Genomic DNA, 136,587 nt, shown 5'->3' on the forward strand with positions numbered 1-136,587 from the left:
CAGAGTTACCTCTGCTGCGGAGGATAAGTTAATTAGAATCACCAGCCTCAGAAATTGCAGCTCAAATAAATGCTTCACAGAGTTCAAGTAACAGACACATCTCAACATCAACTGTTCAGAGGAGACTGTGTGAATCAGGCCTTCATGGTCGAATTGCTGCAAAAAAAAACACTACTAAAGGACCCCAATAATAATAAGAGACTTGTTTGGGCCAAGAAACACATGCAATGTACAATAGACCGCTGGAAATCTGTCCTTTGGTCTGATGAGTCCAAATTTGAGATGTTTGGTTCCACCCGCCGTGTCTTTGAGAGACGCAGAGTAAGTGAACGGATGATCTCCTTATGTGTGGTTTCCACCGTGAAGCATGGAGGAGGAGGTATGATGGTGTGGGGGTGCTTTGCTGGTGCTACTGTCTGTGATTTATTTAGAATTCAAGGCACATTTAACCAGAATGGCTACCACAGCATTCTGCAGCGATACACCATCCCATCTGGTTCGCGCTTAGTGGGACAGTTTTTTTTTCAACAGTACAATGACCTAAAACACCCCTCCAGGCTGTGTAAGGGCTATTTGACCAAGAAGGAGAGTGATGGAGTGCTGCATCAGATCATCTGGCCTCCACAATCACCCGACTTCAACCCAATTGAGATGGTTTGGGATGAGTTGGACCGCAGAGTGAAGGAAAAGCAGCCAACAAGTGCCCAGCACATGTGGGAACTCCTTCATGACTGTTGGAAAAGCATTCCTCATGAAGCTGGTTGAGAGAATGCCAAGAGTATGCAACACTGTCATCAAGGCAAAGGGTGGCTACTTTGAAGAATATAAAATATTAAATGTACACTTTTTCTGGTTATTACATGATTCCATATGTGTCATTTCATAGTTTTTTATGTCTTCACTATTATTCTACAATGTAGACAATCGTAAAAAATAAACAAAACCCTTTGAATGAGTAGGTGTGTCCAAACTTTTGACTGGGACTGTATATCTGTTCATCCGTCTAGGTATCCTGCTCAAGATTTTCTCATCGACTCGTTGTCTGTTCTCTACTCTTTTTCTCCACCAGAGGGAAGTAGAGGGAATATTCTTACCAGTGACACAGAAAAAAACCTTCTTATTCATATCATGTAAAGCTCTTACCATGCCCATGCAAGGAGCTTTATTATAATGTCTAATTTATATTCACATGAATAAAAGGCAATGGAATTATGCATGCCTTATGAAAACATATTACTCTCTATCATATTGCATTTTGCTGCATGGTAAATAATTGATATGGATATTTTACAACAACAAAAAAGGCTAATATTTCATTGTCAATATGACAAATAAAGGTCACATTTTTCTTTTCATGTTTTTCTTTTCATGTAATAAGAGACAGTTGAGCAGCGTATCTCTCAAAGTTGTCAAAACAAAATAGTAGAAAGCACTAGAAAATAATCCCAGTATTATCTACAGAATTCCACTCCAAACAGGAGATAATACCGCTTTTCTCAGTCGCGTACGAGCAATTTTTGGGATGTCTGTTTCGAGATGTGTTTCTGTTTCGAGATGTATCTATAGCAGAACAGCAATGATCAAATGCTCAAATACATTTACAGAACTTCTGATCATTGTCTTGCCTTAGTACCTGACTTGCATACCTTAGACCGCCTTTTGCAATCAGTAACATTTCAACTAACTATCTACTAATCCTAACCCTAGCCCTAACCCTAACCTTAACTCTCACCCTAACCCTTATTTTAAACCTCACCCTAACTGTAACCGATGGTTGATAGAATGAACATCTGTAGAGCATCTACGGATGGACTATCAAGACTATCCAAATAAAGTGTCACAAATGTGTGCAATTGTGTTCACTGTTTCAGGTAATCAGTAAATACCACAACACAAAACTCTAAATCACCCCATCAGTGTCATACCATGTACAATACATGGAAATATCTAGTCAAAGGGGACTGTCTGTTTTTTTTCTTATTTTTTTTTACAGTATTGCGGACATGCAGAGATGAAGATAGGTTGCTTCCACGTAACTTTAGCTTACTCCTCATCATTTCCAACATTGTGACCTTCCTTACATTATAGAGCGTTGCTTTGGTGTGGATTGAGGCCTATACATTCATATCAGTTGTGTTCCTCCATTGTATTGACCTGTCCTTATTTCTATAGTGGATTGTGTTTCTGTTCAACAATGGAACGTCTACAAAACAATGAGCAAACCAACATTTGTATTGATTACATGGAATTGGATTGTGATGATACCAATGAATGAATCCTGCACACAATGTGCTTAGCCTATTTATATATAGATTTGTTTAATCCGGAGTAATATTTAATATGATGTTTATGAATTTTTGTGTGAAATAAGCATAAAAGGACAGTAATTTCCCATCATTCTGCACCTTATCAATTTTGATCGTCATGATTTAGTGACTGCAAAGAAAATGTATTGATCTACTGGGATTTCTAAAACACAGACTAACTTTCTGTTTTGCCTGCTTTGACTCAAGAGATAAGTACGGTTGCCATTTTTTTTGTATACATAGGCAGTCGTGTCCTTTTGATGAATGTATTTAAGATTTTGAGAAGGCATAATTGTTCCAAAAAATGCTTAATAAAGGCCTACATGATTGAGAAACTGTAATTAATTACTGTGTGGTATTGTTTATTGGTTTAGCACGTGTAATTATTTGTGAGGATATGAGTTTGTATGTTTGAATATGTGGTTATGCGATTTTGGGGTTTGTTTGCAGTTGAGGGATTTAAAGGTTAGGCTAGTTGGTGTGCATATATGAGTACAGTATCAGTCAATGTAACTTTGTGAGGTTTTGCGTTTGTTATACATTGATGCACCACCATATATAACACTTTAAATGGACCTATGATTATATGTATGTTACTGTAGCCTCTTATGGGTTAAGTGCTGTTTAGAATGAGCTCTTCTCCTGCGTGCACATTCTGATCTAAGCTTTACTTAACACTGACTCTGATTTATATCTCAGTCCACACCATTCACTCTGTCTTGGAACAATACTCCGACTGTGTTCCCCTGTAGCGACAGAATCAGAGAGAGCGGGAATTGAGGGACAGAAAGGGTGTATGTGTGTGTGTGTGTGTGTGTGTGTGTGTGTGTGTGTGTGTGTGTGTGTGTGTGTGTGTGTGTGTGTGTGTGTGTGTGTGTGTGTGTGTGTGTGTGTGTGTGTGTGTGTACACTTGTGCATGCATATGCAGTGGTACCTGCGCTCTGTCTTCATGTGTCAGGGCCTCTGACAATGAGATCTATCTTGCAGTGGGTAGGAGAGTGGGAAGTGGGGGATTGAAAGAGAAATAGAGAAAGAGGAGACAGTAATTAAACTTCTTGGTGGACGCTGTGTTACTCAAATACTGCCAGCAGCGGGCGGAGTGATGGAGATGGTAGGAGGAGTTGGAGGAGAGAGATGTAAAGAGGAGTGTGTGTGTGTGTGACACTTTTATTACCAGCAAAGCGATGCAATATCCTGTCTAGGGGGCTGGGCCACAGTGACAATGGTGTCCTAATTTGCCTTAAAGTGAAGCCGTCTGCTGTGGCATCAACCACAAGCACAGTCCCAAACACAATGAGACAACGAACAGGCCCTGCCTCAGTATACATTATGACCTCATCTTGATTTACGAAGGTTTCACCGTAGGCTCATGCACTATTGCATCCAGTCTATGTCATCACATACGGTCACAATTAAGTTGTACCTTTGATATATTAGAGAGATAATCCATTTCCACGTCAAAGGTTTGACAGTGATTCTGTTTCCCCCCGTTTAAGATTCCGAATGGAAATCATACAAGCAGCCACCCGCCCCCACACACATGTAGTCAGTCACTTTCTCTTTTTTGAATCTGTGCTGTTGAATCCCTGTTGGATCATCTATTTGCGGCGGGGTCTACTCTTACAGTTTTGCACGGATTGTCTTCCTTTTAGGCTCAAAGGATGCGCCCTCTGCGATGCGCCCTCCCTCCGTGTTGCTTTAAGATTGGCCGAGCAGGGAGAGAGAGAGGTGGGCGATGGTAAGGAGGGGTTGGTATTGGGGCCAGGGCCAGCTTTGAGAGGGTAATCCATCTCCATCACTTAAATGATTAGCCCCATTAATCTGCTGTAAACTAATAAAGTAAACACGATACCCTCCACTCCGGTAGCCTCTCTCTTCTCTCTGAGTACTGGACTGAGCTTCATTAAGTCTTTAGTACATTAATATGTCTTCATGTCCTCCTGCCGTTCCCATCACCTGGTGCTGTGGTCCCCTGGGACAATGGTAGCGGTCTCTCTCTCTCTCTGATTGAGAGGACAAGAGGATGTAGTCTGCCTTGGGTGTGTGATGTAAGTGTGATGTGCGTGTGTGCGTGCGTTTGTGTGTGTGCGATGTGACGAGTGCTGTGGATTTAATTTGCGGTGCGAGGCTCAGATGGCCCCCGCGGTCGCCACGGTAATTTGGCTGATCAGGTTAGAGAGCCGTTGCCGCGGCGCGGTGATCAATCATCCTGGTGTCACGGCGACAGAGGCCCGATAGGCGTTGACTCCACCTGCCTGGCGTGAACTTGCTGTAATTGGCTCTAGATTGATGCTGGGATGTTTTCCTGTGATGTCAAACAAAAGTTTGGACAATTAAAGGCAGTTAAAGTCGCGGGCCCCATGCGGCACCCGGCGCCCATTCCCCCCCCACCGGGGCTGTTGGAGGTGTTTACGCTGTCACTGGGTGGCATGATGACAACATCAGGACAAGTTAGACAGTTGGCTGGTGGCTTTGCCTGCCTGAAGTTACTGGGGAAAGAGAGGAGCGAGGATGTAGAGAGGAGAGAGAGGCGTGTGTAAAGATATGTAAAGCTATGTGGCGTGGACGTGTTTGTAGAAATATAGAAAAGATACCTTACCGGACCCCCAGCCATTCCATTTATTTGATCTATTCCAGTGCTAGCACACCTGATTCAGCTTGTCAACTAATCAACAAGCCTTTGACTAGATCAATCAGGTGGTCTAGTTCAGGGCTGCCACACAATGGTGAAACGTTTGGGGTTCCCCTAAGCAACAGGGAGTGTGCGTGTGAGTGTGTGTGTGTGGACAGAGGGGTCTGGGCTGTTTTAAACTCTGACACTGTTTATCTTGCTGAGTGACGCAGACACTATTGACCCAAACAGATCGTAACTCTTTCACAACGCACTCACACAGCCCTTCCGTAGTCCGACAAAACACGCACACTTCAGGCTTCCGTGAACTCACACAGAGACACACACTCTGACACATTCAGTGCCAAATCGTCTAAACAGAATCTGTATGAGAGAGATGGATGCAGGTGCTTAACAGCTGGACAGACGTTTTACGGGGACCATTAGATCGACACTGGCTTCGGCTCTGTGGAGTGTTATGAGTGATTACTTTTTAGAGTTCCTCAGACTGTTCTATGAGGAGAGCAACATTTGATATCACTTACAATCACATGCCACCAGATATGATATCAGATACAGTAGAAATCCTACGTAGCATGTTGTTCTCATGTTTTGGGTGTTAGTGTCAGGTTAGGGTTAGGGTTAGGGTTAGGGCTCTTTATGACTCCTCAGTAAGTGTTTTCCCTCCTGCTTCCTGTTGCGGATCGGAAGGTGCTGTCTCCGCGTCTTTTACCCCCCCCCATCAGGGATATTTATTTGCTAAGCCATGGGCATTGTGGTATTACAGGCTCAAGTTTGTAGTATGATTAGTCATTTACAGTAAGTTAGTGTTCACATGCAACACTAAGTCAATGGGAATCCCAGGATTGGGTTGACATTTTCAGGAATCGTAGATGTCATGATCAAGTGCCTAACTGTGAAATGTCAATCATTCATGCTCAGTGTACTGCTGTAATGTAACTAGTCAGAGTTCATGTTGCCCTTGTGGTGTGTAGTTTGAGAGGATTTCCTTTTTTTTTTGGTATAAATACCAGTAACTCATTTTAGACTACTTTTAGAATCGCACCAATACGGGGTATAGATACTCTAGTGACCAAAATGGTATCAAAGTAACTACAAGTCATAAGGACAACTACATAGACTGTATTAAGTGTTGCCGTGTAACCCTATCCTGTTGTTGTGTGGCGGTGTTGTGTCTAGGGGCTTCTGTTTGCTCGTTTGTTGTTCCTCTCTGGTTCTAGGTGACGCTGCTTGGCCTCTGATCTGGGCTGACCTGAGATCTGTTTGTTTTGGTTCTCTGTGTCCATTAACCCAATTAGAGCTGACCTCTGACCCCACAGAGAGAGCTGTCTGTCACATCATGCTCCTGTAAAGACAGAGGCACCGCAGCACAGCACAGACCGGCTCTCTGACCGGCTCTCTGTCTCTTTATCTTTGTCTGCACACACTGTCTACTGTCTCTTTTTCTCTCTGTCTGCATTCACTTTCTACTGTCTCTCTATTTCTCGCTGTCTGTATGCACTTCCTACTTTCTCTCGGTCTTTCTCTCTCTTTTTTTCGTCCTGCTCCTCTTTCCCTCTCTCTCTTTCTCTCTTTCAAACACGTGCATATTGACAGAGAGATAGACAGACAGACAGAAAGGCAGAAAGCAGGCAGCTAAACACATTGGCACAGACATACAGAAACAGATAGACAGAAACAGACACACAGACAGAAACAGACAGAGGAATGCAGACAGCAGTGTTTTAATGAAGTGAGGGATAGGATCTGAGCCGGACTCAGACAGGTCTGTAATAGTGTTTTGGATAAGGGAGGCTGAGGGCTGAGGCATGGATCAGTTGTTGCAGCTCATCCTCCCACTAAGTGTGACTAGAGAGACACTGCAGCCCTATCAGAGGGGCCTTTAAGCTAGCCATGGGCCCCTGGGGCAACACAGGCACCAGGCAGTCTGTGTGTGTGTGTTTGTGCGGGTGTGGCTGTGTGTGTTTGGGCTGGATGCTTGTTTGTTTTGGTATATGTTGCTGTGTAATTGGGAGGGCCGTGCAATGAGGCCAAACCGGTAAACAGTGAAACATCCTACCTGTCCAAATCACTGTGACGACAAGTTAGTGTTTCTGTGCGTGGGTGTGTGTGGGTATCTTCGTGTGTGTGTGGGCTGGCTGAAAGATCTGCAGTCTGGTTGTGTGTGTGTTCACTCCAAAGCTACTGCAGTATTAATGTATGCCACAACACAATGTTTACAGTGTGAAAAAATGAAAATCTGACTGGGAAGATTTATTAGTATTTTTTCATTGCAGTTTTATATTTGTGTATGTATCTATTAGGGATCTCCCTTAGCCAAGGCAGCAGCTACTATTCATGGGGTCCAAACACATTTGTAATAGCTGTCGCTCTCCTCATCCTCAGATGAGGTGAGGAGAGAAGGATCTTCGGACCAAAATGCGGAGTCAGGGAAATAAGCCATTTTTATTACAAATACGACGTAGACTAAACAAAACAAAACACTTTCAAAACTTACAAAATAACAAAACGACGTTGACGCAACCTGAACATAAACTTACATAGACAAACGTAAACTCACGAACAGGAACGGACATCGAAACATACGAACAGCCAAACAGCTCCAAAAGTGAATACATCGAAACAACACGAAGACATCACAGGAGACAATCACCCACCAACAAACAGTGAGAAATGCCCTACCTAAATATGACTCTTGATTAGAGGAAAATGCAAACCACCTGCCTCTAATCAAGAGCCATACTGTCACGTTCCTGACCTATTTATGTTAGTTTTTGTGTGTTAGTTGGTCAGGACGTGAGGTTGGGTGGGCATTCTATGTTATCTGTTTCTATGTTGGTTTAGGGTTGCCTGGTATGGCTCTCAATTGGAGGCAGGTGTTTGGCGTTCCTCTAATTGAGAGTCATATTTAGGTAGGCGGTTCACAGTGTTTGTTTGTGGGTGGTTGTCTCCTGTGTCTGTGTCAATGTTTGCACCATACGGGACTGTTTACGGTTTGTTCATTTCATTTAGTCTGTTCCTGTTCATTTCGTTCTTCACGTTGTATGTAAGTTCGTCGTTCAGGTCTGTCTACTTTCGTTTTGTTATTTTGTATCATTTTCAAGTATAGTTCGTTTTGTCTTATTAAATAAATTCATCATGTCATTTCAACGCGCTGCACCTTGGTTCAATCCCTGCTCCTCCTCTTCTGATGAAGAGGAGGAGGATTATCGTAACAGAACCACCCACCAAATGTCCAGAACCAAGCAGTGTGACTACGAGCAGCGACCAAATAATCAGGACTCGTGGACTTGGGACGATGTTCTGGATGGAAAGGGTGTCTACACATGGGAGGAGATCCTAGCTGGTAGAGATCGCCTCCCATGGGAACAGCTGGAGGCACTGAGGAGAGCGGAGGCTACCGGAGAGAGGAACCGGAGCTATGAGGGAACGCGTCTGGCACGGAAGCCGAAAAAGCCCGTGAGTAACTCCCAAAAATTTCTTGGGGGGGGGCTAAAGGGTAGTGGGCCAAGGGCAGGTAGGAGACCTGCGCCCACTTCCCAGGCTCACCGTGGAGAGCGGGAGTACGGGCAGGCGCCGTGTTACGCAGTAGAGCGCACGGTGTCTCCTGTACGAGTGCATAGCCCGGTGCGGGTTATTCCACCTCCCCGCACTGGGAGGGCTAGATTGGGTATTGAGCCAGGTGTCATGAGGCCGGCTCAACGCATCTGGTCACCAGTGCGTCTCCTCGGGCCGGCATACATGGCACCGGCCTTACGCATGGTTTCTCCGGTTCGCCTACATAGGCCGGTGCGGGTTATTCCACCTCCCCGCACTGGTCGGGCAACCGGGAGCATTCAACCAGGTAAGGTCGGGCAGGCTCAATGCTCAAGAGAGCCAGTACGCCTCCACGGTCCGGTATTTCCGGCACCACCTCCCCGCCCCAGCCTAGTACCTACAGTGTATACACTACACACTAGGCTACCAGTGCGTATCCTGAGCCCTGTTCCTCCTCCACGCACTCTCCCTGTAGTGCGTGTATCTAGCCCGGTGCCTCCAGTTCCGGTCCCACGCACTAAGCTACCAGTGCGTCTCCAGAGCCCTGAACCCACTGTATCTTCTCCCCCTACTAATCCTGATGTGCTTGTCCTCAGCCCGGTGTCACCAGTGCCGGTACCACGCATCAGGGATAGAGTAGGCTTTGAGAATACAGTGTGCCCTGTCCCTGCTCCCCGCACTAGTAGGAAGGTGCTTATCATTAGCACGGTGCCTCCAGTTCCGGCACCACGCACCAGGTCTACAGTGCGCCATATCCGGCCAGAGCCATCCGTCTCCCCAGCGCCATCTGAGCCATCCGTCTCCCCAGCGCCATCTGAGCCATCCGTCTTCCCAGCGCCATCTGAGCCATCTGTCTCCTCAGCGCCATCTGAGCCATCCGTCTCCCCAGCGCCATCTGAGCCATCCGTCTGCCAGGAGCCTGCAAAGCCGCCCGTCTGCCATGAGCCTGCAAAGCCGCCCGTCTGCCATGAGCCTACAGAGCCGTCAGCCAGACAGGAGCCGCTAGAGCCATCAGCCAGACAGGAGCCGCTAGAGCCGTCAGCCAGACAGGATCTGCCAGAGCCGCCAACCAGACAGGATCTGCCAGAGCCGCCAACCAGACAGGATCTGCCAGAGCCGCCAACCAGACAGGATCTGCCAGAGCCGCCAACCAGACAGGATCTGCCAGAGCCGCCAACCAGACAGGATCTGCCAGAGCCGCCAGCGAGCCATGAGCAGCCAGAGCCGTCAGAGCGCCATGAGCAGCCAGAGCCGTCAAAGAGCCATGAGCAGCCAGAGCCGTCAGTGAGCCATGAGCAGCCAGAGCCGTCAGAGAGCCATGAGCAGCCAGAGCCGTCAGAGCGCCATGAGCGTCGTGAGCCGTCAGCCTGCCATGAGCGTCGAGAGCCGTCAGCCTGCCATGAGCGTCGAGAGCCGTCAGCCTGCCATGAGCGTCGAGAGCCGTCAGCCTGCCATGAGCGTCGAGAGCCGTCAGCCTGCCATGAGCGTCGAGAGCCGTCAGCCTGCCATGAGCGTCGAGAGCCGTCAGCCAGCCATGAGCATCGAGAGTCGTCAGTCAGCCATGAGCTGCCCTTCAGCCTGAAAAGGCTGGATACCCAGAACTGCCCATCAGTCCAGAGCTGTCTCTCTGTCCGGAGCTGCCTTTCAGTCCGGAGTTGCCCCTCTATCCTAATCTCCCTCTCTATCTTCATCTATCTCTATAGTCTTATCTATCCCTCTATCTTGATTTATCTCTCTGTCCTGGTGTTATCCTTATTTAATATATTATTAAGAGAATTGTGTGGGGGAAGAAAGAGGTTGGACATTCTATGTTGGAGGAAGTTAGGATGGATTATGGTGGGGTGGGAACCGCGCCCGGAGCCTGAGCCACCACCGTGGTTAGATGCCCACCCAGACCCTCCCCTAGACTTTGTGCTGGTGCGTCCGGAGTTCGCACCTTGTGGGGGGGGTACTGTCACGTTCCTGACCTATTTATGTTAGTTTTTGTGTGTTAGTTGGTCAGGACGTGAGGTTGGGTGGGCATTCTATGTTATCTGTTTCTATGTTGGTTTAGGGTTGCCTGGTATGGCTCTCAATTGGAGGCAGGTGTTTGGCGTTCCTCTAATTGAGAGTCATATTTAGGTAGGCGGTTCACAGTGTTTGTTTGTGGGTGGTTGTCTCCTGTGTCTGTGTCAATGTTTGCACCATACGGGACTGTTTACGGTTTGTTCATTTCATTTAGTCTGTTCCTGTTCATTTCGTTCTTCACGTTGTATGTAAGTTCGTCGTTCAGGTCTGTCTACTTTCGTTTTGTTATTTTGTATCATTTTCAAGTATAGTTCGTTTTGTCTTATTAAATAAATTCATCATGTCATTTCAACGCGCTGCACCTTGGTTCAATCCCTGCTCCTCCTCTTCTGATGAAGAGGAGGAGGATTATCGTAACACATACCAGGCAAACCGAAACCAACATAGAAACAGATAACATAGACTGCCCACCCAAAACACATGCCCTGACCAAAAACACATAAAAACTAACATAAATAGGTCAGGACTGTTACAGTACCCCCCCCCCCCAAGGTGCGAACGCCGGGCGCACCAGCACAAAGTCCAGGGGAGGGTCCGGGTGGGCAGTTGACCACGGTGGTGGTTCCGGTTCAGGACGCTGTCCCCGCACCACCATAGTCACTCCCCTCTTCTTTCTACCCCTTCTAATGCCCACCCTAACACTACCTTCCCCTAAATAAACAGCTAGCACCAGGACAAGGGGCAGCACCGGGACAAGGGGTAGCACCGGGACAAGGGGCAGCACCAGAACAAGGGGCAGCACCAGGATAAGGACCATCACTGGAATAAGGGGCAGCACCGGGACAAGGGGCAGCACCGGGACAAGGGGCAGCACCGGGACAAGGGGCAGCACCGGGACAAGGGGCAGCACCGGGACAAGGGGCAACACCGGGACAAGGGGCAACACCGGGACAAGGGGCAGATCCCGGCTGAAGGACTCTGGCAGGTCCTGTTTGGACGGCTCTGGCAGGTCCATGCAGGCTGACGGCTCTCGACGCTCATGGCATACTGACGGCTCTCTACGCTCATGGCAGGCTGACGGCTCTCGACGCTCATGGCAGGCTGACGGCTCTCGACGCTCATGGCAGGCTGACGGCTCTCGACGCTCATGGCTCTCTGACGGCTCTGGCTGCTCATGGCTCTCTGACGGCTCTGGCTGCTCATGGCTCTCTGACGGCTCTGGCTGCTCATGGCTCTCTGGCGGCTCTGGCTGCTCATGGCTCTCTGACGGCTCTGGCTGCTCATGGCTCGCTGGCGGCTCTGGCAGATCCTGTCTGGTTGGCGGCTCTGGCAGATCCTGTCTGGTTGGCGGCTCTGGCAGATCCTGTCTGGTTGGCGGCTCTGGCAGATCCTGTCTGGTTGGCGGCTCTGGCAGATCCTGTCTGGCGGGCGGCTCTAGCGGCTCCTGTCTGGCTGACGGCTCTAGCGGCTCCTGTCTGGCGGATGGCTCTGTAGGCTCATGGCAGACGGGCGGCTTTGCAGGCTCATGGCAGACGGGCGGCTTTGCAGGCTCCTGGCAGACGGATGACTCAGATGGCGCTGGGGAGACGGATGGCTCAGATGGCGCTGGGGAGACGGATGGCTCAGATGGCGCTGGGGAGACGGATGGCTCAGATGGCGCTGGGGAGACGGATGGCTCAGATGGCGCTGGGGAGACGGATGGCTCAGATGGCGCTGGGGAGACGGATGGCTCAGATGGCGCTGGGGAGACGGATGGCTCTGGCCGGATACGGCGCACTGTAGACCTGGTGCGTGGTGCCGGAACTGGAGGCACCGGGCTAATGATAAGCACCTTCCTACTAGTGCGTGGAGCAGAGACAGGGCACACTGAACTCTCAAAGCGTACTCTATACCTGGTGCGTGGTACCGGCACTGGTGGCACCTGGCTGAGGGCACGCACCTCAGGACTAGTACGGGGAGAAGTGACAGTGTGTACAGGACTTGGGAGACGCACAGGTGGCTTAGTGCGTGGTGCCGGAACTGGAGGCACCGAACTGGATACACGCACTATAGGGAGAGTGCGTGGAGGAGGAACAGGGCTCTGGAAATGCACTGGTAGCCTAGTGCGTAATATAGGCACTGTAGGTACTAGGCTGGGGCGGGGAGGTGGCGCCGGGAATACCGGACCGTGCAGGCGTACTGGCTCTCTTGAGCATTGAGCCTGCCCAACCTTACCTGGTTGAATGCTCCCGGTCGCCCTGCCAGTGCGGCGAGGTGGAATAGCCCGCACTGGGCTATGCAGGCGAACCGGGGAAACCATGCGTAAGGCAGGTGCCATGTATACCGGCCCGAGGAGACGCACTGGAGACCAGACGCGTTGAGCCGGCCTCATGACACCTGGCTCAATGCCCAATCTAGCCCTACCAGTGCGAGGAGGTGGAATAACCCGCACTGGGCTATGCACTCGTACAGGAGACACCGTGCGCTCTACTGCGTAACACGGTGTCTGCCCGTACTCCCGCTCTCCACGGTTAGCCTGGGAAGTGGGCGCAGGTCTCCTACCTGCCCTTGGCCCACTACCCTTTAGCCCCCCCCAAGAAATTTTTGGGAGTTACTCACGGGCTTTTCGGGCTTCCGTGCAAGACGTGTCCCCTCATAATTCCGGTTACGAGCTTGAATCTCCGGCTTCCATCCACGTCTCCTAGCTGCCTCCTCATACCAGCGCCGCTCCGCCTTCGCTGCTTCCAATTCCTCCTTTGGACGGCGATATTCCCCTGGTTGAGCCCAAGGTCCTCTACCGTCCAAAATCTCCTCCCAAGTCCAAAAGTCCTTATTGCTCCGTCGAGCATTCCCATACCGCTTGGTCTCTGTATTTTGGTGGGTGATTCTGTAATAGCTGTCGCTCTCCTCATCCTCAGATGAGGTGAGGAGAGAAGGATCTTCGGACCAAAATGCGGAGTCAGGGAAATAAGCCATTTTTATTACAAATACGACGTAGACTAAACAAAACAAAACACTTTCAAAACTTACAAAATAACAAAACGACGTTGACGCAACCTGAACATAAACTTACATAGACAAACGTAAACTCACGAACAGGAACGGACATCGAAACATACGAACAGCCAAACAGCTCCAAAAGTGAATACATCGAAACAACACGAAGACATCACAGGAGACAATCACCCACCAACAAACAGTGAGAAATGCCCTACCTAAATATGACTCTTGATTAGAGGAAAATGCAAACCACCTGCCTCTAATCAAGAGCCATACCAGGCAAACCGAAACCAACATAGAAACAGATAACATAGACTGCCCACCCAAAACACATGCCCTGACCAAAAACACATAAAAACTAACATAAATAGGTCAGGACTGTTACAACATTAAGGCACTTACATGACACATAAAACAAAAGATAAAACATTACATCATATAACATTATTACACCACCACAATATAAAATGTATAATACCACCATACTACAATGTGTGTCTCTTCACATTCCCTGCTGTTCCATAAGGTGCATTTTTATCCGTTTTTTAAATCTGGTTCTACTGTTCACATCAGCTACCTGATGTGGAATAGAGTTCCATGTAGTCCTGGCTCTATGTAGTACTGTGTGCCTCCCATTGTCTGTTCTTGACTTGGGGGTTGTGAAGAGACCTCTGGTGACATGTCTTGTGGGGTATATTTTTTTACCTTTATTTAGGCAAGTGAGTTAAGAACAAATTCTTATTTACAACAACAGCCTAGGAACAGCAGGTTAACTGCCTTGTTCAGGGGCAGAACAACAGATTTTTACCTTGTCAGCTCGGGGGGATTCGATCTTGCAACCTTCTGGTTACTAGTCCAGCACTCTAACCACTAGGCTACCTGCCGCCCCGTATGCATGGGTGTCCGAGCTGGGTGCTAGTAGTTTAAACAGACAGGTCGGTGCATTCAGCATGTCAACACTTCTTACAAAAATAAGTAGTGATGAAGTCAACCTCTCCTCCACTTTGAGTCATAAGAGATTGACACGCATATCATTAATGTTAGATCCCCGTGTACATTTAAGGGCCAGCCGTGCTGCCCTGTTCTGAGCCAATTGTAATTTTCAGAAGTCCCTCTTTGTGGCACCTGACAACACTACTGAACAGTAGTCCAGGTATGACAAAACTAGAGCCTGTAGGACCTGCCTTGTTGATAGTGTTGTTAAAAAGGCAGAGCAGCGCTTCTCCCCATCTTAGCTACTGTTGTATCAATATGTTTTGACCATGACAGTTTACAACTCAGGGTTACTCCAAGCAGTTTAGTCACATCAACTTGCTCAATTTCCACATTATTCATTACAAGATTTAGTTGAGGTTTAGGGTTTGTGAATGATTTAAGATATACATTTAAGATATGGCAAAAAGGGGTGGCAATATCGACCGATATTATTCTCAGTTATTTTCCATCCAAATTGTCAGACCCCAGTGGCTTGTCATTGTTGATAGACAACAATACTTTTTTCACCTCTTCCACACTCACTTTACGGGAATTCAAAATGACGATGCTTGTCTTACATAATTTGGTCAGATATACTTGGATGTGTAGTGTCAGCGTTTGTTGCTGCCATGTCATGCCTAAGTTTGCTAATCTTGCCAATGAAAAAATCATTAAAGTAGCTGGCAATATCAGTGGGTTTTGTGATGAATGAGCCATCTGATTCAATGAATGATGGAGCTGAGTTTGCCTTTTTGCCAAAAAATGTAATTGAAGGTGTTCCAAAGCATTTTACTATCATTCGTCTTTGTTTCATAGTACAGTTTCTTCTTTTTATCCAGTTTAGTCACATGATTTCTCAATTTCCATTACGTTTGCCAATCGGTTGTTCTGCCAGACTCAGTTGCCATACCTCTTGCCTCATCCCTCTCAACCATAAAATGATTCAATTCCTCATCAATCCAAGGGGATTTAACAGTTTTTACAGTCATTTTCTTAATGTTTAGATTTTTGATTGAATAGTCATAGGTTTCCAATAAAGGGTCTGGCTAGTTTCGTATGTAGCCCTCTCTGCTCTCTGCTGTGTTTTACACTAGGTACATAATCAGGGCTAAATGAAGGGTTATCACCTCTTCTTATAAAAACAGGGTCATAAATATATGTATGAAACTATCCTTAAACATTCTGACCAGTAGCCAGTGAGATGATTCCATCTGTCTGTGAGGATTCAGCGTCTCCCAGCTGGCCATGTGGGAAGGGAAAGGGAAGCGGGAATGCCCCACTCATCTTCCCAAATCAAACACAGACAACAGGAAGTGCACACTCGACCCACCGTTCAACAGAACGGGAGGGGAGGCACCCACGATGCAATGGGGGGGTGGGGAGGGGCTGGACTGTCAGTGCTGACAGGGGCTACCGTTTGGCCGGACAGAGTCCAGCTGCTGGTCAGGAAGAGGATGTGTGTGCGTGAGGGGAGGGGGCTATAAATCTACAGCCTATTCCTCTTGAGTGATCCCAGCAGCTACTACAGGCGCACACACACCTCCAAACTACCTCCAAACGTCATGTGCCGTAAGCAAGCACAGAGACCGTGTACGTCCTCGAACAGTATGCTCTGCCTCTGCCAAACCACACCTCAGCGTTAAACTTAGGCAGCAGATAACATTCACAGATAGTCTACTAACGGGCTGTGTATTGTGTATTATAGATGATATCCACAATGAGCACAACGCTAGATTGCGCTTGCTGTTAAATGGTAGACTTCACATGAGGTGCCGTGACAGATTGTGTCCCAGATTATATGATGTGGCTCTGTTGTTGTGTCCATCTCTGACCCTCTCATGGCACATGTTGCCCTCATTCATTACCACTCAGACAAGTGTGACTTTATCAGTGCTGTGTCTTATCAGTGCCATTGGTGTCTGAATGTTCTCTGGAATGTCAGCAGAATGAAGAAATGATGACCAATTCATCATTTTGTTCAATTTGGACAGATCCTTCATAGGGTTTGAATTGAGCAATTAGCCAGGAAGACACAACACAGAGTAGCATGGTCTCATAGTTCCCTGCTCTCTAAGCCACTAACCTGTGGTGAAGCCCACTCTCACATATACATGAGAGGCCTGTTTAGAACCATCGCAGCAAACCAGGAACATTCCCAGAACATTAGCTAAGATTCCAACTAAAGCTGCAATATGTCACTTTTTGGGTGACCCGACCAAATTCACATAGAAATGTGAGTTATAGGTCTGTCATTCGCATTGCAAGCAAGTCAGAGAAGTGGTAGATCTGTTCTATGTGCTCTCTTTCTATGCTTCCCGTTCTTACATTTAGTTTTTGCGTGTTTTACCTTTTACTAAAAAAATTGGTTATGGAAAATATATTTCATCGCGGTTTAGATGGTACAATGATTCTCTACATGATACTTGCTCATTTTACCACATAAACTGAAATTAAGGGAACTATTATAATTTTAGCAACCAGGAAATGTCAGAGCGATTTCTACATATTACACTTTAAGTTCTAGCTAGGTTTTTATCTAACATTAGGATAACATCCCAAAAACGTTTTTTTCTTCATACATTTAAAAAAAAAATAACTATCCTTGGAATGTTCTCCTAACATTCACTAAAATGTTGTGCACAACATCTGTAACAACCAATGTAGAACATTCCTCAATAGTTCTCATCAGGTTTACAGGTAATGTAATAACACAATGTACCAGTGATGTTTTCCCAGAAAACCATAATTGGTTCAGCGAAAGTTCCCAAAACATACATTAGGTTGGGGTAAATGTTCTCATTACCCAGAAACTGTCCAGTTGTGACGATGACTATACACCGTTTCTTTTCGAGTTGAACAAACATTCACCTGATGTTACAAGAACTTTCCCAGAACACATTTAGTCTGTTCTTTAAAGGTTCCCAGAATTTTTTATTAGGTTGTGGGAACAGTCTGGTGGGAACATTGTGGGGACATCCCACAAGATTTGTTCACAAAACACAAAAACTGTCCAATTGTGCGGATGATTATACAATGTTTATTTTAGGGTGCAAAAAAACATTCACCTGATGTTACAATAACTTTCCCTGAACAAATGTTTTATGTTCATTAAAAGTTCATAAAACATTTCTTTAGGTTGAGGGAACATTGTGGGGATATGACAAGAGATATGTTCTCAAAACACAAAATACTTTGACATTTATACAATGTTTAAGTTAGTTTGCACAGGATATTCCCGTAGCCCTTTCCTGCAGTCAATGACCAAAAGTGCCCCCTTTGGCCTCATGGGTGGAATGTTATTAATATTTTTCATAATTTCATCATTAATAAAGATCATGTGAAAAACACAGATCAAAATCTGGTGTTCCTATTTCAAACAGTTTTGTTCTTTGATGTGGGTTTTAATGACGTTATGACATTAGCTCTGAACAGTTGAAACTGGATTTCAAAGAGCTGATTGACTCTCTGCTAGACACTAATAAAAGAGCGATCATATCTGGCCCTGTGCCATTTCTGAATCGTGGCATTGAACACTTTAGCAGGATTCTTTCTCTTCATGATCTCATGTTAAATACTGTTGAAGTAATATGGCAACAGATGAATCTGCCTCACCTAAAGCCCATTCTTGTGGGAAGCTGCTATAGACCACCAAGTGCCAACAGTCAGTATCTGGATAACATGTGTGAAATGCTTGATAGTGTATGTGATATCAACAGAGAGGTATATTTTCTGGGTGATTTAAATATTGACTTGCCTTCATCAAGCTGCCCACTCAAGAAAAAGCATCAACTGTAACCAGTGCCTGCAACCTGGTTCAGGTTATCAGTCAATCTACCAGATAAGTTACAAACAGCACAGGAATGAAATCATCAACATGTATTGATCACATCTTTACTAATGCTGCAGAAATTTGCTTGAAAACAGTATCCAGATCCATAGGATGTAGTGATCACAATATAATAGCCATATCTAGGAAAACCAAAAGTTCCAAAGGCGGGGCCTAATATAGTGTATAAGAGGTCATAGGAATCACTACAAAACGTATTCTATGTTGTTGATGTAAAGAATATTTGTTGGTCCATGGTGTGTAATGAGGAGCAAACAGACGTTGCACTTGACACATTTATGAAATAGCTTATTCCAGTTACTAATAAGCATGTACCCATTAAGAAAACGACTGTAAAAACTGTTAAATCCCCTTGGATTGATGAGGAATTTAAAAATGTTATGGTTGAGAGGTATGAGGCAAAAGGAATGGCGAATAAGTCTGACTGCACAACTGATTGGGAAAGGTACTGCAAATAGAGAAATCATGTGATGAAACTGAATAAAAAGAAGAAACTACTCTATAAAACAAAGATAAATGACAAAGAATGACAGTAAAAAGCTTTGGAGCACCTTCAATTAAATTTTTGGAAAAAGGTACATCTCAGCTCCATCGTTCATTGAATCAGATGTCTCATTCATTACAAAGCTGACTGATAATTGCAAGACTAGCAAACCTAGGCATGACATGCCAGCAACAAATACTGACACTACACATCCAAGTATATCTGACCAAATGATGAATCACAAAAATTGTCATTTTGAATTCCATAAAGTGAGTGTGGAAGAGGTGAAAAAAATATTGTTGTCTATCAACAATAACAAGCCACCGGGGTCTGATATGTTGGATGGAAAATTACTATAATACGGATACGGATGGATAATACGGGGATAATATTGCCCCTCCTATTTGCCATATCTTAATTTTAAGCCTACTAGAAAAGTGTGTGCCCTCGGACCTGGAGGGGAACAAAAGTCATTGCGCTACCTAAGAATAGTAAAGCCCCCTTTACTGGCTCAAATGGCCGACCAATTACCAACCCTAAGTAAAGTTTTGTAAAAATATGTGTTTGACCAGACACAATGCTATTTTACAGTAAACAAATTGACAACAGACCTTCAACACGCTTATAGGGAAGGACATTCAACAAGCACAGCCCATGAACAAATGACTGACGATTGGCTGAGAAGAATTGATGATAAAAAGATTGTTGGGGCTGTTTTCTAAGACTTCAGTGCGGCTTTTGACATTATCGATCATTGTCTGCAGCTGGATAAACATACAGTACCAGTCAAAAGTTTGGACACACCTATTCAAGGATTTCTCTTTATTTTTTTACTATTTTCTACATTGTAGCATAATAGTGAAGACTATGAAATAAAACATATGGAATCATGTAGTAACCAAAAAAGTGTTAAATAAATCAAAATATATTTCATATGTTTGATTCTTCAAAGTAGCCACCCTTTGCCTTGACAGCTTTGCAAACTCTTGGCATTCTCTCAGTCAGTTTCATGAGGAATGCTTTTCCAACAGTCTTGAAGGAGTTCCCACATATGCTGAGCACTTGTTGGCTGATTTTCCTTCACTCTGCGGTCCAACTCATCCCAAACCATCTCAATTGGGTTGAGGTTGGGTGATTATAGAGTCCAGGTCATCTGATGCAGCACTCCATCACTCTCCTTCTTGGTCAAATAGCCCATACACAGCCTGGAGGTGTGTTGGGTCATTGTCCTGTTGACAAAGAAATTATAGTCCCACTAAGCGCAAACCAGATGGATGGTGTATCGGTGCAGAATGCTGTGGTAGCCATGCTGGTTAAGTGTCCCTTGAATTCTTAATAAATCAAAGACAGTGTCACCAGCAAACCACACACAAACTATCACACCTCCTCCTCCATGCTTCACTGTGTGAACCACACATGCGGAGATCATCCGTTGACCTACTCTGCGTCTCACAAAGACACGGCGGTTGGAACCAAAAATCTCAAATTTGGACTCATCAGGCCAAAGGACAGATTTCCACTGGTCTAATGTTCATTGCTCATGTTTCTTGGCCCAAGCAAGTCTCTTCCTCTTACTGGTGTCCTTTAGTAGTAGTTTCTTTGCAGCAATTCGACCATGAAGACCTGATTCATGCAGTCTCCTCTGAAAAGTTGATGTTGAGATGTGTCTGTTCCTTGTGAAGCATTTATTTGGTCTGCAATCTAAGGTGCAGTTACCTTTAATGAACTTATCCTCTGCAGCAGAGGTAACTCTGGGTCTTCCTTTCCTGTGGCGATCCTCATGAGAGCCAGTGTCATCATAGCTCTTGATGGTTTTTGCAACTGCACTTGAAGAAACTTTCAAAGTTCTTGATATTTTCCAGATTACTTTAAGACATGAAGGTCAGTCAATGCTGGACTGTCGTTTCTGCCAATTTGAGCTGTTCTTGCCATAATATGGACTTAGTCTTTTACCAAACTGGGCTATCTTCTGTATACCACCCCTACCTTGTCCCAACACAACTGATTGTCTCAAACACATTTAGAAGGAAATAAATTCCACAAATTAACTTTTAAGAAGGCACACCTGTTAATTGAAATGCATTCCAGGTGACTACCTCATGAAGCTGATTCAGAGAATGCCAAGGGTGTGCAAAGCTGTTCGTCAAGGAAAAGGCTGGCTACTTTGAAGAATCACGAATATAAAATATATTTTGATTTGTTTAACACTTTTTTGGTTACTAAACTCAGCAAAAAAAGAAATGTCCCTTTTTCAGGACCCTGTCTTTCAAAGATAATTCAAAAAAATCCATATGTCTTCACAGATCTTTATTGTAAAGAGTTTACACACTGTTTCCCATGCTTGTTCAATGAACCACAAACAATTCATGAAACATGCACCTGTGGAACGGTCATTAAGACACAAACAGCTTACAGACGGTAGGCAATTAAAGTCACAGTTATGAAAACGTAGGACACTAAAGAGGCCTTTCTACTAACTCTGAAAAACACCATAAGATAGATGCCCAGGGTCGCTGCTCATTTGTGTGAACGTGCCTTAGGCATGCTGCAAGGAGGCATGAGGACTGCAGAATAAATTGCAATGTCCATACTGTGAGAAGCCTAAGACAGCGCTACAGGGAGACAGGACGGACAGCTGATCATCCGCGCAGTGGCAGACCAGTGTAACAACACCTGCTAAGGATCGGTACATCCGAACATCACACCTGCGGGACAGGTGCAGGATGGCAATAACAACTGCCCGAGTTACACCAGGAACGCACAATCCCTCCATCAGTGCTCAGACTGTCTGGACTGAGGGCATGTAGGCTGGACTGGGGGCTTGTAGGCCTGTTGTAAGGCAGGTCCTCACCAGACATCATCGGCAACAATGTTGCCTATGGGCACAAACCCACTGTTGCTGGACCAGACAGGACTGGCAAAAAGTGCTCTTCACTGACGAGTCGTGGTTGTCTCACCAGGGGTGATGGTCAGATTCGCATTTATCTCCGAAGGAATGAGTGTTACACCGAGGCCTGTGCTCTGGAGTGGGATCGATTTGGAGGTGGAAGGTCTGTCAGGGTCTGGGGCGGTGTGTCGCAATATCATCGGACTGAGCTGGTTGTCATTATTGGCAATCTCAACGTTGTGTGTTACGGGGAAGACATCCTCTTCCCTCATGTGGTACCCTTCCTGCAGGCTCATCCTGACATGACCCTCCAGCATGACAATGCCACCAGCCATACTGCTTGTTCTGTGCGTGATATCCTGCAAGACAGGAATGTCAGTGTTCTGCCATTGCCAGCGAAGAGCCCGGATCTCAATCCCATTGAGCACTCTGGGACCTGTTGGATCGAAGGGCGAGGGCTAGGGCCATTCCCCCCAGAAATGTCCGGGAACTTGCAGGTGCCTTGGTGGAAGAGTGGGGTAACATCTCACAGCAAGAACTTGCAAATCTGGTGCAGTCCATGAGGAGGAGATGCACTCCAGTACTTAATGCAGCTGATGGCCACACCAGATACTGACTGTTACTTTTGATTTTGACCCCCCCTATGTTCAGGGACACATTATTCCATTTCTGTTAGTCACATGTCTGTGGAACTTGTTCAGTTTATGTCTCAGTTGTTGAATCTTGTTATGTTCAAACAAATATTTACACATGTTAAGTTTGCTGAAAATCAACGTAGTTGACAGTGAGAGGACGTTCATTTTTTTGCTGCGATACATGATTCCATATGTGTTACTTCATAGTGTTGATGTCTTCACTATTATTCTACAATGTAGAATGAGTAGGTGTGTCCAAACTTTTGACTGGTACTGTATGTGTTATGGCTTTACACACTCTGCTATATTGTGGATAAAGAGTTACCTGTCTAACAGAACACATATGGTGTTCTTTAATGGGATCCTCTCCAATATAATCCAGGTAGAAATCAGGAATTCCCCAGAGAAGCTGTCTAGGCCCCTTACTTTTTTCAATCTTTACTAACGATATGCCACTAAGTAAAGCCAGTGTGTCTATGTATGCAGATGACTCAACACTATACACGTCAGCTACTACTGCGACGGAAATGACTGCAACACTTAACAAAGAGCTGCAGTTAGTTTCAGAATGGGTGGCAAGGAATAAGTTAGTCCTAAATATGGGACAAATCATTTATTGAACCTTAAACCTCAACCAAATATTGTAATGAATAAAATGGAAATTGAGCAAGTTCCGGTGACTAAACTGCTTGGAGTAACCCTGGATTGTAAACTATCATGGTCAAAACATATTGATACAACAGTAGCTAAGAAGGGGGCAAGTCTGTCCATGATAAAGCGCTGCTCTACCTTCAGGCTCTAGTTTTGTCGCACCTGGACTACTGTTCAGCCGTGTGGTCAGGTGTCACAAAGAGGGACTTAGGTAAATTGCAACTGGGTCAGAACAGGGCAACACGGCTGGCCCTTGGATGTACACAGAGAGCAAACATTAATTATATGCATCTCAATCTCTCCTGGCTCAAAGTGGAGGAAAGATTGATTTCATCAAATCAAATTGTATTTGTCACATGCTCCAAAAACAACAGGTGAAGAAGACCGTACAGTGAAATTATTTCTTACAAGCCCTTAACCAACAATGCAGTTAAGAAAATACCCCCCAAAAAGTAAGAGATAAGAATAACAAATAATTAAAGAGCAGCAGTAAATAACATTAGTGGGGCTATATACAGGGGGTACCGGTAAAGAGTCAATGTATCAATGTGCGGAGGCACAGGTGTTGAGGTAATTATGTACATTTAGGTAGAGTTATTAAAGTGGCTATGCATAGATAATAACAGAGAGTAGCAGCAGCGTGGAGGGGGGGGGGTGCAAATAGTCTGGGTAGCCATTTGATTAGCTGTTCAGGAGTCTTATGGCTTTGGGGTAGAAGCTGTTTAGAAGCCTCTTGAACCTAGACCTGGCACTCTGGTACCGCTTGCCGTGCGGTAGCAGAGAGAACAGTCTATGACTAGGGTGGCTGGAGTCTTTGACAATTTTTTGGGCCTTCCTCTGACACCGCCTGGTATAGAGGTCCTGGATGGCAGGAAACTTGGCCCCAGTGATGTACTGGGCCATACGCGCTACCCTGGTATGGCCGAGTAGTTGCCATACCAGGCAGTGACGCAACCCGTCAGGATGCTCTCGATGGTGCAGCTGTAAAACTTTTTGAGGATCCATGACAAATCTTTTCAGTCTCCTGAGGGGGAATAGGTTTTGTCGTGTCCTCTTCACAACTGTCTTGGTGTGCTTGGACCATGTTAGTTTGTTGGTGATGTGGACGCCAAGGAACTTGAAGCTCTCAACCTGCTCCACTACAGCCCCGACGATGAAAATGGGGGCGTGCTCAGTCCTCTATTTCCTGTAGTCCACAATCATCGCCTTCGTCTTGATCACGTTGAGGGAGAGGTTGTTGTCCATGCACCACATTTTCAGGTCTCTGACCTCCTCCCTATAGGCTGTCTCATCGTTGTCGGTGATCAGGCCTACCACTATTGTGTCATCAGCAAACTTAATGATGGTTTTGGAGTCGTGCCTGGTCGTGCAGTCATGAGTGAACAGGGAGTACAGGAGGGGACTGTATTTGTGAGAGGTAAAACCTGTTGAAAGCACCGAACTGTCTGTTTAAATGACTAGCACATAGCTCAGACACCCATGCATACCCCACAAGACATGCCACCAGAGGTCCCTTCACAGTCCCCAAGTCCAGAACAGACTATGGGAGGCGCACAGTACTACATAGTGCCATGACTACATGGAACTTTATTCCACATCATGTAACTGGTGCAAGCAGTAGAATCAGATTTAAAAAATTGATAAAAATACACCTTTATGAAACAGCGGGGACTTTGAAGCAACATAAACATAGGCACAGACATATACACACATGATAACATATGCACGATACACACATACACATGTATTTTGTGATATGTGGTAGTGGAGTACGGGCCAGGCCCCAGGGAGAGTGTTATGGTGATCCATAATAAATACAAATACACCTACTGGAGAGTTCTTCTTTGTCTACACCCATTCAGCACCGTTCACACCCTCTTAAGCCTTAGCTCCACCCATCTCTTTAAGGATTCACATGAGGCCATGTGGTAAACACACGCTATATCGAATAAATCCAGGTTTATTTGTCACATGCACAGGATACAGAAGGGGTAAATGGTACAGTGAAGTGGTTACTTGCATTGTAGCAATAGCAAAAGCAGAAAGTAATAAATATTTTATCATTATTAGAAGACTCTTACCCGACACACATGTCTAAATTGATGGGTCATGTGAAGGAAATGCTTTAACCACCCCCCAGCCACATCTAGCTAAGTATGGGTCGCAATTGTCTTGACCTGCACACATGTTCATGAAATACAATAGATGGCCGTAATCACCCCCAGACACAACTGGCTAATTTTGATGGGTCATGTAATAATCTGGCCGAAGTGGAGTCTTTTGTTTAGACCTGTAGCTACCTGGCTAAACAATGAACCGGCATAATCCCAACTCATACTACTACCAATACAAACAATGTCATAGCTGTAGTATGAATCTAGCTAGCTAACATTAGGCTATAAATAGCAATGCAAATGGGTTTCTTATTCGAAAATATTACTATACAAATTACTCTGACTGAATGATAAAATTATATCTGAAAATGTAGCTAGACTCTTACATGGATGTACGCTTCACGGCAGACTGGAACCATTTAACTCCAATATGTGTGTAGCTACATCTTGTTTGGCCAGAGTTGTTTCAAGTCACTCCGGTTCACACTGACCGTTACGTGTGCAGAAAGTAGCCCATCACTTTTTCCAACTGATCTGTCGATAGTGCCTGCTAAATTCAGGGCATCAATGTTGTTGTTCTCGATGGTAATGTTATATCTTTCAAAAACGTTGCGGTAGAAAGGACTGTCAACACATACTGAACAGCTCACGTTATAGACAGAAGCATGCTACATGGCAGACCAATCCGAACTCATCTCCCGGCATGTCCAGCCCATCCATTATCTCAGCCAATCATGGTTAGCGGAAAGGTTCCTGTATTATTTTGTGGCTAAACCAAGTAGGCTCGTAATTTAACAATTGTATTCGTATTTATGGATTTATGCATTTTGATAAAAAAATTATGTTTACGTTCAAATGCCGCTCCTGTGAAGTAGTGACGTATGACATACGCCTAGTTTCCTGAAATGAGTCCATTGTACATTTTCTTTCTTCATCACATATTGAAAAACGTATGAAATTTTATTTTAGTTGGATTGATCTTCCTTTAAATAACTTGTATTCATATGCTTCTTAAATACAGGCTCAGAACATACAATGCAAAACCCATTCTGAAAAATGATGATTCATAATTCATATACCAAAACAAATTCAGGTTCAACGCAATAATATTTTATTGATTTAAAGGTCCAATGCAGTTGTTTTTATCTCAATTTCAAATTATTACTGGGTGACAATCAAGTACCTTACTGTGATTGGTTTCAATTAAAATGACCCCCCAAAAAAACAAAATAAAGTGAAGGCTATTGAAGTCTATTCCATGTGAGAAATTGCCTTCTAGGCAGAGTTCCTCTGTCCAGTATCTGTGTTATTTTGCCCATCTTAATCTTTTCTTTTAATTGGCCAGTCTGAGATATGGCTTTATGGCAACTCTGCCTAGAAGGCCAGCATCCCGGAGTCGCCTGTTCACTGCTGCTGTTGAGACTGGTGTTTCGCAAGTACTATTTAATGAAGCTGCCAGTTGCGGACTTGTGATGCATCTGTTTCTCAAACTAGACACTCTAATGTACTTGTCCTCTTGCTCAGTTGTGCACCGGGGCCTCCCACCCCTCTTTCTATTCTGGTTAGAGCCAGTTTGCGCTGTTTTGTGAAGGGAGTAGTACACAGCGCTGTACGAGATCTTCAGTTGCTTGGCAATTTCTTGCATAGAAAAGTCTTCATTTCTCAGAACAAGAATAGACAGACGAGTTTCAGAAGAAAGTACTTCTGGCCATTTTGAGCCATTAATCAAACCCACAAATGCTGATGCTCCAGATACTCAACTAGTCTAAAGGCCCGTTTTATTGCTTCTTTATTGGTTCAACAGTTTTCAGCTGTGCTAACATAATTGCAAAAGGGTTTTCTAATGATCAGTTAGCCTTTTAAAATTATAAACTTGGATTAGCTAACACAACGTGCCATTGGAACACAGGAGTGATGGTTGCTGATAATGGGCCTCTGTACGCCTATGTAGATATTCCATAACAAATCTGCTGTTTCCAGCTACAATAGTCATTTACAACATTAACAATGTCTACACTGTATTTTGGATACATTTTATGTTATTTTAATGGACAAAAAAATGTTTGTTTTTTTCAAAAACAAGGACATTTCTAAGTAAACTTTTGAACGGTAGTGTAGTTGACTCTGGGATTCAAACCAGCGACCTATCAATTACTGGCTCAACGCTCTTAGCCGCTAGGCTACCTGCCACCCCATTCCAGTGATTACACTCCATTCTAGATATTATTATGAGCTGTCCTCCCCAAGCAGCCTCCACTGGGATGAAGTGATGGTGATTAACTCAGTTACCAGTATTTCCCTGGCTTAGTTATGTCTAAGCCCTAGATTAAACAGTGCTCTGTCGCCTCCCTAAACTAAAAAAATTATGTCGCTTTCTCTTTGGAAAAGCGGGGACATAGTGCCGTGTAAAACAGTAGATTGCCCCTCGTCGGACTTTTGACGATAAAATAAAAAGGTCACATTCTTGGTGACTTGGCAACTGGAATAGATAAGACTGAGCAGTAGCAGCAGCGTATGTGGAGCAGTAGCAGCAGCGTATGTTGTGAGTGTGAAAGTATATGTGAGAGCGTGTGTGTGGCGTCAGTATGCATGTATGCGCATGTTATGTGTGTGTGTGTGTGTGTGTGTGTGTGTGTGTGTGTGTGTGTGTGTGTGTGTGTGTGTGTGTGTGTGTGTGTGTGTGTGTGTGTGTGTGTGTGTGTGTGTGTGTGTGAGTGAATGTTGGGCTGTCAGTGTAAGTATGTGTGAGTGTGAGGGTAGAGTCCAGTGTGTCTGCCCAGAATCAGTGCAAGAGAGGTAATTCAAAAAAGGGGGGTCAATGCAGGTAGTCCAGGGTAGCTATTTGATTAGTTATTTAGAAGTATTGTTTAGCAGCTTGGGGGTCGAAGCTGTTCACGGTCCAGTTGGTTCCAGACTTGTCCACTGGTACCGCTGGTACCGCTTGCCATGCGGTAGCAGAGAGAACAGTCTATGGCTTGGGTGGATGGAGTATTTGACCATTTTTGGGGCCCTCTGTAGTCCACGATAAGCTCCTTTGTCGTGCTGAAGTTGATGGAGAGGTTGTTGTCCTGGAACCACACTGCCAAGTCTCTGAGCTCCTCCCTATAGGCTGCCTCATCGGCTTCGGTGATCAGTCCTAACACATCATGGAGTCATGCCCAATTGTGGGTGAACAGGAAGTACAGGAGGGGACTAAGCACACACCCCTGAGGGTGGCGGATGATTGCCTACCCTCACTGCCTGAAGTCCAGGGTCCAGTTGCAGAGGGAGCTGTTCAGTTCCAGGGTCCTGAGCTTGGTGATGAGCTTGGAGGAGACTATGGTGTTGAATGCTAAGCTGTCAATGAACAGCGTTCTTACATAAGTATTCCTTTTGTCAAGGCGGGTGAGCGCAGTGTGGAGTGCAATAGACATTGCGTCATCTGTGGATCTGTTGGGGCGGTATGCTAATTGGAGTGGGTCCAGGGTGTCTGGGATGATGGTGCTGATAGGGACCATGACCAGCCTTTCAAAGCATTTCATGGCTATACATGTGAGTGCTACGGTGCGATAGTCATTTAGGCAGGTTACCTTGGCATTATTGGGCACGGGGTCTATGGTGGTCTGCTTGAAACAAGTTGGTATTACAGCCCGGTCAGGTTGAAATTGTCAGTGAAGATACTTGCCAGCTGGTCAGCTCATCCTCTGCCACACGCTCTGCCGCTCTTTCATCGCGGTGCACGTGAAGTACGCCTCTGTTTAATGCAGCGCGCCAGAGCAGTTCTCCCACTGTTGAAAGAAATGACCATGCATGTTAATATATGTTAATTGCATGTAAATAAAGGTTGCTTCTCTACCACACCCACAACAGAAGTACGATCATGGACTCGCAGGGGGAGCACTTCTGTGAGAGGTCGCTCTTTTGCCTGAATTCGACTCAAAACCAACAAGGAAGTCTGATACCGTGTTGACAGTGGTTGTATGAAACCAAAAGTGCTTAACCATGCTTTTAATTTCTATTCAGTTCGACTCGCCACAAATTTGGCATCTGAACTGTGCGTTAGAAAGCTATAAAGGAAGCATGGAATTCCTGATTGGCCATACTGCCATGGCTATATATATATATATTGAAAAAAAGTAGACATAAGACATTTATCCTCTGGTGGCGCAGAGGATAAAAGACCTGTCAAGGGAACCTTACATTGCAGCTTCAAACCCCACATGTGCATATTGTCAACATATGAAATGCAAAACATATGGTTGTGTTTGTATGATGAAATGCTGTTCAAATGTCCTATAAATGATTTTAAAATGCCATCTGTCATTGTATCATCTAGAATACAGTTCTCAAATGTGAATTGTCATTTAATCTGGAGAAAAACTGCCTAAGGAGCTACAAATTTGCATGCTGAGAATGTTGTGATAATATTAGGTAAAACTTAAATGTAATGTGACCTATCAACATACTTACAACACTATAGGAATGTCCTGTGCAACTTAAGCTAATCATTATATGAATGGCATCACAACTGAACATATTTGTGTTTTGGGAACCTGTTCCTACAACCCAATGAAACATTCTGGGAACCTGTAAAGAACCGATTGTGTTTGAGGAACATTTTTGCAACGTCAGGCAAACATTCTATAATCGTCAGCACGACTGGACAGTTTTTGTGTTATGAGAACATTTTCCGCGACCTAACAAATGTTGTGAGAACTTTCACCGAACCAATTTTGGTTTGCTGGGATGAGTATCTCAAGTAGCTCCTGCACTATGCTTTAGCCATCAAAGCAAAAGTTATACACATTTTATCCAACATGACACAGGGTTCAACTGAACCCACAGCCTTTGTGTTGCCAGTACCACATGAATTTGGAAAATATGACTTCAAAACATGTATTGATTAAGTTCAGGTTTAATTTTAAAATGCATGAATGACTCCTCTTGATTGCACATTGTTTGACAGATTGGTCATGAGATTGATGGATTGATCCATGCCTTTGTATTTATCTCAGTATACATTCACACAGTGCAGTGGATAGCTAGCATCCACAATATAACGTCAAAGTTCAGAATACGCCCTTTTTTATATTTGATGGTGTGTCCATAAAACCAAACGTGGAGTCCCTGCTTCCGTTCCAAGCGTTCAGGCCAAACATTCCCTGTCCTTTTCCCTGATCTTTGCCTTCTATTCCTGAGTCACTCCTCTCACCCTGACCATCAATCCTCCCTGAGGGGTTAAACTCACTGAACCTGAGTGACAAGAGGCCTTGTATGGGAAAGGCATGGGGGCAGTGGATCCAACCTTAAAGGAGAATTTTGCTTTCATTGAACAGCCAAATCTCTATTTTTGATGTGAATAGCACATTATACACAGAACAAAAATATAAGCGCAACATGCAACAATTTCAAAGAATCTACTGAGTTACAGTTCATAGAAGGAAATCAGTCAATTTAAATAAGTTAATTAGGCCCTAATCTATGGATTTCACATGACTGGGAATACAGATATGCATCTGTTGGTCACAGATACCCTTAAAAAAAGGTAGGGGTGTGGATCAGAAAACCAGTCAGTATCTGATGTGACCACCAGTTGCCTCATGCAGCGCAACACATCACCTTCGCATAGAGTTGATCAGGCTGTTGATTGTGGCCTGTGGAATGTTGTCCCACTCCTCTTCAATGGCTGTGCGAAGACGCTGGATATTGGCGGGAACTGGAACACGATGTCGTAAACGGCAATCCAGAGCATCCCAAACATGCTCAATGGGTGACATGTCTGGTGAGTATGCAGGCCATGGAAGAACTGGGACATTTTTAGCTTCCAGGAATTGTGTACAGATCCTTGCGACATGGGGCCGTGCATTATCATGCTGAAACATGAGGTGATGGTGGCGGGTGAATGGCACGACAATGGGCCTCAGGATTTCGTTACGGTATCTCTGTGCATTCAAATTTCCATCAATAAAATGCTATTGTTTTTGCTGTCCGTAGCTAATGCCTGCCCATACCATAACCCCACCGCATCCATGAGGCACTCTGTTCACAACCGCTCACCTACACAACGCAATATAGCTCTGGTGGACGTTACTGCAGTCAGCATGCCACTCGCAAAATCCCTCAAAACTTGAGACATCTGTGACATTGTGTTGGGTGACAAAACTGCACATTTTGAAATGGACTTTTATTGTCCCCAGCATGCTGTAATGCTCATGCTGTTTAATCATCTTCTTGATATGCCACACCTGTCACACACTGATCTGTTTCACCTGTCATTGTGCTTGTCTCCACCCCCCACCAGGTGTCTCCCATCTCCCCTCATTATCCCCTGTGTATTTATACCTGTGTTTTCTGTTGGTCTGTTGCCAGTTTGTCTTGTCAAGTCTTACCAGTGTGGTTCCTGTGGTTTTCCCAGTTTTGACTTTTCTGCCTGTCCTGATCCTGCCTGATTCTGATTTGGATTACGACTCTTTGCCTGCCTTGATTTACCTCTTGCCTGCCCCTTGTACTATTATAAACTCTGAGACTCGTACTATCCACCTCCTGTGTCTGCATCTGGGTCTTAGCCTGAGCCTTGATAACACCTGTCAGGTAGATGGATTATCTTGGCAAAGGAGAAATGCTCACTAACAAGGATGTCAACAAATGTGTGAACAAAAGTTGAGCGAAATAAACTTTTTGTGCATATGGAAAATTTGGGGGATCTTTTCCTGATAACTTGATAAATATATCCCAACCAGAACTAACTACCACCAAACCCCCGCTTTAACTTCATTTAAATGTCATAACCCGTTATTCTATTTGTGTACTCTTCACCACACTTGGCATGCCCCTTGTACTATTATTATTTTTTGAAGGACTATGAGAAAGTCAGTTCTGGTGACTTTTCTACTCCAAAGTGAACGAAAATGAATTGATGATGACACTATCGAAAATATAATTTGTCCTTCCAGAAATGAACCTAACAACATACTGGTCCACATTATCAGTTTGTAGCCTTGGCTCATAGGAGCAGGAGCCTACCTCCTGTTTCTGTAGAGTGAGGCAGCTTGAAGTACAAGTACAGGCCCTTGACAGGAAGCTAGTCTATCGCAGGGCCTTACCCCCAATCTATCTTCTTAATGCTGAATGCCAAGCAGAGACGCATCGGTCTCATTTTACAGTCTTTGGTATGACTCGACCGGGGATTATTTGAGAAATAAGCTTTTTGTGTGTATGGAAAATTTCTGGGATATATTATTTCAGCTCATGAAACATGGGACCAGCACTTTACATGTTGCATTCACATTTTTGTTCAGATTAGAAAGGTCCAGACACTTTTATTGTGATTTCACATGTTTTGAGAAACTTACCCCAGCTATTCACTTCCTCATCCTAGTTGTGCACTACAGGATCTCAGAAAAAAACATAAACAAAGGCTCCAAAAACACCCAAATAAGTCCTTTTAGAAACGGAAATGTTCTCAATGTAGTGATGCAGTTCTTTAGATGTTGTACACATGAAATTGTGTCATTCCGAACTTTATTCGCAAAGTTATATTCCATTTTGTTGCCACTCGAGCGATTAGCTCTCCATACATTCTAGCAGCAGGCTACACAGACAGTGGAACTGCTGGATATGGGAAACAGCAGGAGTCCCACAAAATGGAATATAACATTGCGGATAAAGTTCAGAATGACACAATTTCATGTGTACAACATCTAAAAACCTGCATCACTACACTGAGAACGTTTCCGTTTCTAAAAGGACATATTTGGGGATTTGATTTAGCATTTTTTTCATGTGTTTTCAGTGCCCCAATATTGCACAACGAGGATGAGGAAGTGAATTACTGGTTGGGGTAAGTTTCTCAAAAACATGTGAAATCGCAGTGTCTGGACCCTTCCATAACATGCCATTTACATAAAAAACCTTCTCCTTTAAGTTATCATGGATGGCTGTCATTAAAATAAGGTGCATCTGTGTCCAACTAGCCGAAGGCAACTCACTCCAGTGTCCATGGTTGCTTTATTTTTTCCCCTACTTTCTTTCTTTCTATCTCTCCGTCTCTCTCTCTGACTGGGTCCCATCCATCACTTGAAAATGGGCTTTTCTGGAAGTTGCTGATGTTCAGATAAGGGACCGGTCACTCACACAAGGCAGAGGAAAGACTAAACCTTATGTCCTGCAAGACTTGGAAATGTGAGTTACTCTGTGTTTTACAATCATAAAATTCTGGTCCTGTTTGAAGAAAATAGGTGAAGTAACGGAAACGGTTTGTTCCATCGCTCGGAGATTATAGTCTGCGTGTGTGTATGTGTGTTGACAGACTGTATGAGGTCATCACTTTCATGTGGCTACACCTATGGCCTGGACTGTAGCAACTCTCCTCTACTCACACCACATACACCCCCACCCCAAGCACCACACACAGACATAACACCGCTTATCCACTGGCTACATGCTCTCAGCTCCGGGCGCTTTACTCTTGTGTGTTCCTCCTCACAAGTAGTAAATGGTTAGTCTGAGTTTATGCTTTTAAACATGACTTTTAACGGAAAAAACAAAATGTCCTTACGTGCACTCTGAGAATGAATACACCCTAGGAGAGTTCCCCTTGTCAATTAGACCATTGGACAATGTTCAATACAAAATAGTTTGTCTTTACTGCCTCACATTACCTACAGATGTGTCAGTAAAGTGCATCTAACTCTGACGGATCAGTCTGCCTGCAGCGGTGTGAATCCTCATGCTTTTCCTGTGCGTGAATCCCATGTCGCTTATGTTTTTGTTCAGAGACCGTGTGTGTGTGTGTGTGTGTGTGTGTGTGTGTGTGTGTGTGTGTGTGTGTGTGTGTGTGTGTGTGTGTGTGTGTGTGTGTGTGTGTGTGTGTGTGTGTGCACGTGTGTGTGTGTGTGTGCACGTGTGTGTGTGTGCACGTGTGTGTGCCTGCGTGCTAAGGAGGAAGTGGAGAGGTTGTGGGGCTAGCAGTGTCTGGTGTGTGAGATCCCTGTGGTGGCGGGCATTTCCCTGTGTTACTAAACAAACAGGATGATAGTTCACTTATCCCGTTGAGAACTGTTATTTCAGAACTTATTTCAGCCCTTCAGATCATGGGTAAGAGTGGAGTACATCAACCTAAGTCATTCACAGACTGTATGAAATAGTGCACAGCTTCGATCACAGGGACACTCAGCTCATATCAGTTTATAAAAGCTCATGTAGACCTATGCCAAGGAATCCATTAGGCCTAATTCACCCAAGTGAAGGTGTTAAGTCAATTAGGAATTGCATTACACATTTTTACTCTACAAACCAATCAAATGTAGTCAAAGTCAGCCAGGTCAACCGCCGATACAAGTCAGTATTTGACATCCATTCTCACTTCGAAATTTGACGTTTGGAACAACTTCGAAATTTTGTTTACATGATCTGTGTATAAAATAATTGTTCAATAAGGTAGGCCTATTTTTGCGCCAGTGGATATCCGGGTGCACAAGCACGTAGGCACTGACATAAATTTGGCTCGAGGCATTGGTTGTATTTGACGGCTGTTCTGTGTGTCGATACAACATGTCCATGCAATGTTTTATCTGGCTTTGAGAATGTGGCTGCTGCGCTCTGTTATTCATTCTGATACAAATCAATTAAAATGTCCACGTCTACACCACAGTTGGCGGTGCGGGACAGAAGCGATTGGGGAGAGAGGGATGGTTTAATTTTCGTGTATGCGGGAACAGAGCGCTCACCCAAACTGTCGCCATTCTTGGCCACGTGCGCTTGACTCGGGCGAGCCTTCTCGTTAAGTGCATGTGTGAGGGGATGAGGTGATGGAGTTGGCGCCAGAGAGGTCGGGGTTAGGGATCAAGGTCTGCGCAGGTAGAGCCAGAAAGACGATACACTGATACAACCACAGGGGGAAAGAAACACAACATCCGGATAGAGGACCACATACCACCACGAGACTGTCCTCACACGATGAAGCAGCAGAACTAAAAACACATCTGAAAATGGGCCTTAATAGCCTATTATAGGCTATATGGCTTAATTGATTAGGATAGGCTAATGTAGCCTAAAACACTGGGATTAGTGCACTGTTAAGCATAGGCTACTTAAAGTGGTAAGAAATCAATAGGCTACATTTCTCTAAAGACAAGTTTTGCCAAACCCAACACCGACACCGGAGCTGCAATTGGAGGTCGCTGCTCAATAATCGAGTTTGATAAAATGCCGCTGCCAGTTTTACTCCTAGTTGGATTGGAGGTGTATGACGCGCGCGCACACACACACACACACACAGGCAAACACACAGGCAAACACACACACACACTCACACACAAGACCCTTGGCCCACTGTGCATGAGAACAGCAAATCATTTACACCACCATTTCGATTAATTATAATAAGCCTTATCATAGTGCCTATTAAATGGACAGATAGGCAACATTTTCAGAAGAGATACTTGCGCGTGTGTGTATAGGCTCATGCTCTAACTCTCTCAGAAGAAAAAAGAAAAGCGTGCAGTCCTCCGTGACTGCATTAGTAGACTATTGCATTTCATTTGAATTATTTACCCCTTCCTGAAAGTCCTCAACGTTCGTTATTAGCCTAGTCCAGATTTTAACGAGTTGGTATACCACACAAGTTTGGGAGCACCGCGAGCCATTAAACTTTAATGTTGGTCAATTTGCCAGTGAGAATCTGGAGATCAAATATAAATACTTTAATGCTCTCGGTTAAATAATCACGTCCCAGAAGCTTTCGAGAGGAGAGAAAATCAATGACCCGTATGGTTTCATTTTCATTTAATTGTTTTAAAGTGTATGTTTTTGTTTGTTGAATTTCTAATTTCGAAACATTTATTAGGTGTAGATTAATAACGCATTCCAAAAACTCGCTTTGATAATTTATTGGGCTTTTATTTAGATATGCTACAGGTAGCCAATATTTATTCATTTGAACTTGAATGTTATTGAATACATAATACAAAGCCATTGATCATTAATGACGTATACAGATTGAGTAAGACACTGGATATGTTGCATTAAAAATACCGAGTTTGTAGTCAAATGGTTTATACTATTTTTATTTTATTTCACGAAAATGTTAATAGGCATGCGAGGCGTGTGTGCGTAGCCTGAATATTTCTGGTTCTTCTGGGGGGAATGTATTGACACATGCACACTCAGTCAATGGCTAATTAAAATACATTAGTTTTGTAATGATGCCACTATAGGAAACATAAATAAATAATGGGGTAATTATAGGAGATGATTATAGGAGTTGAGCACGCGATATGCTTATCATGAATTGACCTATTTGATCTCCCTTTTCCCCTGAAAGCCTAATCAACTCCTTCCGGCTGTATATGACACGGATCTATTTGGCAGTATTGGATTTTAATTACATATAGAATCAAGAGATGAGCCCACTATTCACAAGTGAATTGAATAACTTTTGGAATTACGCATGGGCCTATGCCATTAATACGTTTTATATAAAAGATGAGCACATTGCAAGTCTGTTTGAAATTCATTATGATATGCAGTTAACTAAAGGTTTAGGATGCTATTAATCGATTTACTTCCTCATCTTGTCCTTGTATCAAAACAAAGTTGGCTATTTGTTGATGTTTTTCCCCAATTATAACCGAATGGAGTTTTATTTTGCGTAATGTTGTTGGGTTGCGTATTTGCTTGATCATGGACGTAGATTTGTCTCCAGTTCAATTGTGTTCCCAAGAACCACTGTCAAATGGAGACCTTTGATTAGGCCAACCTGAAATAAGTTGAACACAGAGGCCTATACCCATTTATGTATTTATGATGGATGGATGGACAGAGCTCTCGAAACACGTTAAACACTTTCACTGCTTGCACGGAGCTGACCACGCACCTATTTACCTTAGGTTACTTTGAGGTTTGTAAAACAGTTTTGTAATCGATGTTGGGAAGATGTACCGTGCCATGAGGTGAAATGAATAGGCTACGGAATATAAACATTGCCTACTTTCACAAGACTCCACCTGGTGTTTATGAAGTGTGCCACGAGTCCATAGAGAAGGCGCGCAGCTTTCACTGAATGAGCTTGTGGCCTCTCCGTAGTGTCTTTAGCCAATTGAGTCTCGAGGCCTAAAATTGGGTCTTAATCTCGCTCTGCCTATTTGGCACTTTGATTGATGCTCTCTTACTCCAGCCGGCAAGGCTGCCTGAGCCAAAAAGGAAGAAGAAAAAAAACAGACAATCGCATTTAGTTTAGCGTCACACACATATACACTCTCTCACGCACACATACAAACACATACACACTCACACACATGCACCCACACTTATTAGATAACGACTGGAGCGAGAGCAGAATACGTTTTTAAGCTCCAAGATAAGGCGCACGGCGTGGAGCACCTCTGTACCTCGCGGGGGGCTCGAGGAGGCCATGGATCATATTGGAGCGCATCTCCAGCACACTCACGCCGAGCCCATCAGCTTTGGGATCGACCACATCCTCAACAATGTGGATCAGAGCTGGATGCCCGAGTCGGACTATGGACTCGGCTGCGTTGTCAGCACTGCCTACAACACCATGACGGGTAACTTCACCGGCAACAACTCTGGATATAACAGCAACGCATATGGGGTAGCCAATCTGAGCGGCACCTATAACATGAACATGGGGATGAACGTCAGTGGGAATAACGCTAACGCGGCTGGAGTCATCCGTGTGCCCGCGCATCGGCCTCTGAACAGTGGACACTCGTCCATCCCCGGTGGTATGTCCACGATACCAGGCTCGATTAACAACCTGACGGGATTTACCTTCCCCTGGATGGAGAGCAACAGAAGATACACCAAAGACAGGTTCACAGGTAGACCACCTCTAATGCACATAAAATGTGGTTGGTTATCTGGAAATTAAATAGCAATATGCATGACGTTGCCATGTTTATTATGGGACAATCCCTGTCATTCTATTTGTTTCTGATGATGGTCCGTAACCTAGTAATTTTTCCTGATGAACTCAGCTCTGAAATAATCGATAATAAAGCATAAGCTAGGCTACTGCTGAACACGCTGTGTAATTTCATGAGATGATTTTAGTTGTTGAACACCAATGGCTTTCACTTATTTTACTAGGCCTTTATAGCTCATAAGAAGCACCTACAATTAACAGTGACTTAGATAACATAGCCTAAGACATATATGCATGCTATCGAAATAGCCTAAATTACATTTCCCAAATTGCTCCAACAAAGTATAGGCTAACACACGCATTTTTGCTTCTTAGTGCTCCATGATTTAACATGAAAATTATCCTTCAAACTGACATTTTAAAAGTTAACTTAAGCCTACACTCTTAGAAACAAAGTTTCTGGATAGAACCAAAAGGGGTTCTATGCTTGGTTCATGTATGGAACAGCTTAAGGTTCTATATAGAACCGAAAGTGGTTCAATTTAGAACCCTATATGAAACCCAAGGGTTCTATAAGGAACCAATTTTCAAATCAAAGTTTATTGGTCACGTACACAGATTTGCGTATATTATCGAAGGTGCAGCGAAATGCTTGTGTTTCTCGCTCCAACAGTGCAGTAACACCTAGCAATAATAATGCAAAAACAATACACACATTTTGGTTGTGAAGAAGAACCGCTGGGGTTCAAAGGGGTTCTATGTAGAACCTTTAGGGGTGCCATATATGAAGCAAGCAATATAACCCTTTTTGGTTCTATACAGAACCTTTTTTTCTAATAGGGTGGGATGGGGGTTTAAATGTTTGTTTTTTGACAAAAAAAAATTCCTCACACTTATATAATTCAGGGCTGCATGTATCAGAAGACTGTTAACAATAGGATGTTTGGTCTAGGAATTTGACATTTCATAATGAATTTGCGCTTCTTTGTGTCACGTTCCGGCATTTTAACCCTTTAATTTTCCCTGCGAGCTATAGATCTCCCCTCTATGTCTGACGTTTCTTGAACTTGCTTCGCTGCTCTGTTGCTGCTCTCTTTCTGATTTTGCTGCTTGCTTTTGTCCCTATCTATCCGTCCTCCCAATCCAGTGGCGCTTTCACCACTCACTGTAACACGCCGTGTAGGTCACCCGTACCAGAACCGAACGCCCCCCAAAAAGAAAAAGCCCCGGACGTCTTTTACCCGCCTGCAGATCTGCGAGCTGGAGAAACGCTTTCACCGACAGAAGTACCTGGCTTCCGCAGAGCGAGCGGCTTTGGCTAAGGCCCTCAAGATGACTGATGCGCAAGTCAAAACATGGTTCCAGAACAGAAGAACAAAATGGAGGTGAGATTACTGATGATCATCTGTATAGGCCACATTTAACGTAGCCTATAAGGTGTACGCTCCAGCGCGGAATGTCATAGTTTGTTTGTGTGTGTGCGCGCGTGTATGCGTGTGTTTTAGGTCTGTTGGTGCTTTTATGTATAGAATGGGCAATTTATTTACACTCCAAGAAGGCTACAAATCCAACAAAAATAGCAATAGGTCTACACATTTGGGTGATGTTTTACAAATATGAACTCTAATATAATAACGCATAGAAAATGATGTCTTTATCTATTATATGACATTAATTAATTGTGTGCATTTGATAACAAATATATACAAAAATCCAATCGCCCCACTTCTTTGTCTACCCCAGGTCGTAAATTGTATTTTACTATTGAAGTTTTCGGTTCTAAACCGTTGCATTCAGATAATTAATGTTGTCTTGCAACAGTCAAGGAAAAGACAAAGTCAGTCTTATAATGAGTTACATTCTGTGGCAACTAACTCATATCCTATCCCACAAAAGTAGGATAATGATTATTTTAGCATATGACTACTCTTGTAAAAGTGAACGTTTTTTTCATCTTTCGAAATAATGTCATGTCAGACAAAAATCATTATTTCTAAGGTATTTATTAAAGCTACTTTCAGATTAAACATATCATGGGTAAAAGTGGAAGGCCAATTTGGCCACGTCTTTTACGCAGATTGAAGTTGTTTTCCGTAGTCTACTGAAGCAGTTTAATACGTCTCTGGAGATTGAATTTTAGAATTTTTTAAATAACATATCAATCAACGATTAATATTATGTTATATAGTCTAGGCCTAATAATAATTATTCAGTCAATGGGAGAACATAACAGCAAAATCTAAAGAAAGATTTATGTCATCAGACGAAGACAAATTAATTGCCAAACTGTATTTATTTCCACATAGGCTATTGTTGGCTGAGAAATAATTCGAACATTGTGGGCAATTTGTATTTGGATATCAGCTTTTAGCCAACATGTTAATAATGCGTAAGCAAGAAATTTTGCCTACATGCTAATTTTGTTAAACAATGTGCTATAATCTAGGCTAATCATGATTGACTAAACGTGTTCAAATAAATCCAGAAGACATTCACTTTGTGTCAAAATGTGATGTAGATCTCAAGGCCTGTACGTATACGACGCAGCCTGTTTTGGATATAATTTCCCTCTGACGCCTCACAGTGTCTCTCTTGTGTCTCCGGTGTTCCAGGCGCCAGACAGCGGAGGAAAGAGAAGCAGAGCGACAGCAAGCCAACCGGATCCTCATGCAACTCCAACAGGAGGCTTTTCAGAAAACGATAAATCAACCGGCAAACCCGGACCCGCTCTGCCTGCATAACAGCTCCCTGTTTGCGCTTCAGAACCTCCAGCCGTGGACTGAAAACACCGCCAAAATCAGCAGCGTGTCCGCCTGCGAATAACAAACTCTGACCGCTTTTATTTTCCCTCTTTAAAGTGATTGTAGTAATATAGTGAACAACTTTTTAAGATCATGAAGAGGACTTGAAAAAATATGACTCACGACGACCGGATTGATCTGACACTGCCTCGAAAAAAGTTTAGGTTGAAAGTGTCAGTGAACTTAAGCCACGACACGCGCTCAATAGCAGCGGGCTTTTGAGTTTCAGTTTTTCTGCCTGTTTTTACGTGATTTAATTTCAGAAGTTTTTATTTAACATTTTCAGTAAAACATAATCCAGTCCTAATTATGGACTAAGCATATAGGTACCTTGATATAAGTCAATAATAAGTGAGCACTTATTTTAGCACTTTCTCTAACAGGAAAACGTATAGATATTAATACCTGATCATGTTAGGAACAGGCCTAATTCAAGAAAAATGTATCGATTCGGTGGCATACATTCAGTAGCCTATCTGTGTCTCATAACAATGTTCATATTGATAACAATGGTTATAAATTAGGTTTTAGCAGTTGACTAGACGCAACCCCTTTCTCTCTGTGCAGGGAAGAAGCAGTGACAATATTTTACAATTTACCATCTCATCAAGTTTCTCTCTTATAAATGAGTAATTATCTTTTACCTTTTACCACATCACTCAAGCACTTATTCACTTGGATGAAACTTTATTGCAGTCTGGTATTTACCTGGTATTTGCTTAGAAATTAGTTATCTAAATATTTTACTAATTAATTATCCAATATTAGTTGTTGTTTTTATCTTTCAAACAAGCACGATGGTAGAAATATTAATATTGCCTTGAGTTTGTTGAAGTAATTTTTTTTTGGTAGGTAGCCTATCCATCGTTACTATTAGCCTATCATTTCTTAATAAAAACCAGGTAAACAGCTGAATTATGCCTGTAAAATAAGGTGTTATTTGTTCAATTTTCTTGTATTTTAGGCTATAGTCCTCTAATAATTTCAGTTCTGGTGATCCATTTATACATATGATGACAGGCAAGAATTATAAGGCCATATAAAATCTTTTAAAATAATTAATACAGCAGTATTGTGCTTTGTGTTCTTGTCATATTTTGTTTTAAACCAATGGTCATCATGCATTTTGGAGTGCATGGAAGGAACTACATTGCTGTGTCTGGGAAAACTGATGGCCAGAACTATCTTTGACTATAGGAACCATCCCTCGCATATCTGCCCTTATTAGTCAATACCAGACCTTTATAATGGGTGTTTCCAGCAAGTGATTAATACTGGTTGCATGATAATGATGAATGTGAATCTACATTATGGAGTATGCGGCTCTGCACTTGTGTGTTAGTGTAACACTCATTGCAACTGTGAAGTGTGTGTGTGATGCTGATCTTATGCAGCTGTGTGTGTGTGTGTGTGTGTGTGTGTGTGTGTGTGTGTGTGTGTGTGTGTGTGTGTGTGTGTGTGTGTGTGTGTGTGTGTGTGTGTGTGTGTGTGTGTGTGTGTGTGTGTGTGTGTGTGTGTGTGCGTGTGTGTGTGAGTGAGTTAGTCCAGGGCCTCTCTCCCCATGGTCAAAAAGGAATGTAGGGTAGAATTTCCCCATCTACTCAGAAAATCAGCACTGCAGCATCACTTAAGTGGCTTTTCCAAAACTCCTGAAATTCCTAAACCAAGCAAGCAGTTGTTTCAAAGCCCTCAAGGGAAAAAGGTGGTCAAAATGGCAGATAAGTTTAAAAGAAGTGGACAAGCACAGTGAGCGGCAGATTAGAGTGAGTGCTTAGGCAACACCTTGCATTTCTTTCTTGTCCTCAGTCTTCTCATTTTTTAAATCAGTATTCTTATTTGTTTTTTTCATTAAATGAAAATTATTTAGGCTTGGTTTATGCAATCAAATACATGTCCTTTGTGCATTTTAGAACTGTCTTAACATGTTTTTGCATTTCGACCAAGTGAGCATTTACTGCTTGTTTTCTCTTCCACAATTCCACCTTGTAACTACAATCAAACAATATTAGTGACACAGCCACAAATATTCCTCAGTTATTATTTTGCTATTATTCTGCACCTTTTTGTAACATACTGTATGAAGTATGGATATTTCTAAACATGTCCTCTATTTGATTTTATTGGGCTTTGCTTCTCTATAATCTGTAATGTTGCAATGCATTCATCACTACACACTCCCAATGAGCGTTAACCCTGAGTTACAGCTTAGTCTCCTGTTTATACTACAGTAATGTATAACTCAGCCACAGTGAGTCACTGAAGCCCATGCATTTTTCATTCACCACCAGGGAAACAAAGCAGCATATCCTGAACATCATCAATTAAGAAGTTAAAACATAAATTGCAATTAACCGATCCGTGTCATGTCCTTCATGAACATTGCTACAATTCATTTGCAATAAATCCTATTGATTTATGAATAGGACTGTATGAGTCAAATTAGCTACAGTATAATCTCTTGTGTCTAGACCCAGATGAATCACTGTACCATGCAAAGCCATAAATCATTGTGTAGCTTATGTCTCTGAATTTAAAATGTATGAATGGAGCAAAGTTGTTTTTAATTTCGAGCTGCATGTAAAATAAATAGTTTACTGCAGACGTTATCCTGCAATCACTGTTTAATCATAGTCATGAACAGAATAGGGCAATTTGTACGTTACAAATTTGTATTAAATGATTTTGTATCATTTGTAGTATTTGTCTTCATGGTTTTGTATTTGAAAAATGTTTGGCTCTTCTAACCCATTAGTTCTCTTGTTTACAATATAACAAGAGACTAAATATTGCCCATAAAAGAATACCAAAGCTGTATCCCAATTTTGAACAAGGCTTTGTTTTCTCATCTCCTCTGGACCACTGATCGGTGGATTGATAGGTTACACCATACTTCTTCCACACTTCACTGTTTTTAGTGATAAAGCATCCAAGGAAAGCACGAGAACCCATGGGAAGCAATCTGTGTGTGTCACAAATAGTCATGCCAACAAAAATAGACTTTTTCCACATATGCACACATGCATACAATTTATAAGGAGAAGAACATAGACCCATGACTTCTCCCACAGACATTCATAATGAGGTTACATCACGTTCTGCGTCCAGAAGACATGATGATGAAAGCACTTACACAGGGACATACCGGTGGTGCTAGGTTGTGTTGTGTACAAGGCTGCATCTTATCCCAATGCCTGACTGATGGTTGGTGCTATCCGGGATCCTTAGGACGTCCCAACTCTGACCCAATCGCAGTTGACATTTGAAATGGTTAAGGTTAGAGTTAGGTAAGGGGTAGGGTAAGAGTAGAGGTTAATGTTAGGGTTTAGGGTATGGACGTCCCAAGGATTCTGATTTGCACTGCATCCTGATTGACTCACACATTTCACTTTGGCTCGCCCTGGTGTCCATACGTAGTTACTGCAGAGTTCATTTTGTCGCAATATGATGACGTTCCAGACGTCATTAATGCTTGCCAAAACACCATAAAGTTGTGTAAATGACTGTTTGACCTTTCTTATCAAACCAGTGTGTCTAGCTAACGGCAATGAACATGTCTCTACTACGCGTATGTGCTTCTACATCGATTTTTCGTGCGACCCAAGGGTTATTCATGGAGTCTGCTTTTACAGGTGCGTATCTTATTAACTCGAAGAGTGTCTTTCTCAAAGCGGCTAGCCACAATGTGCGCATGCTTGCTGGCTAGAAAGGTAAACAACACCAACATCGACGTTTATTTGTCAAGTGCAAAATATACAGCAGGTGTAATTAGTACAGTGAAACGCTTGTTTGCAAGCTCTTCCTCGGCAATGTAGGACAGTGTGTGTGTGCAGCGGCCTAAGGCACTGCATCTCGGTGCTAGAGGCGTCACTACAGACCTTCCCAATTTTGCCAGTGTAATCACATGCGACCGACCGGTCTTATGTAGCAACATTATTATTATTATTTTTTTTACATTGTCTAAAAGTAGAGACTCAGAGCTAGAAACTTGTATATTATACACTACAGTTGAGATACAATTGGAAAGTAATTCTGCTTTGAAAGTTGATAAACTTTTGAGAAAATGAAAGTTGATTAACTCACTTTGATAAAATGGCCCTTTAATGTTTTGGTACCTACTGGAGAGTTCTTTGTCTACACCATTCAGCATCGTTCACACCCTTAAGTTTTAGCCCCACCCATCTCTTAAAACTAAAATCTGATTTATACTACCGGTGGGTTTGTAAATTTAATCTGGAGTGTTCATAAACACAGAACGTTGTCAGCTTGACCATTTGTAAATTCAGAGTGTTTCCCCCTCGGAACGTTTTGGACACTCTGGCTGAAAAATAGGGTTGATCTGAGCGTTTTGACCTAACAGCAGACAAACACCCAAGCTAATGTTGGCTAACTTGCTAGCTACTTCCAAACACAAATGAGAGTACAGCTCACTCGGACCATTTTACTTGCCCTAGCAGAGCTGGTTAGGCTTTTTTTTAATGTTACCCAGAGCGTTGGTGACTGCAGCTGTGCTGCTGGCAACAATTGAATTATGCTTTTTTGCCAACGTTTATTGATACTGGGTGAAGCATTCGTAAATTTGTCAGTTATTCTGTGCTCTGGCACACTCAGACGAGAGTGCTCTGAAATTGGAGTAGATAGCCAGAGCAAATTTACCAGCTACATCTATCGACAGTTGTCACAGTGACATAACATTCTATTGAAATAGTTACTTGCACAGCGGAGTCTTTTGTTTAGACATGTAGCTAGCTAGCTAAACAATGAACCATAATCCCAACTCATAACGTTACTACCCTGCATGAATCTGCAGGTAGCTAACCAACCATGTTCAATGTTAGCTAGCTAACATTAGACTGTAACTAGAAATGCAAATGGCTGTGAGACATGTATGATCTGTGTAGTAATATTATTCATATAACGTTAGCTAGCTAGCCAGTCGGCTAATGTTAGCTAGCTAACAGTACAATAACTTGAAATTACTTTCTGACAAAATTAAATGTGTAATATCTAAAAATGTAGCTAGCTAGACTCTCTTACGGATGACATGGTTGCCCTTAGTTTGAAGATGTAATCTGGAGATGGGTGTTTTCTGTTTTTGACTCAGTCTGCATATTTGCAATCAAATGTGAGAATTTTCTCCAACTCCTTAGCTATCATATTCTAATTCCACTGATTTCAAAAATCGGTCCTCCAGAAAGTGGAGAGCAACACTTATGCAGTTTTACTAGGTGATATCTTAAAAAAAAAAAAAAAAAGTGTTAGAAAGGATTACCTACACATACTGACCAGCTCATATTATAGCCAGAAGCGTGCTACATGGCAGACCGATCCGAACTCGTCTCTCGGGCATGTCCAGCCCACTCATTATCTCAGCCAATCATAGCTAGCGGGAAGTTTGCTGTCTTCTTCTGTGGCTAAACCAACTAGGCTCGTAATTTAACCATTTTATTTGTATTTACAGATGGCATACAAGTTTGTTATTAAGGCACATGAAAGCTCAAATGTTCCAGAAGGCATTTCTGCCAAAAAAGCATTTTGATTAAGAAAAAAGTGTTTACGTTCACATGTCTCTCCTGTGAAGTAGTGAAGAACGACATACGTCTAGTTTCCTGAAAAAAGTAACATATTTGAAATCTTATATGCCTACTTGGGGTCTTTGAAAATGAATTGAGGCTATATATTTTTGCAGCCATTCATAGACAGTTTTGAATATCATACAAATAAGCATTGGATATTAAATGCTCAAATATAGGAATGAAATATCATTTGACATTTCAGTATTGTGCACATGCTAGGCATAGATGGTAGGGGTACTCATAAATACATTATATTTTGTCTATGTAGAGTAGGGTTGCACATTTTGGGGAATATTCAGAGGTGGAAACTTTCCGTGGGAGTTAACGGGAATATATGGGAGTTAATGGAAATATATGCAAATTATTTTTAATACCATTTAAATTTAGATGTTTTTTGCAATGGATATATTTACCATATCATATTGAGACTGAAACATAAACCTTTTACCTTATCATAAGTAGACATAATTGCAAATTATTAAATCCTTCCAATATAAATTTTAAAAACTATTTAGTTACGAATTGAACTGTAATTAAATGAGGTGACTCTTCACATGGGATGATTTCACAGAACAACAAATGGGAAAATTGAATGATCCACAATGATCCATCGGATCTCCCAAAAACATTTTCAGCATACATCTGTAAAATAATAGTCTAGAAAATAAAGCTTTGGTTGTCTTGCTCTCAGGCTTCCATCTCTTCTCCCTGGACCTCCACAATGTCCACCTCTTGAACATCAGACTCTGAGGCCTCATCTACACTGTCACTTTCCAACCTTGTTGAGGATGGCTCGTTGTCAGGCTCAAAAAGCCTCAAATTTGCTTTGGTGTGTGTGTTCCCAAACAAGGACCAGTTGCGCTCTGAGGCGGCTGATGTTGGTGAGATTTGGAGGATGATGGAGGCAACAGGGGACAGAGCCTCAGAGCCACAAAGTCCCTTCCACCAGGCTGATGAGATATGTTGGCATGACTGCCATTTTGTATCTCAATCCCAAAGCCCTTGCTTGGAAGTGTACTTCTCCAGACTGCCAATAACCTTGCCCTCATCCAGGCCAAGGTGGTGAGACACAGTACTGATGACACCATTGTTGATCTCTGCACCAGACATGATGCTCTTGCCAGCATACTTGGGGTCCAATATGTACGCTGTGGTGTGTATGGGCTTCAGGCAGAAGTCTTCACGCTTTTGGATGTATTTCAGAACTGCAGTTTCCTCTGCTTGGAGCAACAGTGAAGTGGGCAGGACAGTATGGTTTTATTCTCTTACATCTGCAAGCAGAGTCTGGACATCAGATAGGATGGCATTGTCTCCCTCAATCCGTGCAATGGCTACTGCTATAGGTTTCAGGAGTTTCAGGGTGCTTACCACTCTCTCCCAAAATACATCATCCAGGAGGATCCTCTTGATGGGGCTGTCCATGTCGGCAGACTGTGATATGGCCATTTCTTGGAGAGACTCCTTCCCCTCCAGGAGACTGATGACAACACCGCACCAAACTGGTGTTGCTGGACAGCTTCAATGTGGTGCTCTTATTCTTCTCACTTTGCTTAGTGAGGTAGATTGCTGCTATAACTTGATGACCCTTCACATACCTAACCATATCCTTGGCACTCTTGTTTTCAGTGCCATGATGTCCTTGAGGAGCAGATTCAATGCATGAGCAGCACAGCCAATGGGTGTGATGTGAGGGTAGGACTCCTCCACTTTAGACCAAGCAGCGTTCATGTTCGCAGCATTGTCTGTCACCAGTGCAAATACCTTCTGTGGTCCAAGGTCACTGATGACTGGCTTCAGCTCATCTGCAATGTAGAGACCAGTGTGTCTGTTGTCCCTTGTGTCTGTGCTCTTGAATAATTTTTTAATTTTTTAATTTCATCTTTATTTAACCAGGTAGGCTAGTTGAGAACAAGTTCTCATTTACAACTGCGACCTGGCCAAGATAAAGCAAAACAGTGCGACACAAACAACAACACAGAGATACACATGGAATAAACAAAACATACAGTCAAAAACACAATAGAAGAAAAGTCCATATACAGTGTGGTTGAGAATACTGGTTAAGGGGTGGAGATGATGTTGTTAATTATTCCTTGCACACGAACATTCGACCACCCATCAGAGATGATTGCAATACAGTCTGCTTTCTCTATGATTTACTTGACCTTCACTTGAACTCTGAACTCTGCATCCAGCAAATGAGTAGATAAAGCATGTCTGGTTGGAGGGTTGTATGCTGGGCGAAGAACATTCAGAAATCTCTTCTAATACACATTGCCTGTGAGCATCAGAGGTGAACCAGTTGCATACACAGCTCGAGCAAGACATTCATCAGAATTTCTCTGACTGCGTTCCTCCATTGAGTAAAAAAAAACATCTGATTCCAGGAGGACCGTGAGCTGTTGCTATCGATAAGGTGTCTGATTCATCCTTTTCACCTCGAATAGAAGTAGAGGGACTTTTGTCAGAGGTTGCTAGTTGTGAGTGCTGAGGGAACTTTATGCACTTGGCCAGATGTTTCTGCATCTTTGTTGCATTCTTCACATATGATTTGGCACAGTATTTGCGAATGTACTCAGGTTTTCCTTCTACATTAGCTGCAGTGAAATGTCTCCATACATCATATTGTGCCCGTGGCAAAAATGAGTGAAAAAAACCCTAATACAATTCCATGTACAGGTAAATAGTTAAGCAGTTAGATTAAACAACGCTTTGTAAGAAATATTTTAAAATTAAACACGTATGGAAACAGGTGAATTAACACTCCTCAGTTAGCAGGCTCAAGCAAGCTAAAACCCACATGGTAGCAAAAACTAACTAGCAGAAATTGTTAACAAGTTAGAAATGATTTAAACACACTTTGCTGTAGGCTACTATTTACTAGTTAACAAAAAATCATGTATGTCATATAAAATATATTCACCCCACCGAGGTAGTAATCAAAACTTACTAGAAAGCAGGTAGTCCTTGGCTGAGACAGTGTAGAAGTGTGGGCTCAATAGCATCTCATTAGTGTGCAAGATCTTGAGAATCAGCTGTACATGTGATGGAAGAGTGCACTGCACATGTGATGGAAGAATGCACTGTGCATGCAGAGGGTTGCAATTCCATTGAATTGGGGATAGTTTAACCAAAATATGCCACAAGACCTAGAATTTCCTTGTGTATCCCATAAAAAAGGTTCACTGTTAAAAGATAACTTTTTTTGATGAATTTAAGTGAAATTACCCAAATTCCCAGGCTTAACATCCCAAGGAAAATTTCCTGAAAAATTCCCGGAAATTTACCGGAAGGTTTCCGACCCTTTGCAAGGATCTTCAACTAGTAGGCTTAAACCTCCTGCATATTGGTATTCATTAGATTTTTCTTGAAGGTTGGGTGATTTTTGAGAAATTAATTGTTGTAACAAGGAGGAGGCCAACCCTTCTGGAGAGCAAGCAGGATTTTCTTCCAGACCTATTTTTAAAGAGAGAGTTCACCCAAATTTAAACAATTGTGTCCATACCTTGAAAGCAGTCTATGGACAAGGAGACTGCAACCTGATATGGTTACCCACTGCCATTGACCATTGATATTAAAATGTTACTTTAAATTTCATCCCCACAAAATCTCAAAGTAGCAGTCATTGAATTGTGTGTTCATTTAATGTTCAAAGCCTCCTAAATACACCTGACCAGTTTTTTTATTTATTTTATTTTATTCCACCCTGGTTCTGCGCCTAAGCCATGTCACAATACGTAGAATTGCAGGAAATAAGCTTTAAAACAGTAACATTTTCCATCAAGGGATTGTGCCAGCGGGCAATGAAATTCACATGGCAAATCTCACTCCAAGCTTTCTTCAAAAGTTGTCAGCCCTGGTACAATGATTCTCTATGCTATACTTGCTTGTTTTGTCACAAACTGAAATTAGGTGAACTATTTTAATTTTAAGTCAGGAAATGGATCCTACACTCACATACATAATTTGTTTAGAAAATCTACACCAAGAGATTGATACCCTTCTCAAGCCAACCTGTTAAACGATCATCTCATGTTGATATGTAAAAAATAATCTCAAAATATCAACACAAATGCATCTTTTAGGTTAGGTATGAAGTGGTTTTTAATGCCTCAGCTGTAATGTGGTTCTCTTGTGTAAAGGATGCTTGCGGACAGCAAGTGGAGCAGCGAAGGACAAGGAGCCACTGCGCAAGGCCAAAACCCCCCAGGGCCGCTTTGACATGAATGATGAGAAGACAAAGGATCCCCTTGAAAGTAGGACAAATACACTGTTTTTTTGTGTATATAAACACAACAATTTTAATAATGAGTTACAGTCCATATAAGGAAAGCAGTCAATTGAAATGAATGAATTAGGCCCTAAACTATGGATTTCACATAACTAGGAATACAGGTATGCATCTGATAGTCACAGATACCTTAATAATACATTTTAAAAAAGGTAGGAGTGTGGATCAGAAAACAGTCATAATCTGGTGACCATCTGGTGTGACCACCACCACGTGGTCTGCGGTTATGAGGCTGGTTGGATGTACTGCCAAATTCTCTAAAATTAAGGAGTCTAATGTTCGCTGGCAGCTTCATTAAATAGTACCCGCAAAACACCAGTCTCAACGTCAACGGTGAAGAGGCGACTCCACGATCCTGGCCTTCGAGGCAGAGTTGCAAAGAAAAAGTCATATCTCAGACTGGCCAATAAAAATTAAAGACTAAGATGGGCAAAGAACAGACACTGGACAGAGGAACTTGCCTAGAAGGCCAGCATCTCGGAGTCACCTCTTCACTGTTGATGTTGAGACTGGTGTTTTGTGGGTACTATTTAATGAAGCTGCCAGTTGAGGACTTGTGAGGTGTCTGTTTCTCAAACTAGACACTCTAATGTACTTGTCCTCTTGCTCAGTTGTGCACCGGGGCCTCCCACTCCTCTTTCTATGTTGATGCTCCAGATACTCAACTAGTCTAAAGAAGGCCAGTTTTATTGCTTCTTTAATCAGAATAACATTTTTCATTTGTGCTAACATAATTGCAAAAGGGTTTTCTAATGATCAATTAGCCATTTAAAATGATAAACTTGGATTAGATAACACAACGTGCCATTGGAACACAAGTGTGATGGTTGCTGATAATGGGCCTCTGTATGCCTATGTAGATTTTCCATAAAAAATCAGCCATTTACAGCTACAATAGGCATTTACAACATTAACAATGTCTACACTGTATTTCTGATCAATTTGATGTTATTTTAATGGACAATAAATGTGCTTTTCTTTAAAAAACAAGGACATTTAAGTGACCCCAAACTTTTGAACGGTAGTGTATGTAAATGTGATATTTCAGTTTTTACAAAATGTGGAAAAAGTCCAGGGGTCTGAATACTTTCCGACTGCACTGTATATTCACCATGTCACAGATAAGGCAAAAGGTTGCAGATACCTTCTAGGATGCTCCATTACCTCTCTCACTAATCATTCCCCATTGATTTACCAGAGTTTCCTGATGATGTGAACCCAGCCACTAAGGAGCAGGGGGGGCCCCGAGGCCCAGAACCCACGCGCTACGGGGACTGGGAGAGGAAGGGCCGCTGTGTCGACTTCTAGGTTCCATTCCTGGTGTATTACACATGCAATGTGGACATACCTTAGCTCTAACTTATGCATCTATGTCTGAGGATTGTTGTGCAAGAGGCCAGGAATAGTGCACCATACTGAATCAGGCTGGACTGTTTCCCCATGAACCATACAATCTGATTTGTATTTCACATTTATACACATGTAGTCTGTAGAACGGTCTCGCTTACTTTTTATGGTGCAATACTCACTTTGCACACTGATATTGTCTTTGTTGAAATGGGTGATGAGGATGATGAGACATGATGGCCTAGTGAACAGTAAAGGCTGCTGAGGGAGGATGGCAAAAAGCTGTTTGATTCCATTCTGAACAATTTTATGAGCTGTCCTCCCCTCAGCAGCTTCCACTGATAGTGAACGATTGTCATGCAAGGTTATTGCTTCCTGTACAGAGATGTCAATGTTGTGAATAAATGCAATGTAAAAAAAATCTGGAGATTACTCTGGCATGTTTTCACTTTTTGATGTATGCTCATGATATTGAGAGTCATCTACAATGCCTCTGATTGTCAGTATTCCTACATTAGGCCATGTCTCTTTTCACTCTACTCTCTTTCTCTTTCCTGTCTCTCAGTTGTTAATTGATTCAATGCAATGAAGGGAAGTGCTCCTGCTCAGCGACACTCAACAGGCGACATCCTGACCTGAGCGGCTCTTCTACGTCTTGTCTGACTGGCACGCCCTTACCCTGTAACATGTACTGATCAAAATATAAACGCAACATGCAACAATTTAAAAGATTTGATTGAGTTACAGTTCATTGAAGGAAATCGGTCAATTGAAATAAATAAATTGGGCTGTGATCTATGGATTTCACTTGACTGCACAACATTTGAGCGAAATAAGCTTTTCGTGAGTATGGAAATGTTCTGGGATCCATAATAAATTGTCAAAATTTGGGGATGAAGGGGATTTTACAAAGACAGAATATGAGTATATGAATGTTGACTGCCCAACCACATGTGACACCTGTCATATGCTCTACCCAAAATTCACAAGAGCATGACACCACCTATACCAGGCTGGCGCATTGTAAGTAGTAACGGTTCTCTGACCGAGAATATCTCTAACTTTTGTAGGCCATTTTGTTAAACCCTGGGCGATATTTAAAAATGGGTTTCAATTGTGGGTCAGTATCAATAATGTACCAGTGGTTCCTGATGGCGTCCTTAAATGCCTTCCCCAATGGTGAGTTTTGGGTGAAGCATGATGGGATATGTTCTTTCTATTTAACTTTTGGTTGAAGGCTTTCCAACTGTTAGTCCTTCAAAATGATCATTGGCATGTTTTCCCCAATTGTCTTTGTATCCCCTTTCCTTAAACCTTTGTGTGAGGTTCATGGTCTGTTTCATCAAAGCTGCATATTCTTCTGATGTGACTGAATTGACTTTTTGGGAGACTTTTAATAAGTGGACGTGGATGACAGCTGACCTCTAAGGAGGGTATTTCTGTCCGTAGGTTTCCTATAGAGAATTGTAGAGGGAAGTTTTGTACTTAATAACCATCAGATCAAGAACATTGATTTGTGATAGGTCAAAGTTAATGGTGAAATGAAGGTGTTCATTCAGAGTTTAGATAAGCATGGAATTCAAAAAGTTCTTCCTGGGTGCCTGTATAGATCACGAAAATGTTATCCAAGTATCTCAGAATTGGGAGAATATTGGAGAGAAAAGGGTTACGGTCTGGATTCAGCACCACCTGATTTTGAATCATTTCTAGATATGTTAGAATAATTATGAGCCCTAGTGCTCCCTATCGCTATCCCTTTGGTCTGGAGGAAAAAGTCTCCTCTGAAGCGAAAATAGTGTGAGGTTAGTATCAGTTTAGCCAAGTCCACAATACAATTGGTGCTGGGAAGTCGATTACTGAGTACTTCCCCTATATATACATGTATATATACAGTGGGGAGAACAAGTATTTGACACACTGCTGATTTTGCAGGTTTTCCTACCTACAAAGCATGTAGAGGTCTGTAATTTTTATCATAGGTACACTTCAACTGTGTATGATTTTTAAGTAATTAATTTGCATTTTATTGCATGACTTAAGTATTTGATCACCTATCAACCAGTAAGAATTCTGGCTCTCACAGACCTGTTAGTTTTTCTTTAAGAAGTCCCCCTGTTCTTCACTCATTACCTGTATTAACTGCACCTGTTTATATTTGCTTCAAGTGTGTTTTTTAGTGAAAGTTGACAGTTGGCACTTGTATGGAGGGATATGGGTGTGGGACAAGCGGATAGATGGGTGTAGATGGGTTTGGTTGAAGAAACTCCCAATCCCCCTACCTCCCTTCTCTTTATAAGTAATAAAATGAACTGTAATTGCTGCATTTTATCTGTGATATAAAATCTAATATTTTATATTAAGGTCTGTGGTAAAATATTAATAATAATCATATTTTACAGAATTATATTTCATGATATTACTTTGTCTTTACCAGGGTTGGGGAGTAATGGATTACAAAAAAACGGTACATAACAAGCAAAAATAGAGTAATCAGATTACAGATACTTTTGAAAAACTAGATGATTACTTCAAGGATTACCTTTAAACTCAGAAGGATTTTAGCAAAAAATCTTTGACCATTCTCTGTTTTCTTAATGACATTCAAATCAGCATTGAAAAAAGGCGCAAGTTTAAGTTTGTTCCACCTGAGCGAGTCTGACCGCAATTCAGAGATCACTAAGGAGGACAGCAATGGTTTAGTCTACGGTGATACGGATATCATTTGTTATTGATATCCACATAGTGCATTGATGTGAATCACACCGCTGCTCTATCGTGTAGCTATTTGCGCATTACGGATTGTGGTTGTTGTGGATTGCTGTTAGCAAATCTAAATGTGTATTTGAACCCAATAATGGTTGAATTCAAGATGTTTAAGCTGCCTATCAATCATTGTTTTTGAAACCAGTGGACAGACAGTGAAACATGTGCTCTTGCAACAGCTGCACAGTGTGAATCCAAGCCTATGGAATGCAAGTGAGGCTTTTTTTTTCTTCAGTAGTGCTCAAAGCATGCCATTCCATGAGCACAGCATTTATTTTTCAACTCGAATCAATGAGCCCAATCAGTCCTCCATGACAACAAAATCAGAAACAACAGAGTAGGGCTGGCTAATAAGTCCTCCGTTTTGGGGTCATGCTCAGGTAAAGCAATCAGGCTAATCAATACTTCCATATTTCCAAGTTCTATTCTTGAAGATCAAGGGGTATAACATTTATTTGAATGACTGGAATTCTGATACTTTGGTTTTTAATGTAAAGATATAATTCAATCGTATTATTATATGTAGTAGAAAGCGATGGGTTAGAAGAAGCCTACATAACCAACCCATAAAGTAAAATGTAACATACATATATGACCAGCTATGTAAACTTTAACATTGATCTATCCTGCAATAGATGTCGTTCAATTAGTAACATTCATTTTTGTCTTCTTCTAATGCCTCTTAAGGGGAAAGTAATCTAAATGTAACAGAATGTAATCAGATTACGTGACTGAGTTTGGGTAATCCAAAAATTACATTACTGATTACAATTGTGACAGGCAACTAGTAACAAACGGATTACACTTAGAAAGTAACCTACCCAACCCTGGTCTTTACACATCTATTCAGTACTAACCAAATGCAGCAATCCGCTTCAGCAAGCATTTCTTTTTTTTAAGCCTGTTTTAACATTTTACAGTAAAGCACTTTGGATGAAGTGTTAAATGTGACAGGCTGTATTATTATGCTCATGTATGTGTTGGTACTGTATGTACAATAAAGTCTGCAATATCATTATATCTGATATGGGTTGAAGTTAACATTAATAATCCTGTGTCAAGTCTCATATGGCTGAATTGTAGTGTATTTACAGAATTAACCCCCGTGTTGTAAACAATTTCATCCACTAGATGGCAGTAATGTGCTAGCACCTTCAAAGAGGTCTGTGCAAGTGTTTCTATTCACCCTTCAAGTACTGAGCAAATGTCAAAATTAATACAATTCCCTGAACGTTGCTTTTATGTATACTAGAAATGTCTGTTTGTGATCCAGTCACGTAACACGTGTGACATGCAAAGTTCAAGTGTCATACCGAGTAGGTAATGTTGAGCCCCCTACTTCTGTCTGTCACTTACTCCATTAAATATCTTAAACATATTCAGTTGGTGTGGTTTGTACCTTGTGAATATTCCCTTTTGATTGCACAAATATTCCCATTTGTTCTCTCTGCTATAAAATAGAACTATGTTTTTCAGAATGACTGCCATAGACATATACCATATGTTAAATACTCAGGCCAGGCCGGTCATTTGTTTGTGGGCTATAGCCTCAGGCCTTTGCCTCTTAATTCTCTGACCCCCTCCACTCTTTTCCAATGTGCGAGTGCCTGACTATTTAACATATGCCTGTGGCAGTAATTCTGAAAAACATCTTTATTTTAAAGCTGAGAGAACAAATGGGAATATTTGTGCAATCAAAAGGGAATATTCACAAGGTACAGACCACACCTTCAACTGTATATGTTTAAGATATGTAATTGATTCAGTGACAGACAGGATTTGGGGGCTCAACATTACCCACTTTGTATGACACTTGAACTTTGCCAAGTCAACTGCTTGGCAATGATGTTGGTGCCAACAACAAAACAACTTCCCCTAATGTATCCTGGAGAGAGAGCGACAGAATACCACACGACATGAGAGAAATGGAGAGGCACACTGAGAGCATCATGCCTTAAAGGAAGTTCAAAGAAGGGTCTTTCCTTGAAGGACGTGGAAGGAGAGGAGGGTCTCAGCTGAAGTTCAAGAATTCTGATATGTTCTGTCCTGTTGTCCCTCAAACAGGCCTGCAGGTCGCGTCAACCAGCCTACATACCTTACCATCTGTGAATGAACTGTAAAGATTGTCAAGCGACAGAATTGTGCTGCCAACCTAGCCCCGTGAATATTCTACGAGGAGGCATGTACTTCCATGTGTGAACAAAAACTACAATCAAAAATGGAATGCATTTTATTTGTTTTCTGTTATTCCATGTCCAATTTTGATGCAATAAATGAGAAAAAAGTCAATTTTCTTTTTCAAATTCAGAAACGAAAAATGGAACATTTACCGTTTTCCATTTTTTTAATTCTCAGTTTGGAGTCAGAAATCTTAACTAAATGTACACGGACCCCCCTCCACCCCCCCAAGCCCTGCACTGGTAATTTTTTTATTTCTCAATTGACTGGTCTTTGACTTGTACTTTGTGTAGACCCATGCAATCATTTAAAGTTACTAGGACCTACGTAGCGAATCACAGTTAAAATATTAGGAACCATAAATTATTGTAAACTCTAGGCTATTTTGTTTCAGCCTGGCAACCATAGTTGTTTGTTTTTCACACAAAGATGGGATTTTTGAAAGACCTGGAAGGCTCTTAGGAACTTTATTTGACACATTAGATTGACAATTAAGAGCTTTCTTTACAAACAAGATTAGGAAATGTAGGCCAAACTAACCAAGAAATAGATGTCTATAACGGGGACCATTTTGGACAGTGAGCAAGCTTTATTCACCCAGGATCGCTGCTTTGTTTTGTTCATTTGTTTGGAATCACTGGGTTTACCTTTGGTGCCCAGTGAGATCTGTGCACTTTTTCAGACCCCTAAAAAACATTGCCTGTCAGAAGAGTAGTCAGCATCCTAAAACATTAGAGGGTTTTCTCACAGAGCAAAGCTTCTGTATCATTGTCCTCATTTAAAACTCTGCTATTAGCTAAATGTGCATATTAAGGCCATACTATAAGACAGTTTCACAGTGCACAACCCTAGTTAGTGTTGAGGTGTCAAATTACCTGTTGAGGTGTCAAATTACATGCATACCTCTGAAAGTTAGGCTCTCTTAATAAGATAAATATATACAAGAAAACTAGTCCTGTTCCCAGAAATGTCTGTAAGTCTGGCAAGAAGACTCATTGGCTCTTTAACAACAATATCAGTTATTCACTGTGCATTGCTCTGCCATGTGTGTTTAAAGGCAAACAAGTTGTTGCTAAGCCAGTATCCACAACTGTTCTCCCTCAAATGAAAGTAACAAAGAAGCACTGGGGACCGAAATGATTTGATCAGCTTCAACAGAGAGGTACGAAATTACATTCATTAAATTGATGTGTATTTGTTTGTATTCAGACATAATACAGTAGGATATTTCAAATCGTGTAGGCAAGGTAATAGGTAATAGTCTTTGTTAGGATCTCTAACAAAGCCTACTCTGCTGTAGTAGGCTTTAATTGACAACGCCATAGAGATCCTATTAAATTACTAGAGGGTAGAGGGGCTATGTCATAAACCGTCAGTTCCATAATCATCTTGGTCTGGGAGAAATCCAAAACCAGTCTAATTGGCATTTCCTGCTTTTTCCTACTTAAAAACTTCTTAAGGCTAGGGGGCAGTATTTTTGTTTTTGGCTAAAAAACGTACCCATTTGAAACTGCCTATTTCTCAGCACCCGAAACTAGAATAGGCATATAATTGTCAGATTAGGATAGAAAACACTCTAAAGTTTCCAAAACTGTCTTAATATTGTCTGTGAGTTTAATTTTTCGCTGTAAAATATATTTTCAAAATCTGACACCATAGGTGGATTAACAACAAGCTAAGCTGTGTTTTGGTATTTTTCACTTGTGATTGCATGATTATAAATATTTTTAGTAATATTAGTTGACTGTGGCGCTATGCTATTCGCTATGCTGATGACAATTATCCCGGAATCGGGATGGTTATGCAGGAAAGTAACTTTCCTATTAATACAACATTTCTATCATTCATATTTGGAAATCAATCAATTTAAATAAATTCACAAGGCCCTTTTTATTTATTTAACTAGGCAAGTCAGTTAAGAACAAATTCTTATTTTCAATGACGGCCTAGGAGCAGATTCAGGGGCAGAACGACAGATTTGAACCTTGTCAGCTCGGGGATTCGATCTTGCAACCTTTCGGTTACTAGCCCAACGCTCTAACCACTAGGTTTTGATGTCACTACGCTGCCGCCCCAATCTATGGATTTCACATGACTGGGAATACAGTTATGCATATGTTGGTCAAAGATACCTTAAAAAAAGGTAGGAGCGTGGATCAAAAAAACAGCAAGTATTTGATGTGACCACCATTTGCCTCATGCAGTGTGACACATTTCCTTCGTTGTTGATTGTGGCCTGTGGAATGTTGTCCCACTCCTCTTCAATGGCTGTGCGAAGTTGCTGGATATTGGCGGGAACTGGAACACGCCATCGTACAGGTCGTTCCAGAGCTGTTTTGGGAACCAAAAATGTGTTAAACAAATCAGAATATATGTTATATTTGAGATTCTTCAAAGTAGCCACCCTTTGCCTTGATGACAGCTTTGCACACTCTTGGCATTCTCTACATTATTCCATATGTGTTATTTAATAGTTTTGATGTCACTACAATGTAGAAAATAGTAAAAATAAAGAAAAACCTTTGAATGAGTACATGTTCTAAAACGTTTGACCGGTAGTGTACGCCGAGGAACTTAAAACTTTCCACCTTCACTGCTGTCCCTTTGATGTGGATAGGGGGGTGCTCCCTCTGCTGTTTCCTGAAGTCCACGATAATCTCCTTTGTTTTGTTGACGTTGAGTGAGAGGTTGTTTTCCTGACACCACACTCCGAGTGCCCTCACCTCCTCCCTGTAGGTTGTCTCGTCGTTGTTGGTGATCAAGCCCACTACTGTTGTGTCGTCTGCAAACTTGATGATTGAGTTGGAGGCGTGCATGGCCACGTAGTCGTGGGTGAACAGGGAGTACAGGAGAGGGCTGAGCACGCACCCTTGTGGGGCCCCAGTGTTGAGAGTCAGCGAAGTGGAGTTGTTGTTTCCTACCTTCACCACCTGAGGGCGGCCCGCCAGGACCCGATTGCACAGGGCAGGGTTGAGACCCAGGGCCTCCAGCTTGATGATGAGCTTGGAGGGTACTATGGTGTTGAATGCTGAGCTATAGTCAATGAACAGCATTCTTACATAGGCATTCTTTTTGTCCAGATGGGATAGGGCAGTATGCAGTTTGATGGAAATTGCGTCATCTGTGTACCTATTGGGGCGGTATGCAAACTGAAGTGGGTCTAGGGTGGCCGGTAAGGTGGAGGTGATATGATCCTTGACTAGCCTCTTAAAGCACTTCATGATGACAGAAGTCAGTGCTAGTAGTCATTTAGTTCAGTTATCTTTGCCTTCTTGGGTACAGGAACAATGGTAGCCATCTTGAAGCATGTGGGGACAACAGACTGGGATAGGGAGCGATTGAATATGTCCGTAAACACACCAGCCAGCTGGTCTGCGCATGCTCTGAGGACGCGGCTAGGGATGCCGTCTGGTATCCTACGACAACAAAAACTAATAGCGTGTACTCTATTACAGTCATAGAACGTTTCGTCAACATGGACAGCCACAATATATTTAGCTTACATTGATTGGACTAAATTGTTTTTGGTATCTCTTTAGATGTCGCTGTATTTGTCTATGCATACAGTAGGTGATTTAATAATTTTGAAATATTGAAGTTGAAATGGTGCTAGAATAGTGGAAGTAGCTCCTGTTTTCTTTGCGACTTGTGGTAACTCTGTGGTTCTAAATCAATAGATAAGTCGTCTGAAAATTTGGGAAACTTAACTTACTGGACCATGTTGTAGGTCATGTAACTGTTTGTTACATGCAATATGCTTTGTGGACTTCACCGGACAGAGGTTGCTCTCCGGTTTTGTGATGAAACAAAGGTTATGGTTGAATTGATTCTGCCATTGTGTTTTCTTATTGTCTCGGCCCTATGCCCATATATCACGGTGGAAAGGCATATGAACTAACAGGTTATAGGGCAAACAATGCAATTATCACAACACGGGTTGTAATATGGCTTTTTGTTTTGGCTTCCCTTGTGATTTTATCCACGCAACGCTACTGGTCACCAATTTCCCTTGCTGCCACTACTCTTGCTCAGTTATAAATGTTATCTGTCAATTACATTTTTTAAGCCACTTTTACAAAACAATTTTGAGGTAAATTTATCAAATATTTTGAAGTTTGATCTATTAACTTTATGTCACGCCCTGACTTTAGTTATATTTTGTTTTCTTTATTTTTTGGTTAGGTCAGGGTGTGACAAGGGTGGTTTGTTTAGTTTTTGTATTGTCTAGGGGTTTTTGACTTGTCTAGGGTTTTTGTTTATCTATGGGGATTTTGTATGGTCTAGGGGTATGTAGGTTTATGGTGGCCTGAGTTGGTTCCGAATCAGAGACAGCTGTTTCTCGTTGTCTCTGATTGGGGAGCCTATTTAGGTTGACATTTTCCATGTTGGTTTTGGTGGGTAGTTGTTTTCTGTTTTGTGTTGCTGCACCTTACAGGACTGTTTTGTTTTCGGTTCACTCTCTTTGTTATTTTGTTTAGTGTTTTCTGTTCTAATAAAAATAACATGAACAATTACCACGCTGCGCTTTGGTCCGATGACTACTCTTCATCCGAAGACGAATACCGTTACACTTTATATACATACAGTGCATTCGGGAAAGTATTCAGACCCCTTGACTTTTTCCACATTTCGTTACGTTACTGCTTTATTCTAAAATGGATTGAATAGTTTTTTCCCTCATCAATCTACACACAATACCCAACAATGTCAAAGCAAAAACAGTTTTTTGGAAATGTGTATAAAAAAAAGGGAAATATCCCATTTACTTAAGTATTCACACCCTTTACTCAGTACTTTGTTGAAGAACCTTTGGCAGTGATTAAAGCCTTGAGTCTTCTTGGGTATGCTGCTACAAGCTTGGCACACCTGTATTTGGGGAGTTAATCCCATTCTACTCTGCAGATCCTCTCAAGCTCCGTTAGGATGGATGGGGTGCGTCGCTGCACAGCTATTTTCAGGTCTCTCCAGAGATGTTCGATCGGATTCAAGTCCGGGCTCTGGCTGGGTCACTCAAGGACATTCAGAGACTTGTCCTGAAGCTACTCCTGCGTTGTCTTGGCTGTGTGCTTAGGGTCATTGTCCTATTGGAAGGTGAACCTTCGCCCCAGTCAGAGGTCCTGAGCGCTCTGGAGCAGAGATTCATCAAGGATCTCTCTGTACTTTGCTCTGTTCATCTTTCCCTTGATCCTGATTAGTCTCCTAGTCCCTGCTGCTGAAAAACATCCCCACAGCATGATGCTGCCACCACCATGCTTCACCTTAGGGATGGTACTAGGTTTCCTCCAGACGTGACGATTGGCATTCAGGCCAAAGGGTTCAATCTTGGTTTAATCAGACCAGAGAATCTTGTTTCTCATGGTCTGAGAGTCCTTTAGGTGCCTTTTGGCAAAATCCAAGCGGGCTGTCATGTGCATTTTATTAAGGAGTGGCTTCTGTCTGGCCACTTTACCATAAAGGCCTGATTGGTGGTGCTGCAGAGATGATTGTCTTTCTGGAAGGTTCTCACATCTCCACAGAGGAACTCTGTCAGAGTGACCATCGGGTTCTTGGTCATCTCCCTGACCAAGGCCCTTCTCCCCCGATTGCTCATTTTGGCCGGCGGCCAGCTCTAGGAAGAGTCTTGGTGGTTCCAAACTTCTTCCACTTAAGAAGGATGGAGGCCTCTGTGTTCTTGGGGACCTTTTTTGGTACCCTTCCCCAGATCTGTGCCTCAACACAATCATGGCTTGGTTTTTGCTCTGACATGCACTGTAAACTGTGGGACCTTATATAGACAGGTGTGTGCCTTTCCATATCATGTCCAATCAATTTAATTTATCACAGGTGAACTCCAATCAAGTTGTAGAAACTTGATTGGATGATCAAGGATGATCAATGTAAACAGGATGCACCTGAGCTCAATTTCGAGTCTCATAGCAAATGATCTGAATATTTGTTTTTTATATTTAATACATTTGCAAAGATTTCAAAAAACTTGTTTTCACTTTGTCAGTATGGGTATTGCGTGTAGATTGACGAGGAAAAACATTTATTTCATCCATTTTAAAATAAGGCTGTAACGTAACAAAATGTGTAAAAAGTAAAGGGGTCTGAATATTTTCCGAATGCACTGTACATACATACAAAAGTATGTGGACATCCATTCAAATGAGTGGATTCGGTTATTTCAGCCATACCCGTTACTGGCAAGTTTATAAAATTGAGCACACGGCCATGCAATCTCCATAGACAAACATTGGCAATAGAATGGCCTTACTGAAGAGCTCAGTGACTTTCAACGAGGCACTGTCATAGGATGCCACTTTTCCAACAAGTCAGTTCATCAAAGAATGGCAGTCCGACGGACGAATCTGGGTTTGGCGGGTGCCAGGAGAACACTACCTGCTCGAATGCATAGAGCCAACTGTAAAGTTTGGTGAAGAAGGAATAATGGTCTGGGTCTGTTTTTCATGGTTCAGGCTAGGCCCCTTAGTTCCAGTGAAGGGAAATCTTAAAACGTTTAGCATACAATGACATTCTAGACAATTCTGTGCTTCCAACTTTATGGGCAACAGTTTGGGGAAGGCCCTTTCCTGTTCCAGCATGACAATGCCCCCTTGCACAAAGCGAGGTCCATTCAGAAATGGTTTGTCGCGATCAGTGGGATGAATTGGAACGCCGACTGCGAGCCAGGCCTAATCGCCCAACATCAGTGCCCAACCTCACTAATTATTTTGTGGCTGAATGGAAGCCATGTCCATGTCCATGCCAAGTCCATGCAGCAATGTTCCAACATCTAGTGGAAAGCCTTCCCAGAAAGTGGAGGCTGATATAGCAGCAAAGGGGGGAACTAACTCCATATTAATGCCCATTATTTTGGAATGAGATGTTCGACGAGCAGGTGTCCACATACTTTTGGTCTTTTAGTGTATATACCATTAGAGGAGCCTTACTATAAATAAACCACTTGTTACCTCACGTTACCCTAATATGGTGGTTTACATTGCCATATCAGCGTGACTTGTCAGGCGGCTCTAGCTGGATGAATGCTAAATGTTTGTGTGTTTATATGGTTGGTCTGTCTGGTTGTAGCTACGTTACTGCAGGTACACTGCAGAAGTGGACAAAGGGCAGTGTTCTTTCTCCTGGTCCAGCGAACACTGGCAAGGCAAGCCTGAGCATGCAGACTTAATGAGACCAGTGAGGCGAGTCAGGCAGCCAGGAGCAAACATATGATATCATTCCACTCACATGGACCCAATAAGCACCCTCATACGTATCTGTGCTGCCAACCCTGACTATGCAACCAGTCTTTGTTTTACATCGCAACAACTGTTTACAGACTGAAATGTACATTTTTTTTGCTGTCAATTTCAGCGGTTGCCTTGGACACATGACGCATCTCTGGGCCTTTCCTTGTAACCATGGAGCTGGGAGTTGACAGGGCCTTCCCAGCATACGTCTCTCCGATGGGGTCCAAGGGCTGCAGTGGGCGACAGAAGACCCGGATTCCAGAGTTTATCCAGAGGAGTGGGACAGGCAGAACAACAACCCAACATTCCAAAGACAAAGACGAGGAGAGGAGGAGACGAGGAGATGAGGAGAGGAGGAAAGGGGACAGCGGTGGTTCCAGGAAGAATGCTACCATGGCACCCACCTCCGGTTATATGAGTGACAGGAGGCAGTACTCTATAAGGGCACCGGTGGTCACCACCACAGAGCAGCAGACCTCCATCCTAAAGAAATCATACCTACAGGAGCACCCAGAATACGTGAGATGGGAGTGTATATGCTTTGTAACAAATGCATTGACTGCTACAATTGTATGACTTCTGAGAAGTATAAAGAACACATGTTAAATTTAGATGACCTGATTTATTTTTTTGCTTTGAAACTAATTCTACTTCTTTTTTTTATATTTTTTTTTATTTTATCCCCTTTTCTCCCCAATTTTCGTGGTATCCAATCGCTAGTAATTACTATCTTGTCTCATCGCAACAACTCCCGTACGGGCTCGGGAGAGACGAAGGTCGAAAGCCATGCATCCTCCGAGGCACAACCCAACCAAGCCGCACTGCTTCTTTAACACAGCGCGCCTCCAACCCGGAAGCCAGCCACACCAATGTGTCGGAGGAAACACCGTGCACCTGGCCCCCTTGGTTAGCGCGCACTGCGCCCAGCCCGCCACAGGATTCGCTGGAGCGCGATGAGACAAGGAAATCCCTACCGGCCAAACCCTCCCTTACCCGGACGACGCTAGCCCAATTGTGCGTCGCCCCACGGACCTCCCGGTTGCGGCCGGCTGCGACAGAGCCTGGGGGTGAACCCAGAGACTCTGGTGGCGCAGTTAGCACTGCGATGCAGTGCCCTAGACCACTGCGCCACCCGGGAGGCCCACTAATTCTACTTCTACTATAGAAATAATAACAATGAATACTACAGTGTATGTTAGCTGTACCTACTCCTACTCTATCCCTCACCATAGGAGTGAAAGTGGGAAGGTAGCAGTAATGAAGCAGACCATCATAATAGAGTGTTTGACTTCCAGGTTAGATGGGCTGAACAGGAGTCCCCAGACAACTTCAACCCCTCTCAGGCTGACATCTCACCCTGCTCAGCTTCCAAAGAGGACCTCAACACCTCCTTGGGGGTGTCAGACCTCAGGACCAGGCTGTCACACAAAGAACCCACCTTCAGGTCAATATACATGGGCAGCAAGCCCGGCCGACACAGCCTCTCCAGCCGACCCCTGGAGGTCCATAGCTTCTCTACTCCACTCAGACCCAAGTGGACCTCCACTCTGCTATCCTCCCTCTCGCCTTCCTACATCCCCCATTTGCACCCCTCCAGACAGAGACGGACAGAGCATGGTTGCAGGAGAATGGTTGCAGGTGAAGTTTATCAATCATGTGAAGGGGGAGGGGAAACGTATCTAAACGTAGGCCCTTCAGTGGGCGACTCCAAGGGTCGCTCCAACCCTGCGCTCCAAACCATGTGTCCCCACCAGGCCAACTGCTGGCCCTGTACCATTTCCAGCTCCCTGCCCCACTCCCCAGACCGACACTCTTCGAGCTGGGACCCTGATAAGGAGTATCAGAGCCTCCTGGACTACACCTACCCCCTGAGGCCAGGTAGGGTGGTGGGTGGATGGGATACCTCTGAGCTCGGGGGTGGGTCTCTTATCCAGACAGACCCGGGCCTCCTGGATTCGGGGATAGAACTGAACCACCTCTGTAGCTCCAACAGCCTATCAGCTTTGGACTTTTCCCTAAGTGTCGCGGCAGGGGTGGGCACCAGTAGGGCCAGGGAGATGGGGATGCTGGGTATAGGTCAGAGGTCATCTGAGCTGCGTGGGTTCTCACACTCCAAGTCCTCTGATGGTCGCCTCTCCACTAGCCCCTTCTTCTCTGCGGACCCTATTGGTCTATCAGTAGAGAGTCTGGACAATAGTGGAAGTGGTGGTGGTCTGAACCATTCACATCGTAGCGGGGGAGGTCACTACCGCCAACATGGCAGCTCCTCTTCCTCTTCCACCACGTTCATCCGCACAACCAGTATCCTTCCCCGGCCAGGATACCTCGGAAAGTGGGATTTGGACGAGGAGTTCTGGCCTCTCCCGGAGCAGTTGGAGGAGCTCCAGGGTTTGTCCCAGCAGGTCAGGGAGGTGACGGCCCAACTCAGCCAGTCTGTCACAGCCAATTGGGACTCCCTGGAGAGGGGGAACACGTCCGCCCAGTCCTGCATGACCATGGCAGAGAAACAGGAGGCAGAGGAGGAGATAGAAGAACAGGAGCAGAATAAGGAGGAAGAAAGGGAGGATGAGAAGGAGAAAGAGGAAGTGTCCATTTCTGAAGCACTTCAATACTTCAATAAAGGTAAGTGTTGGTGGCAGCATTTTAGTAAGCTCTATTATTTTATGGGATTTTATAGTATTTGTAATAGTTTTTAATTTAGCACGTGTTTGACTTCAAATACTTTCCGCCTCTGAAGCAATCCATTGTGGGGAGTCCTTCCAGGCAGCCAGAGGCTCTGGTTTTAGGATGGAGGCTGGGGTAGTAGGCAGGGGAGTGAGAAGGGCCAGTCTGAGGGAGGCGGCGGGCATGGTGGACCAGCTGAGTGGACTAACCCTGGCTGAGTTCCAGACGGGGAGCCAGGGGGTGCAGGTGCAAAGGGAGTCCCTCATGCAGCACATCCAGGTTAGGACAGAGAGCTACTGTAAGATGATCACTGTATTTTGTGGAATATAATAACAAGCATATGCCACTTCCACCAATACAATGCAGCGTAATGCAGTATGATACACGGCACAATGAAATACAATACACATTACACAATCAGTGCAAGGTGTTGATAATGGTATATTGCATAATACATGTACAGTACATATGTACATCTCTCTTAAAGGTGCTACACACAGGATATATATATCATTTTTTTCATTGCCAATTTTGTCATTTCAGAAAATGTCCATAATACATTGAGTGTACAAAACATTAGGAACACCTTCTTAATATTGAGTTGCATCTCCTTTTTGCTCTCAGAACAGCCTCAATTTGTCGGGGCATGGACTCTACAAGGTGTCGAAAGCGTTCCACAGTTGGCTGGATTTCCTTTGGGTGGTGGACCATTCTTGATACACACGGGAAACTGTTGAGCATGAAAAACCCAGCAGCGTTGCAATTCTTGACACAAACCGGTGCGCCTGGCACCTACTACCATACCCCGTTCAAAGGCACTTAAATCTTTTGTCTTGAACATTCACCCTCTGAATGGCACACATACACAATCCATGTCTCAATTGTCTCAAGGCTTACAAATCCTTCTTTAACCTGTCCTCTCCCCTTCATCTACACTGATTGAAGTGGATTTAATACATGACATCAATAAAGGATCATAGCTTTCACATGGATTCACCTGGTCAGTCTAAGAGTAGGTGTTCCTAATGTTTTGTACACTCAGTGTATCTGGCGCAAATAGCGGAATGATGGTGTTTCACAGTATTACTGTGATTGGCTGTGATATTTGCAAAAATTCTACACTGTTCAATCAATTTCAGTTTATATGAGAAAACTAGCGCTGGGTAGCGTAGGGAGTCATTGTATCATCTAAATCACCTTGAAACATCTTTTCAATACGAAAAAATATTCTTACTTTCGGTTTTAGTTCACCAGCTTCAAACAGCCGTAAAAACAATATTTTTTGTTGCTGGAAATATATTTCTCGGCGATTTAGGTGATACAATGATTCCCTACACTATTCAGTACTTGTTTTCTCACTTAAACTAAAACAAACTGAAGCACAGCCACAAAGTCAGAACAGCTGCCGCTATCACAGCCAATCACAACACTGGCGGGTAAGTAATACTGTGAAACACTATCATTCCACTATTACTACAGATATATTATGGACATTTTCTGAAATTACAATGCACAAATTCAACAACAACACAAATCCCATGTGTAGCACCTTTAAATACTACTATATTCAAATCCACAAACAAGTTGTTGTGGGGCAATTTGATATTAATTCTGTGACTTACGACCTGTTTACCCATCAGACCTTCTGTTCTAACCTGGAGGAGCTCATCCAATGGCTGTACACGGTGGTGGAGAGGATGGAGGTGCTGGAGCCGCCCACTGTGGACATCAAGAGTGTCAAGTCATCCCTGGCGGATTATAAAGTCAGTGGTGCACATACACAGATACTTTAAATTGTCATATAAATCAATTCTATGTTTAATTCTTCGGGTGTACACTACGCGTCTTCTCAGCTTTATATCTTGCGAAAATGGATTAATCAACCCACTCTGCCCCCTTCTCTCTATCTCTCTCTCTCTTAATATTTCTATATGCCTCTTTCTCCCCACTCCCTCTGTTTTTCCCTTTGTCTTCTTCACCCCATCTCACTCTCTCCTTCCCCCTCCCTTTCTCCCTCCACAGAGGTTTCAGAGAGAAGTAAACGCCCACCAGCCCCTGACCACCTCTGTTCTGCAAACTGGAGAGCTTCTCCTGGGTTGTTTGACCTCCACTTCTCCCGGTGACCCTTCCATCACTGACAAGTTACTCTTTGCCTGCAGCTATTTAATTTATAGCTACTGTATCTAAGGTGTCACCCACCACCTGATAATTAGGACAGGTTTAGAAATTAGGCTGCCTTCACACAGGAATGATCCTGCTCTCAAGCGGATCAGCCTGTCAGACCAGACTTCTTCTTAGTAAAGGGTGTGTTTTAACCGAAAGAAGACGATGAGGCCAACACACCACCCTACACTATTTCCCTTTGTGAATTCTGAAATACACTTGTGCTCCTTTACTAACGGAAGCGTAAAATGATTTGCATGATACAGCAACAACATCTGAGACTGTTGAAGTGGGCGCTGCCTGTGTTTTTAAAGGGCTCCAAATGACAAATGAGTTTACTTGTTTGTGTGAAGGCTACCTTGATCAAAGGGTAGAATTTCTTGTCTGCTAACAGTGGTGAGCTTGACTAATTGTTTCAGGTCCCATATAGTTCAGTTCAACACCTAACACTGGCATACTGTAGATTTGTTCTGGCGGTCAGGCGTAATTCTATACCCACAGTCCTCTCCTCTGACAGAAGCAGGAAATGATGTGAGGAGAATGTGGCCATGCATGACTAAGAGTTTTGAGGCTCTGTTTTCTTCTCTTTCTCTTATTCCAAGTTGTTACATGTCACAGGCAAACAAGAAGGAATCTTAGTGGGTTGAATGTGAAATGTACCACTACAGTTTCCCATTTCTCTTCTGTTTTCTATACTACTCTCTCTTATCTCTTCCCCTGTCTCTCCCCCCTCTCTCTCTTCCTCTTCTTATGTCCCCCAGTTCTGAAAGAGACCCTCTGTCTCATTGAGAGGCAGTCCAAGGCACTGGAGACCCACTCAGAGCACCTCTTCTCCTCTATTATCTCGGCCATGGACAGACTGACCCAGCCCAGGGAGCCCAGTGGGAGAGAGGAGACCCAGGCAGGGGACCCGGATAGGATGGCGGTCCAGGGGACAGCTCAGTGAGGGCTCCATTCGATGCATGGCTAGTATGTTTCTACGGTTATGTAGAGATTGGGATATGATTACTCTATAGCACCCTCTAGTGACATGTTATCAGTTTTATTATTTATCATCATAAGAAGACAGTTTTCTCTTTCAGTAATGAAGAATGAGTGTGGATTGGTGGAGCAGGCTTGATGGGGGGGGGAGGAGCTTCTTCACTTTGACATGCCTTAAAGGATTGGTTCACATTTTTTTTCACCAAATGTATTTTTTTTTTTTATGCCAATGGCATGTTTTGAGAAACTTAGACCACCCGCAATAGACTTCCTCATTGCATGCTCTGCAGTGTGGGGGCTACGGAAAAACATTAACAAAGGCTGGTAGGGGAAACAGATCGAGTCGCCCAAAATGGAATAATATAATGTTGCGGATAAAGTTTGGAATTTCATGTGTACATGATCTAATGACCTGTATCACTAAAATAACGTATTTGGGTGTTTTTTGAAGCCTTTGCTTTTTTTTCCGTAGCCCCCATAATGCAGAGCATGCAAAGAGGAAGTCTATTGCGGGGGTCTAAGTTTCTCAAAACTAAGTGAAATCGCCGAAAAAGTGTCTGCACTTGGTTAAAAAATAGTGGAATGGACCTTGCTGTATTGGGAAGAGACCACTTGACTGTTGTCATGCTTTTGATTCATTATTTTGTTAAGTGCTTTTTAAATTTACAGTGCCTTCAGAAAGAATTCTCACCCCTTGACTTTTTCGACATTTCTGTTGTTACAGCCTGAATTGAAAATGTATTAAATTGACATTTTGTGTCACTGATCTACACACAATACCTCACAATGTGAAAGTGGAATTAATTTTTCTGAAACTTTTACATATTAATTAAAAATGAAAAGCTAGTGCCTCCCAAGTGGCACAGTAGTCTAAGGCACTGCATCGAAGTGCTTGAGGTGTCACTACAGACCCGGGTTCAATCCCAGGTTGTGTTACAGCCGGACGCAACCGGGAGACCCATGAAGCGGCGCACAATTTGTCCGGGTTAGGGGAGGTTTTTGCTGGCCATGATGTCCTTGTCCCATTGTGCTCTAGCGTTTCCTTGTGATGGGCCGGGCGCATGCATGCTGACTTCGGTCGGCAGTTGTACAATGTTTCCTCTGACACATTGGTGCGGCTGGCTTCCGGGTTAAGTGAGCAGTGTGTCAAGAAGCAGTGCAGCTTGGCAGGGTCGTTTTTTCGGAGAACGCATGGCTCTCGACCTTTGCCTCTCCCGAATCCGTATGGGAGTTGCCAAGACTGGAACTACCAATTTGATATCACGAAATTGGGGAGAAAAGCTGAAATAAGTATTCAACCCCTTTGTTATGACACGCCTAAATAAGTTTAGGAGTAAAAATTTGCTTAACAAATCACATAAGTTGCATGGACTCATTCTGTGTTCAATAATAGTGGGTAACATTATTTTTGAATGACTACTCCATCTCTGTACCCAACACATACAATTATCTGTAAGATCCCTCAATCGACTAGTGCATTTCAAGCATAGATTCAACCACAAAGACCAGAGGTTTTTCAATGCCTCACAAAGGGCACCGATGGGTAGTGTACAAATTTAAAAAAGTAGACGTTGAATCTCCCTTTGAGCATGGTGAAGTTATTAATTAGGCTCAATACACCCAGTCACTACAAAGATACAGGTGTCCTTTCTAATTCAGTTACCGGAGAGGAAAGAAACTGCTCAGGGAAAACAGTTACAGACTTTGGTTGTGATATGAGAAAATAACACTGTAGTTACTTCACAATATTAACCTAAATGACAGAGGGAAAAAATGTAAGCCTGTACAGAATAAAAATATCCCAAAACATGCATCCTGCACCCTTTCTACTGACTCTGAAAAACACCAAAAGAAAGATGCCCAGGGTCCCTGCTCATCTGTGTGAACTTGCCTTAGGCATGCTGCAAGGAGGCATGAGGACTGCAGATGTGGCCAGGGAAATAAATTGCAATGTCCGTACTGTGAGACGCCTAAGACAGTGCTACAGGGAGACAGGACGGACAGCTGAACAGGATCTGTACATCCGGATATCACACCTGCGGGACAGGTACAGGATGGCAACAACAACTGCCCAAGTTACACCAGGAACGCACAATCACTCCATCAGTGCTCAGACTGTCCGCAATAGACTGAGAGAGGCTGGATTGAGGGTTTATAGGCCTGTTGTAAGGTAGGTCCTCACCAGACATCACCGGCAACAACGCCACCTATGGGCACAAACCCACTGTCGCTGGACCAGACAGGACTGGCAAAAATTGCTTTCACTGACGAGTTGTGGTTCTGTCTCACCAGGGGTGATGGTCGGATTAGTGTTTACCGTTGAAGGAATGAGCGTTACACCGAGGCCTGTACTCTGGAGCGGGATCGGTTTGGAGGTAGAGGGTCCGCCATGGTCTGGGGCGGTGTGTCACAGCATCATCGGACTGAGCTTGTTGTCATTGCAGGCAATCTCAACGCTGTGTGTTACAGGGAAGACATACTCCTCCCTCATGTGGTACCCTTCCTGCAGGCTCATCCTGACATGACCCTCCAGCATGACAATGTAACCAGCCATACTGCTCGTTCTGTGCGTGATTTCCTGCAAGACAGGAATGTCAGTGTTCTGCCATGGCCAGCTATAAAAAAACTGAGTTGATGTGCATTCAAATTGCCATCTATAAAAAATGCAATTGTGTTCGTTGTCCGTACCTTAAGCCTGCCCATACCATAACCCCACCGCCACCATGGGGCACTCTGTTCACAACGACGCCACACACGTTGTCTGTGGTTGTGAGGCCAGTTGGATGTTCTGCCAAATTCGCTAAAACTACGTTGTAGATGGCTCATGGTAGAGAAATTAACATTCAATGCTCTGGCAAAAGCTCTGGTGGACATTCCTGCAGTCAGCATGCCAATTACATGCTCCCTCAACTTGAGACATCTGTGGCATTGTGTTGTGTGACAAAACTGCACATTTTAGAGTGGCCTTGTCCCCAGCACAAGGTGCACCTGTGTAATGATCATGCCGTTTCATCAGCTTATTGAAATGCACACTAGCAGGAATGTAAACAACTGTGTGCTCAAAATTTGAGAGAAATAAGCTTTTGTGCGTATGGAACATTTCTGGGATCTTTTATTTCAGCTCATGAAACATGGGAGCATCACTTTGCATGTTGTATTTATATATTTTTTCAGGGTAGCAATGATAAACAACCAACTTGACAGAGCTTGAAGAATAAAATAAAAGATGATGGGCAAATTTTGTACATCCAGGTGTGCAAAGCTCTTAGAGACTTACACAAAAAGACTCACAGCTGTAATCGCTGCCAAAGCTGTTTCTAACATGTATTTTCTCAGGGGGGTGAATACTTATCTAATCAAGGTACAGAACACGACCAAAAGTATGTGGGGACACCTGCTCGTTGAACCTCTCATTCCAAAATCATGGGCATTAATATGGAGTTGCTCCCCCCTTTGCTGCTATAACAGCCTCTCTTCTCCTCTCTTATAACAGCCTCTACTCTTCTGGGAAGGCTTTTCACTAGATGTTGGAACATTGCTGTGGGGAATTGCTTCCATTCAGCCATAAGAGCATTAGTGAGGTTGGACACTGATGTTGGACACTGATGTTGGGCGATTAGGCCTGGATCGCAATCGGTGTGCCAATTCATCTAAAAAGTGTTCAATGGGGTTGAGGTCAGGGCTTTGTGCAGGCAGTCAAATTCTTCCACACCGATCTCGACAAACCATTTCTGTATGGACCTCGCTTTGAGCACTGGGGTATTGTTATGCTGAAACAGGAGCACAGAATCGTCTAGAATGTCATTGTATGCTGTAGAGTTAAGATTTCCCTTCACTGGAACTAAGGGACCAAGACTAAACCATGAAAAAAAGCTCCAGACCATTATTTCTCCTCCACCAGACTTTACAGTTGGCACTATGCATTCGGGCAGGTAGTGTTCTCCTGGCATCCACCAAAGCCAGATTCATCCATCGGACTGCCAGATGGTGAAGCGTTATTCCTCACTCCATATTAGAACGTGGTCTGCACTACACATCATTGTAGATTTGTAATGTAGGATGTTGGACCATTCAGTGGCCTTAGGGCTGCAGGTAGCCTAGCAGTTAGCACTTTGTGCCAGAACGTGGAAAACCTGGATGAAAAGTGCATTAAGACATACAGTACTTGTACCTAAAGCCTTTAATGTGCAACGCGTTTTTAATCAGCGTCTTTGTTACTGTAGTAATCAATTGTGAATGTTATGAGGGTAATGTGCACTTCGAATGAGAACTTTTAAACGCCATGGAAAACTTTGTTCTTCCCTCTATTGTAATCCTCATTTACAGAAAATACCTGGTGAAAACTACACTACTTGTTCCTACTGAGTACACCTCACACTGTATAGCCACTTGATTTTATGTACAATCAGTGTAGAGTGTAATAATTAGAATGTGTCTGAATTTAGCAGCTGGTGTACCTTAGGGATTCGGGATACATGGGAATTTTGTTCTGACCTTCTGTAGTTTGACTTTACCACAGAATGCTATCTGGACATACAACAGAGCACTGTGATATAGCACAAATCTAGCTAGACACACCTATCCATACAGCAAACACACGTCAAACTAGGTAAACAGTGCAAGAGAAATGGTTGAGTTCATTTAAAACTGTATTCAGTTGCCTTTATTATGAAAAAAGAACATAGTGTTTTATATATGCAATTCTGTACTGAGATATTCCACAGGTAATGGCCAATTTGCATACAGAGTCTAAGTTACTGGTACAATATATTTGCCATATAAATGTAGAATAAATTATTAAAAACAAAATGTTCCTACATCTCCACCAAGAATCGCAGACAGATCTTTCCGTATCATACAGTCTGAAAGTACAACATTTATTTTTCAGTTTAAATGTGACATGTTGAGACAAATTTAATGCAGAGATTAAGTCAAGACTACTCCGATAATGTATTGAAGTCTACAGAACTAGCAAATCAGATCTTACATATATACACACACACACACACACGCACACACACAATGTATATGTACATATTTTTCACTAGACTTTTTTGCGAGACAGTGAGACACTGTTGTGCAGTTGGCTGACCGCATATTGGCGAATAAACGCCCTCAAAAGAGACAGAGATCTACACTTGCTGATACAAACAGCAAAATAACCAAGAAGAAGAGGGGAACAGAATAACAAAACATCATTGAATTTGACTATAGACCAACCCTGCAGTAGGAATGCAGTGAGATAGACACGCACACATTATTCTCATTAACCTTCACACAGATGGGGGTGGGGGTTCAAACGAAATCCATTGTTTCTGATGAGGTTCGGATAAGGGTGGGGGGGGGTAAAGCCACTCCAGGAGGGGGCCAGGGGAGGTCCAGTGAGTGGCTGACCATCTGACTGCTGATAGCCTGGAAAGTACTACTAATCATCAACTACCAGGGCATAAAGGGAGGGTGATAACCATACATTTTTGTTGGTAGTACGGCTACAGTACAAATTCAGGCAACTTAATTTTGTTTTCGCTCTCACACTCTCGCTCAGTTACTGTTAAGCTGGGTGGGTGAGGCATGGTGGAGAATGGGGCCAGGTGGAGGGGGGTGGTTGAGGTGAGGGTAGAGGTGTTGGTGGGGTTCTCCCTCTTAGCAGCAGCCCCCCGAGGCAGGTTTGACAGGCGTACTGTCGATCTTGACATTGGACCTCTCGTTGCCTCCGGTCGTAGCCCCAGGGCCCATCCTCTTCTTTATCTCAGCAGCCATGGTCATGAAGGCCTGCTCCACATTGGTGGCGTTCTTGGCACTCGTTTCCAAGAACGGGATGCTCAGGGAGTCTGCAAACTCCTGCAAAGAATGGAATGGAGAGACTGGGTTAGAGGAACTGCTGCATTCGTGACAGTACTGTACACTATTACTATTTTACTACTGGGTTGCAGACAAAGATTCGATTGTGTCCAGACACATTTGGTTAGTTTGGGGGCCTCAACAAAATATCAAATTTGACAGTTTGGAAACCACAGCTGTAGACCATTTTTTCAAATAGTTAAATAGAAAAATACTTTACTCCTGCACCATCTGATAACCCATTGACTTTGATGGAAGCCCTTACCTTTGCTGTTGTGTAATCCACCACTTTCTTTGTTGTCAGGTCACACTTGTTCCCTACCAATAGCTTGTTGACGTTTTCACTGGCGTAACGGTCAATTTCCTGTAGCCACTGCTTGACATTATTGAAGGACTCCTAGAAGAAGAAAGAGAATCAAAACCAGCATGTCAGGGTGGGCAAGATATTTGTAAAGGGCTCTATTCAATCAGATCCGCTTTAGCCGATATCCGCATAGTGGTTGTTTTGGCGGTGTCGGAGGTGGAAACGCGTTAAGAGCTTTCAAATCCAAAAGCGCCACCTGGCATTAAACCGAAAGCAGACGTTGCCATTGGCTGCATAGAGTCGCATTACGAGAAACCCCATGCAGCCATGTTTACAAATGCAAACAATGGAACGTGTGATGTAATCAAGACCTCGGTTTGGCTGACAGAAATCCTCATTATTATGTTTAATGATTTTCTATTTGAGCATCATTATTTCTCTATAACCTACACTTTCTCGTTCTGAACGTCTAACGTGAGTGGCACAGATGTGGCTTCGGGACAATGATCAAGAGCAGCTGCTCACCGATTTGACAGCGCCAACGCAGCTACACCTTTGACACCGCGAAAACCTCAGCTATGCGGTTTTCGGCGATCACCGGTTAATGCTTGCTCTGATTGAATCTAGGCCTTAGTCTTTCAAAATACTAGTTAACCTGCACGCCGGAATTTCAATTAAAAACAATAGCGGAAAATAATATAGAAAACTCAAACACAGTGAAAGGGTAAAGGTGGACTGTGCTAAAGAGGCAGACTGACCTGGTCTGTGACGTCATAGACTACGATGATGCCGTGGGCTCCTCTGTAGTAGCTGGATGTGATTGTGCGAAACCTCTCCTGCCCCGCCGTGTCCCACTGTCAGTGTCAACACACAGCAGAGACGCTCAGTCACCGTCACAAATACGGGAAGGCCAAACACACACACACCACACACACCTCTGCCAAATAGATGCTGCTTCATAGCACATTCAACTGTGACAAATAAGACCAAAACACACAAATGAGAGAAGGGTATTTCTAACTGATAATTCACCATTTTGTAGTCAACCGTGATAGGCTTAATAATGTAGGAGGCCTTTGCCTTTGGATATTTGGTGAACAGTCTAGAGTTAGGTTCTAAAATGCCTACAATGGCATTTTTTTGGTCCAAATGTGGCCAGATCCTGAAATACATACTTGTTAGGGTAACTTGGAGCTTCCCCTTTACACAGTAGAGGACAATAGAGACGTGGTCGGGGGGGAAGCACTTACGATTTGAAGTTTAATAGTCTTTCCGTCTAATTCTATAGTTCGTATTTTGAAGTCCACTCCGATTGTGCTAATGTAGCTTTCTGTGTATGTGTCATCCTGGGGAGAAAGGACAGGGGAGGAGTCGGTGTGGGAACATGCAGACGTCCTGTTCAAAGTACAAATCCTTAACATTTCATACATTCTCAGTCTAGAGGGAAAGAAAGGAATCAAAAAGTAGGATCATTCGCTACAGTAGGAGAGTAAACCAGAAAATGTTGATTTAACACAGAGTATTAATACTATTTCTGTGATCGATTTGACCTTTTCACATTACAGGGCATCCAGTTCTTACCTTCAGATTTTAGTCCAATATTACATTATTATTATGAGGACTATAATTATTATTGTTAATATGACTAGGTCAGACTTGGAACAACTAATGATTGACGACGAGCACCTTATGAATGGCTACGAGACATGGACGGATTAACAGAACACTTACTGCAAATCGGAGCAGAAGACAAGACTTTCCGACGCCAGAGTCACCGATCAGGAGCAGCTTGAATAAATAGTCACTGTGGAGAGTAGAGAGATGTTTTAAAACAACAGGATTCCAGGTTTCCCCACACAGTTCCAACAAAAGTAGCTAGAAAAAAATAAAAAAAATAATGCCAGCCTTGTCAGAAACCATTGGACGCTTGCCTCTAAACTCTATAGACAGCATTAGCTCTGATGGCTTCCTCAGACAGAACAGTTTCTTCTCGCTTCACCGTCTCTCAAGGAGAGATTTCATTGTGGTGTTGTGTCAGACAATTCAAAAGACGCCATTGCGGTTCTATTGCTTTCAGTGCCTTGGGCAAGATACTGTGTTGGATTAACTCTCAGCAGAACTACTTTGGTCACACCACCATACAATCAACAGAGAAGATGAGTCTGATGTGTTATAATGCTTGCCTAACGCCTAAAACGCCTTTATAGACAATCACATCCAAGTTGAAACCAGGCTAATTCAAGCCCGAGTCCAAACACAAAGAGATGCAATCCTGCATACCTTTTTGGTACAGAAAAGTCGAGATTTCAACGGACATCTATTGTCTGCAACTTCAGCAGACAGTGAAACGTCGGGTTTGGCGGGCAAATGAAACCTCACGCTGCTATGACCATACAGATCTGTGCACGATCAGCAAAACTAAATATCTGTGGGGGAGCTCAACGTTTCAGTGCTCATGTGATACACACTCAGACAATGGCATTTCAAAAAGGATGAAGACGGCCCTGTGACTGCCCGACAGCATAGTATGTCAACTGGAATACAGTAAACACTCAGTAGGCCTTTGCTCAACTTCACCAAGAAGCCTTCTTTAATCGAGCTCATGTCATATCAGCCTGATGCGCGTTTAATGATTTTTTTTTACAGAGCTGCTGTCGAATTTGCTAAAGCTCTCTGTAGTTCATCGGCTCAGGTTTCAGAGTGCTGCTAACCTTGATCCGGTGTGAGAGACACCACACAACACGCAGACAAACCACTTGCACAAAAAATAGCCTAAATGAAAATGCACACAACAGAGACACAGTCAGACACACGTAGGCACGTGCACACTGGGTGGAAATAGGCAGGGGTACCTGCGCAGCAACTCACAGTGAGGAGGAAGAGGTGAGGGCTGAGGTGTGAACTTAAGACTGGGTTGACATTGGGGCTGTGAGCTCTGGTGATGGTCACCAATATCAACGTGTGACAGACAGTGGTAGCCTTAATGATGGTGTTCTTAGATTCAAAATTGAACATCTTAACAAACTGGCTTTCACAGCGTAATAACCGGGTATGAGCTTGCCCAAACACTGATCTACAAACGATCGGTGAAACACCATTCCTTGGCCCACTGATGCTTGCTAAAATACACCAATTCAGGCTATGCTCATTTACAGTTGAAGTCAGAAGTTTACATACACCTTAGCCAAATACATTTAAACTCAGTTTCACAATTCCTGACATTTAATCCAAGTAAAAATTCCCTGTCTTAGGTCAGTTAGGATCACCACTTTATTTTTTATTTCACCTTTATTTAACCAGGTAGGCCAGTTGAGAACAAGTTCTCATTTACAACTGCGACCTGGCCAAGATAAAGCAAAGCAGTGCGACAAACACAAAGTTATACATGGAATAAACAAACGTACAGTCAATAACACAATATAAAAAAAGTCTATATACAGTGTGTGCAAATGGCGTGAGGAGGTAAGGTAATACATAGGCCATAGTAGCGAAGTAATGACAATTTAGCAAAATAACACTGGAGTGATAGATGTGCAAGTAGAAATACTGGTGTGCAAAAGAGCAAAAAAGTAAATAAAAACAATATGGGGACACGGTAGGTAGATTGGATGGGCTATTTACAGATGGGCTGTGTACAGCTGCTGCGATCTATTAGCTGCTCAGATAGCTGATGTTTAAAGTTAGTGAGGGAGATATGTCTCCAACTTCAGCGATTTTTGCAATTCGTTCCAGTCATTGGCAGCAGAGAACTGGAAGGAAAGGCGGCCAAAGGAGGTGTTAGCTTTGGGGGTGACCAGTGAGATATACCTGCTGGAGCGCGTGCTACGGGTGGGTGTTGTTATCGTGACCAGTGAGCTGAGATAAGGCGGAGCTTTACCTAGCAAAGACTTATAGATGACCTGGAGCCAGTGGGTCTGGCGACGAATGGGTGCTATATGGGGCTTTGGTGACAAAATGGATAGCACTGTGATAGACTGCATCCAGTTTGTTGAGTAGAGTGTTGGAGTCTATTTCGTAACGGACATCGAAGTCGAGGATAGGTAGGATAGTCAGTTTTACGAGGGTATGTTTGGCGGTGTGAGTGAAGGAGGCTTTGTTACGAAATAGAAAGCCGATTCTACATTTAATTTTGGATTGGAGATGTTTAATATGAGTCTGGAAGGAGAGTTTACAGTCTAGCCAGACACCTAGGTAATGGTAGTTGTCCACATATTCTAAGTCAGAACCGTCCAGAGTTGTGATGCTAGTCGGGCGGGTGGGTAGCGATCGGTTGAAAAGCATGCATTTAGTTTTACTAGAGTTTAAGAGCAGTTGGAGGCCACGGAAGGAGTGTTGTATGGCATTGAAGCTCATTTGGAGGTTTGTTAGCACAGTGTCCAAAGAAGGGCCAGATTTATACAGAATGGTGTCGTCTGCGTAGAGCTGGATCAGGGAATCACACGCAGCAAGAGCGACATCATTGATATATACAGAGAAAAGAGTCGGCCCGAGAATTTAACCCTGTGGTTCCCCCATAGAGACTGCCAGAGGTTCAGACAACAGGCCCTCCAATTTGACACACTGAACTCTGAGAAGTAATTGGTGAACCAGGTGAGGCAGTCATTAGAGAAAACAAGGCTGTTGAGTCTGCCGATAAGAATACGGTGATCGACAAAGTTGAAAGCCTTGGCCAGGTCGATGAAGATGGCTGCACAGTACTGTTTTTTAAATTTTCGATGGCGGTTATGATATCGTTTAATACCTTGAGCGTGGCTAAGGTGCACCCGTGACCAGCTCGGAAACTGGATTGCACAGCGGGATTCGAAATGGTCAGTGATCTGTTTATTAACTTGGCTTTCGAAGACTTTAGAAAAGGCAGGGCAGGTTGGATATAGGTCTGTAACAGTTTGGGTATAAAGTGTCACCCCCTTTGAAGAGGGGGATGACCGCGGCAGCTTTCCAATCTTAAGAGATCTCTGACAATAGGAAAAAGAGGTTGAACAGACTGGTAATAGGGGATGCAACAATGGCGGCGGATAATTTTAGAAAGAGTGTCCAGAGTGTCTAGCCCAGCTGATTTGTACGGGTTCAGGTTTTGCAGCTCTTTCAGAACATCTGCTATCTGGATTTGGGTGAAGGAAAAGCTGGGGAGGCTTGGGCAAGTAGCTGCAGGGGGTGCGGAGCTGTTGGCCAGGGTAGGGGTAGCCAGGAGGAAAGCATGGCCAGCCGTAGAGAAATGCTTATTGAAATTCTCGATTATCGTGGATTTATCAGTGGTGACAGTGTTTCCTAGCCTCGGTGCAGTGGGCAGCTGGGAGGAGGTGCTCTTATTCTCCATGGACTTTACAGTGTCCCAAAACCTTTTGGAGTTAGTGCTGCAGGATGCAAATTTTTGTTTGAAAAAGCTAGCCTTTGCTATCCTGACTGACTGCGTGTATTGGTTCATGAATTCCCTGAAAAGTTGCATATCGCAGGGACTATTCGATGCTAGTGCAGTGTGCCACAGGATGTTTTTGTGCTGGTCGAGGGCAGTCAGGTCTGGAGTGAACCAAGGGCTATATCTGTTCTTAGTTATGAATGTAAAATGTCAGAATAATTAGTAGAGAGAATGATTCATTTCAGCTTTTATTTCTTTCATCACATTCTCGGTGGGTCAGAAGTTTACATACACTCAATTAGTATTTGGTAGCTTTGCCTAACTTGGTTACCCATTGTTTAACTTGGGTCAAATGTTCGGGTAGCCTTCTACAAGCTTCCCACAATAATTGGGTGAATTCTGGCCCATTCCTCCTGACAGAGCTGGTGTAACCGATTCAGGTTTGTAGGCTTCCTTGCTTTTTCAGTTCTGCCCACAAACGTTCTATAGGATTGAGGTCAGAGCTTTGTGATGGCCACTCCAGTACCTTGACTTTGTTGTCCTTAAGCCATTTTGCCACAACTTTGGAAGTATGCTTGGGGTCATTGGCCATTTGGAAGACCCATTTGCAACCAAGCTTTAACTTCCTGACTGATGTCTTGAGATGTTGCTTCAATATACCCACATCATTTTCTTTCCTATGATGCCATCCATTTTGTGAAGTGCACCAGTCCCTCCTGCAGCAAAGCACCCCCACAACATGATGCATCCCTATGCTTCACGGTTGGGATGGTGTTCTTCGGCTTGCAAGTCTCCCCCTTTTCCCTCCAAATATAACAATGGTCATTATGGCCAAACAGTTCTATTTGTTTCATCAGACCAGAGGACATTTTTCAAAAAGTACGATCTTTGTCCCCATGCGCAGTTGCAAACCGTAGTCTGGCTTTTTTATGGCGGTTTTGGAGCAGTGGCTTCTCCCTTGCGGAGCGGCCTTTCAGGTTAAGTCGATATAGAACTCGTTTTACTGTGGATATAGATACTTTTGTACCTGTTTCCTCCAGTATCTTCACAAGTTCCTTTGCTGTTATTCTGGGATTGATTTGCACTTTTCGTACCAAAGTACGTTCATCTCTATTAGACAGAACGCGTCTCCTTCCTGAGCGGTATGACGGCTGCGTGGTCCCATGGTGTTTATACTTGCGTACTATTGTTTGTACAGATGAACGTGGTACCTTCAGGCATTTAGAAATTGCTCCCAAAGATTAATCAGACTTGTGGAGGTCTACAATTTATTTTCTGAGGTCTTGGCTGATTTCTTTTGATTTTCTCATGTCAAGCAAAGAGGCCCCGAGTTTGAAGGTAGGCCTTGAAATACATCCACAGGTACACCTCCAATTGACTCAAATTATGTCAATTAGCCTATCAGAAGCTTCTTGAGCCATGACATAATTTTTGGGAATTTTCCAAGCTTTTTAAAGGCAGTCAACTTAGTGTATGTAAACTTCTGCCCCAGTGGAATTGTGATACAGTGAATTATAAGTGAAATAATCTGTCTATAAACAATTGTTGGAAAGATTACTTCTGTCATGCACAAAGAAGACGTCCTAACCTACTTGCCAAAACTATAGTTTGTTAACAAGACATTTGTGGAGTGGTTGAAAAACGAGTTTTAATGACTCCAACCTAAGTGTATGTAAACTTCCGACTTCAACTGTATATGAGCTGAAACCCCAGTAGGATGAACCCATGACAACAACAAAATGCTGAGCATTACCAGTCCATACATCCTGTCCCACTCCTGTCCCACTCCATACATCCTGTCCCTGTTCACACAACCGTGTGAATTAGGGAAGCATTATCAGCATTGCCTATCAAAATAGGTCAGACCAGCAAAAGACAAACCTCTAGCAAACTATACAGCTATTGTCCACTCATGTTCAGATCTAACCGAGGCGCACACACACACAGAGTTCTCTCAACCCCCCCCACACGGTATTCTGTATTTATTTAACAGGGGCATGTGCTACGCAATGTGCCATACAACTAGGCTAAACACAGAAAGGTACGGAAACTCCAGTAAGCTGATTAAGCATTCCACAGTAGAGGGGAATTCAGCAGAACTTCAGATCGGACCCTCCTCCACTCTCTCCAGTAGTCAAAGGAAGGCAGGCAGGCTCGGTGGAACCTGGGCGACGCTCTAGTCTGACCCAGCACAAAGGCTAAGAAACTCTGAGGCAGCCCTGTTTCCTGCCTCCCTGTCCTTTCCCCCCCCTCGCCCATTGTTATGAATTACAGTCATGCAGTCTTCGTTAAGCAGATGGTTGAGGACAACAATGACAGGCCCTGTGAAAGGCTAGTAGTACCGCTGACTGGTCTTGCAAGAGAGGGGGAAATAGCCTACAGCAAAAATCTGTCCGCCCCAGTATCACAGTCAGCGTTTTAAGTGGGATTGGATGACACTTTGTATGCTGCAAAGACAGACACACCAAACACGATACCGCCCACCATTATTCGATTTCCACATCAGCTGCTCAGCTCCGGCAGACAAAAGATGGGCTAGAGCAAGGCAAAAGATACTGAAAGCAAGTGCTCTGCAAAAATACACACTAGGGCTGAGAAATTGCCTGGAATCTGATGAGACGATATTATCACGATACTTAAGTGCCGATACGGTATCTATTGCGATTCTCACGATTATATGTATTGCGATTTGATATTCCAAACCTAATGCTCACTATACACTAAGTGTACAACCATTATGAACACGTTCCTAATATTGAGTTTGCATGTCAAATAATACTGCGATATTTAACTATCGATTTTTCCCCCCATCACTAAAACATACTGCATCAGATATAGCCTGTTTTCTGCAGGCTACTAACTGGGAACTCAGAGAACCCCAAAGATAGTTTTTCTGGTTGACCAGGTGCATTTGAGTCCATGGAAGCAGTGTGGGGATGGATAAGTAGCCTACCTCTTGCGAGGACTTCAGTGCAACAAAAGAAGCTGAGGGAGGTGTTAAGGGCTGGGGACAATACCCTATGAAAGTCCAGCCTACTTCCTGGTACATTATACAGAGCCATGAGTGCATAGAACTCCCTTCCATCTCATATAACACAAGTGAACAGCAAACCTGGTTTCAAAAAACAAATAAAAAAACACCTCACGACACAACGCCTCTCCCCCATGTGGCCTACTTGTTGTGTGTATGTACTGACATGCATGTGTAACTGATAGATGCAAACACATGTTAATTAAATAAAATGTAAATTGTAAAGTCTTGACCTTTTTCATCGTGTCAGACCCCAGTAAGACTAGCTGTTGCCATTGGAGTCGACTAATAAATCTAGTCCCGTAATGTTTTTGAATGGGCTTCAAAATTATATCATCAAAGTCATGAAAACATGTTCATTTAAGATGCGGCAATTTCCTGTACGTGGACAGTGTGTGTTACTACATTACACAACCTCACGTTGACTACATCGAATTGAGGGTAATTACACATCATTTCTACCTCAGATTAGTGATGTTAGTATACAAGCTCATAGTAAAAATAATGACACAATCAACTTAAAATAGATCAATATCACTGGTTTTGTACAGATGATTGTGTCATACGCGCTGGCCGTCTTAGGACGTTTCAAACTCAAATGGCAGGGAAAATTCAAGCCGCTCTCCGTATAAAAGTAACTGATCTCACACCAATACATGGATCTGCGAGTCAAACTATCACTCAAATAGAAGCCAACCCGAGTCACTGTTGATATCCTACAGCGGGTGGTGATTTGTTTAAGTTGAATAACAAAGCAACTGATTTGTTTCCTTCCCCGTTTCGGCAGCCTCGCAAAACTTCCATCCGACATTCTGGATGAAGGTCTTCAGCAAATTCTCTTCTAACCAGTGATATAAAAAGTATTCTGAGATTCTGTGTGGCCTTTGAATAGTGTTAGTTTAAACACCGCATACACCCCAAACGTTTGCCCTCGCTCTATTGACTTCAAATGTAAATGTGTGTGTGTGTGTGTGTGTGTGTGTGTGTGTGTGTGTGTGTGAGATATATAGCAGCGACAGCATTATTTTCAACTTATGTTTTAGGAATATAAATTAACTTTCACATTCATTTCCAATAGTACTCTACTTAATTAAACATTAGGTAAAAACTGCTGAATGAGTCCAAAAATGTAATATGATTTATTTATTTTGATGATCTATGAGATTTTTTTTGTTGTTGTTGCTTCAAGAGTGGTAAGGGGCATACAACTAGTTTTCCTTCACAGAAAATACATAAGTGCAACACATTCAGCAGAAAATAGCTTCATTTTCATCAGATGTGCAACGCTATTTGGCTAGCAGCCACACAAGTACAGCCACACGAGCGTACAATGAAAAAGCAAGGTCTTTTCAGCAAAAACGATGCATAGCCATCATATTTATAATGTTTATCATAGAAAGAATGCTGCCAGCTACATTTCCTAAATGTTTTGCTTGAAGTTAATCTTGAATTTTAATTGAATAAAAGTAGGCTACACCGAGAAAAGTACCAGAGAAAGTAGCTACACATCAGTCAAGAGCACCGCCTGCTGATAGAATGCCCGTTTCGCGGCCCCTGTTATCTCAATACCAAATCATTTATGGGTAACAAATAAGTACTTTACCGTGATTGTTTTAAGATAAAAATGGTCAAAAATAAACAAAAATAGCTTCTTAAGCAAAGGTCAATTTCTCAAGCAAGAATTTAGCTAGGACTGTTTAGGATAGGTCTGAGTGGGGAGGGGGAAAATGTGCTGTTATTGGCAAAGAGGTTTGGAACTCTCTCTCATTGGTTTATTAACTAATTTACCGCATGGTGATGTCACCATGGGAGTCCAAAAGTCCATCCCACCAAACAGGTTGAAATTTCAGGCACTCTTTTCAAACAACTCTTACACTAAAAGGTAATCAATTTCACAGTATTATTCCAACTGCATAGTGTAGATATGTATAACACAGGAAAACACAATTTTGGACTTTAAAAGTTCAATAACTTACGAATAATGTATTTCCACACGGTTTAAACTAAGAATTAGATTTCACCTTGTTCCTATAAGACACATTTAGACTGTGCAAGAACAATGTTCTTATCAGATTTTGCATATCATTTATGAGTTGGCCCCACATATTTATGAACGGCTTTGCCTGATGTCCTTCGCGGTGGGCTGGCTCATGAATTGATGTGATGTATTTAGATGAGCAGACACCTGGGGCAGTTGATTTGCGAGTTGCCCTTCGTGCCCGCTCCCATACCCTATAATTCTGTTTGTTTTTGTGACAAATTTGTATACAGGTAGACTAGAGGGACCAATGATTAGCAGATGAGTGGCAACCCTGATTAGAAGCACCTGCTCCTCATCTGTTGTTCTTTAGAAATACTTTTTTGATTGAAAGAGAATTGTACCTACACACTAACGTTCAGCTAACGTTCAGGTAGGTAGGTACAATTCTCTTTCAATCAAAAAAGTATTTCTAAAGAACAACAGATGAGGAGCAGGTGCTTCTAATCAGGGTTGCCACTCATCTGCTAATCATTGGTCCCTCTAGTCTACCTGTATACAAATTTGTCACAAAAAGAAACAGAATTATAGGGTATGGGAGCTGTAAAGGCTGTAAAGCCGAAACGTCTGTACGCTATCCTTGATGCAGTAAAACATGTATAAACATTGAATAATGAAGCTTTATGCAACATCTGAGTGCGAACCCATTAAACCTCTGTCTCAAATCAATTTTATTCTGTCTCTAAATGGGGGTAATAGCCTAGTGTGCATGTCAAAAAAGGAAATGGCTAGCCTTGCAATGCAAAGGCATATTCACTATCTTGTGTAATCAGAATAGATTCTGAAGAACATTTCAAATCAGATGTTCACATGCAGTGGGACTGTTGAATAGATTCGATTTTTAACTGAGCTAAAATACATACTAAATATGTATCATAAAACACCAACCTATATGTCTAAACCACAGGATTCCAGTAATTGCCAACATGTTTAGAGGGATGGTAGACAAACCCGTGGCTTGCCCAACATCCCAATGAGTGTGTTGAAAGAGGCATGTCATATTGCATGTGACCTACACATGACTGACTCAGGATGTAGAGAGTGGGTGGGTGCCACTGATTCCTATCCTGTCATATTGCTTAGTTGCTTTCCACTTGAGGGCCAAATTCACAGAATAACATAGATGTAACGTTATAGAATGAATCACAATGCTTAATTCACTAATTTGGTTTATTGCCAATGTAGTTAACTAGCATCAACCAGTGTACTAGCTTGCTACATTGCCTAACTAGCAAGGAGTTAAGTTACCACTGTGGTATAGCCACAGATGAAATCGTTATAGATATAACTAGCTAGCTAGCTAGCATTAATTATTGACCACAAGTGCACAAAAGGCTGCAGTAATGTAACGTTACACATTGGGATATTGACTTGACTGGCTAATGTTAACTAGTTTAAATAACGTTAAGTTAACGTTAGCGATAATCACAACATATCTGACATAGACCGTAGCTAGTTGACATGCGCTTAGCCAGGCTACTAGAATAAAAAGGTAACTAGTCAGTACTACGTTACCAACTAAACCTAACTACTCTGCTCTAGCAGTTAACGTTAGCTAATTCATTTTGAATAACTATGCCGGTGCTAGTTAGCAACTAAGTTAACTAGCTGACTGTAAACACATTTATTGACATTGATTAACTTGTGTGAAACGTTCATATGACCTCAACAAACACAGTGACTAATGGTAGCTAGCTAACTAACTAGTTTGCACTTTTTAGATGGACAGAACAAACAGGTCAGATAATGTTAGCTGTGTAGCTAGCAGAACAGCTAGGTTAGCTAACGTTCAGTTAGCTACTGTACTTACTATTCGGGATTCATCTTGGACTCGTCACAGTAAATCCCCTTTTCTTATAAAACGGCACTCCCTTTCGCTCTGAAAAATGTAAATAAATAGTTAGCTAGCTAATTCCTTTGGAGAAAAAAAGTAACTAACTAGCTGGCAAGGTATTCCTCCAAACCCAGGCTAGTTGTCTTGAAACCAAAATGGCTGCTAGTATCAACCAGGAAATAGCAACTCAAACACTGAACAGAGAAGACCTAGAGCAAGATCAGCGATTCTCAGGAATCGTAGTTTGTTCCTAAAGGCTCCTCTTGTATTGAGTATGTTCTGCCGTGCCGAATATGACTACACTACCCTAATGACAATGTAGCTAGGAAACTAGGCTGGTCGATGTTTCGTTTGCCCCTTGGCTTGCTGTCAAAGCTTACGTCATTACTAGTGAAACGTGGCAAAATTTTGGCGTGAATCACTCTGGCCTGGGGAAATCAATTACATGCCCCCTCTAGATTAATTAAGATTAATCAAGTCTATCATATGTGATTAAATTAATCATAAAATGAGTGCTCAAAAAACAAATTGTTCCTCTGTCAATAGGTTCTCAAATGTACAGTATGACGCTGATGGTCTGTTGGATGAGTAAATTAATGACAAGGACCACATGGAGGATAAAATGGCAAAACTAACGGAAGGCACAGTCCAGTTCCCTCATGAAATTGACCAGCCACATCAGATCATACACCGACAAAGGTTCGCTAAATGTTTACGTTCAGAAGGATCTTCCATCCTGAATTGTTGAGTCATAGTTAGTGTGAGTGACATCATGTCAGCCTAGGGTGGTCACCTGTCAGACCTGTCAGCACCTGCACAGGTATGAGTCAGTCAGCCCATAAACTGTGCATGTTAAAGGCGTTCAAAATTTCACAAGTAGGCTAAAGCTAGAAACTTCCTTTCCACAGATTGGGGAAAATAAGTATGCTACATACCATTATAACATTATTTTCATACATGTGTGTAGGCCTACTTTAAAATATTATTTCAGACAGCACTATTAGACCCTTATAGTAAACATAAAATAGTTTTATTATCAATTACTATCAATACAATTCAAGACATCACTGATAACAATGACACACCCTTTATTTTACTGTACATGTGTCACATTTTTCTGTGCCCTCCATTTCTGTGGAATTTGGAAGCTGAGTACTTGTTTCCACATAGTCCTTCCCCTGGATCCAGAATGTGTAGGGAAACTCCACTGAAGAGGCAGCCCCTACTTCACCCTAGAGGATAGGTTTCAATATAGTGTTAGGGAGTCGAGGAGACAGAAAGACCCAATCTGTTTTTTGTGCAACTTAATTGATCTATATATCAATGACTACTCTGTATCTCTATAATATAGTACTAAGAGTAGAAAAGATACCTTCACATTCAGGGCAATGAGTCCAATCTCAAAGCACTTGTCCGGGGCAGTCCTCCTGATGATGTCATCCACGACAGTGTAACAGGCCCTGTTGGGTGATGACCCCTGGGGGAGAGACAGAGAGTCAGTTGAGGTAAGGGTGGCCAAAAGGTCCAGGCAGGCTAATGCTGTGTGAATAATAGCTGGCTAGTTAGATTTCATGGGACAGTGTGGCTGCTCAAACATCTCAACCACAGGGCACGTCAAACCTACACCTGACTCAGTATAAGGTTGACAAAGTAAAATGATTTATGACTTGATCATCTCATAACACTACCTGTTTCATCAGTTGAACAACGTGGAAGCTTGGGCAATGACACATTATTTTATCACCATCACCTGTGGCTGATAAGAGAAGTCTTTAGAAAATATAATAAAACATATATTTGAGCAGTCAAAGAAAAGATCATCCAAATAGTTCACATACCTGCCGCAGCTCCCACCTGAAAAAGTGAGTAGGGTTATACAATGACAGAGATGACAGTCATAGAAAAATGTGCCTGTTACACTTAGTGTGAACCTGCAATCTGACTGTTACTTCAGTTGGAATATTTTAAACCACTTGCAATTCAACATAAGACTGTCATCTTCCCTTGCTTTTTTAATTGATCATAAGGATGTTAAACTGTGGTGAATTGGCTATGAATGAGATTCCCTTTAAGCGTACTGAAACCGAGACATTAACATAACAATAGTGTATTTAAACTTTACATGAACCTGCAATCTTTGTAGGATTAACAAACATGCAGTAAAATGGATTCATTGTGTAGTATGTCACAATACAATTATCCAGAAAAGGCTACTAAAACACAGAGGGAAAGAAGTTAATCAGTGTGTACAGTTCTTTGATTGAGTTGATTTTGGTAGATGTAAACTTGCCATGTGTTCAGCGTATAGGCCACATCCAGGTAGGGGTGAGTCTCCCACCCTCCCTGGTGATTTGAAGGGGGCCCCTGAAGTAGAAACTCCTGAAAAACAGGACATGAGCAAAATCAGCTGAATCATAATACTACAACCTAACCTCATACTGTAGCTGCTATGGAAGTATCTCTAGATTCTGAAAATAAATACTCAAAGACTGGAGCTTGCAATAGGTCTTTTACATAATAAATAAGAAAGAGCAAGAGAAAAAAACAGAAGACACCTTCCTCACCAACAGTTATGTTCCCCATGTTGTCTAATGCTATAAGTCCTGTTGAGAAAGGGAAGAAGTTGTTAGATCTCATACTAAATATGTAACCTGCACTTTTAGACCTGGTTCCACAGATGTTTTGTACCAACTTGTCTTGCAGGAATGGTCAGTAATATAAATTTAAAAAAAAAAGGAAAGTGAGGTTATTTAACCTAGATGAGAAACTTTGATATTGGAGAGGTGTAGAATCGAGACTATTGTAAAGAGATTCCAGATTCTAAACGGTAGGTGTCAGGTTAGGATCCATAAATAATGTAATATACAACCCAGACTAATGGGATTATATGGATTAGGACTCCCCCTAGAGGACCAAACTATTTAATGCACAAGTATCAGTCACATCAGTCATTTTCAGTTGTTACAGTAGGTGTTCTATTGTCACTCAATGCTCTACAATGAGCAGGAAGATCATGATAAATCAAAAAATTTTAAAAGAAAGTTTCAGTTCTCACCAAGTGTGTCATGTCCACTGACACTTTGCTTCTGTTCCAGAAATTCCTGCAAGAATGAATACGAGTTATAATTTGTAGTTTTCCAATATCTGTCATTTATATTTAAAATGGTTAGCCATGCCATTTTCCCCCAAGGAGTATTGGTACCTGGTAAGCCTTGGCTGAGTGTGCACTCAGCATGTTGTCATTGGGCTCTATAGTAAAGCCCTGCTCCCGGGCAAAAGCTACTGCTCCCTCCCCAACAAGCAGACTGTGGGGGCTTCTGTCCATCACCCTACGAGCCACCCGCATCGGAGCCCCAACCCTGGAAACCATAGTTTCATACCATTACATTTATTAACGGGTTTCCCTATGACTATTCATTTTCACAGACATCTCTTTCCCATGCCATGGCAGTGGTTTTAGCAGGTGGTTCTCTCACCCCCGTAGTGCTGCGACTGCCCCGAACCTGCCAGTGATGCCCTCCATGATGGCAGCATCACACTCCAACACTCCCCCACTGTTAGGGAATCCTCCCCTCCCCACAATGTGAAGCCCGGTCTTTGGATCATCTTCAACCTCTGGAAGAAATACAAGAGTTTCACAATGGACATAAGACATGCTGCACTGCTGAACTGTAGTAGGTGAGTCACCCACGCCAACTCATGCCAACCTGCCATGGCCTCCTCTACAGCATCTGTGGCGTGTCCTCCAGCGGTAATCAGGGACCGTATTCTCTCCACGGAAGGCTGAGAGAAACCCCATGTCCCCACAGCTGCCATGGTTCCGCTGTCTGAAGAACTCTACTGGGTCTAGGAGAACACAGGGTTATAGTCCCAATCCATATACTAATTCAAGTCCCCACATCCAAGGTCTGGGATAAACAAACGAGTAAATAAACAAATAGATTAACGATGCACTACTAGCACTTTCCTCTCATCATCTTCTTTCCTTCATGAGTCATCACCATTGGAAATGCTAGATTGGTGAAAGCAAGAGATCCCTACCTATGCATTTACTGGGCAAAATAAAAGGGATTGTTGAATATGGACATGACCAAGGATTAAACCCACTGATTTCACCACAACCAGTATAGATCTCTATATGACTTTGGATATAACAACTAGGCTACAAATCATCATTAGATCCTGAGAGAACCCTTGGTGTAAGTAATGCAACTGCCATGCTTGTAATGATTATTGCATGTTTGTTTACATAAGTACTTGGAAGAGGGTAGCTGCTTTTATCAACGGGGTGTATTTACATATACTAGCCTTGCTCCTCCCAATTGAATTGGGTTGCACAAAAACAGGGAATTAGAATAGACCTATTTCTTCTCTGCTTACCCCATGTCAAAATAAAAGTCCCCCACAAGTTGTTCCTTTTTTGACCACATGACGCATGTGCATAACCTTTATTTATTTATATTACCCGTCATAGTGACCAACTGACCGGCACAGTAAGTCGAAATGGAATTGTATTTAACTGGCTTCCTGTGCACTGTTTTTGTGCAACCCAATACAATTGGGCTCAAAGCTAGTGTATGCATTGTAAATACACCGCGTTGCTAAAATCAGCTAGAGAGACTGGGTCCAAAGGCTACACATCGCCTACCTTAGTTCTCTTTCAGCTTGCCTGTACAGTACAACTCACATATGTTATTTATGCTTATTTATGTTAAACTAAGCTGCCAATATTACCAAACAGAACAAGAAAAATAGAACCACTGTAGAATGTTGTCTACCACTAGCCAACGAAAGTGATTTTCTTCTTCGATGAGGTTTAACTGTGGTTGGCATCCAATAAATGTTGCATTACCGCCACCTACTAGACTGGAGTTTAACTCTTATACATTGCTTATTTTTTTATTTTTTTGAAATACCTTACCATCTAACACTACACTCACAAATAAATAAATATATATTAATTAATAAAACCACCCTACTCCACTATTTAAATCTATTTAGTCCTACTTCAGGCCAACAGCCTGAAAGGATGGGACACCACCAGTTAACACACCCTGTAACTCTTCTGACGTCAAGTCTCGCACACCCAAATACCTCTCTGCAGCTACCACCATAACCTCAATTTTCTGCAACTTACATTCCATCCCCGCAGTACAGTTAATAATCATTGCTGTAAATGCTAAAAATCCAATCTTACTGAAACAGATATCAATTGTTGGCTTATTTCTCTGTACTGGTACAGCTCTACCACTCACACCACTGCTCTCAGGATCCCTCCACCTGACCCACCTTCCTCTACTTTCTTCACTACCTCAGCATATGACGACATGGTTAAAACAATCATTTTTATTTCATGGATGGTCAGTCCTTGCATCCATAGCTCTGTCTATTATGCTGAGAGTGTTTTTTTTCTCCAAAACAGAGGTGGGGCAACCTTTTTGATATTGTTTCTTCTGTGGATTCGCCCTTTAAACAGCTCAAGATATCAAAGTGTCACTAACAAAAATGTAAACAATAGGCCTGTAGCAAATGCAGCATATGGCTTTCATTTTTCACATGTAAATAGCCCTTTTCAGTAGTGCTCAAATTGTGCCATTCCATGTGTCCAGCATTTCTTTTTCAACTCGAATCAATGAGCCCAATCAGTCTTCCATGACAACAAAATCCTAAACAACAGAGTAGGGCTGTTTAGTAAGTCCTCCGTTTTGGGGTCATGCTCAGGTAAAGCAATTTGGCTAATCTATACTTCCATATTTCCAAGTCCTATTCTTAAAGATCAAGGGGTATAACATTTATTGGAATGACTGGAATTCTGATAGACTTTGGTTTTCAATGTAAAGATATCTTTTAATCGTATTATTATATGTAGTAGAAAGCGATGGGTTAGAAGAAGCCTACATAACCAACCCATAAAGTAAAATGTAACATCCATATATGGCCAGCTATGTAAACTTTAACATTGATCTATCCTTCAATAGATGCCGTTCAATTGGTAACATATGTAACAGTATAACTTTAAACCGTCCCCTCGCCCCGACACGGGCGCGAACCAGGGACCCTCTGCACACATCAACAACAGTCACCCACGAAGCAGCGTTACCCATCGCTCCACAAAAGCCACGGCCCTTGCAGAGCAAGGGGCAACACTACATCTAGGTTTCAGAGCAAGTGACGTAACTGATTGAAACGCTACTAGCGCGTACCCGCCAACTAGCTAGCCATTTCACATCCGTTACACTCACCCCCCTTTCAACCTCCTCCTTTTCCGCAGCAACCAGTGATCCGGGTCAACAGCATCAATGTAACAGTTTAACTTTACGGCGTCCCCTCGCCCCAACACGGGCGCGAACCAGGGACTCTCTGCACACATCAACAACAGTCACCCACGAAGCAGCGTTACCCATCGCTCCACAAAAGCCGCGGCCCTTGCAGAGCAAGGGGCAACACTACATCTAGGTTTCAGAGCAAGTGACGTAACTGATTGAAACGCTACTAGCGCGTACCCGCTAACTAGCTAGCCATTTCACATCCGTTACACATACATTTTTGTCTTCTTCTAATGCTTCTTAAGGGGAAAGTAATCTAAATGTAACGGAATGTAATCAGATTATGTTACTGAGTTTGGGTAATCCAAAAATTACATTACTGATTACAATTTTGGACAGGAATCTGTAACGGATTACATTTAGAAAGTAACCTACCCAACCCTGTCTACATCCCATAGTGCCCACCTCTTCCTTCCTGACTGGTGCATTACGATAAAATTGCCTCATCTTACTACTAGCATCCCACTCCCTTAGCCAAAGATCAAGCCCTTTTGCCCGGATCAAGAACTTGACTTCTCTCTGGCTCAGCGAGAGCTGAATATCTACTCCTTCTCTCCTCACAGCACTCTTAGCTACCGCCTTCTCATTACCCTCCTCACCCACATGGATGGGAACCCAGAAAAAGCTTACCACCACTCCCATCCTTTCCAATCCCAATAACAGCACCATCATCTTCTCAAACAAGTCTGTCATATCCGACCTGCCCATCTTCACACTACTCAACACTGCCGCCGAATCAGAGCAGATCACCACTCTGAGTGGTTTCACCTCCTCCACCCATCTCAAACCTAGAATCATGGCCGACAACTCGGCCGCATACACTGACACATATTCAGTTGACCGCTTACATACTCTAAGATTGAAATCTGGGATGTACACTCCTGCCCCCACCCTAACACTGACTGGATCATTTGAACCATCTGAATATATCCTTAAAAATGAATAAAAACGGATTATCTATATATCTCTCCATACACCGTCTCAAGCACCTTCCAACACTTAACCTCAATATGCTCAACATCTCTTCCAACGTAAGCCTCTCATCAAACCACATACCTAAATACACCCAAACAATATCATGTCCATATATTTGCAGCCTAACATCTTTAACCTTCCTCCTAGAATACACCATAAAGCAGGACTTGGCCATAGACATCCTAAACCCCCATGTTAGAGACCAATCTTCCACAACTCACACAACTTCTTGCATATTCCTCATCACATATTTCCCATTCCCACCTCTCTTCCATAAAAAATACGCAACACTCATCTCCTCTTTTATTTTCAGGGCCTTTGCTATCTCGTACTAACTGCCACCAGGGCATCCATGGCAGATATCCCTCTCCTGAACCCACTTTGTGCTACGCTCATCAAACCCTTAAGAATGGCTTGACAGTCCGGACAGTCCCCGGGAGCTGGAGTGGTGTCACACTTTTTCCCCATCCCTAGCAAACACAGCTGATTAAACAAATTGCCCCCGAGGTCTGTCATGATTCTCCTGACAGTGGATCAAAGAACCCATCAGCTAGGCAAATGCTTGAAGATAGCCAGACCCCCTCTCTCCCACAGAAGAGGGGAAGGGGGGGCTCTGCCGGTCTTGACAATATAGGGGGTGCTGTTTCGCATTAGCATAATTTTCTCTACAGATTAAACTGCCTAGTACTCAATTCTTGCTCGTACAATATGCATATTATTATTATTATTGGATAGAAAACACTCTCTAGTTTCTATAGCCGTTGGAATTTTGTCTCTGAGTTGAACAGAACTCCTTCTACAGCACTTTTCATGACAGGGAGTCAGATTTCAGACATCTTGGCCCCTGATCTGGGGTCGGTTTAAAGGTCCCTGTAAATGCTATGGAGAAACAGACACTGCTTACGTCTTTCCCTGGATGTCATTACGTGGTGACGCTTTGAATGGAGTCGATTGCGCAATCAGGGCCTGTATAAAACAGCACAAGGTGGAAGTAGCGTCCCTTTCCTGCTGCGCCTGACGCGCGAAGGACGTCGGACTCGCCTCCTTCCAAGCTGTTGTTTAGCCAGTAATAGTTCTCCGGTCATGTTTTTACTAGTTATAGGTGTTAAAAACATCATAAGGTAGTTAATTTAAACCGTTTTATAGCAATTTATATCCATTTAGTGCGATTTTGAGGCATTTCTTTCTGAGACACTTTGAACCGCTGGGCACGTTTCCAGTTCATGCCGAACGTTAGTGGGCATTTCCACATGGCAAGAGGACAGCTTTCGACCAAAAGACGATTAGACCCAAGAAAGGATTCATTGCCCAAGATTCTGATGGAAGAACAGCTCAAAGTAAGAACAATTTATTATGATAAATCGTGTTTCTGTCGAAAAATGTTAAACGCTTATGCCGCCATTTTGTTAGGTGTAGCTTCGCTTGGCGCAACCTGTATTGAAAAGTAAGGATAATTTAAAAAATGTAATTCAGCGATTGTATTAAGAATTAAATTGTCTATCAATCGCTGTCCACCCTGTATTTTTTAGTCAAGTTTATGAGTATTTATGTATAAGACTAGATCACTGTCTAATATGGCGCACAACATTTTCTGACCAGCTGGGCAACTTTTCTCATTGTCTAACCATGATTTTGGTGGCTAAATATGCACATTTTCGAACAAACTCTATATGTATGTTGTAATATGATGTTACAGGAGTGTCATCTGAAGAATTCTGAGAAGGTTAGTGAAAAAATTAATATATTTTGGCGATGATTACGTTATCGCTCTCTTTGGCTAGAATCAATGCTCTGGTAACGTTTGCACATGTGGTATGCTAATATAACGATTTATTGTGTTTTCGCTGTAAGACACTTAGAAAATCTGAAATGTTGTCTGAATTCACAAGATCTGTGTCTTTCCATTGCTGTGAGCTGTGTATTTTTAAGAAATGTTTTATGATTAGTAATTAGGTAATACACGTTGCTCTGTATTTTTTCTAGTCGAGTTGTGATGGTGGGTGCAATTGTAAACTATGATTTATACCTGAAATATTCACATTTTTCTAACAAAACCTATCCTATACCATAAATATGTTATCAGACTGTCATCTGATGAGGTTTTTTCTTGGTTAGTGGCTATCAATATCTTTATTTGGCCGAATTGGTGATAGCTACTGGTGGAGAGAAAAAATGGTGGACAAAGAAAAATGGTGTCTTTTGCTAACGTGGTTAGCTAATAGATTTACATATTTTGTCTTACCTGTAAAACATTTTAAAAATCTGAAATGGTGGCTTTATTCACAAGATCTGTATCTTTCATTAGGTGTCTTGGACTTGTGATTTAATGATATTTAGATGCTACTATTTAATTGTGACGCTATGCTAGCGATGCTACTCAGTGTGGGGGGGGGGTGCTCCCGGACCCGGGGTAGTGAGGCGTGAAAGGTTAACACGGTGCTGTATATTTAGAGAGAACTTTCTCTTCCTTTCCCTGCAGTATTGGAAGACTGAAACTCCTTTGTTACAGAGAGTGTGAAAAAAGATTGGACATTGGAACATTATTTCTGAAATCCAAATGTTTGGAATGGTTGGTGGGGATGTAAAGAATAATCATGTTATATTGTTTATTATTTAGTGATGTCATTAAGGATGGTATAACTAAATAACTGTATCCCTGAGGGTGTAAACATTCTAGTTGTCAGGTTTGCTTCTAAATGTTGTATAAAATATATGATTAGGTATGATAATACTTTTGGGAAGATAGCAATGTGATTTTAGCCTTCTAAATTAGATAATTGTTTTCCATATAAACTTGTGACAAGTTAGTAACCACACCCAAGTGAGCACAGACATTGTGTTTGCTTAATGGAACACCCCCTTTAAACCCGACAAAATTTCAGCCTACCTCTATTTTCAATGGCTATCACTTATATAGCTATCGCTATCACTTATAAGGCTAAGTCCTCCCAGATTGCAGTTCCTAGGGCTTCCACTAGATGTCAACAGTCTTTAGAAAGAGTTTCAGGCTGGTTTTTGGAAAAATTTGCCAGAAATTGTAGTTTTTCAAGGTGGCTCCCATTTTGGCTGTAGTGTTTCCAAGCGCGTGGAACAGAATGCGTTCTTTGGTATTTTTCTCCGATAAAGACAATAAAGTTCTCCGTCTTAAATGTTATTGTTTATTTACGTATTAGGGTACCTAAGGTTTGATTATAAACGTTGTTTAACTTGTTTGGAAAAGTTTATTTGTAATGTCTGGGATTCATTTTGTATGCATTTTGATGGAGGGAAACTGGGTGGATTATTGACTGAAGCGCCAGCTAAACTGAGTTTTTATGGATATAAAGAAGGACATTATCAAACAAAAGGACCATCTGTGATGTAACTGGGACCTTTTGGAGTGCCAACAATGGTAAGGCATTTTTTATATCGCTATTTCTGACTTTCGTGTCACACCTGCCTGGTTGAAATATGTTTTTCATGTGTTTGTATGCGGGACGCTGTCGTTAGATAATCATATGGTTTGCTTTCGCCGTAAAGCCTTTTTGAAATCTGACACCGCGGCTGGATTAACAAGAAGTTAACTTTATTTTGATGTATTACACTTGTGATTTTATGAAAGTTAAATATTTATAATACTGTAGTTTGAATTTCGCGCTCTGCAATTTCACAAGATGTTGGCCAGGTGGGATGCTACCGCCCCGCCTGCCCATAAGAAGTTAAACTGCCACAGACCAGACAACGTGAGACGGTAGTCCATACGTTTGAAATGGTGAAACTCTGAAACTCTCAATCCCTACAGAAGAAGAAGAAACTCACTAGACCGTAGCATTTACCAGTCTACAGCTGGCATGTAAAGTAGTCTAGGACATTTGACCAAAGACACGAGGGTGAAGAACAGATCCCTCTCAGACAACCATTCGTAAATCTGAAGTAACTGTTCTAACAACCACTCCACTACCAGAGAAGCTCTGCAAATGACATTGTGACATCTCGTGGATAAACCAGAGTCTTATATCCCTCGACAAATTCACCATAGGACCCATCGAGTTTAACAGAGATAGACGACAATCAAGGACAGCTCTGCGTAAATATATATTGCATTTCTAATCTGAATGAGCGGTGGTTAGAGTGCTAATTATTCATATTTCCATGAGCGTAGCTTCCAAATGTAACAACGATAGTTGACTCTCCCTTTCCCTCTCTTTCCATCCTTCCATCTTTTTTAACCAAACGGTTATGCTTTTGTTAGTCCACTAGGGACCTGTTTTCATTGTATTACATTAGTAATCAATAACCTATACTGTGTGTGTGTGTTTATGTATGTTGTAACTTTAATGTGTTACAGAGTTAATGTTTAAGTTAATTCATTGAGCTGTATCTAAAGATATTTCTTTACAGTTATTTACATATGTAATTGTATTGGTTAGTATTGAATTACGCTTTTGACTGCAAGTTCCAGAATGCCTTGCGACAGGAAGTAGAGAGTGAACGCGCTAGTTAAGTGCAATTAACAGGTGATTATTTATGGCTCCTTTGCGCTAGCATCTTACTTGCATTGCTCTGTAGAATCTAAAGTTGTTAAATGTAACGTGATCAAGTATTATTACTAAAAGAAGCTTTCATATCAAACCCGACGTCCCAAGTCATTACTTTGAAGATAGTTAATCTATAATGTATTCTGTGTTATTATTTAGTTAGTTAGTAAATAAATAATTAAGCCAATTTGTGTATTGCTGATTCATCAATACGGTTAATGTTCTTGCAGATATCAAGGAGTATGTGACGTTCAGAATGAGACTGACGAGGTAATGATTAATCAGTGACTGTTATTGAGATATTTAACTTCCAAGAGTTTAATTCGGGAGATGGTAACTCGTTAAACAACTTTTCCCCTGGTACCCAAAATGCCTAATGAGTTAATTGTTACATGATTAATTTAATCGAGTAACAATTTATTTGATAAATAACAGTCATCACATTAATGCAAGTCACGTCACGACAACTGGAGTTGCCCACCCCTGCCCTAGAGTCTAAGCTAACACATGGAATTGTTTAACGATGGTCATATTTGAATTTTAGCAATCCTTTCAGTATAAATTATTTTTTTCTAAATTATTTGATGAAACATTGAATTTGATCTTACCGCTACTAGCCCATAGAAATGCATTAAATAACAGATTGATACATTGAAAAACAGATAGTAAAAAAAAAAACACAAATCTAGAGGAAGTTTGTTTTGAAGTGTTTGTCCTATATCTGAGAGATATAAGAAAGATCAGATTCTTTTTTCAATTGACACATTTTTTTAGGCACTAAACTACTTTTAAATATACTTCCATCAATTGTTTTAACTGGTACAGGGCTACCTTCAGACAAGTCTTGTATGTGTTCTCACCTTTCAATAGTGGGGTCATATTAATGTGTAACCCAAACTGTTCGGACACTTCAGACAGAAGTTGGCATATCTGTGGTACCGACTTCAGACACGATCATGTTCATGAGAGTCTTTCTTTCCATAGAGGGGTCCTAATAGTTTCTAGGCCAACCGTTCAGACACTACAGACGTTTTCATGAGAAGGTACATTTTCGGGAAGTCTCATGGTCTGACAAACACCACTGTAGCTCTTCCACCTTTCACCACAGATGCGGGTGGCCGACATTGGCGGATGTGGTTGATTGAGACACAGCCCACGCATAAAAACAGATATCTCTAGTTGGTTTTATGGGGATTTTTTTATTATGCTAATGTATTTTCTTCAGAACAAAGTTGACTACAAATACAAAGTATTTGATACAAACAAGTAACATATAAAAAGATGCTTCAAACGTGTTACATCTGCTCCTGCCACGCCCGCCACTCCCCCACTGCTCTCTCCCTCTTCCTCTGTGTGTGTGTGTGTGTGTGTGTGTGTGTGTGTGTGTGTGTGTGTGTGTGTGTGTGTGTGTGTGTGTGTGTGTGTGTGTGTGTGTGTGTGTGTGTGTGTGTGTGTGTGTGTGTGTGATTGTGTGGGCGGAGCCAGGTGTGCCGGAGGCAGAGCAAATGTACACCAGTTGCAACCTGTTCCATAATCAAGACTAAATAACATAAATAAATAAAATGGCTAAATAATCAATTTTATGACCATCTTTAAACACTTCCATATTTTAGCTTAGTAGATAGTGAGATCTAAGGGCTTAGACCTAGGCCTACTTAAGATTAATGCACTAAATGTATGTCGCTCTGGAGCATCTGCTAAATGACTCAAATATAAAATGTAAACCCACAGTGCCCCAATCTCATCCTGGTCAAAATGACCTCATCTTTCCTCTGCTACCCCACATACCCCTTCACACCCCTTACAGATCCCTTGATGACAAAAAAGTGCTGTCCCCTTTTCTCCTGCTCCCACTCTATCTGACACTTCCATATGACGGACAAAATGCATATACAGTAGACCAATCTGTAAAAAAATATAAAATAAAATAACAGGAGACAAAACAGCCGTAGTTCTTCCAATAGAAAGCATATGGAACAGGAGGACATTAGGGAACAGGGAGAGACAACTGACCACATGAGACTGTAATCCCAACCCCAATCAGCAGAGGGTGTGATATGCATTCAACATTAGATAAGGCCTGCTCTCTGCCAGGCTCCAGTTAGTGATCTGAGCAATGGAGACAGCTGCTGAACACAACAGCCAAAGAATAAGCTATCATGGTAACACAAACACAGCACTGTTGATAAAAACAGCATTGAATAGATAGAAGCTACTGTGGGGGATAAAGATAATTCAATCCACATCAATAGGACTTAAAGGCTTTACTTTACACTAAACCAGGTAGGGGAGAGTGGGGTAAGTTGAGCCATTTTGTACATTCAGCATCACTACGTCAAAGGAAATATAGTAATTTTTCAAACTAAGATATTGTATAGACATATATTTCAGGATGTTGTGTAACCCTGGAAATAATCAGAATTCATGTAAACATTACAGTTTTGAAAATATAGCTATTCCCCCCAAAATTGTCTCTTGGCACAAACTACCCCGGCGGGGGTAAGTCAAACCACGGGACAGGGTAAGTTAAGCCGCCTACACATTTCTGTACTGAATGAAATATTACCACTACCTTTTTAAAACCATGTCTATCTTTATTTCCCAAACACAAATCAACAATCACAATCATGTTTTTGTCTTTTAAAAATTTTAAACATATTTTTACACAGGCTAAACACCAAACAAACACTGTACTTTTTAAAACTCCTTTAACATAGGCCCTGTTGTTACTTCATATCTCAGCGATAATGCCTTGCATTACGCCTGGGAAGAAAACACTTTCATTTGCTCAACTGGCCATTGGCTCAACCATTCCTTCAACTTACCCCATGGCCATTGACTCAATTTAACCCAAGGCAAACATTTTGACTCTATTAGCCCACACAGCTACAAGAAGGCACTTTCATGCTAGGTATAGGACCTCATATTGAAGCTTATATAGACCCTAACTGATGCATAGATAAAAGTGGAATGAAATCGTTGACTTGGTGAAAATATTTTTTTTTTACCCAGCTTGCTGACCACGTTTTCTATGTGGTTTCTTCCTTCACAGACTCCATGAAATGATGACCTCTTCCTAAATATTTGGTCAAATTATACATTTTGAGTACGTTTTCCTAGAAACAAGCAGTGGCGATTTTAGCATGTAAATCTTGGTGGGGGGGGATTGGGATGCATGCCAGCAAAGCCACTACACAACACAACACTAAACAATACATTAATTGCACCATAACGGTGACAAACGGTGCCCACAAACTGTTAGGGCCTAGATAAAGTCCCAACAGCAGAGTCCCAACACCTTCCCACGGCTACACCTGGCTTTAAGCGGAGCTCTGTCTGGCAGCGAAACAGTTCATTTAGCCTCCTTTACTGGCTTTAAAAAATATATAGCTGATATGGCAGACTTGCTTAATCAAATGTGGTTTCTACTGACAATTGAGATGTACAAACTATGGGGACGACAAGAGGATAAGAGGCAATCCGTAATTTCGATTAAGACATTAATGAGCAATATCACGCCCTGACCTTAGAGATCCTTTTTATGTCTCTATTTTGGTTTGGTCAGGGCGTGCGTTGGGGTGGGCATTCTATGTTTTGTGTTTCTATGTTTTGTTTTTCTATGATTTTCTATTTCTGTGTTTTGGCCGGGTATGGTTCTCAATCAGGGACAGCTGTCTATCGTTGTCTCTGATTGGGAACCATACTTAGGTAGCCTTTTTTCCCACCTGTCTTTGTGGGAAGTTTACTTTTTTTAGGGCACGTAGCCTTTGAGCTTCACGGTTTGTTTTTAGTAATGTTTATTGTTTTGTTCGGCGTCTTGTCTAAATAAAGAACATGTACGCTAACCACGCTGCACCTTGGTCCTCTACTTTCAACAGCCGTGACAAGCAAGCTACGACGGACGTAGTCAATAGAACTATTTGTTCAGCACTTTTTAAATGTACAGTGACAGAATTCAGAACATAGGCCGTTCTTACAGTGCACTCCCTGTACAAGTCAGAACCGTTGGATAAATAAAGGGGGCATATAAACAGACAATGAAAGCTCTTGCAATATTTGATGATTACATTTATCTAAAACAGGTTATAGGCTATATGTGCACCACCAAGTTAGAAGAGTGGGCAAAATTAAGAGGTGAAAATATACCAAATTATTAAACGCCGTTTGGGTCTTTGCGTGTCAAAAAAGATACATGTCATATAACAGTATTTGATGCGTTAAATAATTTTTTAATTTGTTATGTCAAATAACACGATTCTATTATAGATTTGCACCTGCAAGCCAAGCACTACCACTACTATTTGCAGCACTGTCAAACCTGTACAAAACACTAGCCAAACAAGCACACACCGGGCCACGAACGATAAGGGAAAGGGGGATACCTAGTCAGTTGTACAACTGAATGCCTTCAACTGAAATGTGTCTTCTGCATTTAACCCAACCCCTCTGAATCAGAGAGGTGCGGGGGGCTGTCTTAATCGACATCCACGGCTTCGGCGCCCTGGGAACAGTGGGTTAACTGCCTTGCTCAGGGACAGAATGACAGATTTGTACGTTGTCAGCTTGGGTATTCGATGCTCTAACCACTAGATGTATTTACAATACCGCGTTGGTGAAAATTATTAGGATGAAGCACAGGGGTTACTAACAGCTTACTACACAACATACACTTAATATTACTTTCTTAGCCACAGTATACATTTCTCCCTTGCATATTAGATAATATATGCAGCAGCATACAAGACATTTTTGGACTCACCTTGTGAAGATGGCGCAGCGGTCTTTTGTAGGCATATTTTTTCATCAAACTTTGTCATCAAAGTATGGCATTCTCGGGATTTATGGTGGGAATTCGGGGGGGAAAAACACAGCCACTCCATTGAATAGCAGGCGGTCAGTGGTTTCTTTGCAATGCTTGCAGTTAGCCACTGATTCCTTCCAAACGACTCCTTGTTGAATTTGCGATTTCTAACTTGTTTTGTAATCTTTATGTCCAATGGCCGATGAGAACCGATACGTTTTAGCTATAATTTCTCTTCATTTGACAGGGATTAAAAAGGATTTGCTAGTAGATTGTCGACAACTGATGATGACTGCTAGCTAAGACTTTGAAAGTAAGATGTTGACATGATCAGTCCAATCAAAGCTACTGTACATATAACGTGATTTGACATCATTTTATCTGTGGCCAATGACCTTGAGCCTTCTTGGAAGGGCACTTCTAATCTAAGTCTATGACAGGACCCAAAGGGCTCACATTCTTGATGTCTACCCTTACTAAAGGCGGTGACGTAGTGTCCCCATGAATGACAGAACACTGAGCCAATCACGGTGCAGTGCTGAGCCAATCACGGTGCAATGTTCCTATTTTCTGCTGGCCTGCCCCACCACCACAGAAGCACTGAGCTAGGCTGAAACACGCATTTTGGAGCTGCCTGTTTGTATGTGGCTTTATTAACTCAATGATATATATTATTTTTTACATTGTTTGCAAACTGATATGTAACACGTATTAATGTCAAAATAACATGCAGAACAGGCAAGCCCCCCCAAAAAATCAATAAATATATACAGTACATATATACATATTTATTTATTGCTCTTTGTTGTTGTTGCAGAAATTGACCCACTATGCTGTTTACTTTCTGCATCTACGTCATATCGATGAATCTACCTTTAAAACTTCTCTAGGGTAGGGGGCAGCATTCGGAATTTTGGATGAAAAGCATGCCCAAATTAAACTGCCAGCTACTCATCCCCAGAAGATAAGATATGCATATTATTAGTAGATTTGGATAGAAAACACTCTGAAGTTTCTAAAACGGTTTGAATCATGTCTGTGAGTATAACAGGTCACTCTCTTTTCAATGGGCTTTCATTGGTAATCCAGATTTCTAAGGGACCTTCTTGCAGTTCCTACCGCGTCCACTGGATGTCAACAGTCTTTAGAAATTGGTTGAGGTTTTTTCCTTTGTGTAATGAAGAAGTAGCCCTGTTCAGAACGAGGGTCGAGTGAAGTGTACTGTTTGTTAGAGGCGCGTGACCAGAAAGCTAGCTACAGTTTGTTTTAATCCTGTATTGAACACAGATCATCCCGTCTTCAATTTTATTGATTATTTACGTTAAAAAATACCTAAAGTTGTATTACAAAAGTAGTTTGAAATGTTTTGGCAAAGTTTACAGGTAACCTTTGAGATATTTTGTAGTCATGTTGAACGAGTTGGAACCTGTGTTTTTCTGGATCAAACACGCCAAATAAATGGACATTTTGGATATATATTGACGGAATTAATCGAACAAAAGGACCATTTGTGATGTTTATGGGACATATTGGAGTGCCAACAACAGAAGCTCGTCAAAGGTAAGGCATGAATTATATTTTTATTTCTGCGTTTTGTATCGCGCCTGCAGGGTTGAAATATGCTTCTCTCTCTTTGTTTACTATGGTGCTATCCTCAGATAATAGCATCGTTTGCTTTCACCGAAAAGCCTATTTGAATTCTGACATGTTGGCTGGATTCACAACCAGTGTAGCTTTAATTTGGTATCTTTCATGTGTGATTTAATGAAAGTTTGATTTTTATAGATAATTTATTTTAATTTGGCGCTCTGCATTTTCTCTGGCTTTTGGCCAAGTGAGACAGTAGCGTCCCGCCTAAACTCAGATTTTTGGATATAAATATGAACTTTACCGAACAAAACATACATGTATTGTGTAACATGAAGTCCTATGAGTGTCATCTGATGAAGATCATCAAAGGTTGGTGATTCATTTTATCTCTATTTCTGCTTTTTGTTACTCCTCTCTTTGGCTGGAAAAATGGCTGTGTTTTTCTGTGACTTGGCTCTGACCTAATATAATCGTTTGGTGTGCTTTCGTCGTAAAACCTTTTTGAAATCGGACACTGTGGCTGGATTTACAACAAGTGTATCTTTAAAATGGTGTAAAATACTTGTATGTTTGAGGAATTTAAATTATGGGATTTCTGTTGTTTTGAATTTGGCGCCCTGCAGTTTCACTGGCTGTTGACGAGGTGAGACGCTACCGTCCCACATACCCTAGAGAGGTTTTAACCTCTCTAGGCTAGGGGGCGGTATTTTCACGTCCGGATGAAAAGCATGCCCAAAGTAAACTGCCTGCTACTCAGGCCCAGAAGCTAGGATATGCATATTATTAGTGGATTTGGATAGACAACACTCTGACGTTTCTAAAACTGTTTCAATGATGTCTGTGAGTATAACAGAACTTATTTGGCAGGCAAAACCCCAAGGACAAACCCATCCAGGATTTTTTTTTGAGGCGACAGTGTTTTCAATGGGTTTTCTATGTGGATCTAGATTTCTAAGGCACTTGCTTGCAGTTTCTATCGCTTCCACTGGATGTCAACAGTCTTTCGAAATTGGTTGATGTTTTTCCTTTGTATAATGAAGAAGTAGGGCTGTTCAGACCTGAAAGCTCGCTCCACTTTGTTTTTATCCGCTATTGAACACAGTTTTTCCCGTCTTAAATTTTATCGGTTATTTACGTAAAAAAATACCTAAAGTTGTATTAGGAAAGTTGCTTGAAATGTTTAGACAAAGATTACAGGTAACTTATTAGATATTTTGTAGTCATGTTGTGCGAGTTGGAACCGGTGTTTTTCTGGATCAAACGCACCAAATAAATGGACATTTTGGAGATATAACGACAGAATTAATCGAACAAAAGGACCATTTGTGATGTTTATGGGACATATTGGAGTGCCAACAGAAGAAGCTCTTCAAAGGTAAGGCATGAATTATATCGTTATTTCAGAGTTTTGTGTCACGCCTGGCGGGATGAATTATGATTGTCTGTGTTTGTTTGATGGGGTGCTGTCCTCAGATAATAGCATGGTTTGCTTTCGCCGTAAAGCCTTTTTGAAATCTGACACGGTGGCTGGATTAACAAGAAGTAAAGCTTTAATTTGGTGTATTGCACTTGTGATTTTATGAAGGTTAAATGTTTCTAATTTTTAATTTGAATTTGGCGCTCTGCCATTTCACCGGATGTTGTCAAATCGATCCCGTTAACGGAATTTGATCCCTATTAAGGACTTCGGATGTGCCCATATTGATTGGGTCTTCTGCTTACAAATATCTGGGGATCTGAAATTACAAAAAGCTGTCTTTTAAAAAGCATATTGATGAGAAAGTTAATAGGTCATTTCTCTCGCTAAATAGTATAAAGCAGATTATTCAGTCGACATTTATATCGGTCTTAGACTATGCCGATATCATTGATATAAATGCAGCTGCCACTTCATTAAATACGAGCTACAGTTTTAGTACTCATTATTGCATTCTCTACCAGTAACTTGGTTGGCCCTCTTTGATGTCACGTAGGTTGATACATTGCTATGTTTTAATTCATGAAAACTCCCACTGTACCTAACATCCTTACTAACCTTAGACATACTGTATCAGTTACCACACCCAGTTTCAAGGATGGATAACTCTGGAAAATCCTTTGGTGTCTACTGAGTTACGTAAATCAGCTTTTAGTTTTCTTGCACCTTATTTGTGGAACAATCTTCAATATGTTCTTAAATTTGATGTTTTGGTGCCTCTGGGGCAGGGTTATTCATCTCTTACCCTACCAGGTCCGGAGCCTAATGGTCTTCTGTTCTACCTGATAATTAATTTATCTTTATCTTGGCCAGGTCGCAGTTGTAAATGAGAACTTGTTCTCAACTGGCCTACCAGGTTAAATAAAGGTGAAATATAGATATATATTTAAATTCACCCAACTGGTGTCCCAGGTCTAAATCAGTCCCTGATTAGAGGGGAACAATGTAAAAATGCAGTGGAACTGGCTTTGAGGTCCAGAGTTGAGTTTGAGGGCTCTAGGGTAATTCAGAAAGCTGATTGAGGACCTTATTACTGATGAATGTGTTGGTTTTTATGACTATGTTTTCTTTTCGAGACTGTGTCTGTGCCTCGACCTAGGTTGGGCAAAACTAAACATGGCGGTGTTCGCCTTAGCAATCTCATTAGGATAAAGACCTCCTCCATTCCTGCCATTATTGAAAGAGATCGTGATACCTCACATCTCAAAATAGGGTTACTTAATGTTAGATCCCTCACTTCAAAGGCAGTCATAGTCAATGAACTAATCACTGATCATAATCTTGATGTGATTGGCCTGACTGAAACATGGCTTAAGCCTGATGAATTTACTGTGTTAAATGAGGCCTCACCTCCTGGTTACACTAGTGACCATATCCCCCGTGCATCCCGCAAAGGCGGAGGTGTTGCTAACATTTACGATAGCAAATTTCAATTTACAAAAAAAAAAATGACGTTTTCGTCTTTTGAGCTTCTAGTCATGAAATCTATGCAGCCTACTCAATCACTTTTTATAGCTACTGTTTACAGGCCTCCTGGGCCATATACAGCGTTCCTCTCTGAGTTCCCTGAATTCCTATCAGACCTTGTAGTCATAGCAGATCATATTCTAATTTTTGGTGATTTTAATATTCATATGGAGAAGTCCACAGACCCACTCCAAAAGTCTTTCGGAGCCATCATCGACTCAGTGGGTTTTGTCCAACATGTCTCTGGACCTACTCACTGCCACAGTCATACTCTGGACCTAGTTTTGTCCCATGGAATAAATGTTGTAGATCTTAATGTTTTTCCACATAATCCTGGACTATCGGACCACCATTTTATTACGTTTGCAATCGCAACAAATAATCTGCTCAGACCCCAACCAAGGAGCATCAAAAGTCGTGCTATAAATTCTCAGACAACACAAAAATTCCTTGATGCCCTTCCAGACTCCTTCTGCCTACCCAAGGACGTCAGAGGACAAAAATCAGTTAACCACCTAACTGAGGAACTCAATTTAACCTTGCGCAATACCCTAGATGCAGTTGCACCCCTAAAAACGAAAAACATTTGTCATAAGAAACTAGCTCCCTGGTATACAGAAAATACCCGAGCTTTGAAGCAAGCTTCCAGAAAAATTGGAACGGAAATGGCGCCACACCAAACTGGAAGTCTTCCGACTAGCTTGGAAAGACAGTACCGTGCAGTACCGAAGAGCCCTCACTGCTGCTCGATCATCCTACTTTTCCAACTTAATCGAGGAAAATAAGAACAATCCAAAATTTCTTTTTGATACTGTTGCAAAGCTAACTAAAAAGCAGCATTCCCGAAGAGAGGATGGCTTTCACTTCAGCAGTAATAAATTCATGAACTTCTTTGAGGAAAAGATCATGACCATTAGAAAGCAAATTACGGACTCCTCTTTGAATCTGCGTATTCCTCCAGGGCTTAGCTGTCCTGGATCTGCACAGCTCTGCCAGGGCCTGGGATCGGGAGAGACACTTAAGTGTTTTAGTACTATATCTCTTGACACAATGATGAAAATAATCATGGCCTCTAAACCTTCAAGCTGCATACTGGATCCTATTCCTACTAAACTACTGAAAGAGCTGCTTCCTGTGCTTGGCCCTCCTATGTTGAACATAATAAACAGCTCTCTATCCACCGGATGTGTACCAAACTCACTAAAAGTGGCAGTAATAAAGCCTCTCTTGAAAAAGCCAAACCTTGACCCGGAAAATATAAAAAACTATCGGCCTATATCGAATCTTCCATTCCTCTCAAAAATTTTAGAAAAAGCTGTTGCGCAGCAACTCACTGCCTTCCTGAAGACAAACAATGTATACGAAATGCTTCAGTCTGGTTTTAGACCCCATCATAGCACTGAGACTGCACTTGTGAAGGTGGTAAATGACCTTTTAATGGCGTCAGACCGAGGCTCTGCATCTGTCCTCGTGCTACTAGACCTTAGTGCTGCCTTTGACACCATCGATCACCACATTCTTTTGGAGAGACTGGAAACCCAAATTGGTCTACACGGACAAGTTCTGGCCTGGTTTAGATCTTACCTGTCGGAAAGATATCAGTTTGTCTCTGTGAATGGTTTGTCCTCTGACAAATCAACTGTACATTTCGGTGTTCCTCAAGGTTCCGTTTTAGGACCACTATTGTTTTCACTATATATTTTACCTCTTGGGGATGTTATTCGAAAACATAATGTTAATTTTCACTGCTATGCGGATGACACACAGCTGTACATTTCAATGAAACATGGTGAAGCCCCAAAATTGCCCTCGCTAGAAGCCTGTGTTTCAGACATAAGGAAGTGGATGGCTGAAAACGTTCTACTTTTAAACTCGGACAAAACAGAAATGCTTGTTCTAGGTCCCAAGAAACAAAGAGATCTTCTGTTAAATCTGACAATTAATCTTGATGGTTGTAAAGTCGTCTCAAATAAAACTGTGAAGGACCTCGGCGTTACTCTTGACCCTGATCTCTCTTTTGACGAACATATCAAGACTGTTTCAAGGACAGCTTTTTTCCATCTACGTAACATTGCAAAAATCAGACATTTTCTGTCCAAAAATGATGCAGAAAAATTAATCCATGCATTTGTTACTTCTAGGTTAGACTACTGCAATGCTCTACTTTCCGGCTACCCGGATAAAGCACTAAATAAACTTCAGTTAGTGCTAAATACGGCTGCTAGAATCCTGACTAGAACCAAGAAATTTGATCATATCACTCCAGTGCTAGCTTCCCTACACTGGCTTCCTGTTAAGGCAAGGGCTGATTTCAAGGTTTTACTGTTAACCTATAAAGCGTTACATGGGCTTGCTCCTACCTATCTTTCCGAGTTGGTCCTGCCGTACATACCTATACGTACGCTACGGTCACAAGACGCAGGCCTCCTAATTGTCCCTAGAATTTCTAAGCAAACAGCGGGAGGCAGGGCTTTCTCCTATAGATCTCCATTTTTATAGAACGGTCTGCCTACCCATGTGAGAGACGCAGACTCGGTCTCAACCTTTAAGTCTTTACTGAAGACTTATCTCTTCAGTAGACTATTCAGTAGAATATGATTGAGTGTAGTCTGGCCCAGGAGTGTGAAGGTGAACGGAAAGGCTCTGGAGCAACGAACCGCCCTTGCTGTCTCTGCCTGGCCGGTTCCCCTCTCTCCACTGGGATTCTCTGCCTCTAACCCTATTACAGGGGCTGAGTCACTGGCTTACTGGTGCTCTTTCATGCCGTCCCTAGGAGGGGTGCGTCACTTGAGTGGGTTGAGTTACTGACGTGATCTTCCTGTCTGGGTTGGCGCCCCCCCTTGGTTTGTGCTGTGGTGGAGATCTTTGTGGGCTATACTCGGCCTTGTCTCAGGATTGTAAGTTGGTGGTTGAAGATATCCCTCTAGTGGTGCGGGGGCTGTGCTTTGGCAAAGTGGGTGGGGTTATATCCTTCCTGTTTGGCCCTGTCCGGGGGTATCTTTCGGATGGGGCCACAGTGTCTCCTGACCGCTCCTGTCTCAGCCTCCAGTATTTATGCTGCAGTAGTTTATGTGTCAGGGGGCTAGGGTCAGTTGGTTATACCTGGAGTACTTATCCTGTCTTATCCAGTGTCCTGTGTGAATTTAAGTATGCTCTCTCTAATTCTCTCGTTCTCTCTTTCTTTCTCTCTCTCTGAGAACCTGAGCCCTAGGACCATACGTCACGGCAAACCGGGCATGATGACTCCTTGCTGTCCCCAGTCCACCTGGCCTTGCTGCTGTTCCAGTTTCAACTGCTCTGCCTGCGGTTATGGAACCCCTACCTGTCCCAGACCTGCTGCTTTCAACTCTTAATGATCGGCTATGAAAAGCCAACTGACTTTTATTCCTGATTATTATTTGACCATGCTTGTCATTTATGAACATTTTGAAAATCTTGGCTCTCTCTAATTCTCTCCTTCTCTCTTTCTTTCTCTCTCTCGGAGGACCTGAGCCCTAGGACCATACGTCAGGACTACCGGGCATGATGACTCCTTGCTGTCCCCAGTCCGTCTGGCCTTGCTGCTATTCCAGTTTCAACTGTTCTGCCTGCGGTTATGGAACCTGCCACCTGTCCCAGACCTGCTGTTTTCAACTCTTAATGATCGGCTATGAAAAGCCAACTGACATTTATTCCTGATTATTATTTGACCATGCTTGTCATTCATGAACATTTTGAAAATCTTGGCTCTCTCTAATTTTCTCCTTCTCTCTTTCTTTCTCTCTCTCGGAGGACCCGAGCCCTAGGACCATACGTCAGGACTACCGGGCATGATGACTCCTTGCTGTCCCCAGTCCACCTGGCCTTGCTGCTATTCCAGTTTCAACTGTTCTGCCTGCGGTTATGGAACCTGCCACCTGTCCCAGACCTGCTGTTTTCAACTCATAATGATCGGCTATGAAAAGCCAACTGAAAATTATTCATGATTATTATTTGACCATGCTTGTCACTCATGAACATCTTGGCATAGTTCTGTTATAATCTCCACCCGGCACAGCCAGAAGAGGACACCCCTCATAGCCTGGTTCCTCTCTAAGTTTCTTCCTAGGTTTTGGCCTTTCTAGGGAGTTTTTCCTAGCCACCGTGCTTCTACACCTGCATTGCTTGCTGTTTGGGGTTTTAGGCTGGGTTTCTGTACAGCACTTCGAGATATTAGCTGATGTACGAAGGGCTATATAAAATAAACTTGATTGATTTGAGCTTGCTATTTGTATTTATATTTTGATGTGTGTATTTCTGTAATTTGTGTAATTCAGGGCTCATCTGTGAAAGAGACCTTGGTCTCAGTATGACTCCTTGATAAAATAAAGGTTAAATAGAAAGAAAGTTCAACTCTGCTGTCTTAGTGACAGGACAAGTGTGCAGTTAGAACCTCCCCTCACTCACCCAGGACAGCATTCCTCTGTGTAAGCAGAAACAGGTCTCTCTCTCTCTCTCTCTCTCTCTCTCTCTCTCTCTCTCTCTCTCTCTCTCTCTCTCTCTCTGTCGCTCTCCCCTCTCTCTCTCTCTCTCTCTCTCTCTCTCTCCCCCCTCTCTCTCCCCCTTTCCCCCCTCTCTCTCCCCCTTTCCCCCCTCTCTCTCTCTCCCTCTCCCCCTCTCCCCCTCTCTCTCCCCCCTCTCTCTCCCCCTTCTCTCTCTCTCTTTCTCTCTCCCTCCCTCTCCCCCCCTCTCTCTCTCTCTCTCTCCCCCTTTATCTCCCCCTCTCCCCCTCTCTTTCTCTCTCCCTCCCTCCCTCTCCCCTCTCTATCTCTTTCTCTCTCCCTCCCCTCTCTCTCTCTCTCTCTCCCCTCCCCCTCTCTTTTTTTCAGCTCCTCCAGCCTGCAACCCTATCAGCATTGCTCATACTCAGAGTGTGTGTCAGAGTGGGTGTCAGTGGGAGAGTGTGTGTATGTGTGCCCAGGTGCCAGAATAGGGGCTGAGAGAAGTCAGCTCCAGGACATTATAGCTGAAGGAGAGTGGACAGAGCTCTCTGAGGGGGCCCTGACAACTATGGAGCAAACGCATTGAGGGCCCCCCCAGAAAGACAAAAAGACAGATAAACGGACAGAAACACAGAAAAGGGGAAGGTATCACACAATAATGGTGTCAGAAGAGGTTATAATCACCTTGTCCGGTGGAGCACCATGGGGCTTTCGTCTCCAGGGGGGCGTGGAGCACCAGAAACCACTTCAGGTGGCCAAGGTATGGCTTCAGTAAAAGATAGGATGGTAAAACTGTTACAAAGGATACATTCTGAATAATTGCAGAAAAAATGGTGGGGGTTCATTTTTTACGATGACAGTGCATTCTATGATATATTGTAGGGAGTCTGGAATTAGTGGGATATAAAGGGTTGTGAATGTGGTTCGGATGGAATATTGGCTGCCACCATGGGCAGGGGCCGAAAGGCCTGAGGATAACTCATGTGTCTGTTCTGGAATGGGTCTCATGTGTAGACATTGGAGTGATTGATAGAGCTGTTGAACTTTAAAGTTCTACTGCTTGGAAAGTACCCATTAAAAAAAATCTATATTACACTATGGTCTAAATACTATAGTATTACTATATTTATATACTATAGTTTTGACTGTAGTGTTGGGATATGGGGGAGGGAATAGGCATGGTATATGTAAATTAAATACTGTAATATTTACTATAGTTTAAAAAAGTGGTATTTTTGCAGGCTTTTTAGCAGATTATACTGTAGTATTTACTATAGTCTTCTATGGTATACGACAACATTCTATAGTAAGTAATACACATGATTGAGGGATACTACAGTGTGTAGTATGGTATTCTATAGTATGGTATTCTACAGTTTACTACAGAAGTCTATAATAAGTACTGTAGTATTCTATAGTAAACTGTAATATTTTTTCATGTGGTTATGTAGCAACCCCTCTCAACCTCCCATGTGGTATGTTTTTTTCTTGAATCACCTTTCATATCAGTAGTCATAGATCTTGGGTGTGTAAGAAATAGTGTGTTTCTATGCAGACATCATTTCATGTTTCATTTTGATCATGAAGCTCTAATGACATGGGGAAAAAATATCTAGCTGTAAAATACACATGAAGTACTGTTTTCCATAAAGCTTTTGGTGCATGATTACGCCGATGTTAGACAGATCAGGGTCATCATTTGCAGAAGGTCATCATTGGCACTCGTTTCTGAGTGGCTGCTTCTCAGTCAGTCACTACACACATTCGCAAGAGGTTATTCAGTTCATCAAAGTTGTCATAGATACTGTACATACAGCATATCAGTTCACAGTTCAGGAAGGATTTACGTCAAAGTATTTCTGTTGGATCTATTCTCTGCCCATCTGAATATAAGTCATTTTTCTTGATAGATTATTTTAGTACATACAGTATATATACACACACACACACACACACACACACACACGCACACACACACACACACACTGAAACCACATTTACTGAGTGTTAACTGAGAATAATTTGCTTTTCAACCTGGCTATTCTGGGTTGAGGGGTGACTCACTAAGGTGTGTGTTTCAGCCTAGTGAAGGTTGTATTCTTTGCCAGTGCTCCAAAACAAAGACAAAATACTCTATCTTCACACACATCAATGTAAACATTGATGTATCCAGTTTCTACCAGAGTAAAAGGTTCTTATAGGTCAGGGATATTCAACTCTTACCCTACGAGGTCCGGAGCCTGCTGGTTTTCTGTTCTACCTAATAATTCATTGCACACACCTGGTGTCCCAGGTCTAAAGCAGGCCCTGACTAGAGGGGAACAATGTAAAAAATGCAGTGGAACTGGCTTCGAGGTCCAGAGTTGTGTTTGAGGGTTCTAGGTCGTGTAGCTTCAACATGCACACACTCTTGAGATCTCATAGGTTGCATCAACACGACGGCCGTACCCTACTTCCTGAATTGCATGATAGAGAACAATATTATTGTTAGAGCCCTTAGAATAATGGTTCGTCAAAAATAGTAGATCATAATCCAACATGGAGGTGAGTTGCGCAGATGCTTAGGACGTCAGCTCACCTTATCTGAACAGACAGCTGTGTCTGTGGCGGCCAATCTAAAAGCGTATGACCCCTGACCTCAGAAATGGAGGCGGAATAATCATGTTAGGTGTGTGTGTGTGTGTGTTTGTGTGTGCACATGTGAATCTGCATGTGCGTGTGTGTGTTTTGATACAGGGGCAGCAGCCAGGAGCTAAGACCATAAGGTGACTGATTGACTTATTAATGTCCCCTTCCTCAAGTAGCAACACAAAGTCAGGGCCACTTTGATAGGGTTAGCTAACTGGGACCTGTGATATAATTACGGGTCAACAATGTCAGCCCTGAATATTCTTCTAGTGATGAATTGGGTTGAACCCTGTGTACCTGGCCTCAGATCCAAACAATGAACTCATGCACAGTATTTGTAACCATAACATATTCAATATGCAGATGTTTTTAGTATCATATCCTAGAGTAACCTCTAGGGGTCTAGGATAAATAGATTCCTCTGCAATATACGAGCTACTACACAACTTACATGTATACAGTATAATAGCATAGGACTGGCAGGCTGCTGCCTATCGGTTGACCCTGTACACAAATAGAGGGAGAGTGCATGGGGGAGTAGAGGTGCTGGCTGGCATTTCCCTGATAAAGTGGGTAAGAGGGTTTCACTTCTGCCACAGGTTGTGGGCAATGTCTGTAGCACGTCCAAGCTGTCAGAGCAAGTCATCAAGACTAGACATCAAGAGCGGCTTTGTCATGTTCTCCATGCAATATCACTTTTCAGATAAAAGGAAAGATGACAGAGATAAATAGTTGGAGAGGGAGAGTGAACGTTAGAAAAAGAGATCGTAATGAAGAGAGAGTATCGTAATGGGTGCTGTTGGCAGTCTCATATTGAATACTGTGTGTGATATTTTGTCTCTCTGCTGGTGTAGGTGCGTAAGCGCAGTAAGGCGTGCAGGGCAGGACTGCGGGAGGGTGATGAGCTGGTGTCCATCAACAACCAGCCATGTGGAGGTCTGTCCCACGCCCAGGCCATGACCATAATCGACAGCTCCCCAGGAATACTACACATCCAGGTCAAGAGGTCAGAGAGCAGTTACAATCACCATTGATGGGTACACCTGTCTGTCAAATAACCCTGCTGTTAACATATTGTTTTACATACTATATTAGCATTAAGTGCTACTTCATCATTAAGTTTTACTCCATCGTGAAGTGCTACTCCATCATAAAGTTTTACTCCATCATGAAGTGCTACTCCATCATTAAGTTTTACTCCATCGTGAAGTGCTACTCCATCATTAAGGGCTACTTCATCATTAACTTCAGGATTGGTGGGTCCCCTACGGGACGGTTGAGCTAACGAAGGCTAATGCGATTAGCATGAGGTTGTAAGTAACAAGAACAATTCCCAGGACATAGACATATCTGATATTGGCAGAAAGCTTAAATTCTTGTTCATCTAACTGCACTGTCCAATTTACAGTAGCTATTACAGTGAAAGAATACCATGCTATTGTTTGAGGAGTGCACAGCTTTGAACATGAAAAGTTATTAATAAACAAATTAGGCACATTTGGGCAGTCCTGATACAAAAGGTTGAACCGAAATGCAATGGTTCATTGGATCAGTCTAAAACTTTGCACATACACTGCTGCCATCTAATGGCCAAAATCAGAATTGCAACTGGGCTGGAATAATACATTATGGCCTTTCTCTTGCATTTCAAAGAGGATTGTACCAAAAAATACTAAAGAAAGGTTGTATTATCTTCTACCAGATATATTGTGTTATATTCTCCTACATTCCTTTCACATTTCCACACACTTAAAAGTGTTTCCTTTCAAATGGTACCAAGAATATGCATATCCTTACTTCAGGGCCTGAGCTACAGGCAGTTAGATTTGGGTATGTCATTTTAGACGAAAATTGAAAAAAAGGGGCCGATCCTTAAGAGGTTTCATTCCATCATTAAGTTTTAATCAATCATTAAGTTTTACTCCATCATTAAGTTTTACTCCATTATTAAGTTTTACTCCATCATTAAGTTTTACTCCATCGTTAAGGTTTACTCCATCATTCATTTTTACTCCATCATTAAGTTTTAATCAATCATTAAGTTTTACTCCATCATTAAGTTTTAATCAATCATTAAGTTTTACTCCACCATTAAGTTTTAATCAATCATTAAGTTTTACTCCATTATTAAGTTTTACCCCATCATTCATTTTTACTCCACCATTAAGTTTTAATCAATCATTAAGTTTTACTCCATTATTAAGTTTTACTCCATCATTAAGTTTTACCCCATCATTCATTTTTTCTCCATCATTAAGTTTTAATCAATCATTAAGTTTTACTCCATCATTAAGTTTTAATCAATCATTAAGTTTTACTCCATCATTAAGTTTTAATCAATCATTAAGTTTTACTCCATTATTAAGTGATACTCCATCATTAAGTTTTACTCCATCATTAAGTTTTACTCCATCATTAAGTTTTATTCAATCATTAAGTTTTACTCCATCATTACGTGCTACACAAATAGGATAAGCCAGAACAGTATGACCAACAATACTTAAGTAACCGTGTTGTGAATTTGCTCCTACAGGGCGCCGGCAGGCTTCCAGTCCGTGGTGCTGTTGACCCGCGCCCCATCACCCCGTATCGACAAAGAGTACCGAGCCACCCTGCGTACCATGTCCCCCTCTTCCAGACTGCACCACACAGCCACTATCATGGAGGTCCCCCATGGCAGGTCCTCCCTCCTATCCCCCATGGTGCGCAGAAGCATCACCTCGCCCCCAGGCAGTGAGGCCTACTACGGGGAGACAGACAGTGACGCAGAAGTGGCGGCCAACGAGAGGCAGAGGAGGCAGAAGCACAGAAATCCCAGCAACTTACCCGGAAAAGCCTTCGGTAGAGCCTCCCCGGAGGGAGGGGAGACCTCAGAGTTTAGCGGCTATGACAGTGCCCCAGATGCCCGGGTCTACCCAGGGCTCCAGGGCCACGGGTTACTGGATGGCAGAGGAGGGGGGGAGGGCCTGCCAGGGGTGGCCCGCAGGGAGGTGATCTACCAGCCCCCTCCAGGGATGTGGTCCTCCCAGACCTCCACAGAGACATCCTCCATCATCTCCTCGGTTGAGGACCAGGTCTCAGGGCAGGACAGAGTGGTGGAGGAGGACAGAACCTTCCAGGAGCCATCCAACGTTGTCCCACTGGTGTCACCCGAGAGGGCCAAGGAGGCCATGCAGCTGAGCTCCCGTAGGCAGATGGTGCCCATGGTGGGGCCTATAGACACCCCTCTGGACGAGGAGCTCAGTGTCACCTACACGGACAAGGCCAAGCAAGCCAGTGAGTATACAAATCATGACCCATAGGGTGATACGGGATTTGTTACTGTACAAATAATTAGTCATGTAATGGCTAGTTGAGGTTGGCACTGCATAACAAATGACATTGTCCTTTCAGGTAAAGGCAGAGTGTTCCCCACGAGACAGCATTAGTCTGCATGGGGCCATTTTAAGAGGACAGAGGCGGTCCCTTCTACGTAGAACAGGGGCTATATTTGTCCCCTGGTTCAGTTGCCCGGTAACCTGAGCACCGCATGTATGAACCTGGAAAAGCATTTCCATGCAGCTGCTATCTGGTATCAAATAGCAGAGTCCTTCTCCCCTGTCTCACTTTCCCTATTTGACCACTTTTATACATCACTCTGTCCTTCTCCTCCACTATATTTCCCTCTCATGTTCATGTCTTGCTACATCTCGCTAAGACTGAAATAAAAAACAAGGGTAAGTTTAAGAAAAACATACATATTTACACGTATAAGTAAGACACGTGTAAAACAGAGTAAACAAAATATGATAAACATTACATTCATACACATATGAACATACAAAATACACACACGTGGTGTCTTTGGCCGGATGGTTAGGCACCAATACACCAATACCTATTAATAGTGAGGCGGGGTGCCCTCTGCTCTGATCAGTCTGTCAGGCAGCTGATGTATGGACCAGTGACCTGGGCTAACAGCTGAAGAATCCATGTTTGTGTATCAGAGATGAAGAGGTTTGCTATGGGATGACATTCCGTCACAGATGTTTCAAATGCTCCACTTAGTCCAAAGGAACACAGAAATGTATGGTTTTAAGATAAGGCCAAGAACGGATCAGTAAAATGAATCAATAATGTCGGTGTGAGAAAACATATCAGCCACTAAAACTCATTTTGGAAAGCCACCTAAAAGCAGGATCACATAAGTAGTTGGAATCTTTTGAGTTTGTCACGCAAAGACGATCCCAAGACAGATGGACTACATGGCAGATTAAAGGGAAATTCCATATATAAAAACGCTTTGTTACAATAACAGAGAATCTCTGTTATCTACAGTAGAGTATGTGATCATTTCATACTTTATGCCAATAATAAACTCCTGACAAAGTACATACATAGAAAATATTTACCACATGTCCACCTGTCAGTCATAAACTTCAGGACAGGGAGGGCTGAGACTATTCGAAGATGTTTCTTTTTTAACAAGTTATTGAAAGAAAATGCCATTAATCCCTAGGTGTCCCTAATTACAGGTTCACATTCACATGTCCTGTTCAGGGACACTGCCGGTGACAAATTAAATAACAACTCCTTACATAGTTGGGCACATTGGGATCATAGATTTAGCCTCCCTATGCTAATTAAAACCATAACAAATTAGTGGAAATGTACAACCTCTGCCTAGATTATGGGACTTTCCGTTAACACTTTCTGCTATTTGTTGAAGTTAGTAGCTGGGAACTAGGGATTTTTCCTTTAGCTTGGTTAATGTGAAAAGCCTGTGGCTTGCCAGTCATTTTACAGAATGTGCCCTGGTAGCATCGTAGAAGATGGATGCTTGTTATAGACTCTCCCTGTTGTTTTTAGAACCTGGTGTCATGCTGAGTTCTCCATTTAAAGGTTAAATCTGGTCGCTCATCACTGGTATAAAAGAAAATCCCCCTTTACTGTCGTCAATGCATCTATGTCCACCCTATAAAAGACTCTCCCTTGATCTTTTTGTGTATATTATGTTAGATTCAGTTCCAATTTAAGTTAATCAGTTCAGATGAATTATAACTCCTATTAAAGAATTGAAAATACATTTCATCCAGAGCTTTAAAAAAATGTAGCGACTGGACTGAAACCGGAAATGACCCAAACCAAGATGACATAGAAACAGTAATGACATTTCTACAGACGTGCCCACCCTAAAACATGCTCTCTGACCCCTACAGAACTGAACCGGGGTGATACGGTTCAAGACAAAAAGGTGAAGGAGGCCAGAACCAAGTGCCGCTCTATCGCCTCCCTTCTGACAGACGCCCCCAACCCCAACTCCAAGGGCGTGCTGATGTTCAAGAAGCGCAGGCAGCGCTCCAAGAAGTACACGCTGACCAGCTTCGGCAGCGTGGACGAGGACATGCAGCACAATTCCCCAGAGGAAGACGGTCTCTTCCCAGGAAGCGAGTCGGAGTTTGATGAGGATGGCTTCTCGGCCGCCCCCGACACCACCTGGGACAGTGACTACCTGGATGCGCTGGAGAAGAGGGCGACCGCAGGTGGAGAGCGAGGGGACGGGACAGAAGATGCCACTAGTCCCGGCCTGAGTGACATCTCTGGGAAGGGCGCCCAGCTGTTTGAGCAGCAGAGGAAGAGGGCGGCCGAGCACGCCAAGAAGGTGGCTGCCGCCCAACCTCAGATAAGGACCCAATCACTGAACCAAATACAGATCCAGGAGCAGCCTCAGCCTTATGCACAGAGCCAGCCCCAGCCAGAAACACAACAACAGATGTACCAGCCTCAGCAGCCTATGGCACCACCGCCCCCTGTAGCCTTCCAGGAGGAGGCTCGGTCTGTGGCAGAGAGGCCTATGGCACCGCCCCCAGCTGCTCCTACTGCCTACAGCATGGCTAATGGAGACGTTGCCTACTCTCCAGTGAGCACGGCTGGCATGGTGATGTCACCCCTGACTGTGGCACCCAACCCAATCCCCACCCAAGTGTCGATCTTAACCACTCACATACCTCCACCCCAAACACCGCTGCCAGAACTCTCCTCCAGCTCTGTGCTCAACAGAACCGCCCGCCCCTTCAACCCAGGGTTTGTGACCAACCGAGCCGCCACCGCTCCTGTTGTGTTCCGCCCTGTCGTCACCAAAAGCGCCCCGCGCCCGGCGACCTCGGTGTCTATTGTAGGACCTCCCTTCTCCACCTCATCAGAGCCGCCTCCAAGTGGTAATCCCGCCTTCTTCTCTCCCCCGTCCTCTGTGTCCAGAGGACCCTTCTCCACCTCCGCCTCAGCACTGGCCACTCATCCCCGTCCTGCCTTCTCTGTGGAGAACCTGGCAGAACCACCCATGCCCTCTGTTCAACAGGTGTCCTTCACAGCCATACCTCCACCCCCAGCACAATTCTCAGGTGGCCCCATACCCCCACCTCCAGGATCATTTGCCAATGTACCCACAATTCCACCTCCATCACCATTCTCAGGTGCACCCATACCCCAAGCCCCAGTCTCAGTGGCTCAATCAGCCCCAGCTCCAGTGTCTTTCGACCCTATACACCAACCTCAAGTTTCTGTTGCCCAGATGCCCCAAGCTTCTGTCTCAGTTGTCCCACTCCCAAACCCCACAACCCCAACACCTATACTCAGATCCCCCATGTCCAAGGTCCCACCTGCCCCTGGTGGTCGTACCGGCATCCTCCTGGAGGCTCGTCGGCACAGCGGCAGGAGGCCCATGTTTCGAGTCCCTGCTGAGAAGAAGAACTCTCCAAACCCTGACCTGCTGAACATGGTGCAGAACCTGGATGACAGGCCCCGCTACAGAAGCTACTCAGAGAGTGTGATGGGCTTTGAGTCAGGTGCAGAGGAAGACCAGGGTGCTGAAGTCTGCCGGGGAAAGATGCCTCCACTGGTGGCCCCCAAACCCAGGGTCATCCACGAGGCCCCTCAGATCCCCCAGGAAGAAGGCAAGGGGGCTCAGCTGTTTGCCCGCAGGCAGAGCCGCATGGACCGGTATGTGGTAGACACACCTCAGGAGACCGCCTACCGGCAGGAGGTCTCCCGCCCAGGGGTCGAGCCCCAGGATGCTCCCAACCCCAATATCAACTCACAGTGGAAGTTATCCCCCAACATCCGCGCCCCCCCGCCTATCGGCTACAACCCTCTGCTGGCCCCCTCCTGTCCTGTGGGGCCACAGAGAGATACCAGCAGGTCTGACAGGGGGGACTGGGGAGGCAAAGGAGGGATCACCTTTCAGAGGGAGGGAATCAAAGCTCTGGATTTCATGAGAAGGCAGCCTTACCAGCTCAACTCAGCTATGTTCGGGGGTAGTGTTGCCAAGCTGTCGGCGATTCCCTCCTACCAGGACCAGAGACATCAGCAGGGAGGGTACACTACTATGGTGGGCAGCACCATGACCCCTCCCAGACAGATCCCAGTCAAAGCGGCCCGTGTGTATGAGATCAAACGCTTCTCCACACCCACGCCCATGTCAGCCCCGAGCCTGGCCCCCACCGTGATCGCTCCTCGCTCAGCCACAACGCTGGGAGAGCGCCTGACCCGCTCCGATATGATCTCCCCAACCCCTGCTCCTCTCTCCCCACCCCCTGCCCCTTTCTTTGCCCCAGCTCCTGTCTCTGCCTCACCTTCCGTCCTTGCTCCTACCTATTCAGGGGGCCTGCCTGGACTGCCCAGAATCAATGTTACCCCTGTCCGCAACCCCATCCCCATCCCCCACCCAGCACCCTATCCTGGAGTGTCCTACAGTGGGCTCCAAGGAGCCAAGCAGTTTCAGAGTGCCCCTGAGCTTAGTTTCCTTGCTAACCTTCCCACTCCCCTAAGGGCGAATGCCATGCAGGCGCCAAAACCCCGCTTCATCGCCACCAAGGTGGGCGTCCAGCCGTGTGTGTGGAGACCAGGTGCCATGTGATCAGGTGGGAGTGGGAGATCATGTCTGTCACTAAGAACTGGACACATCTCAGCCCTAAAACAAATATCTGCAAAACAATAAAGTAATAAGGTGGTCAAATACTGATCAATGAGCTTGTTCAGTACCTAACAAAAATGTTTTTACGAGTGCCTTGCAAAAGTATTCATCCCCCCGTTTTTCCTATTTTGTTGCATTACAACCTGTAATTTGAATTGATTATAATTTACATATCATGTCATGGGCATACACAAAATACTCCAAATTGGTGAAGTGAAATGAAAAAAATAACTTACAAACGGAAAAAAATTACAAACGGAAAAGTGGTGCTTGCATATGTATTCACTCCCTTTGCTATGAAGCCCCTAAATAAGATCTGGTGCAACCAATTACCTTCAGAAGTCACATAATTAGTTAAATAAAGTCCACTTGTGTGCAATCTAAGTGTCACATGATCTGTCACATGATCTCAGTATATATACACCTGTTCTGAAAGGCCCCATAGTCTGCAACACCACTAAGCAAGGGGCACCACCAAGCAAGCGGCACCATGAAGACCAAGGAGCTCTCCAAACAGGTTAGGGACAAAGTTGTGGAGAAGTACAGATTAGGGTTGGGTTATAAAAGCATCTGAAGCTTTGATCATCCCACAGAGCACCATTAAATCCATTATTAAAAAATGGAAAGAATATGGCACCACAACAAACCTGCCAAGAGAGGGCTGCCCACCAAAACTCACAGACCAGGCAAGGAGGGCATTAATCAGAGAGGCAACAGAGACCAAAGATAACCCTGAAGGAGCTGTAAAGCTCCACAGCGGAGATTGCAGTATCTGTCCATAGGACCACTTTAAGCCGTACACTCCACAGAGCTGGGCTTTACAGAAGAGTGGCCAGAAAAAAAGCCATTGCTTAAAGAAATAAATAAGTAAACACATTTAGTGTTCGCTAAAAGGCACGTGGGAGACTCCCCAAACATATGGAAGAAGGTACTCTGGTCAGATGGGACTAAAATGTAGCTTTTAGGCCATCAAAGAAAACGCTATGTCTGGCACAAACCCAACACCTCTCATCACCCTGAGAATACCATCCCCACAGTGAAGCATGGTGGTGGCAGCATCATGCTGTGGGCATGTTTTTCATTGGCAGGGACTGGGAAACTGGTCAGAATTGAAGGAATGATGAATGGCGCTAAATACAGGGAAATTCTTGAGGGAAACCTGTTTCAGTCTTCCAGAGATTTGAGACTGGGATGGAGGTTCACCTTCCAGCAGGACAATGACCCTAAGCATACTGCAAAAGCAACACTTAAAGATTGCTGTACACCAGTGGAAACCATGCAACTTGAAGGAGCTGGAGCAGTTTTGACTTGAAGAATGGGCAAAAATCCCAGTGGCTAGATGTGCTTATAGAGACATGCCCCAAGAAACTTGCAGCTGTAATTGCTGCAAAAGGTGGCTCTACAAAGTATCGACTTTGGGGGGGGGGGGGGGGGGGGGTGAATAGTTATGCATGCTCAAGTTTTCCGTTTTTTTGTCTTATTTCTTGTTTGTTTCACAATGAAAAATATTTTGCATCTTCAAAGTGGTAGGCATGTTGTGTAAATCAAATGACACAAACCCCCCGAAAATCAATTTTAATTACAGTTTGTAAGGCAACAAAATAGGAAAAATGCCAAGTGGGGTGAATACTTTCGCAAGCCACTGTATTAAGTGTGTTGGATTGTAGTCATTTGAAACCCTCACTAAATGAAGGGTTGATTGCTGAAACTCATAAATGTGTTTCCATTCACTTGATTCTTTTCAACCCTTTGGTTTAGTAGAGGGAAGTGCAGTAGAGGTAATTGGCTATGAACGTCACAAAGAACTAGCCTCCTACGAACCATCCTGATCTCGCAAGAACAGGATGGTGTGCATGACGTACACTAAGCACTGCGATAGGACTTTAAATCATAGTCATCCATGTGATTGCAGTCGTAAATTAGCTTGCCTGACGCACATGCTGTTGCTGACATGTGTTTGTCTGGTTTGTCTGTTGAATCATTGTCTATCAGGACATCTGAATAGAGGAATTTGGTCCAGTCACGTCACACGTACACAGTAGTCTACCCACTGTACGCCTGTCCTGGAGGAGGTTTGTGTAAGGCTTATCTTTCTACACAGTCAGCTAAATACTGTTTAAAGGGCCATGGTAGTGAGAAAGTCTGTACTGAATTATTCTTTGAAACTTGAAATGTTGACATGTAGGATTTATTTTGAAAAAAATATCACAGGAGGATTGCTGAGTGCCTGTGTCTTCCCTCTCTGATGAGAGGACAGAGGAGGAAGAGGTGAGGCTAACTCAGAGAGTGGTGAAAACAGGGGGGGGTCAGAGCAGCGCTGATTCAATGTCAGACGAGTGCCAAGTACCATGATGCTTCAGTCAGAGGAAACCACTGACATTTGGACCTGTCCAAAAGAGGTCATTGCTCAGTTTTCATTGGGCAATGGCTAGGTCTAATATTTAATGGATCTGGGGCTGGGGCTCCCTTCCAGTCCGCTTAAGCCCTCCTTGGAAGATGAGAGGAGGGAGAAGTTCTGTTAGACCTCTCTGCATTCTGAGTGTTTGTGTTGGTGGTCAGATCCCTGGCTCCCAGTGGTCAGCGAGAAACGCTATCTGTTTTGGCTGGGCTCGTAGTCAACAGGTGTCTTGCTATCCTGTCACTGCCTATTTGCAGAGCTGATCAGACAGCGAACCGAACTGGATGAACACATTAACCTAGCACTTCCCAGACTAGTGTGCCCTTTCTGGATGTCTGGTGTCCATGTCGCCGCTCACGTTGTATTAAAACAAATGACACTAATGATGGATGTGTATTTTTTTTATTTTATTGTGACTGAAGTGTTAAAAACATGAGAGGGGCTGTGGATATGGAAGGAGCAGGGACATACGGTCCCTGCCAAATGTTTTAAAGGGGTGTCGGTTATAAACCCAGAGTCAAGGTCCTCACTGGCATTTAGAGGAGGGGAGATATGTCAAAGTGTGAAATGAGAGAAAAACTTTAGTTTGGATTTGTCAAGGATTTCCCACAGCCGTTTAGAAATGAGAAGAAAGTGACTAGGAAAGCCTGGGTTCTGAGGCCTAGTGAGGGAGGAGGATAGAGAGAGAAGAGGGACAACCCCATTGGTGCCTCTGAAACATGGAGGTGATCAGGTAGTGTATAAAATGGGGGAGTTGACAGAGAATGAACCCAATCATGAATGGGACCATAACCGTTCATATTATTCTAACCCTGAAAACAGCTGATGGCAATTAACTGCAAATACATACAGGCTTTTGGATATGGATAAGACCCCCATTTACTGACAGGGTTCATGACTCATACCTTTCTGATGGTGGTAAATGGTGGTTGTTATTAGTTGTTTTTCAAATGTATACATCTAATTTAACCCAACAGGCTATCTGTTGTGTTTATGTCATTATGGGTTTTAAAGTATGTAATATGTTGTGCATATGTGTAAAAATACAATAATAGACTTGTAATTTGAGTGTGAAAATGTCTGTTAATAATTATGCCGCAGTAAGAGCTTTTCACTGACTGAGAGATGAGCCATTTTTAGAGGAATAAAACATAGACATGTCTCCAATTGTCTGAATCATTTGATTCCACACTGCCCCCTGTCGTTCACTGTGTGACACTGCAATGATCAGATACACAATATTATTGTACTACAGAAAACCAGTCTAGAACAGGATAGAAATCTACATGCAAACACAATGCCGTGTTTCCCCAAAATAACACATTTTTATCCAATTCAATTTTACACCATCGGAGTATCTATCGTCCGTCTGTCTGCCTGTCTGTCTGTCTGTCTGTCTGTCTGTCTGTCTGTCTGTCTGTCTGTTTTAGTAATCTAAGAGAATACCCATGTGATATTCAAAACATTTACAGTAAACCTAATTATAACACAGATTCTACAGCCAGAAAATGGTCTTTAAATTGTAAAAGGTAGCCTAACAAACATGCAGCTACTTACCAACTGAATAGAATTAAGATAAGAATTCAAATCAATATCAGTTCCAAGAAGCCGGTACAAAATCAGACTTTTTCAGTTCCAAGAAGCGTGGAGACACGGTCTCCAAAGGGAAGGTGTTAAAAGGTGGCCTCAACAATAGGGCTGGACCTCTTTGCATAACGGTTAAGGTGTTGGCTTGAAAATTAGCTGGACCTGGCCTTCAAATCCTGGTCGGGGCTACCCCCGTATTCGCTATAACATTGATTGCATTAGACCATAGAAAATATAGGTAGGCATGTAACTTACATTTGAATAGGTCATGACCCCCCCCAATATTAGAGACAGGTCAATTTGACCCCCTCAATAATATACCATGATGAATTTGATTGATCGAGGAGTGGGAGGCCCCAATGCACAACTGAGCAAGAGGACAAGTACATTAGAGTGTCTAGTTTGAGAAACACACGCTACACAAGTCCTCAACTGGCAGCTTCATTAAATAGTACCCTCAAAACACCAGTCTCAACGTCAACAGTGAAGAGGCGACTCCGGGATGCTGGTCTTCTAGGCAGGTAGCATATCAAGAAGCTGATTAAAGAGCACAATCATTACACAGGTTCACCTTTTTCTGGGGACAATAAAAAGATAAACTAAAATGTGCAACTTTGTCACAGAACACAATGCCACAGATGTCTCAAATTTTGTGAGAGAGTGCAATTGGCACGCTGACTGCAGGAATATCCACCAAAGCTGTTACCAGAGACTTGAATGTTCATTTCTCTACAATAAGCCACCTCCAACGTTGTGTTAGAGAATTTGTCAGTACGTCCAACCAGCCTCACAACCGCAGACCACGTGTAACCACGCCAGCACATGACCTCCACATCCGGCTTCTTCCCCTGTGGGACGGTCTGAGATGTCCCACCCGGACAGCTGATGAAACTATGGGTTTGCACAACCGAAGAATTCCTGCACAAACTGTCCGAAACCGTCTCAGGGAAGCTTATCTGCATGCTCATCGTCCTCACCAGGGTCTTGACCTGACTGCAGTTTGGTGTCGTAACCGTCTTCAGTGGGCAAATGCTCACCTTCGATGGCCACTGGCACACTGGAGAATCATGGTTTCAACTGTACCGGGCAGATGGCAGACAGAGTGTATGCCATCGTGTGGGCGAGCGTTTTGCTGATGTCAAAGTTGTCAACAGAGTGCCCCATGGTGGCTGTGGGGTTATGGTATGAGCAGGCATAAACTACGGACAACGAACACAATATGTATTTTATCGGTGGCAATTTAAATGCACAGAGATACAATGACGAAATCCTGTGGCCCATTGTCGTGCCATTCATTCACCGCCATCATCTCATGTTTCAGCATGATAATTCACAGTCACATGTCACAAGGATCTGTACACAATTCCTGGAAGCTGATAATGTCCCAGTTCTTCCATGGTCTGCATACTCACCAGACATGTCACACATTGAGCCTGTTTGGGATACTCTGGATTGACGTGTACAACAGCGTGTTCCAGTTCCTGCCAATATCCAGCAACTTCGCACAGCCATTGAAGAGGAATGGGACAACATTCCACAGGCCACAGTCAACAGCCTGATCAACTTTATGCGAAGGAGATGAGGCAAATGGTGGTCACAGCAGATACTGACTGGTTTTCTGATTCATTCCCCTACCTAAGGTATCTGTGACTAACAGATGCATATCTGTATTCTCAGTCATGTGAAATCCATAGATTAGGGCATAATTACTTAATTTCAATTGACTGATTTCCTTATATAACTCAGTAACTCAGTAAAATCTTTGAAATTATTGCATGTTGAATTTATATTTTTGTTCAGTGTATATCTGGTCAATTCAGGGCCGGCTTAATGCATGGGCTTACCTACCAGGGCTGATGCCCTTGTGCCCAGGCCCATGGGGGGCCCAAAAGGCATCAAAAAAATATATAATGAAAAAATATATATACAGTGGCTTCAGAATGTATTCAGACCCCTTTACTTTTTTCACATTTTGATAGGTTACAGCCAAGCTCTAAAATTGATTACATAGATGTTTTCCCTCGTCAATCTACACACAATACCCCATAGTGACAAAGAAAAAACAGGTTAAGACATTTTTGTAAATTTATTACAAATAAAAAACTGAAATACAACATTTACATAACCATTTATACCCTTTACTCAGTACTTTGTTAAAGCACCTTTGGCAGCAATTACACTCTCAAGTCTTCTTGGGTATGACGCTTCAAGCTTGGCACACCTGTATTTCTCCCATTATTCCCTGCAGATCCTCTCAAGCTTTGTTAGGTTGGATGGGGAGAGTTGCTGTACAGCTATTTTCAGGTCTCTCTAGAGATGTTCAATCAGGTTCAAGTCCGGGCTCTGGCTGGGCCACTCAAGGACATTCAGAGACTTGTCCCGAAGCCTGCATTGTCTTGGCTGTGTGCTTAGGGTCTGTGTCCTGTTGGAAGGTGAACCTTCGCCCCAGTCTGAGGTCCTGAGCGCTCTGGAGCAGGTTTTCATCAAGGATCTCTTTGTACTTTGCTACGTTCATCTTTGCCTCGATCCTGACTAGTCTCCCAATCCCTGCCGCTGAAAAACACCCCCACAACATGATGCTGCCAACACCGTGCTTCACCGTAGGGATGGTGCCAGGTATCCTCCAGACGTGACGCTTGGCATTCAGGCCAAAGAGTTCAATCTTGGTTTCATCAGACCAGAGAATCTTGTTTCTCATGGTCTGAGAGTCTTTGGGTGCCTTTTGGCAAACTCCAAGCACGGCTGTCATGCGCCTTTTACTGAGGAGTGGCTTCCGTCTGGCCACTCTACCATAAATTCCTGATTGGTGGAGTGCTGCAGAGATGGTTGTCCTTCTGGAATCTTCTCCTATCTCCAATTGCCCCCCCCAATTGCTCAGTTTGGCCGGGCGGACAGTTTAGGAGGAGTCTTCTTCCATTTAAGAATGATGGAGGCCACTGTGTTCTTGGGGATCTTCAATGCTGCAGAAATGTTTTGGCACCCTTCCCCAGATCTGTACCTCGACACAATCCCGTCTCAGAGCTCTACGGACATTTCCTTCGACCTCATGGCTTGGTTTTTGCTCTGACATGTACTGTCAACTGTGGGACCATATGGAAGGTGTGTGCCTTTCTAAATCATGTCCAATCAATTGAATTTACCACAGGTGGACTCCCATCAAGTTGTAGAAACATCTCAAGGATGATCATTGGAAACAGGATGCACCTGAGCTCAATTTTTTGTCCCATAGCAAAGGGTCTGAATACTAATGTAATTAAGGCATTTCTGTTTTTAATTTTTAATACATTTGCAAAAATGTCCAAAAACCTGTTTTTGCTTTGTCATTATGGGGCAGATTTCTGAGGATTTTATTAATATAATCCCTTTTAGAATAAGGCTGTAACGTAACAAAATGTGAAAAAAGTCAAGGGGTCTGAATTAATTCATTAATTAATTCAAAACATTCCCGAAGGCACTGTATATATTAAGGAAATATATACCGTACATTTTATATATACAGTGAATATTATATATGTGGTATATATTTTATATTTTTTCACTGCAACTGCCAACCACAGGAAGACTCAGGAGCCCGCTCTCAATGAGTGTAGACAGCCTGCTGATGACACTGCTAATCATCAGATGCGGGGAGAACAGGATGTAGGGGGCCGGTGTGGGTAACTGGGGGTCCCTTCCTTGATTGGGTAACTGATTAAAACATATATATATACAAATCAATGTGACTGGTCAATTGTGTGAGTCGGGGGCTGGGCCCAAGCCCGTAGGGGGCCCAAGAAGCAAAAAATAGAATAATGACATACTTTTTTAATTATTATTTTTTATACAACCAAAGGAGCCCGTTGTCAATGTTCAAAATACACTAGAGAGCATAATTTTGCCATATCATTTAGCCATGATTTCTTGATCCGGCCCAGGGTCAATCTCTACAGAGAACAGTGAAATCCTAACAACCACTCACCACATGATGGTGCTATGGGCTATATGGAACAAATTCTGAAACCCAACAGCACTTGGGCACAACTCGTTGGAGGCTGCAAACCCATATTGTGTATCTATTACAGACATACAGTCTGGTGGAGCATTTAGCTGGCATGTTTTCCATTTGTAATCCTGCCACTTATATATAGGGCTGTGAAAAGTATTTATGGCTGCTCAACACTCCCATTTTTACATTGCAGTCAGAATACAATTAAACATGGCAATGGTATAACAGTAGAATTACAGTAGTAGCCTATATCTGTTACGGATAAACCAAGACTGTAATGTTGAGTCCAGAAAAAAAACATAACTGGGTCCAATGCAGAGAGTGAGGTTTTAAGATAAAAATGAGAATTATGGGAAATAAATTAGGGATATCCATTCTCACCTGGGAAATCCACTGGGAGTGTGTAATACAATATATCATGCCAGCAGTTTATATTTGTGATTAATGGCTCATTTTCCTATAACACAACAATTCCCCATAACACAACACTACCATTCCAGAGTTTCATTCCATCTTAGCCCAGCTCCTGGTGATAACAGGGAAGCCCTGCAAGGTCCATTGTCAAGGTTAAACATTCAGGCCTCCTGTGTCACTGTTGACCTTCCGTCTTAACGGAAACTTCAAATAAAGATGCAAGGTGTAAATGGTTCATTTTCCTCTCTTCTTTCCTCTCTTCTAGGTGATGACGCAGGGACGAGAGAGATGACCGCAAAATGAATCATCGCAAAGTGAGAATAAGAATGTGGGGGATGATGGCACGCTTGGCTTTGTCTACTTACAATTTTTCCTACAGTAAGCTACATGACCATCGCTTTCACAATAATGCAGAGCACAGATTTGCACAGACATCCCTTTCAATGGGATAACTTGAAATGATCTGTGAGTATGTAATGTTACCAATTTAGAAAACATCACACCCTAGTCTAACATATGAATCCAATAACACCAACAGGCACATACAGTACCAGTCAAAAGTTTGGACACACCTACTCATTCAAGGGTTTTTCTTTATTTTTACTATTTTCTACAATGTAGAATAATAGTGGAAGACATCAAAACTATGAAATAACACATGGAATCATGTAGTAATGTCACGTGTGCTGTCACGTTCCTGACCTATTTATGTTAGTTGTTATGTGTGTTAGTTGGTCAGGACGTGAGGTTGGGTGGGCATTCTATGTTTTCTGTTTCTGTGTTGGTTTTGGGTTGCCTGGTATGGCTCTTAATTAGAGGCAGGTGTTTGGCGTTCCTCTAATTAAGAGTCATATTTAGGTAGGCGTTGTCACAGTGTTCGTTGTGGGTGATTGTCTTCCATGTTTGTGTTATGTCTGCACCATACGGTACTGTATTCGGTTTGTTCGGTTTATGTAGTCTGTTTTCCATTCGTGCGTTCTTCGTGTTTATGTAAGTTCTCATGTTTAGGTCAGTCTACGTCGTTTGTTATTTTGTATCATTTCAAGTGTAGTTCGTGTTCGTTTTTCCGTCTTGTCATTAAATTCATTATGTGTTCAAACTTCGCTGCGCCTTGGTTCAATCCCTGCTCCTCTTCGGATGAAGAAGAGGAGGACAGCCGTTACAGAATCACCCACCACTCCAGAGCCAAGCAGCGGAGGCAAGGGAAAGCTCGACAGGGCAACAAGGATTTCTGGACTTGGGAGGAAATATTGGACGGGAGAGGTCCATGGGAACAGCTGGAGGCACTGAGGAGAGCAGAGGCTACCGGAGAGAGGAACCGGAGCTATGAGGGAACGCGTCTGGCACGAAAGCCCAAAAAGCCCGTAAGTAATTCCCAAAAATTTCTTGGGGGGGGGCTAGGAGGTAGTGGGCCAAGGGCAGGTAGGAGACCTGCGCCCACTTCCCAGGCTTACCGTGGAGAGCGGGAGTACGGGCAGGCGCCGTGTTACGCAGTAGAGCGCACGGTGTTTCCTGTACGAGTGCATAGCCCAGTGCGGGTTATTCCACCTCCCCGCACTGGTAGGGCTAGATTGGGTATTGAGCCAGGTGTCATGAGGCCGGCTCAAAGCGTCTGGTCTCCAGTGCGTCTCCTCGGGCCGGCATACATGGCACCTGCCTTACGCATGGTTTCCCCGGTTCGCCTACATAGGCCGGTGCGGGTTATTCCACCTCCCCGCACTGGTCGGGCGACCGGGAGCATTCAACCAGGTAAGGTTGGGCGGGTTCAATGCTCAAGAGTGCCAGTACGCCGCCACGGTCCGGTATTTCCGGCACCACCTCCCCGCCCCAGCCTAGTACCTACAGTGTCTACACTACGCACTAGGCTACCAGTGCGTATCCTGAGCCCTGTTCCTCCTCCACGCACTCTCCCTGTAGTGCGTGTATCTAGCCCGGTGCCTCCAGTTCCGGCCCCACGCACTAAGCTACCAGTGCGTCTCCAGAGCCCTGTACAAACTGTATCTTCTCCCCCTACTAATCCTGATGTGCTTGTCCTCAGCCCGGCGTCACCAGTGCCGGTACCACGCATCAGTTATAGAGTGGGCTTTGAGAATACAGTGTGCCCTGTCCCTGCTCCCCGCACCAGTAGGAAGGTACTTATCATTAGCACGGTGCTTCCAGTTCCGGCACCACGCACCAGGTCTACAGTGCACCGTATCCGGCCAGAGCCATCCGTCTCCCCAGCGCCATCTGAGCCATCCGTCTCCCCAGCGCCATCTGAGCCATCCGTCTCCCCAGCGCCATCTGAGCCATCCGTCTCCCCAGCGCCATCTGAGCCATCCGTCTCCCCAGCGCCGTCTGAGCCATCCGTCTGCCAGGAGCCTGCAAAGCCGCCCGTCTGCCATGAGCCTGCAAAGCCGCCCGTCTGCCATGAGCCACAGAGCCATCCGCCAGACAGGAGCCGCCAGAGCCGCCAACCAGACAGGATCTGCCAGAGCCGCCAACCAGACAGGATCTGCCAGAGCCGCCAACCAGACAGGATCTGCCAGAGCCGCCAACCAGACAGGATCTGCCAGAGCCGCCAGCGAGCCATGAGCAGCCAGAGCCGTCAGAGAGCCATGAGCAGCCAGAGCCGTCAGAGAGCCATGAGCAGCCAGAGCCGTCAGAGAGCCATGAGCAGCCAGAGCCGTCAGAGAGCCATGAGCAGCCAGAGCCGTCAGAGAGCCATGAGCAGCCAGAGCCGTCAGCCTGCCATGAGCGTCGAGAGCCGTCAGCCTGCCATGAGCGTCGAGAGCCGTCAGCCTGCCATGAGCGTCGAGAGCCGTCAGCCAGCCATGAGCGTCGAGAGCCGTCAGCCAGCCATGAGCGTCGAGATTCGTCAGTCAGCCATGAGCTGCCCTTCAGCCTGAAACGGCTAGATACCCAGAACTGCCCATCAGTTCAGAGCTGTCTCTCTGTCCGGAGCTGCCTTTCAGTCCGGAGTTGCCCCTCTATCCTAATCTCCCTCTCTATCTTGATCTACCTCTATATTCTTATCTATCCCTCTGTCTTGATTTATCTCTCTGTCCCGGTGCTGTCCTTATTAGTGATGTTATTAAGAGGATTTTGTGGGGGTAAAAAGAGGGTGGACATTCTTAGAGGGAGGAAGCTAGGATGGATTATGGTGGGGTGGGGACCTCGCCCGGAGCCTGAGCCACCACCGTGGTTAGATGCCCACCCAGACCCTCCCCTAGACTTTGTGCTGGTGCGTCCGGAGTTCGCACCTTGTGGGGGGGGGTAATGTCACGTTCCTGACCTATTTATGTTAGTTGTTATGTGTGTTAGTTGGTCAGGACGTGAGGTTGGGTGGGCATTCTATGTTTTCTGTTTCTGTGTTGGTTTTGGGTTGCCTGGTATGGCTCTTAATTAGAGGCAGGTGTTTGGCGTTCCTCTAATTAAGAGTCATATTTAGGTAGGCGTTGTCACAGTGTTCGTTGTGGGTGATTGTCTTCCGTGTTTGTGTTATGTCTGCACCATACGGAACTGTATTCGGTTTGTTCGGTTTATGTAGTCTGTTTTCCATTCGTGCGTTCTTCGTGTTTATGTAAGTTCTCATGTTTAGGTCAGTCTACGTCGTTTGTTATTTTGTATCATTTCAAGTGTAGTTCGTGTTCGTTTTTCCGTCTTGTCATTAAATTCATTATGTGTTCAAACTTCGCTGCGCCTTGGTTCAATCC

The 136,587-nt window shown here is 43.1% G+C and overlaps 6 protein-coding genes across 7 annotated transcripts; 4 read left to right on the top strand and 2 right to left on the bottom strand.

Moving 5' to 3' along the window:
* The first annotated feature begins 37,403 nt into the window (after nt 1-37,403).
* LOC129852720 (T-cell leukemia homeobox protein 1-like) lies at nt 37,404-43,362 on the top strand. Its single transcript, XM_055918411.1, has 3 exons — nt 37,404-37,875; nt 39,067-39,304; nt 40,532-43,362. Exons 1-3 carry the CDS (start codon nt 37,446-37,448, stop codon nt 40,740-40,742), a joined length of 879 nt encoding a protein of 292 aa, XP_055774386.1. The 5' UTR covers nt 37,404-37,445; the 3' UTR covers nt 40,743-43,362.
* Nucleotides 43,363-44,167: 805 nt separating this feature from the next.
* On the top strand, nt 44,168-56,072 carry LOC129851687 (succinate dehydrogenase assembly factor 4, mitochondrial-like). The gene is made up of 3 exons (XM_055918216.1): nt 44,168-44,349; nt 50,436-50,549; nt 51,783-56,072. Exons 1-3 carry the CDS (start codon nt 44,265-44,267, stop codon nt 51,890-51,892), a joined length of 309 nt encoding a protein of 102 aa, XP_055774191.1. The 5' UTR covers nt 44,168-44,264; the 3' UTR covers nt 51,893-56,072.
* Nucleotides 56,073-57,915: 1,843 nt separating this feature from the next.
* Nucleotides 57,916-70,818, top strand: LOC129851703 (uncharacterized). Its single transcript, XM_055918217.1, has 7 exons — nt 57,916-58,034; nt 64,229-64,623; nt 65,400-66,726; nt 66,842-67,047; nt 68,409-68,531; nt 68,791-68,887; nt 69,693-70,818. Exons 2-7 carry the CDS (start codon nt 64,276-64,278, stop codon nt 69,875-69,877), a joined length of 2,286 nt encoding a protein of 761 aa, XP_055774192.1. The 5' UTR covers nt 57,916-58,034; nt 64,229-64,275; the 3' UTR covers nt 69,878-70,818.
* A 3,730-nt stretch (nt 70,819-74,548) lies between these two features.
* Nucleotides 74,549-88,697, bottom strand: LOC129851719 (ras-related protein ORAB-1-like). The gene is made up of 6 exons (XM_055918218.1): nt 88,293-88,697; nt 77,789-77,861; nt 77,308-77,403; nt 76,816-76,911; nt 76,019-76,150; nt 74,549-75,753 (listed from the first exon to the last, which is right to left on the bottom strand). The coding sequence occupies exons 1-6, from the start codon at nt 88,304-88,306 to the stop codon at nt 75,556-75,558; spliced, it is 609 nt and encodes a 202-aa protein (XP_055774193.1). The 5' UTR covers nt 88,307-88,697; the 3' UTR covers nt 74,549-75,555.
* Nucleotides 88,698-89,330: 633 nt separating this feature from the next.
* Nucleotides 89,331-93,148, bottom strand: zgc:153169 (uncharacterized protein LOC767799 homolog). Of its 2 annotated transcripts, none has more exons than XM_055918221.1 (11): nt 92,965-93,148; nt 92,024-92,162; nt 91,793-91,931; nt 91,519-91,675; nt 91,372-91,417; nt 90,881-90,919; nt 90,607-90,695; nt 90,155-90,170; nt 90,005-90,066; nt 89,689-89,793; nt 89,331-89,548 (listed from the first exon to the last, which is right to left on the bottom strand). In XM_055918221.1, exons 2-11 carry the CDS (start codon nt 92,130-92,132, stop codon nt 89,405-89,407), a joined length of 906 nt encoding a protein of 301 aa, XP_055774196.1. In that variant the 5' UTR covers nt 92,133-92,162; nt 92,965-93,148; the 3' UTR covers nt 89,331-89,404. The 2 variants fall into 2 exon arrangements, with proteins under 2 accessions (XP_055774196.1, XP_055774195.1); XM_055918220.1 differs by having other exon boundaries at nt 90,005-90,072.
* Nucleotides 93,149-114,370: 21,222 nt separating this feature from the next.
* LOC129851761 (synaptopodin 2-like protein) lies at nt 114,371-128,068 on the top strand. Its single transcript, XM_055918222.1, has 4 exons — nt 114,371-114,689; nt 117,412-117,563; nt 119,091-119,833; nt 121,756-128,068. The coding sequence occupies exons 1-4, from the start codon at nt 114,588-114,590 to the stop codon at nt 124,449-124,451; spliced, it is 3,693 nt and encodes a 1,230-aa protein (XP_055774197.1). The 5' UTR covers nt 114,371-114,587; the 3' UTR covers nt 124,452-128,068.
* Nucleotides 128,069-136,587: the final 8,519 nt, after the last annotated feature.

Source organism: Salvelinus fontinalis, chromosome 1, assembly GCF_029448725.1.
Source record: "Salvelinus fontinalis isolate EN_2023a chromosome 1, ASM2944872v1, whole genome shotgun sequence".
Classification (NCBI taxonomy): Eukaryota; Metazoa; Chordata; class Actinopteri; order Salmoniformes; family Salmonidae; genus Salvelinus; species Salvelinus fontinalis.

Excerpts from the sequence above, each read along its gene's own strand:
- LOC129852720 (XM_055918411.1), top strand. The coding sequence starts at position 37,446 with ATGGATCATATTGGAGCGCATCTCCAGCACACTCACGCCGAGCCCATC. Across the intron at positions 37,876-39,066 it reads CACCAAAGACAGGTTCACAG|TGGCGCTTTCACCACTCACT; the intron begins GTAGACCACCTC and ends CTCCCAATCCAG. Across the intron at positions 39,305-40,531 it reads AACAGAAGAACAAAATGGAG|GCGCCAGACAGCGGAGGAAA; the intron begins GTGAGATTACTG and ends CCGGTGTTCCAG.
- LOC129851687 (XM_055918216.1), top strand. The coding sequence starts at position 44,265 with ATGAACATGTCTCTACTACGCGTATGTGCTTCTACATCGATTTTTCGT. Across the intron at positions 44,350-50,435 it reads CATGGAGTCTGCTTTTACAG|GATGCTTGCGGACAGCAAGT; the intron begins GTGCGTATCTTA and ends TCTTGTGTAAAG. Across the intron at positions 50,550-51,782 it reads GACAAAGGATCCCCTTGAAA|AGTTTCCTGATGATGTGAAC; the intron begins GTAGGACAAATA and ends TTGATTTACCAG.
- LOC129851703 (XM_055918217.1), top strand. The coding sequence starts at position 64,276 with ATGGAGCTGGGAGTTGACAGGGCCTTCCCAGCATACGTCTCTCCGATG. Across the intron at positions 64,624-65,399 it reads TACAGGAGCACCCAGAATAC|GTTAGATGGGCTGAACAGGA; the intron begins GTGAGATGGGAG and ends TTTGACTTCCAG. Across the intron at positions 68,888-69,692 it reads TTTGACCTCCACTTCTCCCG|TTCTGAAAGAGACCCTCTGT; the intron begins GTGACCCTTCCA and ends TATGTCCCCCAG.
- LOC129851719 (XM_055918218.1), bottom strand. Across the intron at positions 76,912-77,307 it reads AGACTATTAAACTTCAAATC|TGGGACACGGCGGGGCAGGA; the intron begins GTAAGTGCTTCC and ends TGACACTGACAG. Across the intron at positions 75,754-76,018 it reads TGGATTACACAACAGCAAAG|GAGTTTGCAGACTCCCTGAG; the intron begins GTAAGGGCTTCC and ends CATTCTTTGCAG.
- zgc:153169 (XM_055918220.1), bottom strand. The coding sequence starts at position 92,132 with ATGGCAGCTGTGGGGACATGGGGTTTCTCTCAGCCTTCCGTGGAGAGA. Across the intron at positions 90,696-90,880 it reads CATGGGGAACATAACTGTTG|GAGTTTCTACTTCAGGGGCC; the intron begins GTGAGGAAGGTG and ends CCTGTTTTTCAG. Across the intron at positions 89,794-90,004 it reads TTGTTCAACTGATGAAACAG|GGGTCATCACCCAACAGGGC; the intron begins GTAGTGTTATGA and ends TCTCTCCCCCAG.
- LOC129851761 (XM_055918222.1), top strand. The coding sequence starts at position 114,588 with ATGGTGTCAGAAGAGGTTATAATCACCTTGTCCGGTGGAGCACCATGG. Across the intron at positions 114,690-117,411 it reads AACCACTTCAGGTGGCCAAG|GTGCGTAAGCGCAGTAAGGC; the intron begins GTATGGCTTCAG and ends CTGCTGGTGTAG. Across the intron at positions 119,834-121,755 it reads GGACAAGGCCAAGCAAGCCA|AACTGAACCGGGGTGATACG; the intron begins GTGAGTATACAA and ends TGACCCCTACAG.